The sequence below is a fragment of a genome, unplaced genomic scaffold, assembly GCF_019419815.1.
Source record: "Pyrus x bretschneideri cultivar Hongxiangsu unplaced genomic scaffold, Pyrus_bretschneideri_v1 Contig6, whole genome shotgun sequence".
NCBI lineage: Eukaryota > Viridiplantae > Streptophyta > Magnoliopsida > Rosales > Rosaceae > Pyrus > Pyrus x bretschneideri.
Window position 1 is genome coordinate 10,804,455 of NW_025999798.1, and position 141,368 is coordinate 10,945,822.

General features: G+C 37.5%; 14 protein-coding genes and 1 long non-coding RNA gene across 19 annotated transcripts in view; 6 read left to right on the plus strand and 9 right to left on the minus strand.

The window, feature by feature from the left end:
• Window positions 1-13,555: 13,555 nt before the first annotated feature.
• LOC125471593 (anaphase-promoting complex subunit 10-like) lies at window positions 13,556-14,270 on the minus strand. Its single transcript, XM_048572208.1, has 2 exons — window positions 13,872-14,270; window positions 13,556-13,779 (listed from the first exon to the last, which is right to left on the minus strand). Exons 1-2 carry the CDS (start codon window positions 14,081-14,083, stop codon window positions 13,644-13,646), a joined length of 348 nt encoding a protein of 115 aa, XP_048428165.1. The 5' UTR covers window positions 14,084-14,270; the 3' UTR covers window positions 13,556-13,643.
• A 1,659-nt stretch (window positions 14,271-15,929) lies between these two features.
• LOC103928019 (DExH-box ATP-dependent RNA helicase DExH16, mitochondrial) lies at window positions 15,930-23,390 on the plus strand. Its single transcript, XM_009337017.3, has 16 exons — window positions 15,930-16,261; window positions 17,288-17,420; window positions 17,949-18,070; window positions 18,195-18,385; window positions 18,715-18,855; window positions 19,425-19,547; window positions 20,275-20,352; window positions 20,563-20,731; window positions 21,230-21,342; window positions 21,451-21,531; window positions 21,967-22,032; window positions 22,142-22,206; window positions 22,317-22,362; window positions 22,446-22,562; window positions 22,831-22,922; window positions 23,004-23,390. The coding sequence occupies exons 1-16, from the start codon at window positions 16,198-16,200 to the stop codon at window positions 23,116-23,118; spliced, it is 1,716 nt and encodes a 571-aa protein (XP_009335292.2). The 5' UTR covers window positions 15,930-16,197; the 3' UTR covers window positions 23,119-23,390.
• A 115-nt stretch (window positions 23,391-23,505) lies between these two features.
• LOC103928020 (pentatricopeptide repeat-containing protein At3g22670, mitochondrial) lies at window positions 23,506-28,389 on the minus strand. Of its 3 annotated transcripts, none has more exons than XM_048571661.1 (5): window positions 28,172-28,389; window positions 27,423-27,484; window positions 27,181-27,325; window positions 26,483-26,625; window positions 23,506-25,575 (listed from the first exon to the last, which is right to left on the minus strand). In XM_048571661.1, exon 5 carries the CDS (start codon window positions 25,408-25,410, stop codon window positions 23,707-23,709), a length of 1,704 nt encoding a protein of 567 aa, XP_048427618.1. In that variant the 5' UTR covers window positions 25,411-25,575; window positions 26,483-26,625; window positions 27,181-27,325; window positions 27,423-27,484; window positions 28,172-28,389; the 3' UTR covers window positions 23,506-23,706. The 3 variants fall into 3 exon arrangements, with proteins under 3 accessions (XP_048427618.1, XP_048427617.1, XP_009335298.2); XM_048571660.1 differs by having other exon boundaries at window positions 27,407-27,484; XM_009337023.3 differs by lacking the exon at window positions 27,423-27,484.
• A 302-nt stretch (window positions 28,390-28,691) lies between these two features.
• Window positions 28,692-30,630, plus strand: LOC125471677 (protein RDM1-like). The gene is made up of 3 exons (XM_048572376.1): window positions 28,692-28,816; window positions 29,660-29,837; window positions 30,147-30,630. The coding sequence occupies exons 2-3, from the start codon at window positions 29,753-29,755 to the stop codon at window positions 30,524-30,526; spliced, it is 465 nt and encodes a 154-aa protein (XP_048428333.1). The 5' UTR covers window positions 28,692-28,816; window positions 29,660-29,752; the 3' UTR covers window positions 30,527-30,630.
• Window positions 30,631-42,314: 11,684 nt separating this feature from the next.
• Window positions 42,315-47,492, minus strand: LOC125468079. The gene is made up of 7 exons (XM_048571936.1): window positions 46,533-47,492; window positions 46,099-46,376; window positions 45,397-45,984; window positions 44,778-45,284; window positions 43,091-43,315; window positions 42,871-42,973; window positions 42,315-42,451 (listed from the first exon to the last, which is right to left on the minus strand). Exons 2-7 carry the CDS (start codon window positions 46,216-46,218, stop codon window positions 42,315-42,317), a joined length of 1,680 nt encoding a protein of 559 aa, XP_048427893.1. The 5' UTR covers window positions 46,219-46,376; window positions 46,533-47,492.
• Window positions 46,269-47,477, minus strand: LOC103928023 (disease resistance protein RUN1). The gene is made up of 2 exons (XM_048571937.1): window positions 46,533-47,477; window positions 46,269-46,376 (listed from the first exon to the last, which is right to left on the minus strand). The coding sequence occupies exons 1-2, from the start codon at window positions 47,475-47,477 to the stop codon at window positions 46,269-46,271; spliced, it is 1,053 nt and encodes a 350-aa protein (XP_048427894.1).
• Window positions 47,490-48,274, minus strand: LOC125471496 (TMV resistance protein N). The gene is made up of 2 exons (XM_048571938.1): window positions 48,096-48,274; window positions 47,490-47,631 (listed from the first exon to the last, which is right to left on the minus strand). The coding sequence occupies exons 1-2, from the start codon at window positions 48,272-48,274 to the stop codon at window positions 47,490-47,492; spliced, it is 321 nt and encodes a 106-aa protein (XP_048427895.1).
• A 6,142-nt stretch (window positions 48,275-54,416) lies between these two features.
• LOC103928017 (homocysteine S-methyltransferase 3) lies at window positions 54,417-58,262 on the minus strand. The gene is made up of 7 exons (XM_009337016.2): window positions 58,069-58,262; window positions 56,755-56,811; window positions 56,441-56,631; window positions 56,119-56,248; window positions 55,715-55,918; window positions 55,551-55,622; window positions 54,417-54,801 (listed from the first exon to the last, which is right to left on the minus strand). The coding sequence occupies exons 1-7, from the start codon at window positions 58,243-58,245 to the stop codon at window positions 54,631-54,633; spliced, it is 1,002 nt and encodes a 333-aa protein (XP_009335291.2). The 5' UTR covers window positions 58,246-58,262; the 3' UTR covers window positions 54,417-54,630.
• Window positions 56,818-57,236, plus strand: LOC125471542. The gene is made up of 2 exons (XR_007253666.1): window positions 56,818-57,112; window positions 57,160-57,236. It is a non-coding gene; the product is annotated as an uncharacterized LOC125471542 (long non-coding RNA).
• Window positions 58,263-68,059: 9,797 nt separating the features above from the next.
• Window positions 68,060-74,392, minus strand: LOC103928016 (serine/threonine-protein kinase STY13). 3 transcript variants are annotated; one of them, XR_001951388.2, is made up of 8 exons: window positions 73,010-74,392; window positions 71,719-71,840; window positions 71,272-71,480; window positions 71,008-71,182; window positions 68,987-69,121; window positions 68,546-68,786; window positions 68,496-68,513; window positions 68,060-68,387 (listed from the first exon to the last, which is right to left on the minus strand). XR_001951388.2 is itself a non-coding variant. In XM_018642764.2 (7 exons), exons 1-6 carry the CDS (start codon window positions 73,380-73,382, stop codon window positions 68,580-68,582), a joined length of 1,221 nt encoding a protein of 406 aa, XP_018498280.1. In that variant the 5' UTR covers window positions 73,383-74,392; the 3' UTR covers window positions 68,400-68,513; window positions 68,546-68,579. The 3 variants fall into 3 exon arrangements, 2 of the variants coding, with proteins under 2 accessions (XP_018498280.1, XP_009335290.1); XM_018642764.2 differs by lacking the exon at window positions 68,060-68,387 and having other exon boundaries at window positions 68,400-68,513; XM_009337015.3 differs by lacking the exon at window positions 68,060-68,387 and having other exon boundaries at window positions 68,400-68,786.
• A 22,194-nt stretch (window positions 74,393-96,586) lies between these two features.
• Window positions 96,587-101,730, plus strand: LOC103928015 (protein tesmin/TSO1-like CXC 2). Its single transcript, XM_009337014.3, has 10 exons — window positions 96,587-96,996; window positions 98,153-98,313; window positions 98,396-99,137; window positions 99,283-99,764; window positions 99,888-99,965; window positions 100,300-100,480; window positions 100,565-100,660; window positions 100,748-100,814; window positions 100,953-101,109; window positions 101,191-101,730. Exons 1-10 carry the CDS (start codon window positions 96,946-96,948, stop codon window positions 101,540-101,542), a joined length of 2,367 nt encoding a protein of 788 aa, XP_009335289.2. The 5' UTR covers window positions 96,587-96,945; the 3' UTR covers window positions 101,543-101,730.
• Window positions 101,731-118,042: 16,312 nt separating this feature from the next.
• LOC103928014 (protein NETWORKED 1A-like) lies at window positions 118,043-126,509 on the plus strand. Its single transcript, XM_009337013.3, has 5 exons — window positions 118,043-118,291; window positions 118,398-118,447; window positions 119,049-119,274; window positions 120,021-124,666; window positions 125,134-126,509. The coding sequence occupies exons 3-5, from the start codon at window positions 119,175-119,177 to the stop codon at window positions 126,343-126,345; spliced, it is 5,958 nt and encodes a 1,985-aa protein (XP_009335288.2). The 5' UTR covers window positions 118,043-118,291; window positions 118,398-118,447; window positions 119,049-119,174; the 3' UTR covers window positions 126,346-126,509.
• Window positions 126,510-127,862: 1,353 nt separating this feature from the next.
• On the minus strand, window positions 127,863-130,490 carry LOC103928013 (40S ribosomal protein S3a-2-like). Its single transcript, XM_009337012.3, has 7 exons — window positions 130,346-130,490; window positions 130,193-130,240; window positions 129,930-130,035; window positions 129,110-129,247; window positions 128,833-129,018; window positions 128,411-128,611; window positions 127,863-128,114 (listed from the first exon to the last, which is right to left on the minus strand). Exons 1-7 carry the CDS (start codon window positions 130,354-130,356, stop codon window positions 128,025-128,027), a joined length of 780 nt encoding a protein of 259 aa, XP_009335287.1. The 5' UTR covers window positions 130,357-130,490; the 3' UTR covers window positions 127,863-128,024.
• Window positions 130,491-131,297: 807 nt separating this feature from the next.
• LOC103928012 (U-box domain-containing protein 70) lies at window positions 131,298-136,207 on the plus strand. Its single transcript, XM_009337011.3, has 8 exons — window positions 131,298-131,571; window positions 132,795-132,888; window positions 133,016-133,066; window positions 133,175-133,348; window positions 133,676-133,855; window positions 134,087-134,206; window positions 134,926-135,059; window positions 135,669-136,207. Exons 1-8 carry the CDS (start codon window positions 131,396-131,398, stop codon window positions 135,736-135,738), a joined length of 999 nt encoding a protein of 332 aa, XP_009335286.2. The 5' UTR covers window positions 131,298-131,395; the 3' UTR covers window positions 135,739-136,207.
• Window positions 136,208-136,566: 359 nt separating this feature from the next.
• The window catches only part of LOC103928011 (sulfate transporter 3.1), a 5,338-nt gene continuing 536 nt past the window's right edge, over window positions 136,567-141,368 (minus strand). Inside the window, exons 1-12 of the mRNA XM_048572209.1 lie at window positions 141,310-141,368; window positions 140,892-141,099; window positions 140,594-140,765; window positions 140,387-140,452; window positions 138,814-138,927; window positions 138,578-138,694; window positions 138,355-138,481; window positions 137,821-138,107; window positions 137,527-137,717; window positions 137,349-137,434; window positions 137,174-137,250; window positions 136,567-137,080 (exon numbers count right to left, since the gene is read on the minus strand). The exon at window positions 141,310-141,368 is cut by the window's right edge and continues 536 nt beyond it. Coding sequence (XP_048428166.1) covers window positions 136,892-137,080; window positions 137,174-137,250; window positions 137,349-137,434; window positions 137,527-137,717; window positions 137,821-138,107; window positions 138,355-138,481; window positions 138,578-138,694; window positions 138,814-138,927; window positions 140,387-140,452; window positions 140,594-140,765; window positions 140,892-141,099; window positions 141,310-141,368 — 1,693 coding nt within the window. The 3' untranslated portion in view covers window positions 136,567-136,891. The remainder of the gene's footprint in view (window positions 137,081-137,173; window positions 137,251-137,348; window positions 137,435-137,526; window positions 137,718-137,820; window positions 138,108-138,354; window positions 138,482-138,577; window positions 138,695-138,813; window positions 138,928-140,386; window positions 140,453-140,593; window positions 140,766-140,891; window positions 141,100-141,309) is intronic.

Below are 141,368 nucleotides of genomic sequence, written 5' to 3' on the forward strand. Positions count from 1 at the left end.
AAGGGAATGTTTTGGGGGTTACCATGTGGAGAAGATGGATGAAATAGGTTTTGAATAAATACTTATTTTGGGCACTTTTGACTTGATTATAGGATGATTGTCCACTACGTGTGGGAATTCTGGTGCTTCTCAAGGGTAATTTTGTCTTTTCTGCCCAAAAATTCACGTGTCGTCTCTTGATTATTTTTTGCTCCATAGCTATGTTATTAAATTGTTGATCTAAACATTAATCAAATAGCTTTTTGGTTTTTTTTTTATAGTGTTGTTAAGAGTGTGTATTTAAATTGAATTTTTTTTTTTTTTAATAAATAATAGTATTAGTGGGTTAAATTGTTAAAAGTTGAGGGGGAGAGTTGGCGGAGATTGGTCCCACACAGGGTGCATAAGTATTATTACTTTTTGCCAATGTGGTAAAACGTCATCTACAGTGTGGTTAGATTGATGGGTATTAAGCCAAATTTCTTGTGAACCAAAATCCTTGGAAATACCATTTTAGCCCTTTATACATAATTGAAAAAAAAGAAGATAATTACTAAAATTTGGCTTTTAATTCAAACCTCAACAAAATTAATTTCTTTTTTATTTACAGAAAAAAAATATCAATTGCTTAACAAAAAAAAAAAAAAAAAATCTCATTTCCACCACTGTATAAACTGTTCATACTGTGTGTGCAACAATACTAGTACATGTTAGAAAACTTTTTTAAGACGGATCAACCGCATTGCAATATGATGATCCGATAAAATCGCTCACCCCATCCAAAAAGACAAAATTCTATGGTGCTCTTTTGTATTGGATATTTTGAGGTTTTTAACTGTTAAATCTTAATTTTTAAATTTTAAAAAATGATGTCACTTAATACTACAGTTATATGGTATTCCTCTTCACTTGCAAGTGAGAGTCTTAAGTTCGATTTTCGTCAAAGGTGAGTTTGAACTACATTATTACTAGCCCATTGTGAGGCTAAGTCCACACTCTCCCCATTAGTGTAGATAATATATTTTGTTAAAAAAAAAGAAATTAAACAAAGACTTCACGGTTAAAACACTTAAAAAGTATCATATATTCCAGAGCATCGTAGGCAATCACATAATATCAATGAAATAAAGAACTATTTAGTCATCTAACAACTACAATACAACAAATAAACGAGCACAATATTTGCAATGAACACCTTAATGTTCGAGAATTGAATTGGTCAATAAATTTTTTTAGTTTTGTGAATTTTATAATGGGGATTTATAAATTGAATGATTTCCAATTCTTTAAAAAAAAAAATTGATGATTCTTAAATTGGGATCTAAAAGCTAGACGATTCATATGCGGGTCTTCATATGTGTTGTTGGGTTTCCAAGATGTTGCACAGTCGAGATTTTCGAAATCCTTAGAGTTCTCTCCATAGAAGAAACTTATTTTTCCTCCTCCACTTCGTCTAGTATGGTTTCTGTTAGTTGATGGAGGCTAAAATCTGGAATCCAGCTTCTTCGCCTCATTTGGTAAGTGCAAGGCCGAATCAAAGTGCGCAAGCTTCGCTTCACCTAATTACCCTCGACTTCATCGATTAACCAACGATGATCAGTCGTTGCCTTGTTGCTACAAGGCCTTCCATAATAGGCTAAAAGTTTGAGTTTGTTTAATTTGATAGGAATCAAACTCCTACAATGGATCGAAAAATTTGGTTCTATAAGAATGATTCTAATTTTGAGTTCAATATATTGAATTATGAGTTTGATTCCTACACAATAAATGAGCTACTTTTCTTTTCTTTTTTTTCTTTTTTTTGGTTTTTTGTTTTTTTTTGTTTTTGTAATCAAACGATAGTATTACACTAAGGGGGTAGGGATGGGAGAGTAAATGAGTCCTACATTTGATAGTTAGAACTCCTCTCTATCAAACTCAAACTATTGTAGCAACTGCCTTATAGGAACATACAAAAGTTGAGTGTCTTTTTCAAAATATAAAATTAAATTAAATAAAAAAATCTTGTCTTATAGGAACAAACAAACTCAATGTACCTGATTCCTATATCTAGGAATCAAACTCACCTAAATTATTGTGGAAAGCATAAGTGTGTCATGTTCCATAGCGATGATTTATTGACTCCATAACAATAAGCTATTGATGTCTCGATATATGTAGAGGGTATTTTTGTAATTTTCTAATTATTTTAGCAGTTTTTTTTTTAAATCATTTTGACAACCATGATTTAATTTATCAGTTTGCCCAATTTTTCTTTGTTTTTATGGTTGACAAGATGATATATGAAGGAAAATAGGTTGTACATGACATCCAAATTGCAATGAAAAGGTCCTACACTACACCTTAAAATCAAAATGTTGATCGATGCTTCTATAGAACACAAGCAGTTCGTGAAGTGGTATCTAGGGAACACCACGTTCATGGATTCAGACAAGGCATTATGAATCCATGATTTTGAAAGGAAAAAATAAAAAATAAAAAATAAAAAAGAAGAACGGTATATGGGAGTTGATTGCATCTAATTAGTCCCACTCATTGACTATGAGAGCATAGGGAGTGGCCATAAACCCTTGGCAAATCCCTTCCCTAGTTCCACTGAAAGCAAATGATGAAAAAAAAGAGTGATAATTTGATTATATTTCAATTAGCACCATCCACTCTGATGTTATGCATGAAATGAAGACATTTCTATTTAAGGCAAAATCCCCAATTATTTCAAAGGAAAATTAAATACTCTTTTGCAATAGGCTTTGGTTTTTTATTTTTTATCGTTGATGTGTTTAGATTCATCGTGAAATCTACAATATGCTTTCAACATTTATAATATTCACACGTAGTACAAAGTAACATATGTTATTGGACATAATTACTACTTAGTCATAAGAAATGGTGATATAAAATTAACCTTAAAGTTCCCACGTGATTAAAAAAAGGGAATATAACATATATGATTACTTATCTTCTAAAGAGTAAAGATTAAAAATAGATGTTCAAAATATTGTATGGCTATGAGAAGATTTGGGTTATCCGAATAAAATAAGATTCATGCAAAAATAGGTCAATAAAACATAAAGAAACTCAAGAGAAGATTTGGTACTGCTGCTTTTTCTTTCTTCTTTTATGTTTCCCAAATCACCCGCCTTGCCATGCCCTTGAATCTGAGGCTAAATAATGAAGATTTACGAGGCAGTCAAAGGTATCCGGCAATTGATTTTTCTTCCAAGATTCTTCATTGCTTTGTTTTTGCTCATTCCTCTTCCTTCCTTTTCTTTCATGAGATTTGTATCCGTTTTTAAGACATGGTTTTGTTCTTTGTTTTCAAAATGTGACAAAGCTTTCTCACATGTCATTATCCTTGGCAGATTCTCTCACCACAGGATCAAAACTTCATTTTCCCTCGGTGTTTGTACCAAATATTATGTATATAACCATTAGATGTAGACCTCTCGCATACGTTTATCATCCCTTGGAAAAAGGAATTTATTTACACTATTCATCAAAAAAAGAAAAAGGAATTTACACTAATTTGTTTTTCTTGTTTATATATATATAATTTTTGTATTTTGGGGATGAGATATGAGAACCAAATGGAATATTCATTGGATGGTGGTGCTTTCATTGCTTCATTGATTATATAGATGAGATTAGTTAAATTATCCATTACAAAAATTTCAAATTTAAACTTGTCTAACAACCATTAAAGAGGTAATGAGCATCATTCACCACTACTTAATAATGATGAGCAAAAATATTTCCAAGATTTGCTAGTAATTTAACGAGTAAATAATCCATTCAAGAGAAATTCTTATATACAATTACCCTAGTGCATTAAGATTTTGAATCAGGGTCTCTCCCTCTCACCACAAAGTGTAGGATCCATCATAAAGATTAATCATTTTCTTACGTTTGAAGTGCACAAAACTCTTTCGCTAAACATTCCGTATAAACTCATATTCATAATCCTCTTAATGTGTGCATGTGACAACCCGTTCCAAATTTTATGTTTTTATTTTATTTTAAAAGCGTGAATTTACGAAATTGCCCTAGAGGTAAGGACTTTGACTTCCGTTGATCATCGACTTGAGAGATGTGGGACTTATTCTTTTAGCATATCCTCGTAGTACTCGTTGGTACGAACGTATAGGCGAAAGCCGTTTGCGAATCTGGATTATAACGGTATAGTTACGGACGTTCGAAATTGGTTATTCAAGGTTAGAGTTAATTAAATTAAATCCCCACTTTGTGGGGTGAAGCCCAATCAGAAATGGAGGAAAGAAAGAAAAGAAGAAAAAAAAAAAAAAAGGAAGTGGCTTTCCGTCCACCCGCACCCACCACGAGTTCTCATTTTCCAAGGCCGATTCCGGCCAACTTCGATGGAGTTTTTCGATGCCACCACCACCATCTTGAAGCTCTCATTCCCCTCTACAAAACCCACCCAAGAACCACCTTGATTAACCATGGTATGTGGCGGTTTGAGACCACGAAAGTTGACAAAAATCAATAGTGCTCCGGCCACCCTTTTCGATTTTCTGGCAAATCGGCAAAGCGATGGCTAATGCCACCACTTGGGCTTTGTAGCCCATCATCCCAGGAGAAAAACCCAACCAACCTTGACCCCGTTGGACCACCGTAGACGACGAATCGACGTCGGGAAGTTTTAGGCACCCGCCGGCTTTGTGGGCAAAATTGATCATCTTCCGTCCACTTTTGGACTTCGTGGCAGGTATGAAAGTTTCTCCACTCACTGAGATCTTCATTTCTATGAAGTTTGAGAATTTTTGGAAATAGTTGGATTTTCCGGCGAGTCGGGGCGGCCGACACCCACCCGCGGCGGCGCGTGGCCAGTGGGCCGCCAATGCCATTTTTAGGCTATGTCGAATGTCTTGAATTCATTTTTGTCATTTGAATGACGTAGGTTGATCGTTGGAACCTAAATTCGTTACGATACGTTACTTGATAAAAATGTGAATCGATGATCCAACCGTTGGATCGTCACCAAAATTGGATACATTATAATACGTAATATTTAAAGATCATAGGAATTTATGGATCAGGAATCCGACTTACAGATCTTCCTGAATTGGATTTGTAAGTTAGTAAAATAAATGTTCACGGCCACTTGTTTTAGGCAATTGGCGGAGATCTGACCGTTGGATCGTAATGAAATTTTAATATGTTATTCTAGAAACATATTGTGGATCGTTGGGAGTTGCGGATTGGAAATCTGATATGCGGATCTTCCGGGTCAAGTTATACAGTGTTGTAAACCCTACCGTCGATCTTTGATCGACTGTTGACTTGTGGTCAATGGGTCTCAAACTATTTTAGAATGTCGTTGAGGTTGTGTTTTTATGTGAATTATGTATTCTACGGATAAGAGTTCTGAGATGTGATTTGATAATTGGTCACAGGGACCAATCATTCAGGACGCCTCGATGTGTGCGCTAGAGAATCATAGCGTGGACTCCAGGTGAGTGGATCTTTTTCCTTTTTATCGTACATATTATTGAGAGTTCTATCAACACTTTTAAATTTATTAGGTATATTACCTTCATATAATTATTGTGAATGCTTGAAGTACCTATATGAACTACGAATGGCTTGATCCCTGTTTAGGGTACGTAGGCAGTCTAACGAGACGTTAGATGCAGCCATAAAATATTTGAGACAAAAGCCTTGCTTGGGAAATTGAGTAATGCGAAGGAAATTGGTAAAGGCAAGTTTTAGTTTTGTGAATTAGTTAGTTAAATTAGTGTTAATTGGGTTGTCATGGATAATTATCCCTGAAAATAAGTAGTTCGAGAGTAAGGCGTTATTGATTGTACACTTCACACCGTATTGTTTATAATTGAAAATGCTACGACATGGTTGAGTATTAGATTGCATCATGGTATATCCATATGTATATTACTTGCATATAATTATTGGGAACGCTTTCAAGTGCAAAGGTGAACGCAGGACACCCAGGTAAGTTCATGTGAGTTTATGGTATTAGTTGAATTGATTGCATTATATTATGACTACAGTTATGTGTTACTCAACTTCGATATTGTCGTACTGGTTGCCATGAGTTGCACATGTTATATTGAGATGCATTGAGAGCTCATAAACCTGCACCCCGGTGTTAGTGCTCCCACCCGTGGCCAGGGCACAATCCTTCACGTGATGTTCACCTCCCGCACCTTACGCTCACCTTGGATCCAAGGTAGGTGCACAGTCTTGTCGTACAGACCACTTTAGGTGGTTTCGACTCGTAGGTGACCCGCGATTATTCGCACAGTCTTCACGTGATCGTAGCACTTGAGCGTATTTATTTACACCCAGTCCTGTCGTACAGACCACTTTAGGTGGTTCCGACTCGTGTGCAGGTATACTTATTGAGCTATTGGCTAGCCATGACTGATGAGATATGGATAAGTCGTACAGGTCACTATAGGTGACTCCGACTTATATGCTAGCCATGATTGATGAGATATGGATAAGTTGTACATGTCATTTTAGATGACTCTGACTGATATATCACTTTGTATTGATTAAGTTCATTTGGCCTACTTATTAATGTATGGTGGAGTTGATGGCAAACCGTGGTTTTGGTCATTTATGAGTATGGTTTGAATATATGTATATATGTTGTACTGTACTATAGAAAACGATAAGGGAATTACAGTGAGGGGTTATTACTGTTAGAAAGGTAATAGTTTTGGGAAGCTTGGTTTTACTGCTTACTCACACTTTCTGTTTTGTACCCTTTCAGGTTTTAACTGCTGAGTTCGTATCGACGAGGATATATAGCTAATCTTAGTATTGGTGGCTACTTTTAAGGGTATGATTCTTACCCACACTACTGTACCTTACTTATGCTCTGACATCGCGTGTGAAATGGGTTCACTCCCACTCGTAGCGCACTCTGGTATTTAAACACTTTTAGATTCAAATTTATTCACTTTTTATACACTATCACATTTTATGGCTTCGTCACCTTCCAGGTGTCAGCCAGCACATCTCGATTCAGGGTCTAAGTGGACTTTCTGGGTCGGGGTGTGTCAATGCACGTATATCTCACAAATATTGAAATGATTATGAATATTAACATTGTTGTGCAGTGATGACGTTAGAGATTTTACTCCTTGATCATGATCATCAGACCATTCTACAAACTAATTATTACCGACAATAGTTAAAATATCACTCACGATAGTTGTTGATAAAAGAAAAAAACAAGATATATAAAAGTAGATATATATCTTTTATATATACATAGTGTATGTATATATTATACATATGAACTTACTATATATACTTGAGGGGATATTCCATGCATGCAAAAGGTTTGTATTAATCATACATATGAGAATTAATGTACATGGAGGAATATCAGAACTTTCTGTTGGTTTTTTATTTACTTGTTACTTTTACTCTAACTATGCATATTGGAAACATGAAATTCTTTTGGCAATTATTATTACTTCACGTCCATGAATAATTGGATAATTATTCTGGACTATCTTTGCGATATTGTTCTTCTTTCTCTTTCTCTCCCCAGTTTTCCACAGTTTCCTTTTGGGTTTACGAGAAAAAATTAGGTTGTTCCTTTTGTACATTCCCAGATCCGATTGTTCATTATTTCTGCAACTGTATCCTGATTGGTAAGTATGTATACCTTGCAGAACTAGGGCATGGTCCAGACTACGTACTCCAAAGTATATTTATATATAGGACCACTGGCTTTAGGGTTTTGAACAGAAATAAATCATTTGATCTAATCCAGTAATCTTTTTCTAGAAACAGCAACCCTTGAAGAGTTTACATACTCCCTATAATTAGTGTGACACTAATCATTCCTCATAATTCATAATGTGCATGCCAATATTATAGAGTGGAGGACTGGGCTGTACTTTAATCACATTTTAAAGGTCTGCAGTAATTGACTTTGGTTAACGGATATACTATGATTTAAGACGTCCTTTTGATTATTAACCATACCCTATTTAAATCAGACATACTTTATCTCTACATCTTACATGCTACAAAAGTGTGTGTGAGTGTGTGCGTGTGTGTGTGTACATTTGTTAGGGTGGCATTTAAATTTTTTTACTAAATTAGAAAGAAAAGAAAAAGAAAAACTCAGACAACCAAATGTTTTATACAAAAAAATATCAATAACTCATTGAAGAAAAAAAAACTCTCTTCTATCCACTATTTCAATTGTAATACTCTAATTTATTCAAAGTTACAAAATTCTTTTAGAGCACTTCTCCCATTAAGTAAGCTTGAATTTTTTGTTTAAAATAATAACGTTTGAAGCATTTTTCCTCTAAAAATAATGTTATCAAAGACACATATGTGACACAAACTAGCGAATTAAGAAAAATAGGTACCATATAGCTTGGTTTAGTGTGCGATTTCAACTTAGGCTTCAAATCGCACACCTAACCAGAGAAATATCGCATTTAGTTTAAGCCTCAAAATAGTATGACGAAATTGGACTAATCCATTAGTATTAATAATGTTGGGTAAATTTGAACATAAAATTGACATTTGTGGTAGTCATCTCTTCCTCCTCCACAATGCATATCAAATCATGAGGTTCTGACCATTTCAATTGTCATCGCATGAGCTCCCTAACATGAGCATTCAATATGGATGAGGATCCTCTCCGAATTTTCTTTGTGGATCTCTAATCGTTCATCATACATCGTACGGTCAGTTTTTGTTAGGTACTATTTGTGTTTAATTTTAAATAAAAATATTCAAATAATTTATGACCATACGATGTACGATAAATGACTAAGATATGCAGATCCCTAGGATCCTCACCATTTGAATCTGGATGATATCCAAATCCATTCAATATGACTCAGTCCAACGTTAATAGATTGGTATACGGTAGGTTTTGCGTTTAGGTCATGAAATATATATATATATATATATATATATATATATATATATATATATATATATATATATAGGAATAAGATCGATGGACAAATATTTTTACACTTCTCTTTAGCCATTAGATTTCATAACATCCAAAGATCTTGATTAAGAGTAATGTGAAGGCTTTTCAACATTAAAGGACGCGGATTATAATTAATATTATCTAAAACTACATTAATGATTGTCAATCAAAAGATGATGAAAAGACATATTTGTCTTCTAACATAATAAAAAAGTTAAGGACAGTAACGTAATTTCACAAAATAAAATTTTGCTTTTTTTTAATCTCACCTACATGTAATTTTATCATCTCTAATTAAAAAAAAAATTAAAAAAACCTCTCTTCTCTCTCCATCTCTCCTCACTCCCATATTCTCTCTCACTCTCTTCCTCTCTCCTTTAGTTTTAAGTTTTAACAACCAAAGTAAAAAAATTCACAAACTTTGTGTATGGGCATATACTATAAATAATAAATAAAACTAAACATAATAAAAACTGGAAAAAAAAAAAAAAAAAAAAAAAAAAAAACAAGAACCGTAAGGGATCGAATTTCAAAGTTAGGGGGAGGGTAAAAGACCTCAATTGCTCTGCCGCAGATGGATGTTCTCGTGGTCTTTTATTTTTTTCTGATCTTTGGTAAAAAAAAGCTTCCTGATCTCTTTACTCTAGAAACCCATGTGTTATTACGATTTACCGGGAGATATGTTTACCACTAGTTCAGATTGTTATCACGCTTGGCCAATGAGGGATTCCACAATCTAATTTACCACTCAAAGATACCAAGAATGAAGAATTAGGATTTCGGGTTTAGTTTTGTTTACCAAACAAAATGATCCAAAAGATTAAGTGATAGTTTGATACGATTTGTGTGTTTCTTAATTTTGTATCAATCAAATCAAATCAACATGTAGCGAAGGCAATGAATTTTCTCTCCTCCTTCTTACGTTCTTGGCCAGTCCCTATTCCTTGATTTCAACGTTGTTTTGATTTTTTTTTTCTTTTGAGTTTTTTTCTATTAGTTGATTCTTATTCATTTAATATAATTGTTTATTTATTAATTATAATCCATGCACGTCATCATCCATGTAACTTAAGGTTTAAAATTTTTGACATTACTCTTAATCAAGACTATTGAATATTATAAATCTAATGGCTAAGAAGTGGTGTAAAAATATTTATCAAAACATTACACTCCTTCTTAGCCATTAGATTTAATATGAATTTTTATCAAAAATAATTTTTTATATTTTGACAAGTCATCACTTAGGTCATTTATGCTCCGAACTCATCAATTCCATCATTCATCTTTGGAGAAGCACATCATTTTCGTCTTTGCTGTTAGATTACGTTAAAAATTATGTTAATTTGCTTACCTAGCACATACATGAAAACCCCATAACCAGTTACAATAAGCCACATGTGTTATATAAAATATTAATTTTTAAAAGTGATTTAAATTTTTGAAAAACAATTAAGAAAAAAGGAAATAAAATAATATAAAAAAACCCCAGCGGCCAGCCATCTTCCCCACCCCTCATCTCTTTCACTTCGGCTCTGCTATCTCCTTCTCTTCGAATGAAGGGTCAATCCAATTTGGACTTTGATATTAAAATTTGAAAAAATGAAAATAATGAGATTTAAACAAACTTAAATGAAAAAAATACTAGCCGCTGGCCTTTGGTTGTTTATTATAAGATTTAAACAAATTGGAAGACAGTAGGGAAGGAGATAACAGAGAGGAAGTGAAAATAGATGAGGAAATTGGCTGGCCACGGGGCCTTGGTTTTTTATTTCACTTTTCTTTAATTGGCTTTTCAAAATTTAAAAACCTATTCAAAATTAATTTTTCACACAATACACATGGTGTAATGTGATTGATTATCGGGGTCCCATATATATATGTCACGTAAGCAAGGTAATATAATTTGGGATCATTTTGGTTCTTGGTTCCTAATCAACTTAATTGTTAGACTAATTTTGGTTCCCGGTTCCTGATCAACTTAATTGTTAGACTAAAATCTTATTTGTTTAAATATTTTGATCGAGGTCCTTAGATCAATTAAAATATTTAATGTCGCATCCCGGCTCGGGAGGGACCACTTCCCAGACTCGACTCCACCGTAACATGATATTGTCCGCTTTGGGCCCCGACCACACCCTCACGGTTTTGTTTTTGGGAACTCAAACGAGAACTTCCCGATGGGTCGCCCATCCTGGAAGTGCTCCCGCGCGCTACTCGCTTAACTTCGGAGTTCCCATGGAACTCGAAGCCAGTGAGCTCCCAAAAGGCCTCATGCTAGGTAAGGATGGGAATATACATTTAAGGATCACACCCCTAGGTGATGTGGGATGTCACAATCCAGCCCCCTTAGGGGCCCGACGTCCTCGTCGACACACCACGGCCAGGGTTAGGCTCTGATACCAATTGTCGCATCCCGGCCCGGGAGGGACCACTTCCCTGACCTGACTCTACCGTAGCACGATATTGTCCGCTTTGGGCCCTGACCACGCCCTCACGGTTTTTTTTTTGGGAACTCACACGAGAGCTTCCCGATGGGTCACCCATCCTGGAAGTGGTCTCGCGCGCTACTCGCTTAACTTCAGAGTTCCCATGGAACCCGAAGCCAGTGAGCTCCCAAAAGGCCTCGTGCTAGGTAAGGATGAGAATATACATTTAAGGATCACACCCCTGGGTGGGAGGGATCACCTCCCGGGCCCGACTCCACCGTAGCACAATATTGTCCGCTTTGGGCCCCGACTACGCCCTCACGGTTTTGTTTTTGGGAACTCACACCAGAACTTCCCGATGGGTCACCCATCTTGGAAGTGCTCTTGCGCACTACTCACTTAACTTCGAAGTTCCCATAGAACCCGAAGCCAGTGAGCTCCCAAAAGGCCTCGTGCTAGGTAATGATGAGAATACACATTTAAGGATCACACCCCTGGGTGATGTGGGATGTCACAATCCACCCCCCTTAGGGGCCCGACGTCCTCGTCGGCACACCACGGCCAGGGTTAGGCTCTGATACCAAATTGTCACATCCCCGCCCGGGGCGGATCATTTTCCGAGCCCACTCCACCACCGTAGCACGATGTTGTACGCTTTGGGCTTACCATTCCCTCACGGGTTTTTGTTTTTGGGAACTCACGAGCAACTTCCCAGTGGGTCACCCATCATGGGATTACTCTAGCCCCCTTCTCACTTAACTTCGGAGTTCCTACGGAACCCGAAGCCAGTGAGCTCCCAAAAGACCTCGTGTTAGGTAAGGATGAGAATGTACATTTAAGGATCACCCCTGGGTGATGTGGGATGTCACATTTAACTCATGCATTTGTGCATTTAATTTCTCCGAAATTATGTATGAAATTTAAACAAATTCAAATAATATTTTTAAAATATAATAAATACTTAAAATTAAATAATAGAGAAATATTGTTCTTCATAAAATTATAGCAAAAAAATAATGTACCCACATAATTATTAACATATTTTAAAAAATAACTACTGATATAGTTTAAAACATAAAATAAATACATATAATTAGCATGGGTACATTTAGTAAATTAAAAATGGGTACAAATAAATTAAAAAATACGGGTACAAATACAAATAATTTTAAAAAAAATATGGGCACTAAAAAGAAATTAATATATGGGTACAAATTAAAACTGAAAAGAAAATTCATACAAATTAAAAAAGGTTGCAAATTAAAAATGGGAACAAACTAAAAATAAAAATATATGATAAAAAAATTTAGCCATAAATATAAATATATCAAATGTAACATTTCTAAAACTAAATTAATATATTTAGAAATAAAAAATATTTTATTATTAAAATAATTAATGACGTTTATTAAAACCTAAGGATCTTAATCAAAAATTGATAGGAATAAGGTTTTTAATCAATGGAATAGCAAAAAGAATGATGATAACCTAATTTCTCCTGTAATTTTTAACAAAATCTGACGGCAAAGACAAAATTGATATGTTTTCTCAAACATAAATGACGAAATTGATGAGTTTAAAACATAAATGACCAAACTGATGACTTGTCAAAACTTAAAAAACCATTTGTGATAAAAGCCCTACATATAATTATATATATGGTCCTATGGAGAGGAGAGGAGGGGCATATTTCATTATGGTATAATTTGGCAAAATATATATATTTCAATTTAAAAGCAAATTAAATATTTGTTATGGTTGACATAGAAACATGAAACACTAGGATGATCCTGTAATTGCGACAACACAGATCGGCACAACACATGAGACTAAGTTTTACCCAAAGGCACATTAATGAAGGAAAAGTGATTTTTGCGCTCGCAATTTTATCTTCTACCCCTCCTAGTTTACTTATGGTCTTAAATGAGAATTAAGTGAAAAAAAAAAAAATAATAATAAACATGAGGGTGCAAAAATCATTTCCCTTAACGAAGGATATACCGGCCGGAGTACCTAAAGATACTGCAAAACCAAAGAAATGAGCTCATTTCCAATGGGGTGGAATGTGGACTCTTGCAACCCACCTGGAGATGAAGCCCCAGTTTGGGGTTGAGGTGCTTTTTAAAAAAGCTACCATGAAAAAAAGCTGGTAAGGATTTTGATGTTTGGTAAACATCCCAAAACAGCTTAATTTCAAAGTTTTACATGAAAAAAAGCCAAAAAGTGGAAGCTGCATTTTGCAGCTTCCAAGAAGCCGCTTATTTTTCCAAAACGCGGAGCTACAGTACCCCATTAATGAATTTTTTCAATTTACCAAAACTGCCCCCTCCTTTCTCCTTTCTCCTTCTCCCGATCCTACACTGCACTTTCCTCTGGAATTGAACGTTCACCAAATGAGGCTGCGCACCGTCGGATCTGCAAACCAAGAACAAACAAACAAAATTAAAGTTCAAAGATTTCAAATTTTTTAGGGATTAAAAAAGGGAAAGGGGAATTGAAGCAAAGACTGCCAGTAGGTGTCGAGATTGTCGTCACGGAGAGACGAAACGCCATTGCCGGCCTTGCAGGAGCTGACGCTCCAAGCAGCCTTCTTGCCCATTTCTCTGAGATCGTCGTCGACTACCAGCAGCTGGTTCCCTCCCGTCAGCTTCGCATCCTCTTCTCCCTCCGATGACTCCGTCGCCATTGCCTCCTCTTCTATGATTGATTCTTTGAACATGAATTAGAAGAAAAAGAACCGTAATTTGATCGAGTTCCTAAAACCCAAAAAAGCCTAGCTGGATAGCAGAAACCAATCAAATCAAAACCCTAAATCCAAAATCTGCAAAAGTGAAGCGATTGCCTCGGTGAGGAATTTGAATTGTGGCTTCCGTGGCCTTTCAGGGGTATGAATGAAAAAAAAGGAGAAGTTTACAGTATTGTACTAATGAATTCTAACTATTCAGTTTAAAATATTTCAATTGAAGTAGTTTGTCATACTAATTAATATTTAAGATAAAGTTTATAAATATGTTTCTTTTACAAATAAAGTATATTTAGTAATTCACCTTTATTGGTTAAGAAAATTAAATTAATGACACATCTAGTATTATACCCTTTTTGGTCATTTTACACAGTCACAGCTGTTTTACATAAAAGTTTACCAAACACTATCATACTGCTTTTTTTTCCAAAGGCACTTTCACAAAAAAGTTTACCAAACACTCTGCTGGCTTTTTTTCACAGCCGCTTTTTTTCACAGCACAACAGAAGCAGCTTTTTTTCAAAGCACAACAATACCAAACCAGCCCGAAGTGGACTCTCTCTACAAACCATTCAGCTAAGTAATGGGCCAGTTTGTTCATCCTTTTTCCAGGGATTTCCTTGTGCACTCAAGGATTTGATCATTACCCTCAATTCCCAAAATTTGTATTCTTCTTAAATTTTGAAATTTCCCTTAAATGTGCTTCGTCCGTTAATTGAAAAAATCGAAGGAAGAGAAAGAAATTGACCGGTGGCTGGAATGTTCTGCTCCCCGCCTTATAATGCTCTCGTCAATTGTCACTCCGAGAGCATCCGATTTGTTCTGTTTATTTTGCAACAACGGACAAGGAAGGTTAGAGGAGGAGTTGGGCAAATGCCCACCACCTCTAGAGCAACAAGTCGTATATCGAGTTGTAGATACAGTAAACAATTGGGTGCATTTAGAAGATCGTTTAGTGGGTGTCCAATATGTCCAAGCCCCTTCATATCTTTTGTCATTTTGGGCATGTTGGATTGTTAGGTATGAAGTTTAAGGCTTTGTGCATTTGCAAAATTGGGAAGGGAATTTGCGGGGGTTGTTTATGTCATTTGATTGAAATTAGACGGGTGATATTATAAGCAAAGTGCGGGCACACGATATACACAGAATGTCTCTAACGATGTGAATGGCTAGTAAAAAAATAAAATAAAATAAAATAAAATCTCGCTTGCAAAATAAGAAAAACAAAACTCTTAACAATTTTTTTTTTGAAGAAGTGTGATGCACATCTTAACGACAATAGATCCTACTTGTGCTTTGTAAATAGTTTTTACGAATTTAGATAATAGAAATAAGTGAGACACGACTTGAGTTTTGAGAAATTAAGTACAAAATTTGATTTTTCAAAGTTTAAAAATATTGCCGTAAACAAGCATAACCTTCTTAATTATACCCAAATAGATCATTTAATTCGTTATCAAAATCGAACCGTGCCTAACCCTAGATGTCTAAAAGGATGCTTGAATTTCAACCCTTAATCATTGGGGGAAAGAGATCTCTCCCGTCAAAGTTCAGGGATCAAGTGATCCGGATTTTAAACATTTTGATCTAACAGTTAAAAATAAAAAAGTTAGTAAAATCTTTTAAAAGATATAATAATTATTAACTATTAGATCAAATTTTAAAGTTCGGATGACTTGATGAATGAGTTTCGAAGAAAGAGAACCTTTCCGAATTCCAATCATCATCAATGACAATGAGGGTTCGTAGCGTTAGTAATTTTTTTTTTTTTTTTTTTTTTTTTTTTTTTTTTGAAACACAAATAGCGTTAGTAATTTAATAGCCAATTCTAATACAAATTTCTAACTTTAGGACCAAAACGGATAGTTCTGTGAGCACAACCAAGACCGGCAGCGAACCCGAAGATACGAGCTTTGGCACCTTGAGTGTTCGAGAGACAAGAACCAAATCATGACCTTTTCTATTGTTGCTTCTCTTCTAATTTTTGTTTGACAATTCTCACAAACGCAACAACAGCAGCAAAAACAGAAGCGTTTTTGGCATCAGTTTCTTTTGTTTTGGCAACCATCTCAATTCTCAACCCAGAAACAATGGCGGCATCGTTGATACTCTCCCGAAGAATTTCATCTGTGGGCGTTTCTCGCACTCTCCAGGGTATGTTCTTCCAAACCCACCTTTGTTTTGCAGGAATATGTTGTTATTTTTTGTTTCAGTTTGTTGGTTTTGCACATATAAGGTGTTTGGCTGCTGAGAAAATGGTGGGGGAAAAGGCAAGCTATTGTTGTTTTCTCTTGTTTTCTATGGTTTTGAAATGTTCTTCTTTTAGGATAAATGAAAGTTAAGAAATTTGATTGTAGTGGGATTAAATTGACCACAAGTATTGAACTTTGCATTCAGCATTCAATCTGAATTGAGATATGTTAGCCTAGAAGAAGGTTCTAATTTTAAACGTTATGGTTCATTCGAGTAATTTGAGAAATTTCTAACCCCTGCGTTCATGAGGCTAATGAAACCATTTGACTTGGTGATCTGATCATGTTAATTGTACCAATAATATACTTTCATAGTTTGCAATAGGAGGGATACATCATTTACCATTTGTAGTTTGTTTCACATGTCAATACTTCCAAATGTTTTGAATTTACTGCGAAAATTGGAACATTTATATGTATCCCCATTCTCCAATTCTCGTGTGGGTTACGTACTGGAAACTTAAGCAGTTTTGCTTTACCAACTTTGTTAAGCAACGAGGGAAAGTGAAACGTTAAAATCAAGTTCAATCGTATGGCTTATACTAATAGGTTCAGATATTGCTTTTAAGTCTGATTTTATCTTTTTACCATTGATAGAGGTGTGTGCAATCCTTGTTTGGATTGAGAGAAATGAGGTCAGAACCTCACTTTCTCATTTTCCATACTTCTATTTCTCTCCAAAAGAGTGGGGAGAGTTGAAGTGAAAGAGAGATAGCTGTTAAAATGTTCGTGATCCAAATTTTTCAATGTCGGTAGCTGTTATAGCCAACATGATTTTACAATAGTATCTGTACAGAATATTATGACTTCTTGGTATTTGCTTATTTTAGCTAAAGTTCTGGATGGACTTATTTTTGAGTCAATCATCTGACGGTCACAGCAACTAATTTGATGTTTCATGTTGTTTCTTATTGTTCCAATTCCACAGGTCTAGCAGGTAATGTGCGGCCCTCTTGTCTGCACTTGGAATTGAAGGTCGCGGCTTTGATTAATGTTGTTGATAAAACAAAACAGTATAGCAGCTCCAGTGGTACAACGCAGTTTGATTTTACTGACCTGACGTAAGAAATTTGTTCCCACAACTATTGAAGATTGAAACTAGTTTTTCCTTGGATATGCAATTGTAAATTATGTAAGACTTTTAAGAATCAAAGTATAACTACCAATTTCCAATTCTCTTGTGTAGTGTTCTATTCTTCTAGATGAGTTGCTCTTTTTTCTATTTCTTGTGTTTTCACCTTAGAAATATTTTTCTTTTAGATTTTGTTGGTTAATTTGGCTACTTTAAAATGTCATTGTTTAATAATGTAGTTTGTAGTATGCGGGATGAAAATTTTGGGACTTTATATAATGTGAGTTCGCAACTTTTAGTGGATCTCTGTAATTTTGGGTCCGTCATTTTGTACATTATGCGGATATATGGAGGCAATGCTTGAGTTTACATACAGCTGTAGCTCAAAGCTTAGAATTTAGGATCCAACGATGAATCAATTTCCCCTTTGTATTCTATTTTTATTGTTAAATTTACTTTCATGCATATCTAACATCCTTTAGTTTTATCCTTGTAATTGAATATGGTCATATTCCAGTTCTCCTCATACTTGGTATCCAAAAGCTCGAAGTAAGCAGCGCAAGGTTATCCTGCACATGGGTCCCACAAATAGTGGTAAGACGTACAATGCTCTGAAGCGACTAGAATCAAGTCCATCTGGTATGTTGTGAGTGCTAAACTTGCAGTGTATTGATTATATAGTTTACCTAGTTATTAATTGAAAACTGCTATAATAATGCAAACACACCCGTGAACATAGTTCGGTCTTTTTCCTTCCCTACAGGAATATACTGTGGTCCTCTGAGATTGTTGGCTTGGGAGGTTGCAAAACGGTTGAACAAGGCAAAAGTTCCTTGTGATCTTATTACAGGACAAGAGAGAGACGAGGTTGATGGTGCAAAACACAAGGCTGTGACAGTTGAAATGGCTGATGTAACTTCCAGCTACCATTGTGCTGTTGTTGATGAGATTCAGGCAAGTTGGTTTTATTTATGTGGACTCTAGGGATTTGCTTCCTACCATATATCAGAATGATTTTAAAGATCAGTTTGTGTTGTTCAATTTGAGATTGTCATGTTTGGTGGAAAACTGAAAATGCATAATTATTGAGGTATAAGGACTAGTGAAAAATACTATTGGCCTGAACATAGCAAAATACTACCATCTAATAGAGGTCTGTGTTGATATAGCTGATTTTTCTTATGGTTGCAAGTCAACATGCATTCTGCCACATAGCGAAATACTATGGTCCTGAACATTGCTTTATGTATTTTAATAAGTTAATGTTCCTTCTTTTGGACCAGATGTTGAGTTGTAAGACAAGGGGCTTTTCCTTCACACGAGCTCTATTAGGAATATCTGCCGATGAACTTCACCTTTGTGGAGATCCAGCTTCTGTTCCTCTTATTCAGGAAATATTAAAAGTGACCGGTGATCATGTTGAGGTAATAGGATATTTTTGCAGCTAGATTGGTTCAAGGTTTTTCTTGTTTAGTAATTTAGTTATTGCTAAGGATGCTAAATAATTCTCTGTTACTGAATTTTTTTCTTTGTGCATGGAGTTTATACATTTGAACTATTAATTAAGTTTTAGGCATTTAGTATTTACTGATCCCAAATGGTATCCATATGTAAGTTCATTTCACTTTGATTCAGTAATATATCAGTAATACATCTACTGTATTTACTGATCCCAAATATTATTTATTCTGGATTCTGGTTTCCGCTTTTAAAATTCGGTTGTATGCATAAGAGTAAGGGAACAAAAGAATCTGAATGTTATTCTGAGAAATTTGAGAATGTCTACATATTTTCCTTAGATTATTCAACAAAGTATAGGGTGAACATAACTAATTTATCTGAAATTTTCATGTTTTGACTTTAGAATGATATTGTATTGGTTAAGTGCTTTTATGAGTCTTATGCGTTCAGTATTGCTATGCCGATCTGCTTTTTGTGTCTCATGTTATTCTCCTTGTTCCTCATAGTATTCTTGTTTTTGGCTTTGCTTTAGGTTCACTTCTATGGGAGACTTTCACCTCTTGTTCCAATGAAGGTTCCTCTCGGCTCTTTTTCTAACATAAGGACAGGCGACTGCATTGTAACCTTTTCACGCCATAAAATATACAAATTAAAGGTAGTGATTGGCAGTTTCTTGTATTTGTTTTGGTATTCCATGAAATATATAGGTGCATGTGTGTGCGGTTTATGTTTATCAAGATATCTTTTCAACATTTTTCCCAGAGGTTCATTTTCTTACGGTATGAATATGGTATGAGCTTTTAAACTTTCTAGGTATGCTTCATGCATAGCTATATTTAGGTAGATAAGAAGAGTTTCTAGAACTTAGATCAGATATAACATAAGATCTTTGCTGGAGGGGGGAAAAAGTTGTAACATCCAAGTTTCTAACAGGCTGGGTTAACCTAAAGGATAGATTTTGTAAGACAATTGACTGGATATATTTGTACGAGACGCATGGCTTATGTTTGTTGGTTGGATGAGAAAAATTGATCTCAGAATAAGCTTTTCTGAATCTTGATAGTGAGAAGATTCACTATTTTGAGGTACATGGGAGATGGGGCTGGGAAGAGAGACACTTGAAAGAAATTGGGACTTAAAGGACAATCTTGAGTTCAAAATGGTCATTGGTTGATGAAGCACCATTCTATTCTCAAGAGTGTCAACCCGAGAGTCTGAACAGATCACACGTCCCTGATGTATTAACATTCAATTTTATTTCTACTCTTGCAGAAAGGAAATCATTTTGATGTTTTAGTTCTGATGCTGTTTCAACTTCTGTTGACCATATTATTTTGTACTAACTTCTCAAAGTGATTTTGTATCGCCTATTGTATTGCTAGAAAGAAATTGAAACTGTGGGAAAGCATCTTTGTTCGGTTGTTTATGGTTCGCTTCCACCGGAGACTCGAACGAGACAGGTATTAGTTCCTTCCTGTGTATTTAAAGCTCATCTTGCCATGCTGCAATTGGTTTTCCTTTAGTCAGAAGTTTTTTTACTGTCATGTGTGAAAAAAGTAAAATGCAGATTTCTACTGAGTTGTGGATTTGTGGTCATGATTATTGATTTATAGTTTCAACCTTTTGTGATCACCACATTTTCTGAGTTAATACACCCTTTAGGACTGCAGGCAACCATGTTTAATGATGCAAGCAGCGAGTTTGATGTTCTCGTGGCTAGTGATGCCATCGGGATGGGTCTTAATCTGAACATTTCACGGATCATATTCTCAACAATGATGAAATTTGATGGTTTTGAGATGCGGGAGCTCACTGTACCAGAGGTCAAACAAATTGCAGGTACTCTTTTCTTTGGCTAAGTTATGCTGCATATACGTTAGACTTCTAAGTATATAGCTGATATTCGAATTTTACCCTAATGCTAGTGCAAGGAGCCTATTTGCAAGTAGACCGTCATTAAAAGAGATAATGGAGCTTGAGTGCTATTTTGCTCTATCCTTACCTTTTTAAGTCAACTCATGAGATCTGGGCATCATTCATTTCCCCTGCATTTAAGAATCCCTGATTTGCTCGAACACCTTACTGTCTCTCTCTTAGCTATCGCCAGAAATATTTCATAAATGGGAGGATAACTTGGCCTAATAATAAGAACTAAAATTATAGCTTTCCATTTCATTGAGGTGTATCTGTAGTTCATAAAGTTGCTGTTGTGTGTTATGCCGTAAACTTTGTAATGTGCACTAACTTATAGTTATTTGGCGCAAATGGTAACTTGTTATTCTCTTACCTTGAAATGATGGATTCCGTATATAAGGACGGACATGGTTTTTATTGCAGGAAGAGCCGGCAGGTATGGATCAAAATTTCCTGTTGGTGAAGTGACTTGTTTAAATGCAGATGATTTGTCCTTGCTTCATTCATCGCTAGAATCCCCATCTCCGACTCTTGAGGTGATTATACTATAATGAAAATGTTCATTGCATCCACTTCTAGATGTCAGTTTGTGGTTAAGTATGGTGTTACTTGTCTTCTAATTGGGTGCTGTTGTTATACTGCAGAGTGCTGGATTATTTCCTACCTTTGATCTTATGTATATGTATTCACGTTTACACCCAGAATGCGGCCTCTACCAAATTCTGGTTGGTTTCATTTGATCATTTCTATATTGCTGTATGTTCTATCTTTAAATGCTTGCATACAACCAACGGGGGCTCAGTGGCCATGGGTGAGGCACAAGGGAAATTATAGAGCTATTATGTGATTAAATTTCAGTTGTGCTTCACACCGATAGCAATTTGGTTCTGGCTGCTCGTTGAACCCAAAGATATAGATGATTTCAGAATAGTGCGGTCTATCTAAGTGGATCTGAACTTTTTAGGTGATACATTTCGAGTTGAATCCAAAACTGCTCATTTTGTGTTTGCTATGAGTCTATGACAACTTCAACCAAAACTAAAATTATCATCTAATGAAGAATTAATTTGATATTTTGACGGTCTATTTAACTGAATTTTAATCCTCTTGTTATATATATATATATTTACATATCATTTTCTTCTCCTACTTGTTGACAGGAACATTTTTTAGAGCATGCCAAATTATCAGACAATTATTTTATTGCTGACTGTGAAGAAGTATTGGTATGCCTGTCAACCTCAATGCTATATTTCTTCTTGAAAATCACGTACGACAACTGAGTTTGGTAATTTTTTTTTCTCCCTCTGTTGCTTCCACCTTCACTTTGATCAGAAAGTTGCTGCTGTTATTGATGCATTGCCTCTTGGGTTGCATGATAAGTACCTTTTCTGCATAAGGTAAAAACTTCTGCCCGAGTTTGCCTTTGTAAAATTTAGTTCGCCATGCATGGTTGGTAGATTTCTGTACCTTTCTCGAATTCAGATTTATTCATCATTGTGATTTGCAGCCCAGTTGACATGGATGACGAAATTTCATCCCAGGGTCTTACGCAGGTAACATTGTAATACTGTTCATGAGTGTTGTGAATTGTTTGTTCTTTATCAGAAATCATGATAACCATTCTGTCCTTTTATAGTTTGCACAAAATTATGCACAAAAGGGCATTGTTCGGCTCCGGGAAATATTCACGCCAGGATCACTTAAGGTACCAAAAACGGAAGCTGCACTCAAGGAGCTTGAATCCATTCACAAGGTAATATAGTTTGTTTGGATTGCCAATTTTGTGAGACAAATGGGGTTTTAATTTCCAAATTTCACCAGTGGAATGTTCACCCCCAGTCGATGGAAATTACTAAATTGTAGCCTGTAAGATTCAGATGTGGTAATCATTTTAATTCTCACTTTACCTGAAGGTATCCTCGTATGTACTATTTGTTCAATAGTAAGACTATGAACCAAAAGATCTAAGTTTTCTGTGAGGTGAGCTTCTGATAAGTTTTCTGTTGGTGCCAAAATTGAAGGTTTTGGATTTATACGTTTGGTTGAGTTTCCGATTGGAGGAATCATTTCCTGACCGCGAGCTTGCATCTACACAGAAGTCCATCTGCAGCATGTGAGTTCACTTGTAACTGGCATTGGTTTTTCGGTCTTCAATTGCTTGGGATCTCTAATTTGTTATACTTCGAAATTGTAGGTTGATCGAAGACTTTCTGGAGAGGTTAGGATGGCAGAAGCCGAGAAGCAAGAGATTAGCCTCACGTACTCCCTCAACTTTACTATTGTCCCGGAAAGCCAGACCGTACTTGTGAGATTTATTGTCTTTAAGCGTGTCCATTCCTTCTCGTCGGTGGTCAGTTGAACCATTCATGTGTCTTCTCACACAAATCACTAAGCTCCAATCTTTGAAGAAAAGTTCACTACTTTTTAATTTTTAACAGCCTGAAAAGCAGTTTAATTTTGTAATTATGTAGCAAAGGTAATAAAATCATTGGATTATTCAAATCATTAGATTATTCTTGTTATGTAGCCAAACATGGATGACAGTAATGGCAATTAAATTGATGGATACAAGTTCACAGCGGATCTCTCTCCAATTTTATATTCTTTTTTTTCTTTCAATTTTATGGGGAAATCACAAGGAAATTCTCACCAAACACGGTTTGAAGATTAATTGAGTAGAAAATCACAAGACAAACTTTGCACAACAAAATGCTCGAAATTGCTTACTCTAAATAAATACATCTCTGTTAGCCCTAAGCTCTAAACAAATAAATACATCTCTGTTAGCCCTAAGCTCTAAACAAAGTCTGAATACATTGTCTTTTAAGTGGCTCAGATCAACCTGTTAAGTTCGCTTAAATTCTTAAGGGCACGTCCGGGCCATTAAATTGCTTACATCACACAAACACATGGCCCTTGTGCATACTCTCTTCAACATTAGACATTGCGGAATCGTTGCCTATTATCTCTTGCCCTCTTGCCTGCAACATCAACCTCTCAATATGTTTCTTCTCTTTCTGCATACTCTTCCCCTCCAATTCCTTTATCAACATACTGTATGTGCTATCCTTCGGAGCAAAACCCTTCAATACCATCTCCTCAAAGAAGGAGCAAGCGGTTGCAAGTTTACCGTTCATACACAGCCCGCGTACCAAGAGTGCATAAGTTCCACCTTCAATGCCAATGTCGTTCTTAAACATGTGATCTAACAAAAAGCAAAGCACCCTCATCCTTTTCTTTCTGCAGAATAACTTCAACAGCGGAGCATAGGTCTTGAGATCCGGCTTGCACGAATCCTCCTCCATTTTCTTGAGCCATTTGAGAGCAACCTCTTCCTGTGAATGCGTAGACGCTATATTAATCAAGGTATTATATGCCAAAACGTCCAGCTTTATCCCTTGCTTTTCCATGTCCTCAACTATTTCCTGAACATCCTTGAGCCTACCGGCTTTACCAAGGAGGAAAATCAACGAGCTATAAAATGAAGTATCTGGAATACAACCACTCATTTTCATCTTCCCGTAAATCTCCAAAGCTTTAGTTATCTCCCTTGCCTTCCCTAAAGCATGCATTATGATGGTATAAGTCACGGCATTTGGCTCACAACCCTTGTCCTTCATCTCGCCAAGAACTTCGGCAACTTTGCGAAAATCCTTGTCGTTACAATAAGCTTCAATCAAAGAGGTATACGAGAAAACATCGGGTTTAAACTTGTGCTTCTCCATCTCCTCCATTGTCTTCCTAGCAATGTCCAAGTTCCTGTATTTGCACCACCCATGTATCAAAACATTGAAAGTACTAACATTCAAAGGTATAGATTCCTTAAACTCCAAGAAAACTTCGTGGGCAAGCTCAACGCTTCTCTCCTTCACCAATGCACCCATCAGAGCGTTCAGAGACAAGACATCTTTGCTCACTCCAAATCGCTCGATTCCTCGAAATGCATCGATTGCCTCCTTGTACCTACCAGCCCTAGCAAGCCTCCTCATCACCTTACTCATCGTATCCAAACTAACATACCTTTCTCCAATTTGGTCCATTTCTACGACCAAATCCCACATAATGTCAAACTTCTCGGCCTTCCCCAAGATGTCAACCATAAAATTGTACACCTCCGGCGCATGCCTATAACTTGTTTGCGTTTTTGCCCAAGTGAAAAACCCGAAAGCCGGAACCCATTCATTGCTAAACCTCCTCAAAACCCGTTCCACCAAACCGTTTGACAAATCCAAAACAATCCCACTTAGAACTTGAGCTACATTTTCCGGTGACGGGTGCTGGTTTTTCAAAACTTTACTAATTATGTCTATGTCGGTATCCGCAATCTCAACAACCGGGAGCTTGACGGCTTTTCTGGGGTCTTTGAGCATCGGGGCTTCAACCCACTTGGCAAGTGAAGGGATGACAAAATCTTCGTCTGAACTTGCGGCTTCTGGGTGCGTGATGTCCAAGAATTTAACCCAGTTCGGAAGGTCAGGTGACTCGGGGACTTGGGTCGGCTCGGTTGTGGTGCATAAGTGATTGGATAAGAAGTAATGCAAGAGTTTGAAGTGGGTTTTGGAAATGGAGTAGAGATTGGGGTTTTGGAAGCTTCGAAGCATTTTGAGGGAGGCGCCAGTGATTGGTAGGTGAGATTCGAATATGGAGAGGGATGGCTTAAAGCGGAAACTGAACCGTCCCGAAGGAATTTTAATTTTAACAAGAGCCTTGCTTCATATGCCACTTTGTGGCACCATTCATCTTGAGAATTGATATCCGGATTTCACCTGGAGAATGAAAAACACCTCAAAATTAATTTTAAATATTTTTAATTTTCTCCAATATCTTAACACAACTATTTCACCAAACAATATTGTATGAGATCATATCATTTTCTTCTTATTCTTCCTTGTTTCGTAACGAACAATATATCAAAAAGTCACACAATCTTTTTAGCCAAAAAAAAAAAAATCACATAATTGTTGCTTACCTCCATACAATTCACATCTCTCAGTTCTCTGGCTCATAATGTTATAGCATACATACTATTCTTCTTCTTTGTCATAAAATGCCAAAAACAGTCTCATTTATCAATCAACACTTACATGAACAACAACATGCCAACAAAAAATTGACTTGAAAAAACCCCGTTGTCATATGTTTTATGATGTGCTCAAAATAAATGGTTAGATTGGCCCAAGTGTTACGTTTTTCATGTATAGATTGATAATGTTTGAGGCGGTGTCACTCTTCTTGTATATACCAAATAAACAACCAAAATCAACAAAAACCCAGAAAAGCAGCTCACAAATGTAATTATATGAATGCAAGAGAACTCGGCATCTTACTTGATCAGACTTGTGTCTATGATCCTGATGAACTCTTTACAATACAAAAAAATCACTCTTTTTTCTTTATATATAACTCAGGCCAGGAAACACTAAAACACAACCCCTAAATCCAACTGAATCAGATGTAAAACAAATTCGAATATAATTTTCTAAATTCAGAATAAAAAGAATCTATTTGTTTGGAGCAGATGAAATTGCAATCCTCAGGCGAAATTTCTAACGATTAAATTGGATTAGACAAAATCATGAAATTTTTTCAAAAGCCGAATTATATTAAATCACAAATTTGAAGCCGATTTTGACATGCAATAGGTTAATAAGGTAGGAATCGTTTTCGACTAACCTTGATGGCGTGTGTCGGAGGAATCATCCAATTACCGTCGGAAAGCTTGAATCCGAACAAAGCTCCTAGGCTATAGGGAGATGTTGTTGATGTGAAATCCCAACATGCAAAGGTTGAAGGAGAGGAACTTCAACTTGAAAGATCTGCACCAGAGTGGCTGCTTGGTGAGGAGAAGTCACACAAGATTTTTAATTGGAAAACAAGACGACGGCCAGGCAGGAAGAAATCAGGAGGAAATAGATGAGTGCAGGGCATTTTTGTCCATGTAAAAACGTAATAATGCAAACTTAGCAGGGGTAGTAAAAACGCCCGCACTCCACTGCGGGGAATGCCACAAGTATAATCTTATACAATCTAATTGTTTTTGTTATTCCTAGTTCACAGCAACAAAAGGGTAATTTCACATTCTCCATAATTATACTTAATGCCAATATTCATAGCTAATATACTAAGTAACCACTAATTGACTGTTCACATCATCAATATCCCAATATGAATCTTATTAAAAGACGGTTCCCAAAACTCAATAACTCCAAGATTTGTTATTCCCCAAAACTCTCAAATGCATATATTCATATCCAAGCAAACCCAAAATTGGAAACTAAATTTGTACCGAAAAACATTCAAAACTAAATTACATTCACAATGTCAACCGAAATCAGTAAAGAAGAGCAATATTAGCAAACATCGAGTACTACCTCAGAAGGAATCCCGTTTTAGATAGTGTTCTGCTTGTTTATGAATCCTATAATGGCTACACAGATGCCATCCACAGTCTCCAGAGTGAAAATATCGAATCTTTTACTTATTGGTGCAGACGAAAACCCTCTCCTAGCTTCATGCCTGAAATTCAACATAACAATTAACAATAATTCCTACAAAAACAGAATTATAAAAAATAAGAACTCAAAATGATTAAATTACAGAAATTAACAATCACGTCGGAAAACTTGAACCCTCCCGCAGTCAGTCCTTGGTTGATACCCAGGTTCTGGTTCACAACTACATTTATTAATATTCACATAATCATGAGACACGATTAGATTATTAGGTTCACAACTAAATTAAAAAACATTCACATAATCACGAGACATCATTCCAACTCATTTCATAAACCCAAAAGAAAATCTAAAATGAAACTATGATTTCCACCACAAAGAAGTTGGAATTCTCTACTGTCACCTGTTTTCCCTGCCCAGAAATTGGAAGAATCCAATCTTGGGCCCATATTCTCACACTAAATAGCAAAAAAAATTCTAAAGTTTTAAGAAATTGGGAGCCAAAATTCCGTAATTAACCAAAACAAAGAAATATAACTAAAACCCAGATTTGAAATCATACAAATAAACATATATGCCACTCGCCATTTCAGTGGCGTCTGGTTCTGTAAGGTTATTTATTTGACTGCTGCAGGGTATACGAAACCAAGCGTAAAATAAATGGAGCATGTTCAGAAAATAACCCAGATGAAAACCCAAAAAATCAGAAGAAAGAAACCCAAAAAAAAAAAAAATACACGTTCCTACATTTCTTGTTGAGGTTTTATCAGAAATTTGTAAATCAAAATTAAATTCCAATCCAAACTCAAATTCCAAAAACATCAGAGCATACATATTTAATAACCCAAAAATTTAATGAAACCAAACCTATTTCAATTCCAATATAATCCAGAACACCAAATTCGCTTACCTTCAGCCAAGCGGGTTTTGGAAAACGTAGCGGAGACCGGTGGTGCAGGAAGATTCACACGTTTGTTGTGGCGTCCTTCGTCGGATTTGGGTGAAGAGGTGGCAGTGGTGGCGGTGGACTGGGTGAACTGGTGGAGGAGCAAGCGGTGGTTTTGTCGTTCAGAGTGCTTGAAAGCGTTGAAAAGAGTTGAGAGAGGAGGAAAGCACGCGTAAGAAGGCAACGACAGTGCACAATTATATAAAAGCGAGCGTTAGAAAGAGTTCAAAAAAAAAAAAAATAATAATAATAATAAAAATAATTTCAAAATTTTAAATTTAAACAATAACAATAAAATATAAAATAAAGTAAATAATAACATGAAAGCAAACTGTACTTGAAATTTTTCGTTAAAACCTCTTTTAAAAAAATTGAAAGTCGTTTCCTTTAAGTGTCTGCCCATACATATATTAGGGTCGGGGCGGGGCGGGGCGGCCCAGATGCTGATTAAGCATACGGACGGGTCAGAGATGGAGCCGAAAGTGGAACCCTCTCTCTCCTCAGTCCCCTCTGCGGTACTTTTGTATTGCTAATTAGACCGAATTCGTAAAACTGACTGAAAACAGTTGACATCACCACAAAAATCCGTTTCTGCTTTGCTGTTTGGAGGTCAGTCCCCCGCTGCGCGCTCTCTGTCTCTCTCCCTCTCTCTCACCCCTCCTCTGAGAAAATTCACTTACTTGTTCATTCGGTCTTCGAATTTGACCAAAAAGAAAACTGATTTTTTTTGTTCTTTCTTTAATTAAGAAAATTGGGTGATTCAGTTCTCCATTTTTGGAAAATTTTGAAGAATCAGGTGTTTGTGGAGAATGTGTGAGTTAATTTTTGAACTTTTTTAAAATACCATATAATCGCAAACTAATTAGGCAAATGGGTCGCTGAAATTCACTGCAAAAATGCTCCGCAGAATTGTTAATTCTAACAAAATTGATAGAACCAAGTGGAAATTTGTAAGACCCATTTGCAGGAAGGAAATGGGTGCTATGTAGAAATTGAAAGGATAGAAAATTGATTGTTCATGATTTTGGTAGTCCAGATTAGATCAGCTTTAGAGACTGCCAGTTTATTGCCTGCCTTTTATCCATAATTCATGTCCTAATTTATCTGTTTAGGTTTTAGTTCTTGCCTTTGGGAATTGGGAATAGGAAATTTGTTGGGACAGTTGTTACCCCGTGGGCAGCCATTATTTTGAATTTAGCAGCAGGTATTATTATGCATCTAGTTTCATCGGGACGCCATTGTTTTTTACTCTTTGTATTTGAAGATTAGCGAAAAAAACCCGATGATATTGATAGTTCTCTCTGCAAACCTTCCGTGTAGCTTATTTATCGAAATGATGCTTCATGGTGGTGGGTGGTGTGTGCTGCAGAAATTAACTGATGGTTATTTTATTTCAGTAGCTCTTTAGTTTTGTAATCCATGAGAATGCTGAGTGAGTGATGTTGTATGCAGGTTTACAGTCCAGATACTATGAAGAGGGCAGCTCCCTAGGATTAGCAGGTGGATGTTATTTCATCAGATGACTCTTCTTCCCCGGACACAGAGATGGAATCTGTTAATGAGTGCGATAGGAAGCAGTCAGACGGTAACATCACATTTGATCAACCTGTCAGAGAAATAACACCGGAAGGTATGTGCAGTCAAGCTATTGGAGCCTTGTTTTGCTGAAACTGGTGAACCGATCTACGCTGAAATCGTATGCACTATCATTTAAGATTTATTGCTACATTTTTTCTAACCATAAAGAAGTATGAAGTCCAGTCGAAAGTGCTAGCACTTTAAACATGCTCTCAAAATATCTTAAATTCAAGTTTCGAGGAAGTTAAGATCATAGATGCTTATTATCAACCTTGTATAGCTGGAACATTATGCACCCGTATCATGTGAATCCAGTGCTCTGACATCTATTGTTATCGTCTTAACCTGTTTGAAATTGTAGGTGCTTTGATGCGAAGGGCAGAGATGTATCAGGACTACATGAAGCAGATCCCGATCCCATCAAACCGTGGCTGTGTTATTCCATTTACCTCATGGGCGGGTTTCGGCAAGTCCATTAAGCAGTTGTATGGACAACCTTTGCATTACCTCACCAATCTTCTCCTCAAACAGTGGGACCAGTTGAGGATTGGCAGTGAGGATGAATACAGGCCCTTGGATACCATCATTCATCCGCGTAAGGCTGAAGCCACCATCTGGCTCGTTGAAGAAGTCCACCGGCACACCTCATCTCATCATCATGTAGCAAATCTCTGGTTCTTAGATCCGATGCACCATGCCTCCATTGACGCCATCTTTCCCCTGTTACGAAGCAAATCGTGAAAGGCATTTAGGACTGTTTTATGATGCTTGAATTTTGTCATGTAAAATACTGTTAAATTTTGTAGGTTTGGTCTCTTTTCTGTATCGTGATGAAATAAAAGCTTTGTTTTTGTTGACTCTAAAAATTACAAAACCTACATGGCGCGCAGGCCGAATAACTAATAAGCTAACTACGTCATTCGGTTGAATGCGGGGCGTGCCAACTCATCGGCCGAGGAGTAAAATTCGTTGATGTCGCGTTGAGCGCATTGTTGATTTCTTTATCTTGCGACTGCGACCGAGGAAGGAACAATCTCGGTCTTTGGGTTCTAGAGCCTGAAAACAAGGCTGCTAGTTCTGCGAAGTTCACAAATCGTCGACGCCCGATTCGGTCACTGTAATTATATTCGTAAGAGTATAAGCACATCAAATCGACACCAGACTATACAGACACAAGTATTTAAAGGTGATGTATGTCTTGATGGTGAATGTAGTTCGGCTGTCAGAATGCCGAACTCTAAAACTCACTTGTGAGTATCCAATCATAAAATCACTCGGCGTCCAGTACGCCGAATGACGTAACTCGTAACACCTCACTTCGTCGAGAGGGCTAATAAGGTGACCTCTGCCAACAAGGATTCGAAAACCCTTCTTGGCCGAGACTTGGATAGGTAATCAGTCGACCTCAACGCAGTGCTGTTTATCCAAACTGAAGGTGCTTCTTGGTCGACTGATTCTACAGCAATAGTGCTGTTTATCCAAACTGAAGGTGTTCGCCGGTTGCCTCCACAGTGATGTTTATCCAAACTGAAGGTGTGTCGGTTGGAGAAAAGAAAACAAAAATCTCAAGATGTTGAGAGGTTTTGCACAGGGCAATTGTGTGTTGAATTGAAGGTCCTTAATTGTTGCATGACTTCTTGTATTTATAGCACCAGCTCCTTGAGATTGAATTAAACCTCTATCTAGATTGGGAGTCATTGCCCCGTTCCAGCTTTACTTCAAACAACCCTACTCCCATTAGGACTTTGAACTCACCCCCCTTCGGGGCTTTATTCATTGCTGGTCGAGAATTCTAATTGTACCAGGACTTCCTCGACCCTCTTTGTTTATCTGGATTACTCCTTCTTGCAATAGGACTCGACCATCCCTGCTAAATGGCCTGGGATCATCAGGCGGCCCATATTATTTTGACATAGCTTTGGGCCGAGCACAAACCTACACTCGGCCCAACAATATTATTTTGGGCCCAAACATTACCCATTCGCTTTTGAGGTCATCGACTGCCAACCTTTGGTCAGATTTCGACCTTGAAGAAGCGGAAACATCTTTTTTTTTTTTTTTAGACTTAACTGTTCTTCATAACCATTAACATGCACATTTATAGGATATGATTGCACTATCCTCGTTACTCCCGACGTACAGTCACGTGTCGACTCTCTGCTAATCTTAACAACTTTCAATCATGGCCCTCGAAAACGTACACCCGTCGAAGCGTCTCTTCCTCATTAATGCATTAAAACCGCTGCCACACGCAATCGTGCGTCCCAAATCCTTGAAAACCTCGATCCTATCCTTGAAGATTCCCAAAATATTCGAAATGATTGGCCATTTCCCGGTTAATTTTCCCCCAAATTCAAACTAGTGCTTTCGAATACCAAACACTTGATCTTATTTCTGAAACGCCTATAAATACCTAAACTCCCTTCATTTGTACTCCCGTTTCCAGAAACCTTCACAAACTCTCTCAACCATTTTGCTTTCTATGTCCCAGAAAACAAATTCCTGCTCCCGAAATCCTCTCCAAGCATTTTCCAAATTTCAAGATGAGTCCCAATACCTTCATTTCCAAGCTTAGTAACGAATGTAGCAAATGCAAGAGCTTCATTGATCGGAACGCCATCAAAACTCTGCGTTTCAAATGTGACCTGAGCACTACCCACCAAATCCTAGGGCCGCTCTTCAAGGATGCGGTTCCTTCATCAATCACTACTCTTTTCAAGGCTCACTGCCTGACACCCTTGATGCAAGGGTTCGACTGGTCCAAATGGGACCTATCGAGGCCCCAAGGTGCCTGGCCCACGACCAACGCCAACTGGGTGACTTAGGTCATCCGAATGGAAAACTTATTTCGCTAAGAGTGGAAGGCCCTTGATATCTATAATGCCCTCAAGCTCTCTACCATGTAGCTAACCATGGATAAGGAACTCCTCATGGCAGCGTTGAGTTTTTGGTGCTCGACCACCAACACTATGGTCCTTCCTTTTGACCCTTTCGGCCCCACTATCCTTGACGTATTGGCTACTCTCGGGACTTCTCCATCTGGGATCCCGATAGATGCGGCTCTCTTTGGGAACCCGTCGAATCTCGATCTTAAGGCGCTCTTCGAAGATCGAGCTGTCGAGACACTGAAACGAGATGGCCGAGAGCCTTCGAAAGAAGAAGTTCAGAAGTTACACAAAAACTTCTTCAACTACAACACCCTTATCCTCCACTTTGCTGCTCAAGGTGAGGAGAGTCTTAGGAAGGGAGAACATGAAGCCTTCCTATTCTACTGGTACAACAAATTCATTTTTTGTACCCAGTCGAACAAATGCTTAGTCGAGAACATGCCAGTGGTCGAGGCCCTGGCTAGTGGTCACACCCTAGCACTTAGCTCGGCCGTTCTCGCCAACTTTTTCCACTGCCTGGCCGAAGCGACCATTGGAAAAATCGACCCAAACCAGAACGATCCCCTCTGGGTCTTCCAACTCTGGCTACAGGTTTATTTGACCACCCTTCAGCCGGATGTCGCTGCCTTCCAACCCACTACTTCGCTCGGCCTTCAACTAGCATCTCGGCCGCCATCTCCTCACTAGGCCGAAGAAGTCTTCAAATACCTCTTCGGCCTAGAAGTTCTCTCAGATGACGAATTCCTAGTATGTCGTCGAAAGCACCCTCACTCCATCAGGCTTCCATCATCATCCTGGGATGATAGTGAAGATGCTACCCTCCGCCAGCATTGGGGGTCGATCGTGTTGGCACGCGACCTTCCCCTTGGCTGTGATCCTCACTCAGCCAGTTGGAAAATCTACCACCCTCATTTCACGGCCCGCCAACTCGGATATTTTCAAGGTTGTCCGGTCCCCCTTCTCACTTCTCGTTTCCTCCTCAACCGAGAACGCATTTCTGGCTCATCAGAGAGGGAGTGCAGAGATTCCAAGAAGGAATTTCAAGATCGGTGCAAGACATTCCGCCTTCGACCAGTTCTCCCTTAATCTCTTGGCACAGACACCTTTGGTGACTAGTAGGAAGAATACACCGAAGCCTTCTTTAGGGCTGCGGTCAAAAACATCTCCGACAGACTTTTCGATGATCAGCTGAAGAGAATCTCTGCCTCTCAATCCAAAAAGCCGACCCGAGGTAGACAACTACCTTTTTCTCCTATTTCTTTCCTCAATTTATCACTACCCATTTTCTATTGTGATCCTGTGTTCACAGATGACAGGTTGTTGAAGAGGGTGGATGTGGTCGCTGCGGCGGCAGCCAAGAAAAAATCGGTCATTTCCTCGAAGGTTAAAACCATCTAGCGACCTTCGCCAATCAAACGACCTCATCAGGGCGTCGAGACGGTAGATGACGTTCCTCGCCCTTCAAAATGCGTCAAGACAATGGCGAATAAGGGGAAGCAGAAGATTCACGCCATCTCTAGCCAGACCACGGGGTCGACTGCTCCTATCCTCTCTCTTGCCATTCCGGTTGTCCAGGCCCAGGCAAGCCAACTACCCCCGGCCGTACCAACGACCAGGTTTACGACCGAAACGGCTATTACTCCAGTTGTGGCTTCGGAGCCGGTGGTTGCGCCTGTTTTGGAGGAGACGGCCGTACCCGCCGAGGCATCCCTTATCCAGCGACCAACAATTATTCTGGAAAAGGTATGATTCCACTGCTCATGATCCTTGTTTTATCCGATTTTCGAATCGTAACAGCTTTTATTTCAGGATGATGAGGATAACGAGAACGATGAAATTCTGCTGGAACGTCGCCCCCGACCAACCAACCTTTCTCCCGTCCATCCTCATCTTGTGGTCGAGGCAGCTGTCCATCTGGGTCTTCCTATGGCCGACCGTGGGAAGAGGCATCTGGTCGAGCCTAAGGCGACGGCCGAAACGCCGCTTCATCCACAAGATGAAGACCTTAACATTCCTCCACAAGAAGTCACCTCGACCTTTGTAAGGCTTGCTCTTCTTCCTTTATCAATTTTATTATGATGCATCTGAACCCAGGACAATATTAAATGTCAGGTGCCCGAATGTTCATTTCATCGACAATTTTATGTGCCGAGAAGTATTGTATACATTTCCTGGCCACCTCAGTGGCCATGTAGATAACTTTCATCAGCCGTGTGAATTGAGAAACGGTCTTAGGCACTGGGCTCAGCCATTAAGTTCTCTAGGTTTGGGCAATGAACCAGAGGGCATGGCCGAGGTCTCTTCCCGGTAGGTCTAGGAACACATTCCCTCTGTTATGCATTCCATCTACATTTCCTTTTTCCTTACGAATTTTCCTCTATGTGCAGCCTTCGTTGGAAGTTGAGCTCGATGCTCTTTTTCAGAGCACGACTGGTGCGGCCGGCTCCTCTGCTGCCCCTGCCGAACCAGTAGAGGTCGTGCCCGAGGCCCAAGCTTTTGTTAAGCTACAGGAGCTTTTGTCCCTCTCTGCCTCCCAAGTCCTCCAATGCAAGGGTCTTAACTCCGTTGGGGAGTGCTTGAACGACCTTGCCAACGACGGTTTTCTGAGCACGAAGAATATCGCTTATCTGACTGACCTTCTGGAGCGGACTCAGCAACACTTCACTATTTCTGAACAAGCTTTGTAGGCTGAGGACAACTTGAAGGTGGCCAAGATTGCGCATGAGACTGGCCGGGCAGAGGTGGAGTCGATAAAAGTAAAGAAAGCACAGCTGACCGAGTTTGATCGCCGGATCTCCGAGCTTCAGCGTCAGATTGCTGAGCTTCAACAACAAAGGTTCGCTGCTGCTTCAGAGCTTCAGAGAGACTTCGAGGCAAATAGAGCTCAGCTTACGGCCTTCGCTGCCGGCGTAAAGCACATCCAGGAATTGCAGCTTAATAAGAAGACAAGGCAGGCTGAGATAATTTTGAGCGAAGTGAGGTGGCTGGAGTTGAAAGTTGCCCTCGAGACTTTCCTCCCTTTGACCCCCTAGAATTTTTAGGAGTCTTTTGAATGTATTTGTTCACTTATTTTCATGAGTTTAATACAATGGTATTCATTCTTGCATTTCCCACGTGACTGGATAGTACTTTTTTAAAAATTTTCCATTAATCGGCAATTTGTGAATTAAACCAGTCCAATCTCTGAGATGATACGCCCCTTTGCCGAGAACTTTGTGAACAATGAATGGTCTTTCCTAATTCGGCGACCATTTGCCAAACCTGGGGTCTTTAATCCCAACAGGCAACATCATTTGCCAAACTAATTCTCCTTCGCCGAACTTTTTTGTCTGACGCATTGGTTATAAGCTCGCTCGGCAATTTTCTTCTATGCTATTAATAAATTACTCGCGTCGATCCGATTTTCTTCCAAGTCTTCTAATTCTTGTCGCATAGCTTGACTATACTCGGCACTAAACAAACTACTCTGCTCGATCACGCATAATGAGTTTATACTTAGCTCGACTGGTAACATAGCGTCGTGTCCGTAAGCGCGTAAGGAGTCGTTCTGGTGGCCGACCGGAGTGAAGTTCGGTATGCCCATAATGCTTCGTTTAACTTTAAATGCCACATCTCAGGCCTCTCTCTTACCGTTTTTTTTAGAATGCCGATCAATACTTTATTGCTTACTTCGGCCTGCCCGTTTGCCTGTGGGTAATACGGCGTAGATTGCTCAAGTCGGATATTCAGACTTGCCGTGTATTCCCTAAACCTGTCAGCCGTGAAGATTGTGCCATTGTTGGTTATGATCGTTTCTGGCACGCCGAATCTAGTCACAATATTTTCCTCTATGAAATTGCAGACTTCTTTGGCTATTAATTCAGCGTATGATTTTGCCTCGACCTACTTAGTGAAGTAGTCGGTTGCTACTATTATCCAAGCGTGTTTTGCCGCCCCCAACGATGGTGTGATTTTGCCGATTACGTCCATTGCCCATCCCCTGAACGGCCATGGTTTAGTAACTGAGTGGAGTAATTCGGCCGAGGCTCTCTGCACTGGTCCATGAATCTGACACGGTATGCATCCCCGTGCATATTTGATGTAATCATTTAATATACTTAGCCAGAAGTAACCGTGTCGTCGAAGCAACCAACGCATTTTGCGTCCTGATTGGTGAGCTCAGCAAATTCCTTTATCTACCTCAACCATTACCTGGGCAACCTCATGTGGGCCGAGGCACAATAATAGTAATCCATCCTCACCTTTTCGGTATAATTCATTTTGGTATGACACGTAATTCGTGGCGTGGACCCTCGTTCTTCGATCGTGTTTCCCATCGGGGTTATCGAGGTATCGTAAAATCGTCTTTCTCCAATCGTTTGGTAGTGTCTCGATGGCACATACTTCTACGGGGTATCCCTGTTCGAGTAACGATGGTAACGACATCACCCTTGTGCGTATCGCGTGATTGCGCTGGAGAATTTGCTGATTGACCAAGGCTGGGTATGATCGCAGGACTGTGGGTGTTACCCGGCTTAGCTTACCCCCCGTGAGTTATGCTCCGGAGGTGATTTGGGCGAGTTTATCAGTGTCCATGTTCCGAATACGCGAAATATGCTCAAATGTGATCCGTTCAAACGACTCGGCCAAATAAGTGGTAACCATGTGATAGGGCGCCAAAGTACAACTCATGCAACGAAACACACCGTTGAGTTGGTTAATCACTAGTTCAGAATCATCGAGGACAAGAACGCAGGATGCTTGTAAATCGTGTAAGACGTGGAGGCCGATAATAAGAGCTTCATACTCAGCTTGATTATTTGTACAACTGAAATCCAACTTGAGAGAGAAATACCAGCGGCAGTGGTCGGGTGATTGAATGGCAATACCAACACCAGCCGAGGTCGAAGTACTGGAACCATCAAAATGTATAGTCCAGTGGCTGTCGCGTGTTGTGATTAAGTCGATTTCGACGTCACTACCCCCAAAACCATAAGGAGAAAGGTGTCGGGCCAAAAAATCAGCGAGAGCTTGGCCTTTGACGGCCTTTTGGGGTACGTACCGTAGACTGAACTCGGATAAAGCTAGTGTCCATTTCCCAATTCGGCCTTTGACGATAGGCCGAGTGAGCATGTAACGAATCACATCGGTTTGGGCAATGACCTGCGTAACAGATGGGAGCATGTAGTGCCAAAGTTTGGAGACGGCAAAAAACAAAGCTAAGCAAAGTTTTTCGACAAGTGAATAGTTGATCTCTGGCGAATTCAGATTACGGCTGAGATAAAAGATAACTTATTCACGCCCAACATCGTTATCTTGCGCGAGGAGATAACCAATGGACTCAGCGACTGCCGAAATGTACAGTTTGAGAGGTTTGCCGCGACAAGGTGGAACTAGTATGAGTGGTGTGGAAAGGGACACCTTGATTTACGTAAATGTCGTTTGATACTCTTCGCACCATTCAAACTTGTCGGAATCCTTAAGTTTGAGGAGCGTAGAGAATGCTTTCATTTTGCCTGCCGAATTAGCGATGAAGTGGCGGAGAAAATTGATCTTCCCGAGCAATAATTGGAGCTGCTTCTTGGTTGTCGGGGGTGTAGCGCTAATGATTGCGCGAGCTTTATTTTCGTCGACTTCAATGCCGCGATGGTGCACCAAAAACCCTAAAAAATTACTGATCGATACACCGAAGGCGCACTTGGCCAGGTTCATTTTTAGATTATGCTTACGCATGCGGAGGAACGCTTGTCGAAGATCTTCTAGGTGCGTTCGGCGACTTTTTGATTTCACCACCACATCATCGATATAAACTTCTACGATCGTACCGATCAAGTCGTGAAATATCGTATTCATGGCTCGTTGGTATGTGGCGCTGTCATTCTTGAGGTCGAATGGCATAACAACCCATTCGTAGGTATCGAGTGCCCTTGGGCAGCAGAATGCAGTCTTGTGGACGTCGGCCTCAGCGATAAATATCTGGTTGTAACCAGTATGGCCATCCATGAAGGACAGCAATTCATGATTAGCTGCGGCATCAATTAGCAAGTCCGAGATTGGCATTGTGTATTCATCCTTGGGAATGGCCAGATTTAAATTACGAAAATCGATGCAAATGCAGAGGGCTCCACTTTTCTTTAACACCGGGATGATATTGGCTAACCATTCGACGTACTGAGCGGTCCGAATAAACCCGACTTTTAGAAGCCGAACTAATTCGTCCTTTATGCCAAGTTGTACTTTGGTCGAGAACCGGCGTGGGGGTTGCCAAAAAGGCTTACACCCGTCCTTGATGTGTAACTCATGTTCGATGAGATTTCAGTCAAGGTCTGGCATCTCATGATAATTCCATTCGAAACAATCTTTAAACTCACGAAGCAATTTACAAAGCTCGACTTTCATAAGAGGTGGTAGTAACGCATTGATAAACAATGGTCGAGGATCATCGGCTGTGCCAACATTGATTTCTTCCAATGGGTCCTTAACCTGGGGCCGATTGTCTTCGAGTTCGGCCGGTACGGCCTGAACTTTGTCGAAAGATAGAATAGGGCCATTATCTGCTTCGGCCAAAAATTCAATTAAGTTTATGCCGGAATGTGGTTGTTTGGCAATGGCGTACCAATGGGCCAGCAAACGTTCCATGGTCAACGAAACCGCAGCCTGACGCCTTTCTTGTTTGGCGGCATCAATCATCGACATCGGTAGTTAAATCTGCCAAGCCGAGTCTTGCCGAATCCTGTTAGACAGTCTTGGCGCCTACCCGATAGCTTTCTGTATCGAAATTCTGGTCGACCGTCCATCCTCGTTAAAACCCTGGAGGGTGATGAAGCCGATGTGATCGTCGTAATAGCGAGCCTGAATCATGTTGGTTTCAAATGGCTGAATATCGGCGAGGTGCACTATGACCAATTTGTCGTCCCAAAAGATGAGAACTTGGTATAGAGATGAAGGAATGCAACTGGTTTGGTGGATCCAATCGCGGCCAAGCAATGCATTATAGTCAGTTTTGGAGTCAATTATAAAGAATGCCGTCATGTGATGACGACCGACAATGCTGACTTCCAACGGGATCATTCATTTGGTCTGAGACTTGTCGCCGATGAAGCTGCTCATCATTATCCCTGACGGGATAAGCTCGTCATCAGAACGGTGTAGTGCTTTCATGACGAACAACGGCATGATGTTGATTGTAGCTCTACAGTTGACAAACACCTTAGAAATGGGAAATCCTTCAATATGAGCTGTGACGTATAACGACTTTAGATGTTGAAGATTAACCGAAAGGGAACGGGGAAATAGTTCAGCCAGGGCTGCCTTGAGATTGTCGTATTTTCGAACTTCCCCATCGTCGTCGTTAGCGACGAAATCCACTTGTGTCGCTTCTTCGGCAACTACGTTCCCATCCAAGAAATTTGACTGATGGGTCGTGGTTGAAACTCAGCCGGTAGGACATGGACCATACTGATCTCCATATGTTCGATGACCGAGGGACCTATCAGGTCGTGGTCGTCGTCTTCCAAAGAAGGCAACATAATATCAGTCGTTGAAGCGTCTTCAATTGGACTTTTTAGTGCCTCGGCATGAACCTGCTCTTGAGACGTATGGACCGAATCTATCTTATTCTGGTTATCTTCCTCAAACGCGTTTATTGCCGAAGACTTATTTCGTTCGTGTAGTACGTTACGGGCTCGTTCTTTGTAGGCGATGCGGGCATTCCTTGTGTTAAGATACGCGTCTAAACGCGCCACCCGGTTTTCCTCATCGACCGTAAGGCCGAAAAGAGATACAGCAGAGAAAACTTCAAAATGATATCGTAAATGCTGAAGATCTTCGAGTGAAAAAGGTAATTCGACAGTGTCGATATCTGTGTAAGGATCGACCTCAAAGCCGAGGACTCGAGCCTCCCGTATATGCTGAAACCTAGCTTTCATTGCTGGGTCGAACCTTTTTTGGATAATTTGCTCGGCATCAAGACAAGTTAATGCTAGATCGAGGGCTTCCTGACATGCCTTGGGTAGTCCGTACAAGTCATTAACGGAATATTTCTTATGAAACTCCAGCATGTACTCCAAGGATTCACCGAGGAATAGAGGGTGCAGATTGCGCCATACCTTGACTAACGGTTCTGGCAGTGGTAGCGGAGAAAGTTTCATTTCAGCCTCTTATCTAAAATGCTCGAGACGAGCTCTCGTCTCCCCAGGCCGAAGAATGAGCTTGATGTGTTTCTCGGACGCTGCAATGGTGGTCTCAAAGTCACGAGCAGCTGTCTTTTTCCCTTCGAGTAATTCGGTCATAATAGTCGGGGTCGGCCGATCGTCAATGCTTCCTACGGCCTTCTTAGGCTGCCATCAGGTAGCAAAGTTAGCCTGCGCTTCCTGTCGTCGAGCTATGCAATCTATCTGTTGGCGACGACGTTTTTGAGATTTAGACAACGCCGTATATAGGCCGGTTGGAGAATTGTAACTATACCAACGTTGGTCTCGTGGCCTGGGTGGTTTGAAAGTTTTTCGATCGACTGACGTGCCCAAACTGCTGGCATTGCATGAGTAATAATCTTCATTATAGAATGGTGCGTCAAAGTCAAGACGCCGCTTGACTGAGGCCTGGTCTTTTGTTTGTACCTGTGGGCTGAGTCTCTTAAACACTTGGCGTCGTGGACCGTTGCTAAGTTCCTTTGGCGATTTTGTAAAGGTCGTGGATGGGGGGCCTGAAGTTGGTGCCGAAGATGTCCTCTTTTTGGGTTCAACTGGTGTTTTACAATGGTCGCATAAAACCATTGATTCATGAGTTTCGTAGAAACTCGAACCTGTCATAGGTTCATCGATGGCCGGCCCTGAGGACTCCATAGGTGGTGCATTTGAAAATAAATCAATCTTCAATCTTGGTTGACCATTCTGCTTACGGACATGCTGCACCGGGACGTATTCGGCCTTCCCTTTTCCTTTGTTTTTAGGGAGATGAGCATCTACCATACCAATTGTTGTTGAGGGGAAGGGATTTACGTCGACCGCCATCTGTTTCTTCGGGAATTTTAGCTTTCCCTTCTCGATCCAATTTTGAATCGTATCCCGAAATACAACACAATTATTGGTGGCATGTTTGTTGGAATTATGATACTTGCAATATGTTTTGCCCTTCAATTCTTCGGCCTTAAGGATGTTGTGTCCTGGCCGAAGTTTGATGATTTTTGCTACCAACAATTGGTCGAAAATTGCATCGACCTTGGTGATATCGAAAGTGTAAACTTTCGACGTTTTACTCATCTCTTCGGCGGCCGAGCGGGTCTTGGCGTCTTTGGGACTAACTTGAGCTAATGTTTTGCAAACATAAGGTTTATCTATCACTATCTCGGCCGCATCCACACTAGCATACTGGGTGTCCTTGCTTTCTGCCAATGCATAGCTAACCGTGGGATTCTTATATAATGTTCCTTGGGATGGTGACTTCTATATCTTCTCTTCTCGGAACAAGTAATCATACTGCTCAATGTGTTAAGCAAGTTCATACATATCTCGAATATTTACCCCCAGAAACTTCTTTTTGTATTCCACGTCCAAGCCATTTAGTGCAATTCTGACGAATTCAACTTCAGGGAGAAGTACTCGGCACCAATTCCTAGCTGACTTGAATCTTGTTAAGTATTCCATTGGGGATTTGTCGGACGCTTAAGTCATCCTAGCCAACGATAAGACGGACATTTCCATCCCTGGTCGATAGAGTTGTTCATGAAATTTCTCGACCAATTCCTCCCAACTCTGGACGGAGTTTGGTGGAAGATTAATGTACCAAGCGAAAGCAGACCCTGTCAGTGAAAAGTTGAACAACCGTAGTTTATGAAAGTCACTATTGACGTCTCCACATTGCACCGTGAACCGGGCCACGTGTTCTAACGAGGATAAGGACGATTCTCCGACGAACAAACTGAAATCAGGGATTTTGAAGCCTCGCGGGTATTCGAACCTTTTTACATAAGCTGGGTATGGGTGGATGAATTTTGGGAACTTTGGCCCCTTTTTTAGGGCTGAGTCAATCATTCTTTGGACCTCGGTCACATTGACGGATGTTGTTTCTTCTCCCTGGCTTGGTTCGTCAGTTCTATTGCCTGATCCAATTTTGGGAACTTAGGCCCCTTTTTTAGGGCTGAGTCGATCATTCTTTGGACCTCGGTCACATTAACGGATACTGCTTCTTCTCATTGGCTTGGTCCGTTAGTTCTATTGCCTGATCCGCCTCTTCTCTCTAAGTCAATTGGTTGTAGCCAAGCAGACCCTTTCTTGGCTTGTACTGGAACATTTGTAAAAGAAGGCTGCCAAGGTTGGCCGACCTGGCCATCTTCAAAGGCTTTACTAACCAACAGTTCAAGCATCCTGGTCTGTGTGTCATTGTTGCTTCATATTGCGTCTAGTAAATCATTCATTTTTTGGCCAATCGATTGCTCGACCTGTCGATATTGTTCATCAAGTCGTCTTCGAAGAAACGACCTAGTTGGCGGATCAGAACCCTCCCCACCATCTTCGTCACAATCTTCCATTATTCCTTCAACGAAAATGCCTGCTGTTTGGTTAGGAACTTCTGGGTTGTGAGATTGTCCGCCCAGACAGATTTCATTATCTCGGCGTGTTGCACTTGTAGCCTCGGGCGGCGCAACAATGATCGGATTTTTCGCCTAATGCAAATCCTGCCCAAGGCCTTGCACTGGTAAGTCAATTGTTGACTTTCCTATGACTGTTTTCTTTTTTACGGACTGTGTCTCAATGGTCATAAACTCTGAAGGTCTAGCACAAGGTCCCACCAGGCGTGCCAAAATGTTAACTCTAAAAATTACAAAACCTATGTGGCACGCAGGCCGAGTAACTAATAAGCTAACTACATCCTTCGGTTAAATGCGGGGCGTGCCAACTAGTCGGTCGAGCTCGATCGAGGAGTAAAATTCGTTGATGTCGCGTTGAGCACGTTGTTGACTTCTTTATCTTGCGACTGCGACCGAGGAAGGAACACTCTCGGTCTTTGGGTTCTAAAGCCTGAAGACAAGGCTGCTAGTTCTGCGAAGTTCACAAATCGTCGGCGCCCGATTCGGTCACTATAATTATATTCGTAAGAGTATAAGCACGTCAAATCGACACCAGACTATACGGACACAAGTATTCAAAGGTGATGTATGTCTTGATGGTGAATGTAGTTCGGCAGTCAAAATGCCGAACTCTGAAACTCACTTGTGAGTATCCAATCATAAAATCATTCGGCGTCCAGTACGCCGAATGACGTAACTCGTAACACCTTACTTCGCCGAGAAGGCTAATAAGGTGACCTCTGCCAACAAGGATTCGAAAACCCTTCTCGGCCGAGACTTGGATAGGTAACCAGTTGGTCTTGACGCAGTGCTGTTTATCCAAACTGAAGGTGCTCCTTGGTTGGCTAATTCTACGGCAACAGTGCTGTTTATCCAAATTGAAGGTGTTCGCCGGTTGCCTCCACAATGTTGTTTATCCAAACTAAAGGTGTGTCGGCTAGAGAAAAGAAAATAAAAATCTCAAGATGTTGAGAGGTTTTGCGCAGGGCAATTGTGTGTTGAATTGAAGGTCCTTAATTGTTGCATGACTTCTTGTATTTATAGCACCAGCTCCTTAAGATCGAATTAAACCCCTATCTGGATTGGGAGTCCTTGCCCTGTTCCAGTTTTGCTTCAAACAACCCTACTCCTATTAGAACTTCGAACTCACCCCCCTTCGGGGCTTTATTCATTGCTGGTCGAGAATCCTAATTGTACCAGGACTTCCTCAACCCTCTTTGTTTATCTAGACTACTCCTTCTTGCGATAGGAATTGACCATCCCTGCTAAATGTCCCGGGATCATCAGGCTGCCCATAGTATCTTGACACAACTTTGGGCCGAGCATAAATCTACACTCGGCCCAACAATATTATTTTGGGCCCAAACAGTTTTTCACACTTCTATTTCCTACTTTAATGGTTGTAAGTGACCAAAAACAACAAATAATGGACCGTAAAGCTGAAGCTTTAGAATGTCGGTTATTAAGATCCTCAAAACAAAAAATGTTTTATCACATTTGAATTCAATAGGCTTGCTCTGAATAATTCGTCAGTAATTCGTAATAATTCCTCATATACTTGTTCTTGATGGACATTGGTATCATCTTGTTTTGTGATAACTGACTCAACTGAGGGTTCTTGATGATGTCCGACGTTAGGATTATCGATTTTCAGGAAAAGTGAGGCTTCCTGTTCTGGCTGATAATTGTTGCCAACTGCCACATTGGATACTAGGAATACTTCAATATTATAGCTTTTCAACATAGCGGGTTGGGTGCCTTGCTTGAAGTAAACTTTAACAGCACACGCTTGCCGAAACCCAATCCCAGTTAGTGGAATATGCTTGATCCACAGATGAGGAGACGTTATCTTCCTTGAACAAGAAGAAAACTCATAATTACGACCTGGCCGAGCATAGTTGGTGGATACAGTAACTCCAAAACGCCAATCAGTAGATTCATTTGGTATTACTTCCCAAACGGCAAAGATAGCCAATCCTACCTCCTCCATAACATAAACTTCAGGAATGTGATGATAATATTCATGTATATATTCAGGGTCTACATGGTCCTCAACAGAAATTGGCTGCAGCATAGTAGTAACAGTGTTACCTATGTTAATTATATCTAATCCTCTGTTTACCACAGAGAGAAAGAAAGAAAGAGAGAGAGAGAGAGAGAGAGAGAGAGAGAGATACCTGATTCAAAGTATTCAATAACTTAAGATAATGACGAAATTTCGAAAATCCTTCCCATGATTCACCATCACTCGCAATCAGCCAACGTAAGTTTGGTGGAAGCTTTGGAATTTCTTGAAGCCTCTTGCAACAACGCAGTTCAAAAACCTTGAGGTTTTGCAACTCATAAATGCTGGATGGCAGAGTTGTAAGATCCTCACAGTATGATAAATACAACTCTTCAAGCCCAATAAGAAACCCAATTGATGAGTGTAACTCCTTTATGGCAGTGACTTCTAGATTCATGTGTCTTAAGGATTCCATCTTTCCCACAATTACTGGAAAATGCTCAAGCCTAAAGCAATTGCTGAGGTCAATAACTTCTAGAGATTTCAAGCTGATTTTTCTCGAAAATATCACGAGGTTAGAGCAGCCCCTAAGTCTCAACACAACAAGTTTATTAAGGAATCCAATCGAAGGATGAACCTCAACTAAACTTGTGCAGTTATTCAGTATCAAGTTCTTTAAGTTCATGATTCCGGTGAAATCAGGGATTTTCCCTAAGAATTCACAAGATTCAAAATTCATAGTTGTCAAATTTGGGAAAGCCTGCAGAACGAGAAAAAGAAGGGTTAGAGAAAGGAAAGGATCAAATCAAATAAACCTTAAAAAATCTTCAGCCTAAACGTTTGAGAAAAATAGGGGATGAATACTTCAAAGTACCTTGAATCCCTCCCATAGTCGGGTTATGCAGCTTCGGGGCATCTCGAGCACAAAGAGTTTCTTTGGATGAAAATTTGATGGCAAAGACCGTAACGAACATCCAGGCCAATCAAGCCACATCAACTCATTGGAGAGATAATCAAAGTCCCCAGAAAAGAGTGCATTGTAGTTCAGAAAGAATCTCGATTTTTCATCTTTGAGAAGCTTTTAGCATTCAAGCAGATCTGATTATATGGTTCAGGCACCTTTACCATAATTCCTTTGACTGTATTTGTTCCCTGTTGCACGAAAAAAAATGTGTTAAGAAACCTGGTTATACTTTTATCCAGTAAAATGTACGTTTTTTTCAAAATATATATATAACAGGAAAGTAATAATCGGTTATGGGCCTTGCTTGTAGAATTGAATATCACAACATATAAATTTATACTTACAGTATTTTCAGTTAGCACACGATAAACATCCTCGTGGAACCACAATCTGCTACGCTTTCCAGGTTCATTTGGCAATTCTTGGCGAACTATTTCTTTACCCATTTCTTCTAGCAAGTCATGCATCAGAATCTGAGTTCCATCTATGGTTATGAGAGCCTTTTCTTCAAGTATTTGAATGCCAATCATAGGGTTGAGGTCACAACATTGTAAAATTTCTGTTACGTAGGCTACATCTTTACCTCTGAAGAAACATGCAATGTCAAGGAAAACTTCTTTCACAAGATCTTCCAATCCAGAATAACTTATTTTGAGTATTTCATGTATCTGTTTGTTAGAAGCTCTTTTGTAACTATCTATTGTCCCTAGCCATTGATCTGCACTTCTGCCACACAAATGAGAACCCAAAACTATCAGAGCCAATGGGAGGCCTTGAACATAGTGTACTGCACATCTAGCGAGTTCCACATAACCATTTGGGGGTTGACTTGTTTTGAATGCATTCCAACTGAACAACTCAAGAGCTTTTTGATCATCTAATACCTTGACCTCGTATACAAAATGAACTTGATGAGCAGTCAGCAAATGCTTATCTCTTGTTGTTATGATAATTCTACTGCCCGATCCAAACCAATCGGACCCTCGAGCTAATTTGTTTAACTGTTCCAATTGGTCCACATCATCCAGAATTAAGAGAACCTTTTTATTGCACAGCCTCTTCTTTATCAGCTCAACTCCTCTATCAACACTAGAGACCTTCAACCCTTTGCCCCTTAGAATTTCAGCTAGAAGAGTCTCTTGCAATTGGACTACGCCTCCACATGTCATTGAATTTTCTCTAACATTTGCCAAAAAACAACTACCATCAAACTTCGAGGCAATTGAATTATAAACAGCTTTCGCAATTGTTGTCTTGCCTATTCCACCAGTCCCCCATATCCCTACCATTCTAACACCTTCTCACCCAACATCTAAGAACTTTTCCACTTCTTGTATGCAAGACTCTAGTCCAACTGGATATGTAGCAACATCCAAACATGTCTGGTGTAACACTTCACCTGAAATCTCCTCAACGATCATATGGATAAATTGAGATTCATGCCTGCCAATTTGAAAAAAAAAAAATAAAATAAAATATTTCATATATCAACGTTGCACATTGAAAAACACAATACTTTACCCCAAAATTAGTCGACCACTTGACGCAGTCTCATTGTGTTAGTAGGCCTCAACCTTCGTTTTTTGTCTCCTTTTTACCTCACTGGTGATGTTACTACCTTCCTTTTAAATGTCCCTAAATTTGTCCTCCAAAAAATTGTGTTCGAAATTTTTTCCATAAAACAATATCCCATTTTATGTTTGGGCGACGATTTTCGCACACCCCATAATGAAATTGGTTTATGAATGGTGAATATATTCGAAAGTTTTTTCAGTTTTTAACAAACAAAAGGACATTCTTTAGTAAAACAAATAATAAAACAGTAAACCGAAAGGGAAAACTGAAATATCCAAAAATATACAAAAAGGCTAGTAATCAGGCACTGGAGTGGTTAGTAATAAACGTACCCATCCAAGAAAGGCCACCCAGACAAGTTTGTTGCTTCTGAAAGAGCTTTCCTCCATCTGTACACCTTCTCAATATCATCCTTGAATTCACGTTCATGTTCAGCAAGTGCCTCATCATAAGATCCTCGTTGGTTTCGTACATCTGACGGATCCACCTTGTAAAAAATTGGCCTAACCATTTGTTGTTTTGATTTTTTACACTCAAGAATCTTCTCAAGTTCATCCAAGCACCACTTGGACTCCGCATAATTTTCAGAGAATACGACTATAGAAATCCTTGAATCTTCAATTGCTCTGAGAAGAGATGCTGATATGTTTTCTCCTCTTCTGATCCCATCATCTATGTAGGTACTGATTCCCTTCTGACACAAAGCGCTGTTCAAATGACCTGTAAAATTATCGCGCGTGTCCTCGCCTCTGAAACTCAGAAACACATCATAAGTGTATGGATTTGAGATAGAAAAAGAGGAAGAAGCTGCTTGATTGGCCAGACAAGCCATATTGTTTGTCTGCAGGGCCAGATAACTAAACGGCCAGAGAGTTGGGAATTGTACTCATTTCTGAAACTGTTCGTGTTGAGAAAAACTTTATTGGGGTTGACCCCGACAATGCAGCTCTCGCAAAAACACGAGACTCGGTATTTTGGTCTCACCAGACCTTACTGGTTGAGAGCCTCCCTGCTCGGGCAGCGCTGTGGAAGTTTCTCTCCTTGTAGGAAGCAGCTTCCTGCTGCCTGCAAATACAAATGTGAAGTCAAACGTGAGGATCCTTAAGAGCAACTCCAGCCCATGCCCAATGGACTGGCACCAAGTGAAGAAAATGGACTGGCACCACATTTTTCTGCTCCAGCCCGTGCAATTGACTGGCACCCAGCCCGTGCCAGTCAACAGCCCAGCCCAAAATGGACAGACCCATTCCCCGGTCTGTTTCTGGCGCGTGCAACACACGCGGTGCCCGGGGCGCGTAGCCGACAGGCTGTGCAGGCGCTGGGGCCCGCGTGCAGGCCCATTTGCAGTCTTCCGGGGTGAAGGATACGTAGCCTCCTCAAAGCCGTTGGATTTCCAACGGCTAGTTTTTTAGGCCGTTGGATTTCCAACGGTAAAAAAAATTTAAATTTAAATTTTAAATTGGACCGTCCGATCACAGATCAACGGTCCACGTTTATTTCACCAAAAATTTAAAAAAAAAAAAAAAAAAGGCCCAACGGTCAGAAATTTGACCGTTGGCCACGTGGCGTAATGAGTGCTGTTGGATTTGATTATTTTTCAAATCCAACGGTCCCGATTAATTACAACATTAAAATTTATTAAAAATTAATTAAAAAATGTCAAAAATTTTAAAAAAATACAGAAAAAATTTTAAAAAATTAATTTTTTTTTTCTATAAATACCTAACCCTCATCTTCCACCTTACACCACATTTCAATATTTTCTACACTTTCTACACTTTCTACATTTGAATATTTTGTACACTTTGAGAGAAAAAAATGACTTCGTGGAAGCTGAGTGAAGATGTTACGTTGTGTGAATGTTGGGTTCGCACTACTCATGACCCGATTACGGGTAATGAGATGGATAAGCGAGAAATGTGGAGTAAAATTACGAAATCGTTCAACGATGTACATGGAAGAGATGTACATGGAAAAGATACCAGATCTAGTCAAGGTCTTCAAGGTCGTTGGAAAAAACTCAACGCATCCTTTACTTGTTGGAAAAACGCCCTCTCTCATGCTTCTGGTAATTTGCGTAGTGGGACAAGTTTAGCGGATGAGGTAACAATATTTTTATTTATTTATATGCATTCCACCCACATCAATATTTTAATTTATTTAATTATTTATGTAATTTTTATGTAATATGCATTCCACAATACTTATGTAATTTTTATATAATTTTTATGCATTCCACAATTCTTATGTAATTTTTATGTAATTTTTATAGACACTACAAGCACAAGCATTCTATAATGCAAAGAACCATAACAAATCATTCAACAAATGGGAATGTTGGCAAATTGTCAAAGATTGCCCTAGATACAAAATTGTGGCAACCGGTCCAGAGGTTGTCATGCACGGTATGGGTCTACACAGTTCGCCAGAAGCAGACACAGCCGAACAAGAAGCCAACACATTTGAAGACACGGAAGGGATGCTTGAACAAGTGCCAGAGACCCAACCGACTCGTCAGTCCCTCAGGCCTCAAGGTAAAAAGGCATCAAAGAAAAAAGGTAGTTCTTCCAAAAATGACTGCACTAAATATATGGAGGAACTTACTCGTCAAGGTGAACTGAACATGGCATGGGAAAAGACTAGAGATGAGGAAAAAGCTGCTGCCCTGGCAGCAATTATTGCAGCTACTGAGGCTCGTGATGCGGCGGCTGAGAGACAAAGAGAAATAGTTAATCGAGAGAACGAGATGATTAGAGAAGCACTTCATCGAGAGAATGAGATGCTTAGAGAAGAAAGGATGGCTCAAACAGATCGTGACACTATGAACAAGTCTCTAGTAGGACTGTCTCCGAATTCAAAATATTTTTGGACTTCAGAAAAAAGAGATGTCGTGCGAATGAGGCGTGCAAGAGATGCCGAAACAAGTCAAGGGGGTTCCAGCTACAAAAATCCTAGCAACCAAGATCCTAGCACCACATATCCTAACTCCACAGACTTTATTTAATTTCTTATGTAATTTCTTATTTATTTTTAGAACTTTATTTAATTTCTTATGTAATTTCTTATGTAATTTCTTATTTAATTTTAGAACTTTATTTAATTTCTTATGTAATTTCTTATTTATTTTTAGAACTTTATATAATTTCTTATGTAATTTCTTATTTACTTTTAGAACTTTATTTAATTTCTTATGTAATTTCTTATTTATTTTTAGAACTTTATTTAATTTCTTATGTAATTTCTTATTTACTTTTAGAACTTTATTTAATTTCTTATGTAAACTTAAAACACCAAATAAAATTACATAAAACACCATTTAAACTTAAAATTACATAACCTCACCATTTAAACTTAAAACACCAAATAAAATTACATAACCTCACCATTTAAACTTAAAAAAAAAAGCAAACACACTAAATAAGATTACTTAAAAAACAATACACTTTATTCTTCAACCACAAGCCTTATTTTAATTATCTTCGCCTTCATGCAATCTCCACTGATGGTCAATCAAGTCATTCTGGCGGGCTATGTGCCAGTATGGCTCTTGCAATGAAGTGTATCGTTGAATGATCAATTCATTGTAACGTCCATCCCGTTCCAACGGCTCGTGTTGCACGGGATCTTCGGTCCGGTCATGAGCATAGTAGATTTGTGTTCTTGAGTTGTTCATCGGATCCGACTCGTATTCATCGACGGCATCATAATCATACTCGTCTTCAACAATCATGTTGTGGAGAATAATACACGTCATCATGATAGATCGAAGAGCCTCGACATCAAACATTCTAGCTGCAGCCCTGACAATGGCCCAACGAGCTTGCAAGATACCAAAACAACGCTCGACATCCTTCCTACACCCTTCTTGACACTTTGCGAAGTGTTTCTCTTTTTCACTCTGCGGGTGTGGCACTGTTTTGACAAATGTTGACCACCTTGGGTAAATACCATCTGCAAGGTAGTATGGTCCCTCGTACTTATTACCATTAACCCAATATGTGCATCTCGGCCCACGCCCTTGTAGCAGTTCGTCAAACACTAGAGATTGGGCAAGGACGTTTAGGTCATTCTGAGCTCCTGGAACACCAAAAAAAGCATGCCAAATCCATGTATCAAAAGAAGCCACCACTTTCAGAATGATGCTTTTGGCTCCTTTTCTGTCGCCATAAGCTCCTTGCCATGCACTTGGACAGTTTTTCCATGTCCAGTGCATGCAGTCGATGCTTCCAATCATGCCAGGGAAGCCTCGCATCTCACCCTTCCTCAGAAGCCTTCGCATGTCCCTTGTCGTGGGTTGCCGAAGGTACTCATTGGTGTAGAGGGCTTCAATTGCAGAGCAAAACCGCATCAGGGACTCCAGAACTGTTGTTTTTCCCATCCTTGCGATCTCATCCACTTGATCTGCAGATGCTCCATATGCAAGCATTCGCAAGGCAGCCGTAATTTTTTGCTCAGGAAGAAGACCTAGAACATGAAAAGCATCCTCTTTTTGCACAAAATATGGATCATGGTTGCAAACATCACTCATGATTTTAGCGAACAAACTTCGTTGCATTCTAAACCGACGTCTAAAAATATGATGAGGGTAAACGCTGTTGGGAATAAAATAATCTTCCAAGAGATCTTTACCTCGTCTTTCCCTTCTTCTATCGATGTTTGCCGCACGTCCGGGTTTGGCTATCTGACCCATAGCTTCCATGATACGGCGGGAATGTGAGGCCCTCCGCCTTCTATAGTGATTATCTTCATCCTCCTCCATTGTGAAGGCCTCATCTCCACCTCCACCTTGGTCAAGATTGACCAATTCTTCCTGTTGTGCCAACAACCTTTTCTGCTGCTCTTGCAATTGTTTATACGCTCTCCTTGAAGAAGACATTGTAAGAACTCAAGATTTGAAAACGATAAAGAAGAATTCTGAGCTAAAAAAAAGGATTGAGTTTAGTGTGAGGATGGATGTAGGGATGTAGGGTTTATATGGACGAAAAAAAAAAAAGATGAGGTTCTGGACAATGCCACGTGGCACTACGTGATTGGTTGAAAATCTTAGCGGAAATCTATTCAAAAAATAGTACGTTCGGATAATGACACGTGGCGTGACGAGATTGGTTAAAAATCTTATCGAAATCTTGCCTAAATTATTGTAAACAGGAAGTGACACGTGGGTTGTCGGGATTGGTTGAAAATCTTAGCGGAAATCTATTCAAAAAATAGTACGTTCGGATAATGACACGTGGCGTAACGAGATTGGTTAAAAATCCTATCCGAAATTAAAACAATTTTTTTTTATTTTATAAAAAAAAATTATTTAATATTTTAAATGGACTGGGTGCCAGCGCATTTTGTAGGGGTGGAGATCGTTTGTGCCAGCGCATTTTTTAGACTGGGTGCCAGCACATTTTTTTTGGGGTGGAGATGTTTTGGCCTATTACTGTTCATTGGGTCTATTACTGTTCAATTAAGTGGATAAATGCGCTGGGTGCTGGCGCAAAGTGAATAGGGGTGGAGTTGCTCTAAGGTTTGCTATTTCTTTGTTCCTGACGCGTTTTTCACACAAAGAGACAACAAGTGGTCTTTCGCTCTTATCCAATTGACTTAATTTATACCGTCTCGCATGCGTGCGTGTGTGTCGAACGGTAATTTCCCGGTCTTATATTTGCAACACAAACTTGACTATTACACAACAATGGCCCAAACCAATTACACAAAGCAAAAGGGTACCAACCAAACGTAACAACAAACGTTCAAGCAGGAGATTAGGCCCAAAAACAGAAGCAAACCAAAAAAACCCTAGCCTTCTACTATTACAGCAGCTGCAACACCTCACGAACCGCACGAACCATCGACCCAACGGACGCCAGAAATCGAACCAAACGACGCCTCAAAGATGGAAGGAAGGAAGACTCCATCATCCAGCAAAGAATCCCTCTCCGATCGCATCCATCAAGTAGAAGAAATCAAAGAAACCAGTGAGATATCCACAATCAACACTGCCAACAAATATAGGCCGAGAGAAGGTGGTAGTGCGAACACCCAAGCCAGTGTGAACACCAAAACTCTACACACCTTCCCGATGGACCCCAAAAAATCGCGGTCAAAAGTGATTGCATACCGAATGGCAGAGGATGGATGAGGGATGTGAAGATGGAGGGAGAACATGGGATACAGAAAAGAAAAGAGTTGATCTGAAGAAGATAGTTGAGCAGGATCAACGGCGTGTGGGGTGGAAAGACTATGCAGGTCGGAAAGGAGAGCGGGGGAAAGACAGTAATAGAAAGAAAGGAAGGAAAAAAACAAAAAGAAGTGACTGCCACCGACCCTGGCCAGAGCAAGGCCGCCCGGCTGAACTGAAAGCCGGAAGAAGGAAGGGACAGCCTCACACAAGCGGTGGGAAAAGGTCTCACTGAAAGAGGACTCTCACCAACACGGGAGAGACACTTACGATTTGCATTGGATCCATGATAGAGAAACTTAGTTGTAATATGTGCATATTACATTTCTGTATCTCTTATTACGATGTATTGTATCATTCTTTTCAAGATTTCCTTGTTCCTTAAACTAAAACAGTTACTAACCACAGCCGACGCCGGTATAAAATAATTTCCGGAACATGTAAGAATGCGACAGAGTACGGACCCAAAACCTCAGAGAGAGAGTGCCACAAAATTCTACCCTTGAAATTAATAAACACTGTTATTTTGGAAAAACCTCACCATAACAAGCACTGTTATTGACTTATCTGGAACGGACTCGCCATGGTGATATTTTTACTACTTCCTCGGAGTTGTAAAAGAAGCAAAGAAAAATGATACAAAGGTTTTTATTCTAAGCGCGGATTAGAAATATTTACACCAGTTTCTGAGAACTCGGTTAAGCATCATCGTTAACGATGGAAGAAGACTTGTTGGAGAGAGCTTTAGATATGGCTCTGATGGTATTTGGAGTAGTCCTGCAGCAGCCTCCAAATAGAGAAGCCCCAGCCTCACACCACTTGTCTATGGCTATGTCTGCAAACTCTTCATCAACCACACCAGTCGATTTCTGCAATCGAAAAGTTCCATTCAAAATCTTTCAACAACACTTTAGACATCAACATTGTCATATCACATCCATGGATTAATTTAGCATCAAGATTTCATAACTTTTAACAAACGTTTGCTCCGAGGATGTTTTTAGGTGCCGGTAGATGTTGTAAAAGGTAGGGTACGTAATGTTCTATTGTCCGACGTGCTCATGTTCCTAGATTGTAACTTGGGCCACGTCTTCAAGCATCAAATTCAGTTTGACAACATAAGTATTTTCCACATAACACAACTCTAGATCGATGCTTATTGCCTAATTTATGACATATGCATGCTAATTAATTTAATAGAAATTATACCATTAATTTGAAAGAAAAGAAAAACATATTTTATTTGGGAGGGATAACGAGTAAGGATCAACAGTTTAAGATCTAAGGTTTCATATTTTGAAAATCATGTGTTTCTCTTTCATAATGTTCTATTGTTAGACTTATGTTGTTAGACAAGTGATTATGTTGGAAGATTATAATTTGGACTATGCGTTCAAGCAAGAATTAACGTGACTCATGTTGCAGATAATTGACGATCTAGCAACATAAGTATTTTTTGTGAATAGTAACCTCATATGGTGGTATTGATGCCTACGTGACATATATATGATCATCTACTTGATGCAATACCATTTGAAAGCAAAGCAAACAAATTTTATTTTAGGAGGGTTAGTGTTAGAAAATGGAAAGTAACAACATATATAGAAGGGAAACTCACCACCCATTGCTTGGTCTGACCATCATAAGCCTCACCACTGTTAGGGTATATCACTATTGGTTTGTTTGTAACCTGCCAGGTAGATAGGTAAGGAACATTATATAAGATGGTTTTATGGGCTAATTAAGTATCTTAAATTACTCATAACTTGATCGAAGATTTACATTCCGAATAGATGAAACCAGTCCGTAGATAAATCTAGGAGGTGTGCAGTTGATTCCAACAGCAACAACGTTCTTGCATGAATCTGCAATGGAGGCACATTCTAACATGGAATCCCCGCTGACCACATTGATTCCATCCTTCGAAGCGAAGGAAAACCAGGCTGGAATTTCTATTCCTTCTTCATCAAGAAGCTCAGCATATGCCTGCATCACATTTAAGCAAGGAATATTTAGCCAAAATCCAGACTGGAGCTGCTGATACCAACAGATCCACATACATATTGTGGACAAATTGCAAATGAGAGTGCAATGGGGCATGATGCCTAAAGAATATGAATTGATTCAATGAATTGTAACTAAATAAAAGTAATTTGTCCGATTGCCTCAAGGGAAATATCAGCTACCTTTGCTTCTATCTTATTTGGAATCGTCTCAAATGCGATCAGATCAGCACCAGAATTGGCCAGAATCTGTACCCTTTCCCTGTGGAAATCCTTCAATGTTTCTACAGTTATCGCATCTCCATAGTTCCCACTGCGAAGGAAAACAGAATAATCAAGCCAAAGAAAATGAACCTAAAATCAAGATCAGTAATGCTCATATAAACAATGTACATGAAGAAACTGCAGGCAGAGTTCTAATTATTTACCATTGATCAGAAAGTTATCACTAGTCACCTTAGTAATATATTTGTGTCAATGAGTGGAAAATGAGTTCACTAGTTACCTATATTCGGAACCATCAGCCAAGTAAGCGCCATAGCTGCCGATAGATGCTGCAACCAGAACTGGACGTCTTGATTGAAACTTATCATAGTAAATTTCACGCGCCTCAATTGCAATTTCAACACTTTTCCTGAGCAAATCTTTGGCTTCTTCCTTAGAGAAACCTTTGGCCTCAAAGCCCTGAATGGTGGCCTGTATCAAACATAAATTATAACTCCTCAAACTTTAATTAATTTAAAAAAAAAACTAAAATAAAAAAACACAACCTATATGCGTTGAGATCATGTGGTGGGAAGGATGAACAAAATTAAATACCTGATAAGATGCGGTTAGTATGATGTTTGCACCGGCATCAAGGTAGTCCAAGTGTACCTATATTTTTTTTCCCAACCAAGTTAAAAGAGGAAAACAAACAATTGAGGTTATGTTTTAATTTTTCTTCTTTGTTGTATTTAGCAAGTGTATAAGTTTAAAACACGACGCGGTGATGATATGAGACTCTGTCCAAAGTATGACACGATTCCTCAAACTTACGCAATTACATGACGAGGGATATAGAAACAGAAGAGTGTTGAACTCATTAAAGGTAAGTTTTAGTCCACGAGAAGTATGATGACAAAACCATGATGCTAGAACACGAGAATAAGTTTTGGTGCATAATCAATAAACTAAGGTGTAATGACACAAACTCAAGTTTTGGTCTAAAAACTAAAAATTAAGGTATAATACCAGAATAAGAACCTAATTAATTAAAGTATGATGAGCTGTTCTGAAAATTCCCATACCAGAATAAGAACCTAATTAATTAAAGTATGACGATCTGTTTTAAAAAATTTTGCTTAGGTGGCGTTAAACGGTTTATCATTGTTCCGATTAACTTCTAAGTATTAAAAAAATTAAAGAATAACGTCTTAAACTCCTTAGATGTCCACCTAATTCGCCTTAGTACCCGTCTAACCCGTCTAATCAACTGCCCATGTCTCTACTGTTATTTAGACAGAAAGTTGATAGGTTTCCTTATGCACCAATGTTTTTTTTATTCATTGTTGTGCAGGAGTCCTGAAAATCATGGCGTGAGTTCATCAGAAGATGAGCTGAAATGTTTTGTGGTTCGCCACGTTGCTGTCAGAAGCTGATGTGGTTCACTTACTAAATCTCTATTTTATTATTTTTAAGCATCAAGAAATTACTTTAACTTATCTTAAAAAATGTCATTTTGCATTCAGAAGACCAAAATATCCTCTTGCTCTTAGTAAATAACAAATATATCAAACACACATCACCAACAATACACATTTCACTTCATTTATGCTCCCAAAAACATGTACACAAAAAAAAAAAAAAAAAAGCAATGAAAAAGAATTTTGCATATATAAAATGAATTTGACCATTTTCTTCTCATTTCTTTCAATTTTTTTCTTTTCTGTGTTAATTAAACTCTGAAAAAAAATTTCGCACTTATTTTTCGCATGAACTACAATTTACATGTTTAGTTTAAATTAAATAAATCAAAGAAAATCGTCAAAACAAAACAAAAAAGGAAATCGAAAGTCTTTAAAGCAAAATATAAAAGAAAAAGATAACAATCAAGCGTAACCGATCGAATAACAGATGAAGTACCGTACGTACCCTTCTAACAAGGTGTGGGGAAGTGATAAGGCATTTGGCGCTCCAAAGAGGGTCGTTGAGGTCAGCTCCATGCCGTTCAAGCTCCGTAGCAAAACCGCCGTCAAGGACAGCATAGCCACCACACTTTTCCAGGAAATCAGACAGGAACGACGACGTTTCTTCGCTTCCTAAATCCATAGTGCTATAGGTGTGCTGTAGTTGTAGGGGTAGCAGGAGGTCTCTGTGTATTTTCTGTTTTTGTAACTGAAGCGGCGTCTTGAATAATGGATGTGGCCACCTTCCTCAAGTTGAAGCATTTTGTAGAGGGAAGACAATGATGTGGATTTACAATTATACCCCCTTCACGTTGCTTAAAAACATTTTTTGTGTATAAATTTTTTTTCCATATTCGTTCTAATCTCTACATTGTTTTATTTTATTGGGTATATGACCTTACAACCGTGACTCTCTGGTATTCCAATAATAAAGGAAAAAGGATAGCGTGATAGAAACTAAAGGCTAGACTAGAAAATGGAGAATATGGGATGTGAGTGGATTGCCTTAATTAAAACAATAAAATTTACAAAATAAGAATGAGATCATGTATAATTATCAAATTGGTAACAAAATACCAATGAAAAAAATAGTTTTTTTTTTTTTTTTTGTTAAACTGTTCCAACTGCGTATTTGAGCCAAAATCGCCTACGAAGGATTTAAGTTGCATTTTGATGGCAATATATGTTTTGTTAGACTTATTTTCCAAAGTCGGATTTGAGCCAAACCAATTTTCAATGATTTAAGTCGCATTCTAATAACAATATGTTATTTTAAATCTACGCTGAGGGACTAACAAGGTGTAATCAACAAAGGCATAAATTCTCGCTTTACATGAATCAAGCAAAGAACATTTTGTAATATATGATTTTTTTTATATATAACGATATATTTACACCAAAAAATAATTAAATCCAGACATAGTCCAATTAACACACTAATTAATCAACTCTAACGTACGTTGTGGTATTTTTCTTTTTTGGTAAACCATACATTGTGATATTTCCCCAAAATAAGGAATAGGCACTATATGGCCAAACGTATGGGGGTCACTAAAGGACAACCCAAAAACTAAGCAAGTTAACATTTGTTCTTATCACCAACTCATCAAAGTCACATTTCGTGTTGAAATTTCATATGAATAAAGCACGCACTAACACCACGTATGTGGTTCCTGTCTGAAATTTATACCAAACAAATATCTAATGTGCAAGTAATTGTGTTTCATTGGAGCGCATGAAAGTTGTGATCCATAATGGGGTCTTGTATGAATGTGATTGAACTGAACAAGTTTTCTAGGCTCTAGGCCATTCGATACTTGACATTTCTCAAATATTTCTTCTTCTTTGATAATCATTTCAATTTTTACCTTTTAATTTTAATTTTCTAGTTTTGGTTTTTATTTAGACAGAAAACCAAAACTTATTCGTCTAGCAAGTGGTCCTTATCACAGTGGTGGAAATGTTTTGAGTCTTTACTAATGGTATGGGTTCGAACCCCGTCGGTAACTAATCTAACCTCTAATCTCACAAAATCTATCGTTTGACAAAATAAAAAATAAAAAAATAAAAAATAAAAAACTTATTTGTTCACTATTTTCCGTTTAAACTTGTTTGATAACGTTTACATTCTTTTGAAGAAGAAAAAAATTAGAATCAAGATGCATGTCGGTTTGATAACCACGGGTTTTGGTCTTTGGTATATGGTTTGTGATTTTTTAGATTTTAGTTTTCACTTTTATGGTATGAAAGAACAATGGGTGAAAACAAAATCTGAATACCTTTTGATTTTGGTTTTAGTTTTTAGCTACTTTTATATATTTTTTCTACATCTCTCCACAATGATTCCTCCAATCTTCTTTATTTAAACTCATGTAACATATTTCTACATCCAACTTAGTCTTTGCACCCATTTGATTTTTAACTAAACTATTAATATCTCTTTAAACCCAATTTAATACCTAAAATACCCCCATAAACCCAATTCAATATATGGATTTATTTTTACACCCATTTGATTTTTAACTCTATCTCTACGCCGTCTGGAAATGGACACTGAGAATTAGGATGTGAATTCAGTCATGGCTGACAACAAGACTGACATTTCTATAGATGTTGACAATATTTTGAAATCTTCTCCAGGCATGATTCTTAGACGAATCCTGCACAGACATCAAACTCTTATAATTGACCCCTTCAATGGCTTCCGCAAAAGTTTTCTTCTTAACATCATTATATATTTCCTCTCCTTGCTTGATTTATAGGTGAATATAGGTTATGCATTGTGTCTTGAAAGCGAATCATCTGATTAGGTTCCATGGTAATCTGAAGAGTATATGTTGAATCTAATATTATTCTCATAGGAAGCCCTTGCTCAATGTCTGATGGTACTCTCGGAAGGATTTGTTTACCCTGTGCAATTTATAAAGGTAAGAAATGTTATATGTTTTTGGGCGGAGGCCTAATTGGCATGGTACCGAAGAACAAACTAGGATATAAATTGCACGAGGAAAGAGGATAAAAGCTCTGGGGAAAAGTTGCGTAAGTATTTCAATCGTGTGCAGTTGTAAATTGAAATAAATCAATCTGCTTGTCTAAAAAAAACTTCAAAATCATACATTGGTTGGAGGATTCAAAACTTCATAATCAGCATCCATAAAAAAAACTTGTTTTTCTTTATGAGAACTATTAGGGTTTTAGCCAGAATAAAGTAAGATAAACAAAGAATGATAGTAGGGTTTAAGTATAGTGTTAGGGTTTATTGATAAATTTGAGTTTTATTATTAAGTTTATTTTTTACTTAATAGTAATTATGCAATAAGGTAAAATAAACAATTAACATTTAAAATTTAAGTTGGGTGTAGAAATATGTTACATAGGTTTAAATAAAATTTCTCCTCATTTTTTCATATCTTAAGCATAAAAATATAAAAACTAGAGAGTAAAAATCAACTGGCCATCAAAATAATCCTACTTTTATGAGTTTTTAAAATTTAACTCGACGAACACTAAACAACTTAATCCAGATCAAGCTCAAAACTGGGAATTAATTTATATCATCTTGCACATCATAATAAACGTGACATATATGGAAACGAGTATAGATGCAGCACAATTTTTTTTTTTTTTTTTGAGTTTTAACGAAAAGTTGCGGTATTGTTCACTTTAATAAAAAACCACATTTTTACACTAAAAAGTCAATTCTAGTACTATTCACTTTACCTTTTATTTTGTTCTTATCATTAAAACTCAAAGTTTTCAAGCCTTTTTTGTCACATCCCGGCCCAAGCCCCCACCACATCTCGGGCTCGACTCTGCCATAGCACGATATTGTCCAATTTGGGCCCCGACCACGCCTTCACGGTTTTGTTTTTGGGAACTCACACGAGAACTTCCCAATGGGTCACCCATCATGAGATTGCTCTCACGCGAACTCGCTTAACTTCGGAGTTCTGATGAAACTCCAAGCCAGTGAGCTCCCAAAATGCCTCATGCTAGAGAGAGATGAGAATATACATATAAGGCTTACAGGATCCACTCTCCTGGACGATGTGGGATCTTACAATCCACCCCCCTTAGAGGCCCGACATCCTTGTCGGCACACTTCCAGCCAGGGATTGGCTCTGATACCAAATTGATACATCCAGGCCCGGGCCCCCACCACATCCTGGGCTCGACTCCGCCGTAGCAGGATATTGTCCGCTTTGGGCCCCGACCACGCCCTCACGGTTTTGTTTTTGAAAACTCACATGAGAACTTCCTAGTGGGTCACCCATCACGGGATTACTCTCGCGCGAACTCGCTTAACTTCGGAGTTCCGATGGAACCCGAAGCCAGTTAGCTCCCAAAAAGCCTCGTGCTAGGGAGAGATGAGAATATACATATAAGGCTTACATGATCCACTTCCCTAAATAATGTGGGATCTTACACTTTTCATTAGTTTTTATTTTATTTTTTTGAAGGTGATGAAGCACAAAATTTAAACTGTATATTATTGTAGTACTTTTTTGATATGTGATTTTGCACATCATTCCTTTACTTGTACTGTGAGATTTTGCACATGGTCCCTTTAACTTGTACCAAATCACACAACTCTAACCATGTATAATGTTAGAAAAATTAAATTTATAAACAAAATTTTATAAAGAAAATAACATAAAAAATGATAATCAATTTATTATTTACTTATTAATAAATATACTCATTTTTATTGATACGTACATAAAGTGATGTTATTGTCGAATTATTCAAATTAATAATACTGCCACTTCCTTGCTTCTTTCTTTTAAAAATTGATATCCCTTTTTTCCATAATTGTTGTTGATATCCACAACGAGTAGCGGTCCACTAAATTCAAAGGTCTAATCACCAGCTGAAAGTTGAATTTGGGATTTCGGACTCACTTGTTAATTAACATATTCCCTTAATATATTTTTGAAAAATATTAATAATGTTGTCACCTTAGGCTATAACCAAAGGCTGGTCAGAAAGCTCGTTTTAGCCTTATGGTTCTTCAAGAAATTAATATTTTAATGAACAGTGCATGATCATATTCCTTACTATCTCCAACCAAGGGTCAAAGGACCATAGAGCTCATTTTAGCTCTGTCACAAAAAACCGTCTCAAACCGAGTGCCAAAGGGCTATAGTATGGAATGTGAAGAATTGAAATAAAATGAGGTAAGATAATATAGAATAGTGAAAAATATGTGAGAAATAGTGTAGAAAAAAAAATTAGAAATTTAAAAAAAAAAAGTCCAAAAAAAAAAAAAAAAAATGGTTGCTAGGCATAAAAACAAAAAATGGGCTGGGACCATTAAAAAAAAAAAAAAAAACTAAACCCTAAACCCCAAAGTGGGCTGGCAATGGAAAAGGGGAAAAAAAAAAAGGGGGTGGGCTAAGTAAAAGAACAAAAACAAAAAAAAAAATTGAAATTGGGCTAGCCAGCGGGCGGGCTGGCTGGCTGGCTGAAAGTGGTCAGCCGGTTAGCCTTTTGACCTTTTCAGATTTCATGGGGCCCACAAGCCCTCTGGCCTAACCTTCGGTTGGAGACAGTTTTCGGACATTTTTCGGCCCTCTGACCCTCTAGACCCTTCGGTTGAAGATGACCTTATATTTTTGTTAATTAACTCACTCTCTTAAAGTGACCCTTATTAACTCTTCATAGATTATTTATCACCTTATAATTTAATGTCAATTATAATAACAACATTATAAAACAGTGTGACAAAAACATGAAATGTCATAAAGTTTATAGAGAGCCTTACTTTTAAGATAGTTCCCTTAACATTTCTCTATTATTTTTGGTCAATTGTTCCCTCTATATTTTGCGCACAAACAAATTTGGGAAACATTTTTTCGAATTTTCTATAATAATTAAAAATAAAAGTTTCAAGAGGTCAGGTACAATATTATTTGGCCAATTTTTTTTTGTAGTCTCTGTGGTGAAAAGCCACTTTCAAAGTCATTCTTGTGGTGAAAAAGTTGTTAATTAAACCCTCATGGTGAACTCTACTAGCAATTGAGGTCCAAACTCAAATTGTTAAACAAATGTGCGTGACTATCACATGAAGTGTTAAATTTGTCATTTCAATCTAAATTATATCTTATGTCATGGACATCTAGTATGACTTAAGTATTGCTTGATATTCATGAAGTTATGGCATAAGCTTGTTCTTCTTGTGAGTTAAAAAGTTGACATCTAATTCCAATACACGAAGACAACTGAAACAAGTGAAAAAGGGAAATAAGCTGACATCAACCATTTTCCAAACGAAAGACCAACTTCATCATTTCTCATAACATAATATGTTTTCCACACTAACAACAAAAGCATATGTCCAAAAAAAAAAAAAAAACAAAACAAAGACAAAAGCATGTCTTCCAAAATATAATACGGTTCATCATTACAAAAAGTCACCGAAAAAAAGACTTCCACAAAATAGACAAATAATCTAGTTTCTCACAAAATAAAATCAACTCCCTCCTCTCCATTATATCTTTTGCAAGGTAGGGTGCTTTTTTATCTGTCGATGTTGCTTCTTGTTCATTGGTGCCCTTCTAGAAGGTCGCCAAGGTTTTCGGTAGAGTTAGATGATGTTGCAGAGGTCATGCCGTTGAAGGCAATCCAATCGGTGGAGTTGAACTTTCTGCAATTTCTACAGTTGTTTGCCTTCTACACTATTATATTTGTACAGTAATGTAATTTAAATTGAAATGACGAATTTGACCCTTCACGTAATAGTTACGTGAGTTTGTTTTTGAAATATCAACAAAAGTTTGGGTTTAGACCTCAATTGCTAACATACCTCATCACGGAAGTTTAATTAACAACTTTTTCACCATGAGGATGACATTGAAAATAACATGTCTCCACAAGGACCATGAAAAAAAAAATTTCATATTATTTCCAATTTCTATGCATGCATACAGTCCATTTAACGTCCACATTCTTCATGGGTGAAAGTAATAGATAAGGTGAAGGTGGAGCGGTAGAGGCTGCATTATATGGAGAATGACAATGATTTAACTTGGCGCAAGTGGTGTCACCACTACTCCCAAAAGGTTACGGTGAATCCATATAATAATCGATTAGGCAAATTAAAGAACGTCATATCACATCAGATAGAGATTATCTTGTTATCAAGTTTTTGTGGCATTACCGACATTATCAAGATAAAAGGGTATTTTATAAAATAAAATAAAAAATCATATAACGTCCGATCCAAAAGTAAAAGGTTTGGTTCGTTTCGGATTTACCAACTGTTCAATATTTGGGAACCAGTTCAACTCGTGACCGAACCAGTTTTTACTAAACAGATCGATTTTTGTGGTGACCGAATTCAATGAATCGACGGACCGACTCAAGCTGTGCATTTGTGCTTTAGGCATTACAAGGACATTTGGTTCCAAGTCCCACTTCCACCAGTACCTACAGGAATCAAGAAAGCAATACTGCAGCCTGCAGGAGACAAGTGAAGTGAGGATCCTCCTCATGATCCATTACAAAACAAATTGTCATGGAGTGAGTCTAGGTTCATCATGCAAACAAAACATGTTCTCATTATTCGTTTAATGAACAAAAGTTTGTTGATCAACAAATGGGATTTCCCTTTCCACAATTTTAGCCACAAAAATCACATATGACAATACCATTTCTATACAAGACTACTGTAGTATTATTTAAACCTTTTAGGTAGATTGGCGCTAACCATACATTATCAAAGATATCAAACACACATAAGTATCCAAGTTTCATTCTTTACTTCATAATACCACACAATATCTCCACTAAACATAATTCTAAATTTTCATTTTCTTTTCCTCAACTCTTCCACCTACTCACATATATATGAATCACATCAAGTTCCAAAAACCTGTAATCTCATGTTTTCGGTGGTGGTGGAAGTGATTGTTTCCGATTGTAATCTGATATGTTGATTAGAGCATCCAATTTCATGTGGAATTTGTGCTGGATTTGCGCTTACTTTTTGCGGTTTTATGGTAATTTGCTTGCCGTGTAGCTTGCCAATTTACTTTGTGTTTGAGAGGATAAATTTCTTCTGTGTTCCTAGATACTTTCTACTGTTGTGGCTTTGAAATCAAGAGTAGAGAATCCACCCTGCAATTTTTGAAAGTGTAGAGTAGGATAAGTTGCTAGCATGGAGACCCCACAACACAACCCACTCATAAATATTCTAAACTCTCATCCAAAATCGAAACTCTCTCCAATTTCACACGAAAATGTAAACTTGAACGACAATTACTACAATTTGAAGCAAAATTCAAGCTACCAATACTCCAATTCAACAACTAGCAATAATACCAATATTCCCAACAGAGAGAAAAAAAAACACAAAAAAATGGAACCCCAAATAAAAAATACAACACTTTGCAGAGAAAAATAGCAGCTTTACCTCCCTCCAATAACAGTAATCGGAAGCTCAGCACTTACATTTGTTGGGTGGCAGCGATGATTCCACAGAGAAAGCTGTGCTCCCATCCCACGCCTATGCACTTGGTTAGACTGTTACTCATGAAAGGGAGTTAAGTCTAACTGAACCTGCATACGCTGTCCAGTCAACACTCGGTTAATGTTAATTGTAAATCCCATTCTAGCAATCAAGTAAAAAAGTTCGTATTTGAATAGCCAAGCGTACTTACACATTATATTCCTCTCTTTGGTCCAATGCTTTGCAGACAATCCAACATTTCTTCTCTTGGTACATACATTTTTTGGACTGTTTATGTATCTACGCATTTAACGATATTTTGGTAGAATTGAGAAAGAAAAAAGATAGATACACATGTTTTGAGTGTGTATGCTGTATTCCTACATCGTCCTTCTGAGCCTACTGACTAAAACAAAAGTAAAGCAACAAAAACACTGCCTCTTTCTCTTTCTCATAATGCAAAAGGTCTCAAAACGACAGGTAGTGCACACTGCACACTCAGAAACAAAAGCATTGGTGTAAATTAACCATCTAACTGAAGAAACTAAAACAAAAGTAAATCAAATTATATACCTCAAAATGTCATGCAACCAAGTTATTCCTCTAACTACCCAAAACTCTGAAAATTCCAACAACAAAAAAATGGTAAATCCCTTTGGAGCTTGTTTGGTACTCTATTTGAATCCAACTTTTTAAACTCAAAAACAATTTTCAAGTTTTTGGCTTTAAAAACTTGTTTGGTAAGACTATTTTCAAAAACTGAACTCAAGACTAATTCAAAAATATAGTTTATTCTCTAAAAACAGAAAAAGTAAGTTTTTAGAGTTTTTAAACTTAAACTCACTCCTTTCTTTTCTCTCCCTCCTCTCTCACTCCAAATCTATGTCTCCTTTATTCTCTCTCTCACCTTCTCTTTCTCTTTTTTAACCTTTTTTGTCTCTCTTCCAATCCGCTCTCTTAATTTTCTCGGTTCTTTTTCTCACCGCTCTTCCTTTCTATCTCCTCCAATCCTCTTACTTCTTTCTCTTTCCTCCAATTATCTCTTACTTTCTTTCCTCCTCTATCCTCTTTTTCTCTCAGACCCCCACTTTTTGGATCTCTTTGTCCAGTTTAAGTTGTAAAATTTAGAATTTTTAAATTGCAAACCAAACAAGTTTTGAGTCTTAAAGAAAATTGTTTTAAAAAAAAATTCTAAAGAAATGTTTTGAGAAATTATAAAAAAAAAAAAAATTAAATAGGATACCAAACAAGCCCTTAGCAATTCAGAGTATTTAAAATTTGCAAAAAAAACTAGGACAATGGTTAAGAAATTCACAAAAAATTACTTGCATACGAACCATATCTATGTCTAGTAGGAAAAGGAGAAGAATTGATTGCCAGTGCCGTCGTCGAAGGTGCCGGTGGCAAAGGAGGTATAGTGTTTAGGGATTGATTTTGAAGGAGGCTTTGGGCGGGAAAGAGGAGGAGGGAGAAGTCGAGGTTTCTGAGAGAGGGAAGATGAGGAGGTTGAAATGAAAGCAGAATTGGGGAGTTTGTACTCGAAGTAGAGCCATCCATGATGATCAACACGTGGACAATATGGGTAGTTTGGTAATTTAATTGTTCCAAGCAGAAAAAAGAACGGGATATGAAGAAGAAAATAAGGGCATTTTCGTCAAAACACTAGATGAATAGTCTTTATTCGCGAGTCAAAGCGTGCAAATACTTTTAATTGAGCTACAAACCACCTTACTTTAAAATTTGAAAACAAGACCAAAAGTCTTAATTGCATAAATAAAACGGTTAGTTTTCAAAATTCTCTACATATCTTCCTTATCAATCAATTACGAAAGTATTTGACCAAAATAAAATCAACTAAGGAGTAAATCAACAAACAGAATGCACTTACTTGAGATTTTGAAGATTAATAGATTTATAAATCTATGAGGTTTGATGAAGTTTTCAATGATTCACATACATTATATGTAAGTTTTGAGTGAAATCTCACAAGATCTCAACAGGAAAGGTGAAATTTATGAATAATTAAAATACATAACGAAATCTCTCAAATTTCCTCACTTTTTTAAGTTCCTTTAAAGCCAACCCGAAATACATTTTAATAAGCCGTTCAACTTGCTTTTGAGGAGCTCCATAATCCGTCCAGTCAATCCTGGTTAGTTCCTAAGCAACGATTACCTCGGCTTTTTTTTTTTTTCTTGTACAGCACGCGTTCGATCCCAAGTTCGATCAATTTATTCTCAAATGCACGAACACCTTAAGCTCGCAACAGTGACCACCTTGGACCATTTGATATGGCACGTCCCAATATCAAAACAGAACCACATCACAAACACAAGCTGGAATAGAGATTGATGAAAAGTTCATAAACCTTGTTCATTCAATAAAGAAACAAGTTTGCAACGCTAATAGGAAAATCTGCAACTGCATATCCGAGAAAACATTACCATCCTTCTTTTTATCATCTTTATGGCAAGAAAATAGCCCAATCAATTTCCTTTGGTGGCTGGTACAAATAAGGGGTAATAAGCTCATGGCCCGCGAGTGGGAGCAAAACAGAAACAGCCCGGAGAACGGTCTTCAGGTATCATTCCGCCTCCTTTGCTTGTATCAATTACTTCCAACATTTTCACCACCTCACCCATTTCAGGACGTTTATCTGCATTTCCATCCCAGCACTTGCGCATGATGTTTGCCAAAGAACTTGGACAGCATTTGGGTATTTCTGGTCGTAGGTTCTGATAACAAAACCAAAAAATATGCACGATAAAACGCCCATAAAAAGTAGATGTCAAATCATCAACATGACACAAAAATTAAAATCTTTAGCAAGACAACCAAAGTTCATTCAGACTAAACCAACAAACAGAAAAGCAAACTCTATGTCCTTGTATTTACATGAGGTAAAAGAGATATATCTATTAGAGAACAAACTGACCTGCCGAACAACTGCAGATGATACATCAGCAAAGCTAAGATCTGGGTAGGGCATGTCGCAGCAATAAATTTCCCATAAGCATATGCCAAAGCTATAGACATCACATCTTCTATTATAAGGCTTACCATCCAGAACCTACATAAATATCTTGTCAGCTTAATGATTTACCACTGAAAACCCTACATGCTGCCACATGAGCTACTATACTGAATTGCGTGTTCAGATATGCAATGAGAATGTAAAGCGAGCAAAGAATATTATAAGTTCATTTTTGTTCATTGACATTCATTTCAAGTCCAACATAAAAAAGGGAAAAAAAATTATGTACATATTCTTAGCAACTAAGAGCACAAATGATAGTTTCACCTCATCAAGGAGGAACACAATGCAATTAAGCCCCATAAACTTTAGGCTCGTTCTCACTGTTCTAAAAATGTCTGCCTAGCGTTGGCTGGCCACCGTCCCTATTAATCTATAGGCGTTTGAAAATTAAGAAAAAGCACCTAGACCCTCCCAGCGCCCTCCTAGCCTACCTAAACCCGCATAGGCCGCGACTCTCACTTGGACAAAAAATAGTTAACTTTCATTTTGCATTTTATTTTTTCAATGAATTGTAAGAGACTTGCTGAATACTTAGATGAACACTCATTATATGCTTGTTCCCATGTTTTCAATATGTTCTAATACTTTATAATCTATATGTCATTCTATTTCATAATTTATGTATCCCAATACAAAACTTATGTATCCTGATACACCTATGTATTTTTTTTAAGTAGAAGTAAACATTTATTTATATGTTATATGATAAATTTAATTAAAATTAAAAAACTGCCTAGGCGCTAGGTCATGTCCGCTGCCCGACTGACGCCTTTTAGAACCTTGCTTGTTTCAAATGATAACTTCTAATTCTACACTTAATAGTTAGACCATTTTTTACTAAACTCGCATTATACCCCTCAACTAGCACACATCCCATTTTCTTGATATCATAGCCATAATGCATTCTCTCTCTATCCAACTCTCTAACACCCTTCTTAAAAGGTTGGCCCTTCATGTGCCAAGAATTGGTCCAGGCAAGGAACTGGACTCCTCAATCTGTACCATCAGCAACAAAGACTTCAGTAAGATCCACAATTATGATCCTATGATCCACAACTCTTCAATTAAACCCTCTCACCTTCCCTTTCTTTCTCTTTCGTCTAAAGCTTGTTTCAACATAATCAGTCAAGCTTATCTTTAATAACAAGAAAAGGTCATATGACTGGTTCTTAAATGCTTAGTGGTGCTGCTTGTGTGCTCAATAAAAGGTTATCAAACTCGACCTCAATGTATTACTTGTTGAGTCTTGATGCCTGGGCATTGCAAGAATGCCAAGGAAGGTGATTGGGAAAGACTGATTTTGTAATCAAGTTTGGATGTTCAAAAAAACATCCTCATTTGAGTCTCCGTCTTCATCGCCTTCAATTGCAAATTTGGTGGGTTAAGAGTAAGGGGTCATAAGGTGTGATGGAGTAGGAGTGAGTACAAATAAGTGGTGATTACTCCGGGCAAAAGTAAAAGGAAGGTGGCCTTGTAATACTATCTTCAACGCTGTGAATACGAGCTACAACAAGCAATCCCCAACATTTCAATACGAATGTTAAGACCATGTCAGAGCTTTTCTCCATACCATTTTCTTGAGCCTGGTTACCTTTGCATTTGCCCACAACAGGCTTATGGCAGTTTGGTCGCTTTAGAAAATATGTGGGTAAGGTTTTGGCAGGTGGTTTAGGCTTTTCTCACATGAAGAGCGCATGCTTGCTCATGCATGAAGGCCGCATGTTATTTCCATCCATTTTTGAAGTGCATTAGCAAACAAAGAGATGCATTTAAAAACGAAGCATAATTATTGGTGTTGTAGTGAGGTTAGTCGTATTTCTCTTTTCTTTTTGTTCTTATATTCCAAGTTCATAGAGCACAACAAAGAGTTAGCTTTTAAGAGTAAAAAAACATATGAAGATATTAACTAGGAGTAATACCTCTGGAGCCATGTATCCAAGGGTACCAGTTTCACCAGTCATGTCTCTTGGATTTTGAGCTTCAACACGAGCAACACCAAAATCAGCTATTTTAAGGTTTATGCGAGTATCAAGTAGCATATTCTCTGTTTTGACATCACGGTGTACGATCTTTTGAGAATGCAGATAGCTAAGACTGCAATGGGAATGGTTAAAAACCCAGATCAATAAGAATTTTACTAGAAAAGTATATAGCACAGAAATGTAGAGAACAATCGAACTCACCCTCTAGAGAGGTCCAAAGCAAGTTGGATCACAACCTTAAAGGCAAGTTTCTTTTGCCTGTTTCTTATCAAGAATTGCTTTAGTGTCCCACCAGCGAGATATTCCACAACAACACAACACGCTCTAGCAGGATGTGAATCTACACCATCACTTGAAGAGCCTTTTGTAGGAATTTTAAGATCTGAAGTTCCCATTGAAGCTCCAATGAACTGTGATAAAAGAAGGGAGGGAGGAAGGGGAGTATCGTTAAAACCCAAAGGATTATGACAAACAAAGAACCACATTAAGGAACTAGGACACTACTATTTTACCGAATCATTTACTAAAATAACTATCAAGATCACCAGCACAAGATGAAAATAATCACTCCACAGCCAACAATTTCTTTAATATTAAAATGCAGATTTCAAAACTGGATACAAGATAAAAAGAAAGGCGGGTTTGTACTTTGGTAACATTAGGATGGTCAAGCTTGTGCCAGACAGCAACTTCTTTTTGAAATGATGCCCGCAGAGCAGCAGTTTCAGCACCTGTGGCATAGCCATCCTCCCCCCAGTCCAACAGCTTCACTATAATATATAGCATGTGGTTGCAATTAGAATTTGGTATGCATGCAAACAAAGAGGCAAATAATTTTGTTGCTCTTATTTGCCATCAGTTTACTAGTCCAAATTTAAATCGCATGTTGTTATAATGTCAAAATGCCAAGATTCATTCATAATGCTAGGAGACCACCATGAAAAATGACTGAAACTCCACTGAATTCCAGATAAAGACAACACCAAACAAATCCCAATATCAATAGTTCATAGACACAATACTTTGCAGATTTTAGAACCATACAGAAAGTTCTCATGCCAGAATAGAAAATCCCAAAAGTATGACATTTAGCTCTACGCAAATTAAGCTCTTCCATCCTACCCGTTTTTAAATAACCAAAATAATATATCCATTATTAATTTACTGGCATCCACAAGTTTTCTTTTTCTTTTGAACTACTATATTCAAGGGCTTGTCTAACATTATACTAATTAACACATTCATTATAAACTATTACCTGTTGAGATCATTCAAATACGAAGTTGTACCCCTAAGTTTACATTGTCGGAATCATCCAAGATAACAGATACGAGGTTCAACACCTACTTATATGACTGATAAATATTTAGTGGAAACAGAGTGAAACAACACGATTTATGCACATATTCACATCTAGAAAGAAAATCCGATAAACATCAGTACAGAATTAACCATACATACAATGGTACTTTCAGTAACAGAAGCCAAAAACTGTAAATTCAATTCATAATATTTGAGAGTTGCTGCAGTCATATCAGAATTATGAATGGTCTTCAATCACAACCTTCTAGTACATCACTACGTCAAGAACAGATAAGGTGAATATCTACTAGATACCATGAATAATATATAACACTTACATATCACGCCTCAAATGTGAGCATGGAACATGCAATCAGTTATGCCGAAAAACGAGATATATTCCAAATTAGTCCTTTAACATAACACACCATTATTCAAATGCTAATATTACATCATTATCGTTATATTCGAATCCAAAATGAAACTAGTGAAGAGATCCCAAATTAACATCCAAGATACATAGAGAATATGCATTCAACAACAAGTTGGCAACTCAATTGCAATCAAAATCAAAATACAATATCCTACGAGACCGAACAAATCAAAATTACAATGGAAATGGATTATTAGTGATAACCTGCAACATCTTGATCATCATAGGTGCCCCTGAATACGGTACCATAGGTCCCTCGAGCTACAATATATCTTATTTCCAATTTAGCTAAATCAATCTCCCATTCTTCCTTAGGCCTGGTACTCTCAATGTTTCTAGACCAAACCCGGCTCAAATGTTTCTCAAGCTGTATATCTAAGTTCTTCAAATCGATTTTATCTGCTCGGAAGATCATCTCTTTGCTACTAATACTTCCTGTGCCATTAATTTTTGGTTCCACCTCTTTGAAACTCATACTCCCTGCACTCCTAAGTTTTGAATTCATATTACCTTTCTGGTGATCCACCATGTTTGGTACATCTGCAACTTCAACATTCTCACTTGTCCTTGAATCCATTACTAACAATCAATGCAGAACAACCAAAACACGGAACACCAACTGCCAAACGGTAATCGAAACAACCAAAAACAATAAAAAGAAAACAAGCAAATCCCGGAAACAAATCTGTGTTAAACTGCTGTCTTAGAGAGACATGATCAACAAAGCTTAAAATTTTTCGCCGTCATCTTGTTTGCCAGATTTGGATGAATCCCATCAATGACAAATGCTCAAAACAGATAAATTCAAAAAGCCTTCTCGGGTTAACAAATCGATTTCCCCGGCACAGATATCCTTAAATTCAACAAACGAAATAGAAATATCTGATCCAGTTGAAACTCAATCACAACAACCCAATTGCCTCCAATGTTGGTAACTATGCACCAATGAGAAAAATCAACACCAGCTCCCTTTCTTTTATATTCCACATAAATTAAAACAAACAAAACAATCTTCAAAATCCGAAGTACCTCGTCACCAAACACTCTTTTTTTTTTTTTCCAAAAAATTAATCAAACAAAAGAATGGCAATAAACTCTAAGAAAACGACTCAATTTCCACAGCTGGATAGAAAAAATTCAAACAAACAAAGTCTTCAGGTACAAATCAAACCCACGGACAAGCACCAGAAGAATTTCACGCATGCAAGTCCCAATCGACCCCAAAAGATGAATAATTTATAGAGACAGATGAAAAGGTTGACCTTGAACACACTAGAGAATCGAAGAAAGACAAAGTCGTTCGTTGGAGGAAAAAAAAGTAAAAGGATCAGAAATTTAACAATACAGAAAGACAACGTTTTTGGAGTGTTTTGGGAGGTTTGGGGCTAATGGGTTGTTCTATTTTTTTTGTTTGGTTTTTCCTTTGCAGATGATATTTCGGAGAGGATTAACCAAAAACTAGAACAGGCAGCCACAGCCCGGAAGGCAGAAGCGAGTGGAGAGAATTTTAGAGAGAGAGAGAGAGAGAGAGAGAGAGGGAGAAGCGAGAGAGATGCGCGGGTTTGCCTAATGTACGGCTTTGGAGGAGGGAGGGACTGTTTCAAATTTTAAGGAAAGGAAAATGTAAAAGAGGTACATATACGGATACTGGAAAGGTGGCAACAACAAGATAACAATTCAAAACAGAAAAATTCTGACTTTTTCGGTCCAAATAAATCTTATGATTATCATAACTTCTTATTTTAGTTTTTGAGATTTAAATTTGACAGGATTGATTCATAAGTTTGTTTACGTTAATAATTTTAATTATTTCGTGCAAAATGTTTGTTAAATAAAAATAAAATAAGTTACATATAATATTATTATTTTTACCATCTTATTATATCACATTTAAAATGTCATCATATGTGGCAACTTAGGTGTACAACGCAGTTGTAATTTTTATTTTTTTTCCTTTTATGCTTAAATCTCAATAATTTTAATCCTTCCTCGTCATCGTGGTCGCAGACTCCACCCGATATGGTTTTTGGCGATCAAACATATGATAGCTGAAAGTCCAAGCCAAAAGCTTTTGCAATATGTCAGGAAAATTTTCATTCCTTGAGAATTATAAAAAAATTAATTCCTTGAGGATTAGAAAATGTTACAAACTACAATTCCACGAAGGATTGAAAAAAAGAGTTGTTGTCTATGATTGGTATTTGTAATCAATCTTCTTCCTTTAGTAAAATTCCAGAAGTAGCAGAGAAATGTTGTATACAATATTTTTGGGAATTGTTATTGGCACTCCAAATTTCACATTCTACACTATAAACTTTATATATTTAGAAAGAAAAATACACTTGCGAGGAGTGTAGAATGAGATTTTTTGAGTGTCAATAACAATTCCCGTATTTTTTTTTTCCTATGTATCTTCAATGCCGATGAGATTAAAAACGCAAAGAAATCCAAAATTTGGCTAGAAGGCGTAATTAAACGCTTTGCAATTGAAAACTTGAATTTAGAGACAAAAAAGAATAATCACCATCAATTGCCGGTGGAAGGGAAGGGGCACCATCAGTTGCCGGAAGAGCAAGATGACGGTGGAGAGATGAGAGGGAAAAGGTGGCAATGGCAAGGATAGTAAACGTGAACAATAAGGTTTCATCAGCTTCCAAAAAAAAAACTATTAAGACATAGGGGTGAGCTTAGCCTCATAATGAACTAGCAATAATGTGGTTCAAATTTGCATTTGGCGAAAATCGAACCTAAAAACTATCACTTACAAGTGAAGAGGATTGTCACTAGACCAAAGTACTAAGTGACGAAATTGTATATTTAGATGATAAAAATAGCATTACTCGGTACATATTTAACAATTAAAACAATACACTATACAAGTGAGGATGAGACTAAGAGTTCGGATGGCTTTCGTTGGGCTCAAGGAATGCTGCCAATATAGAACAAATTCACTGCTATAATAACATCTCAATTTATAGTACAATGTCATGTTGAAAGACACTTCAACATGACTTTGTATATTGGATCAAAACATGATGTTTGCTATTGTTGGCCCCTACCTGCTCATAACTTGATGTCCATGACCAATTAAGTTACAAATAACTCGTCAAACATCTTCCAGGACTTAGGAAAGAAAAAGAACACACCATAATACAAACAATTTCTCCCAAAAATTTATTTAAGTAATTAGTGTATCTGTATATAAGATAATTCTTTTTGGGTGGTGTTATGGCAACTCAAAATAGTGAAATTGCACTCCTCTTATTAAGAATTCGAAGAGATTCGAATACCAAGAAATTATAATGTCAACTAGCACTCCTCACATTAAGTAATAAGCATATATGATAATTTTCTGTAAGGTGAAGTGTTAATTTATCCAACTGAAGTCACTTGATAAATTTTAAGTGTACCGTCATTTTCTCGCATATAAACTCATAACATTTCATATATGTTGCGAATCTAACATCTAATTTACCCTCCAAAATTAACTCCATACACTATTTTTTTAATAAAAATTATCAATCTACTTTCCAATGTGTATCATGTCACATCCCGGCCCGGGCGGCACCACTTCCCGGGCCCGCTCCACCACCGTAGCACGATATTGTCCGCTTTGGGCCCCGACCACGCCCTCACGGTTTTGTTTTTGGGAACTCACGAGCAACTTCCCAGTGGGTCACCCATCATGGGATTGCTCTAGCCCCCTTCTCGCTTAACTTCGGAGTTCCTACGGAACCCGAAGCTAGTGAGCTCCCAAAAGGCCTCGTGCTAGGTAGAGATGAGAATATACATTTAAGGATCACTCCCTTGGGCGATGTGGGATGTCACAATCCACCCCACTTAGGGGCCCGACGTCCTCGTCGGCACACCACAGCCAGGGTTAGGATCTGATACCAAATTGTCACATCCCGGCCCGGGCGGCACCACTTCCCGGGCCCGCTCCACCACCGTAGCACGATATTGTCCGCTTTGGGCCCCGACCACGCCCTCACGGTTTTGTTTTTGGGAACTCACGAGCAACTTCCCAGTGGGTCACCCATCATGGGATTGCTCTAGCCCCCTTCTCGCTTAACTTCGGAGTTCCTACGGAACCCGAAGCTAGTGAGCTCCCAAAAGGCCTCATGCTAGGTAGAGATGAGAATATACATTTAAGGATCACTCCCTTGGGCGATGTGGGATGTCACATATCACATGCAAGTAATGTGACTCAAATTAACGGAAAATTGAATATAATATTAGTGATGTAATTAGCCGATTTTTATAATTGAAGGACTGATTTTTCTGAAGAAAAAAAATAGCTTAGGGACTTAATTTTCACTTAAGTGATTATTCAGAAACTAAATTGATAATTTACCTTTTTTTTTAAGAGTGACAATAATAAGTCTCTTCTTTTTATTGATAATTATTGCCAAGTTTCATTAATTAAATATAAACACATAACATAAAATAGTGCTTTTATTCATATAACAGAAAACATTCCAATATCCATGAAACTCAAATTCTATAAAACTAAAAATAACTAGCTGAACATGGAAAAGACCAACGCTCATACTCTTCAACTTCTAAGAAGGAAGGTCAATTGTTAGTGATGCCGTTCTTTGGTTATGTGGATCGCTTGATTATAATATTATTGGCTGCGGTGAAAGCTCTCTGATTTTCACACGAGTTCTTCTTACTTGATCCTCGCGATTGTTGGCCCTTGCCTCATTCTCTTCAGCTTTCGTTGGCAAGAAATTGTAGTAGGATGTGGTCTTGATGTTATTAGGGTTCTTATTTCCTGTCATTGCGATGAGAGAAGATTGAATGTTGAAAATCCAGATTGTGGTATGGATTTTATAATGATACATGCATGGTGCGTTATAAAAAAAGTTGTTTATCTTTATGTTAACCAAATCTGGAGCAATTTCAAGAAGACATGTAAAGGGAAATTTTATGTGTAAACGTATAAAACTTTTCATTACTTTTGCAGTTTCCATATATTTATGATCTGTGAGGGATTCTCATATAAAAAAGAATTTAAATTGTTCGCAAATATTTACACGTATCACAATATTCATATCACATTTGTACCATCTCTAATACCGGTAGGGCCTACAAATACAAGTGGGGAACCCCATCTCTATTAGTACAAATGTGATAAGAGTAATTTTTTTTTTTTGTTAATGAATTAATTGGATGTATGAAGGTACGTATTTAACAACTAAAACAATACACTATACAAGTGAGGGTGAGACTAAGAGTTCGAGTATAGTATCATTCCGATTTAATAACATAATGTTATGTTGAAAAAGACTTCAACGTGACATTATCTATTGGATCAAAACTTTAAAATATAAATTTTTATTATCCCAATCTACTCGTCTAGGCTCGCACTTTAATATTTTTAATAACTTGAACCAAACATCTTTTAGGTTATTACTAAAATATCATCTTACAAAATCGAAAGACGTTTAGTTATCTAAATATGACCTGATAAAATATATATCATTTTACTTTCTTATGTTTATGCCACTAGTGCTACAACATAGTAATATTTCTTTTCACTTGTAATTTGAGATATCTTAGGTTCAAACAGGGACGAAGCTAGAAATTTAACTAAGAGGGGGCACCTTAAAAAATTTGAGCTCCCTTTTTGGACAAATAAAGCTAGTTCTTTTATAAATGCTGAAAAAATTAATTTCAAAATGCCTAATCTTATTACTCTATTGTCTAATTTTGTCTTTAATTGTTGACAATATAATGCTCATTTGTACTAATTAACCAAATACATGCAACTCAACAAGGTTTAGACATTAATGCGTGAGAAAAATATACAGGATGGATGCGCATTAAAAAACTAAAAGAGGATTTTCACTATTCTAATATGATTAATTGAATAATCTGCAAAGCAAAAAAAATGGGAATGATTAATTGAATAATTTGTAATTAAAAAAAAAAAAAAAGGAATGAGAGGGGGCATGTGCCCCCACTGGGCCTTACCTCCCTCCGTTCATGGGTTCAAAACCAGTTAATAGCAAATTTGATATGTTTTAATGTTTAGTTTTTAGGGTGAAATATTGTTGTATATAAAATTATTAGTTCTCAGATTAATTGGTAAGTTTACGATATAATCTTGATTTATCCCATAACACTAAAATAATTAAATAAATTTAATTAAAATAACCATCGGAAAAAAAATACTTTTACTTTTATTTTTTTTTTGACAGATGGTATTATTTACACTAGGAAAAGAAAATGAGTTTAACCTCGGCTAATCACTTTACTTATTTTTTTATTATTACAAACAATATTACTATCTCAAATTACACTGAAAAATGAGAAGAATGGTTTAAGGAATTGACCAGTGATTTAATAAGGAAGACTCAATTTCTTACATTTACTTTTACTTTTAATAAAAATGTATAATGGGGCATATCATTTAAGGAACTTTAACGAAAAACTTCTGGTACTGTTCATTTTAACGAAAAATCATATTTTTACACTAAAAAGTCAATCATGTTACTATTCACTTTACCCTTTATTTTGTTCTTATCGTTAAAACTCAAAGTCTTCAAGTCATTTTCATTAGTTTTCCTTATAATTTATTGGATAACAAAGCTAACAATTTATATACAACTATTACATACTTCTTTTGGGACTTTTTTTTTTTATTTGAACAAGAAGGGGAGATCATACTCAATATCTGCGGTGTAATGGTTATACTCCTAACCAATTAAGTTACAATTATCTCACTAAACAACAAACTATACAAGCGAGGATGAGACTAAAGAGTTTGAATGGCTTTTGTTGGGCTCAAGGAAAGCTACTTCTATGGAACGAGTTCACCGCTATAATAATATCTCAATTTAATAATACAAAGTTATGTTAAAAGACACTTCAACGTGACTTTGTATGTTGGATCAAAAAGTTAAGAGGTTTGCAATTGTTGGCCCTTACCTGCTTATTACTTGATGCGCTTGACCAATTAAGTTACAAGTACCTTGTCAAACATCTTTCAAGACTTAGGGGAAAAAAAGGACACACCATTATACAAACAATGTTTCCCAACAATTTATATAAGTAATATATTAGCGTATATGTATAGGATAATTCTTTTTGCTGGTGTTATTTGCAACTCAACATAGCCAAAATGCACTCCTCTAATTAAGAATTCTAAGAGAACACTAATACAGTATCAACTAGCACTCCTCTCATTAAGTAATAAGAATATATGTAGGATAATTTTTTTAAGAGTGTCAATAAAAAATCACTTCTTTTTTATTGATAATTCTTATCAAGTTTCATTATTAAATAAACACATAACATAAAACAGTAATTTTATTCAAAAACTAGAAAACATTCCAATATCCATGAAACTCTCAAATTATATAAAAGTAAAAATAAAATTCCAACTCCACTAGCTGAACAGGGAAAAGACCAACACTCATACTCTTCGACTTCTAAGAAGGAAGAAAATCCTTTGTTTGTGATGGCATTCTTAGATTTTGCGGATCGCTTGATTCTATTATTATTGGCTGCGGTGAAAGCTCTCTGATCTGCACACGAGTTCTTCTTACTTGATACTCGCGATTGTTGGCCCTTGCCTCATCCTCTTCGGCTTTCGTTGGCATGAAATTGTGGTAGGAAGTGGTCTTGATGTTATTAGCATTGAGATTTGAAGACTTCTTTTTTCCTGTCATTGCGATGAGAGAAGGTTGAATGTTGAAAATCCAGATTGTGGTCTGGATTTTATAATGATACGTGCATGGTGCATTATAAGAAAGTTGTTGATCTTTGTGTTAACCAAATCTGAAGCAATTTAAGAAGACATGTAAAGGGAAGTTTTATGTGTAGAAGTATGAAACTTTTTTCGTAACTTTCTTAATTCACAGATATTTATGATCTATGATAGATTCTCATACAAAAACAAATCTAAATTACTGGCATATATTTACTCTTAACATATTTTTCATACTACATTTGTACAGTCTCTCTAATACAAGCAGTGACAAGGCCACTTTTGGATCAGAATGATGGTGGACCCGTCCTGAATTTTTTTTTATTTTTTTATTTTTATAGCTGATATATGCATATTAGGTTAATTAGTTCATTATTTTATCTTAACAGAAATCTGGAAACTTATGATAAAAGCATACACAGAAGTCAAGTAATATTTGTGCAAATTTCTTTATTCCTAATTGGATTCACCCCAAGTAAAAATTGCCTAAAGGAATATATTGAGGACTTGGGAAGCACAAACAGAAGTCAGAAGACTCGGAACACAATAAGAAAACTGCGCATCAGACCAATACTACGCTTAATATAGCAATGACTCAATGGACCGCAAGTATATAAACGTAAATATTTTTAAATAAACATAATTGTTTAGATATCTCAACTGTCCTCCCTTAGTTGCCACTTAGTACTATGGTACGGTTTAGTGACATTCTCCTTCACTGGTAACTAAGAGATCTTACATTCGATTCTCGTCAAAGACGAATTTGAACCACATTATTGCTCGTTTATTATGAATCTTAGTCCATCTCTTAATGTATATAATATCGGTTATTAAAAATAAAATAAAAATTTAACGAAACACTCCCAATTCACTTTTAACGAAAATGATATTTTTACTCTAAAAAAATCACTCCTGATACTATTCACTTACAACACATTTTTGTCATTTTGATTAAAACTCAAAACTTTCAAACTTTTTTTCATTAGTTCCTAAAATAAAAACTTCCTCCCTCGGTGATGATAAAAAAAAAAGAAAAAAAAAAAGGTTTTTTGATATGGGTCTAAAGTAACTAAAAATTAGACTTATTTCAAAAGTCAAAAGCCACTAAAAATTGGACCTATTTTAAAAGGTAGTCTATAAAATTGGACTTATTTCAAATTTTCTCAAAAATAAAGGATAAAAATACCTAATACTCCACAAATCGTAGGATACTCGACCACTTTTGTTAGGCCTCTCATATGGGCCTTTTTGGACTCAAATAACTTGTATTTTGGGCTTCTAGTTCAGTTTTTAATGTCAATTGATTATCTTAATAGTGGTTATGTTTGCCCCTAAATGATGATTCTGCCAAATAATAACATCTCCCACTTAGAGTTAGGGATGGTCTTGCTAAGTAAGATGTTATCAACGAAATATCAAACTATAATGACGATTCTACCCTCCTTAAAAAGGAGAATTCGACCATAGGGTATCGCGCCAATATGAATACTTCCATCGGAATCAATAATCTTCAAGATTTGCACCGCATAATGATTTTTGAAATTCAGTTGAAGGAAATATGGATGTGAAGAAAATTGGAATTCCAAGGTAAAATCAATTGATAGAAGTAGTTCAATTGATTATAAGTACATGCAAGGTCATTCGTTTCCTCGATATGAGATTGATATTCTCAACAAAATAGTTCGATATTACAAAGGAAGATGTTGAGAAAGTTTGATAGCATGTATCTTTGAGAGAGTTTGTTGTGTTAAATGCGTGTCCTCTTAGTTGAAAATTAGAGTACTCAAAATGGACGAACAAATGAAAAATACACTAAACATTATTTTATTAATGAAAAAATAGAAAAAAACCAAATTACAAAGGTGGCTACAATTTCGAGAGGACTACACGAGTTCTAATACATCTATTTTTTTTTTTTTCCTTTTATGCTTAAATCTCAATAATTTTAATCCTTCCTTGTCATCGTGGTCGCAGACTCCACCCGATATGGTTTTTGGCGATCAAACATATGATAGCTGAAAGTCCAAGCCAAAAGCTTTTGCAATATGTCAGGAAAATTTTCATTCCTTGAGAATTATAAAAAATTAATTCCTTGAGGATTAGAAAATTTTACAAACTACAATTCCACGAAGGATTGAAAAAAAGAGTTGTTGTCTATGATTGGTATTTGTAATCAATCTTCTTCCTTTAGTAAAATTCCAGAAGTAGAAGAGAAATGTTGTATACAATATTTTAGGGAATTGTTATTGGCACTCCAAATTTCACATTCTACACTTCAAACTTTATATATTTAGAAAGAAAAATACACTTGCGAGGATTGTATAATGAGATTTTTGGAGTACCAATAACACTTCTCATATTTTTTTTCCTATATATGTATCTTCAATGCCGATGAGATTAAAAACGCAAAGAAATCCAAACTTTGGCTAGAAGGCGTAATTAACGCTTTGCAATTGAAAACTTGAATTTAGAGACAAAAAAGAATAATCACCATCAATTGCCGGTGGAAGGGAAGGGGCACCATCAGTTGCCGGAAGAGCAAGATGACGGTGGAGAGAGGAGAGGGAAAAGGTGGCAATGGCAAGGATGGTAAACGTGAACAATAAGGTTTCATCAACTTCCAAAAAAAAAACTATTAAGACAAATTAAATTAATGTGACTATTGGTCTCAGGTGCTACATTAAGAGTGAGGGGTGAGTTTAGCCTCATAATGAACTAGCAATAATGTGGTTCAAATTCATAATTGGCAAAAATCAAACCTAAGAACTATCACTTACAAGTGAAGAGAAATGTCACTAGACCAAAGTACTAAGTGATGGAATTGTATATTTAGATGGTAAAAATAGCATTACTTGGTACATATTTAACAATAAAAACAATACACTGTACAAGTGAGGATGAGACTAACAGTTCGGATGGCTTTCGTTGGGCTCAAGGAATGCTGCCAATATAGAACGAATCCACTGCTATAATAACATCTCAATTTATAGTACAATGTCATGTTGAAAGACACTTCAACATGACTTTGTATATTGGATCAAAACATGTTTGCTATTGTTGGCCCTTGCCTGCTGATAATTTGATGTTCGTGACCAATTAAGTTACAAGTAACTTGTCAAACATCTTCCAGGACTGAGGAAAGAAAAAGAACACACCATCGTACAAACAATTTCTCCCAAAAATTTATCTAATTACTGTATAGAAGATAATTCTTTTTGGGTGGTGTTATGGCAACTCAAAATGGTGAAATTGCACTCCTCTTATTAAGAATTCGAAGAGATTCGAATACTAAGAAATTATGATGTCAACTAGCACTCCTCACATTAAGTAATAAGCATATATGATAATTTTCTATAGGGTGAAGTGCTAATTTAGCCAATTGAAGTCACTTGATAAACTTTAAAGTGTACCGTCATTTTCTTGCTATAAACCCATAACATTTCATATATGTTGCGAATCTAACATTTAATTTGCCCTCCAAAGTTAACTTCATATACTATTTCTTTATAAAAATTATCAATCTACCTTCCAATTTGTATCACATGCAAGTAATGTGACTCAAATTAACGGAAAATTGAATATAATATTAGTGCTGTAATTGGCCGATTTTTATAATTGAAGGACTGATTTTTCTGAAGAAAAAAAATAGTTTATGGACTTAATTTTCACTTAAGTGATTATTCAAAAACTAAATTGATAATTTACCTTTTTTTTTAAGAGTGACAATAATAACTCTCTTTTTTTTATTGATAATTATTGCCTGGTTTCATTAATTACATATAAACACAAAACATAAAATAGTGCTTTTATTCATATAACAGAAAACGTTCCAATATCCATGAAACTCAAATTCTATAAAACTAAAAATACCTAGCTGAACATGGAAAAGACCAACGCTCATACTCTTCAACTTCTGAGAAGGAAGAAGGTCATTTGTTAGTGATGGCGTTCTTTGGTTATGCGGATCGCTTGATTATAATATTATTGGTTGCGGTGAAAGCTCTCTGATTTTCACACGAGTTCTTCTTACTTGATCCTCGATATTGTTGGCCCTTGCCTCATCCTCTTCAGCTTTCGTTGGCAAGAAATTGTAGTAGGATGTGGTCTTGATGTTATTAGGGTTCTTCATATTTCCTGTCATTGCGACGAGAGAAGGTTGAATGTTGAAAATCCAGATTGTGGAATGGATTTTATAATGATGCATGGTGCGTTATAAAAAAGTTGTTAATCTTTATGTTAACCAAATCTGGAGCAATTTCAAGAAGACATGTAAAGGGAAGTTTTGTGTGTAAACGTATAAAACTTTTCGTTACTTTCGCATTCTCCAGATATTTATGATCTGTGATGGATTCTCATACAAAAATGAATTTAAATTGTTCGCAAATATTTACACTTATCACAATGTTCATGTCACATTTGTACACCTCTAATACAGTTAGGGCCTGCAAATACAAGTGGACCCCGCCTCTATTAGTACAAATGTGGTAAGAGTAGTATTTTTTTGTTAATGAATTAGTTGCACGTATGAGGGTACGTATTTAACAACTAAAACAATACACTATACAAGTGAGGGTGAGACTAAGAGTTCGAGTATAGTATCATTCCGATTTAATAACATAATGTTATGTTGAAAAAGACTTCAACGTGACATTATTTATTGGATCAAAACATTAAAATATAAATTTTTATTATCCCAAACCTAATATCCCTCACATACAGAAACTACTCGTCTAAGCTCGCTCTATAATATTTTTAATAACTTGAACCAAGCATCTTTTAAGTTATTACTAAAAGATCATCTTACAAAATCGAAAGACGTTTAGTTATCTAAATGTGACCTGATAAAATATATATCATTTTATATTCTTATAGTTATGCCACTAGTGCTATAACATAGTAATATTTTTCTTCACTTGTAATTTGAGAGATCTTAGGTTCAAAACTAGTTAATAGCAAATTTGATATGTTTAAATGTTTAGTTTTTAGGGTGAAATATTGTTGTATATAAAATTATTAGTTCTCAGATTAATCGGCAAGTTTGCGATATAATCTTGATTTATCCCATAACACTGAAATAATTAAATAAATTTAATTAACATAACCATAGGAAAAAAAATACTTTTACTTTTTTTTTTTTTTTTGACAGACAATATTATTTACACTAAGAATAGAAAGTAAGTTTAACCTCATGATAAGCTAATCACTTTTACTTTTTTTTATTTTATTTTATTACAAACAATATTACTATCTCAAATTACATTTCAAAAGGAGAAGAATGATTTAAGGAATTGACCCAGTGATTTAATGAGGAAGACTCAATTCTGCCAAGAGAATCCACGACTGCTTACATTTACTTTTACTTTTAATAACATGTATAATGGGGCATATAATTTAGAGAATTTTAACGAAAAGTTTCCGATACTGTTTATTTTAATTAAAAAGTTAATTCTAGTACTATTCACTTTACCCTTTATTTTGTCTTTATCGTTAAAACTCAAAATTTTGAAGTCATTTTTACTAGTTTTTCTTATAATTTATTGAATAACAAAGCTAACAATTTATATACAACTATTACATACTTCTTATGGGACTTTTTTTTTTTATTCGAACAAGAAGGGGAGATCATACTCAATATCTACGGTGCAATGGTTATACTCCTGACCAATTAAGTTACAATTATCTCACTAAACAACAAACTATACAAGTGAGGATGAGACTAAGAGTTTGAATGGCTTTTGTTGGGCTCAAGGAAAGCTACTTCTATGGAACGAGTTCACCGTTATAATAATATCTCAATTTAATAATACAAAGTCATGTTAAAAGACACTTCAACGTGACTTTGTATGTTGGATCAAAAAGTTAAGAGGTTTGCAATTGTTGGCCCTTACTTGCTTATTACTTGATGCGTTTGACCAATTAAGTTACAAGTACCTTGTCAAACATCTTTCAAGACTTAGGGGAAAAAAAGGACACACCATTATACAAACAATGTTTCCCAACAATTTATATAAGTAATATATTAGCGTATATGTATAGGATAATTCTTTTTGGTGGTGTTATTCGCAACTCAACATAGTCAAAATGCACTCCTCTAATTAAGAATTCTAAGAGAACACTAATACAGTATCAACTAGCACTCCTCTCATTAAGTAATAAGAATATATGTAGGATAATTTTTTTAAGAGTGTCAATAAAAAATCACTTCTTTTTTATTGATAATTCTTATCAAGTTTCATTATTAAATAAACACATAACATAAAACAGTAATTTTATTCAAAAACTAGAAAACATTCCAATATCCATGAAACTCAAATTATATAAAAGTAAAAATAAAATTCCAACTCCACTAGCTGAACAGGGAAAAGACCAACACTCATACTCTTCAACTTCTAAGAAGGAAGAAAATCCTTTGTTTGTGATGGCATTCTTAGATTTTGCGGATCGCTTGATTCTATTATTATTGGCTGCGGTGAAAGCTCTCTGATCTGCACACGAGTTCTTCTTACTTGATGCTCGCGATTGTTGGCCCTTGCCTCATCCTCTTCGGCTTTCGTTGGCATGAAATTGTGGTAGGATGTGGTCTTGATGTTATTAGCATTGAGATTTGAAGACTTCTTTTTTCCTGTCATTGCGATGAGAGAAGGTTGAATGTTGAAAATTCAGATTGTGGTCTGGATTTTATAATGATACGTGCATGGTGCATTATAAGAAAGTTGTTGATCTTTATGTTAACCAAATCTGGAGCAATTTAAGAAGACATGTAAAGGGAAGTTTTATGTGTAGAAGTATGAAACTTTTTTCGTAACTTTCTTAATTCACAGATATTTATGATCTATGATAGATTCTCATACAAAAACAAATCTAAATTACTGGCATATATTTACTCTTAACACATTTTTCATACTACATTTATACAGTCTCTCTAATACAAGCAGTGACAATGCCACTTTTGGATTAGAATGATCGTGGACCCATCTTGAATTTTTTTTATTTTTTTTATAGCTGATATATGCATATTAGGTTAATTAGTTCACTATTTTATCTTAACAGAAATCTGGAAACTTATGATAAAAGCACACACAGAAGTCAAGTAATATTTGTGCAAATTTCTTTTTTCCTAATTGGATTCACCCCGAGTAAAAATTGCCTAAAGGAATATATTGAGGACTTGGGAAGCACACAAGTCAGAAGACTCGGAACACAATAAGAAAACTGCGCATCAGACCAATACTACGCTTAATATAGCAATGACTCATTGGACCGCAAGTATATAAACGTAAATATTTTTAAATAAACATAATTGTTTAGATATCTCAACCGTCCTCCCTTAGTTGCCACTTAGTACTATGGTACGGTTTAGTGACATTCTCCTTCACTGGTAACTAAGAGATCTTACGTTCGATTCTCGCCAAAGACGAATTGGAACCACATTATTGCTCGTTTATTATGAAGCTTAGTCCATCTCTTAATGTATATAACATCGGTTATTAAAAATAAAATAAAAATTTAACAAAACACTCCCAATTCACTTTTAACGAAAATGACATTTTTACTCTAAAAAAATCACTCCTGATACTATTCACTTACAACACATTTTTGTCATTTTGATTAAAACTCAAAACTTGCAAACTTTTTTTCATTAGTTCCTAAAATAAAAACTTCCTCCCTCGGAGATGATAAAAAAAAAAAAAGGGGGTTTTTTTATATGGGTCCAAAGTAACTAAAAATTGAACTTATTTCAAAAGTCAAAAATCACTAAAAATTAGACATATTTCAAAATGTAGTCTATAAAATTAGACCTATTTCAAATTTTTCCCAAAATAAAGGATAAAAATACCTAATACTCCACAAATCATAGGATACTGACCACTTTTGTTAGGCCTCTCATATGGGCCTTTTTGGACTCAAATAACTTGTATTTTGGGCTTCTAGTTCAGTTTTTAATGTGAATTGATTATCTTAATAGTGGTTATGTTTGCCCCTAAATGATGATTCTGCCAAATAATAACATCTCCCACTTAGAGTTAGGGATGGTCTTGCTAAGTAAGATGTTATCAACGAAATATCAAACTATAATGACGATTCTACCCTCCTTAAAAAGGAGAATTCGACCATTCGGTATCGCGCCAATATGAATACTGGAGCAAGCAAAAGTCCATCAGAATCAATAATCTTCAAGATTTGCACCACATAATGATTTTTGAAATTCAGTTGAAGGAAATATGCATGTGAAGAAAGTTGGGATTCCAAGGTAAAATCAATTGATGGAAGTAGTCCAATTAATTATAAGTACATGCAAGGTCATTCGTTTCCTCGATATGGGATTGATATTCTCAACAAAATAGTTCGATATTACAAAGGAAGATGTTGAGAAGGTTTGATAGCATGTAACTTTGAGAGAGTTTGTTGTGTTAAATGCGTGTCCTCTTAGTTGAAAATTAGAGTACTCAAAATGGACGAACAAATGAAAAATACACTGAACATTATTTTATTAATTGAAAAAAAAAAAACAAAATTACAAAGGCGGCTACAATTTCGAGAGGACTACACGAGTTCTAAAACATCTATTTATAGTGAAAATTAAAGCAAACTCTAATACTTAACGAAAACCTAATTCTAACGGGTTGGGTTTGAAACTCAAACAATAAAATAATCCTAAATATTAATATTTAGGTAAATTACATAAAACTACCTCAACTATTGGGTGAACCACAGTTTCATACCTCATCTTCAAAACATTTCAATATCATGCCTTATCTTACAAAATTGTTGCAATGTCATACCTCCATTAGTTTGTCTGTCAATTCCTCCGTTAAATGCTAACATAGCTTAAGGTGGGGCTCAGTCCCTATCCCAATTGGATTAAAAATTAATTAAATATTAAAAAAAAATCAATCATTTAAATATTTTTGTTTAAAAAATGGGACCCACCCCCTACAAACCCATCACCCTCACCCTTTTTCCGCAGCCCACCTGAGGACATCAACCTCACCTTTTCCTCCTTCACCTGGACTTCATCCAAAGCCCTATATGCCACAATCACAACCATTTTACACAAATCTTACCAAATTAGTCACTTTTTAGTTGAAAATTCTAAAGCTGGTCTCATTGTGTAAACCTCCTCCACCACTCATTATCCTCCCCCTTCCTCTATTGCTATCCTCATCTTCCTTACACTTTCCTCACCGCCAAGTCCCAGATCAATAACCAAAAATATTCTCCAACTTGCCCAGTACACTCAGAACCTCAAAATCGTCGTCTTGAACAGGAAGATGAGCTCTACCGATGAGTTGTTCTTCGACAGGAAGATCCAACCCATAAAGCTCATGACATACCAGGAAAAGCCCCAAATTAAAGACCCCCAAAATTCTCTCTCAAGCTGGTCCAACACCTTTGCTCACGACCCATAAATTTCCCAATGGCTTCGTTTGGATCTTAAGCCGGAAACTGGGGAAGACAAGGGGGATCGGGTCAGGTTTTAGGCCGAGAAAGGTAGAGATCTGGTGGAATTTTGCCACAGACTAGGTTGAAAGAGGGGTCCAGCACTACGAGATTGGAGAGGGAGAAAAAGGAATGAGGGAGGGAGTTGATGGGTTCAAACTCTCACCTCCGTTTCTCTAACCTGCAAGTAATCTAGCAACAGTAATGGAGGTGGGAAGGAGGAGGGCGATAGAGAGAAAGCTGGAAGTTTATGTAAAATTATATTTTTCATGTTCAAATGACCATTGTGCATAGTCTAGCAAGGAAGAGGAGGAGAGGAATGGAGGGAGGGGGAGTCGAAGAGGTGGCAGATGAGAGGTTGGGGTGATCGGAGATGGGTGAGGTCGATGTCTGGGGTGGACTAGGAATAAGGGTGAGGGTGATGGGTTTGTAGGGGATAGGTCCCGCCTTTTTTTCTATAAAAATATTTAAATGATTTTATTTTTTAATTTTTAATATTTAATATTTTAATCCAGTTGGGCTAGGGAGAGGCCCCCACCTCAAGTCACGTCAGCATTTAACTGAGGAATTGACAGACAAATTGACAGAAGTATGACATTGCAACAAATTCGTAAGGTATGACATTGAAATGTTTTAAAGATGAGGTATGAAACTGTGGTTGACCCAATAGTTGAGGTAGTTTTATGTAATTTACCCTTAATATTTTCCAACACTCTCCTTCTCTCTAAAGCCTCTATTTATAGTAGTTGAATCCCTATATCTTTGCCTTTGTAACCTCTATTTATTTGAACTTTGGTTCTAACTTAGATATCGAAGGGTCTTTGTTACATACTAGTACCACACTAGTGTCTTAAGACTTTTTTTGGGCCACTCCAAACAACTATGGACACAAGTGAACCAAACCCATGCTCGAGGTTGTTTGACTTTGTTGTTGGCTAACTAGAGACATGCATCAACGTTGTAAAAAAAATAACCTTAAAATGAAAAATAAAAAACAAACATTGATCTCATAAGCCATAAGCTAATTTTCCAACAAAGTATACTTTTGTAATTGGGCATAGGCAGCCCAGACTCTAGATCCAAATTTTTTAGGTTTTAAGCTTTAAAGTGAAAGCAGATTCTTATAGTTTCAGTGGTAGAACACTTAAATCCACATTTAGTGCTAAAATCCTCCCTTCCTCTCACCATCGAGTCAAAAGTGAAAAACAGAACTTGTAGCAAGTGATCAATGTAATGTATAGGCTAAAGATAAGTGGGAAAAGGATGACCACAAGCCTTCTATTTGGTAGGATAACATACACATTCGCCCCACATTAACATACCTACAAAAATCAAAATAAAATACTGACTTTTGCCTAGTATTCTTATTTATGTTTTTTTTTTAAAGAATAGGCAAATGGCAGTACAATTTGTCAGTGAGAGAAACTTCCTAGTGCAACACAACACAAAGAAAAACAAAACAGTTTCTGACCGACCCATTTCCACAAGATCTCACTTGCAGAAAATAAATAAATAGATAAATTAGCCTCACGTAATTTGTATTGATTCATATTCGCATGAATCATTCATTAGATTAATTACTTTAATTTTTATTATCTTTTCTGAAATTTCTTGCGGATTACAAGAGCATCTTAATCTTAATTAATTAAAATCCTAAGTATTTTGGTCAACCCTAATAACCCACAATCTGACACTCACTACTAAAGCCCTAACAGGTCTCCAAGACTAATCAAATCTAAATCACAACCGGTCATCACACTTCAAATAATTAATCACAACTACACCTACGAATGCGCTTATCCAAATACTAATTTACTAATTTTCTTGTCAGTCAATAATTAGGAAAAAAATAAAGTGAATAATAATAAAAAAAGACCAACTTATATTGCAGAATTTGTGTGGTGCGACAAATTAAAGTACGCATGTAGTAGACACTATGATTTCGCATGAACTTCCGCTCTCAGGGAATGTGGGCAGCTGGGAAAGAGCAAATTATAAGATTCTTTTTTATTTTTATTTTTTATATTTATTTTGATCTTCTGCATGGGTTAAAAAACCAAAATTTGTGGGGGTGAATCACGTGACACCACCACTACGCCTTTATTTTTTATGGGACCACATGCCCTAATAAAGGACACCTAGTGAATACCATTATACCAAACTTTGTAAAAGTGGTGTAAAGACCAACGGTGAACATGGAATTATCAATAATTACGAGCCTCGTCTATTTACGCTTTGGTTAATTTTGATACCTTACTTGCAGGTGTAACATTAATGTAAAAGTTTATGATGGGACTTTGATCGCACCTTACACGTTGAGTCACAATTATCAATGTTGATTCTTTACTTGGCACTGAAACGAGTAAATTTTGAGGTTCGTCCATCAAACCAGGTGTTTTTTTATTTTTTATTTTAATAAACAATATTATCTACACTAAAAGTAAGAGAATGAATTAGACCTCACAATGTGCTAGCAATAACGTGGTTCAAATTTACCTTTGGTAAAAATCGAATCTAAAACCTTTCATTTACCAGTGAAGAGAAATATCACTAAATCGTAGTACTAAATGACATCAAACCAGGTGTCTTAGCAACAAAATAAATAGATTGGGCTATTATATTAGGAGTAGGATTCTCTCCCCTCTAAATTCCATTTTCCTTTAATCCTCTCTTATTTGAATGTTCATGATTAAGTCATGTCAACATTTTATGTGGACTTCTTTGTAGAAAGAGAAAGACAAAAAGTAAAGTGAGAGAGAAGGGAAGGAGATTTGGAAATGAGAGACAAAAAGGAAAGCGAGAGAGGAGGGCAGGAGATTTGGAAATGAGAGAATCCTACTTCGTTATATTAGGTAATTACTAGCAGCATTATTCATTATCTACATCTGTTAGAGAAGTTTAAATACATGCGCTCGTTCATATAGAAAAACTTGTTCCAAAGAGAGATTGTGAAAAAAATTTATGATATGACACGTCATTGTGATGAGGATATACACATGCTCTATGAGACAAGAGGGTTAATTTGGTGAACCCCTTGAAGTGGAACATTGGAAGGGCCAACAAAACATCCAACGTCTTATATTGATGTTCTCTTGTGTTTGGTAGCATAATTATTGTTAAACTAAATCCATAATATACAAGCTTGTAGGATCCACAGAGTGTGGTGGACCTCAATCGAAGCAAATAACCTGCCATTTGAAACCGTTGCGCTCCAGAACTGCTTAACTCGCTGTCGTTACTCAGGCACCAAAACAAACGGTAGAGAGTAAATGCTAAGAATTATTAATATTTTATACATTCTCCAAAAAGCCCTTCGGCATAGACACTAAAAATCAGCTTCGACGTTCAATCATAGGGCTAAAAAGGTAATATAAACCAAGATGACGACAAAGCGTAAATAGGACCAACAATAAGTATCATCATGCAGTTCACGATTTTTATATATGCTATTTATTTACGAATTAATTTTCATACAAATTAGAAGCACCATAAGATTTTTGGGCGTTACATTTATAAATTGCCTTGTTGTTAATTAACTTAAGGAGGGTGTGTAAATGTTTATATATCGTAATCATCATCCCTAATTACGTTTATCATTTTTGGTAATACACACGTTACATAACTAATGTAAGAAGTATTGCATGATTTCCTTTTGGTCTTAATACAAACATTAAAATTCTAATGAAGTGAAATGTATTTTGTATATGAAAACATGTGCGATGAATCTTTGCTAAATATGTTGTGTGTGTGTGTGTGTATATACAAGGGGTTTTTTGAAATAGGTTCAAAGTAACAAAAAATTGGACTTATTTCAAAAGTAAAAAATCACTAAATATTAGACCTATTTCAAAAAGTAGTCTATAAAATTGGATCTATTTCAAATTTTCCCTATATATAAAAATGGTATTTGGCCACCACAATCCTTGAGTTTTTGAACAATCTAGTCGAGGTACTTACCACTACATTCTAGTTGATAATTAATTATAGTGGCAAGTACTTTAACTCACGTTTTTGAATACCCAATCGTTCAAATACCCAATTTTACTTTTATTTATTATTTTAATATTTAAAAAATATGAAATATTTTTTTTAGTTTTTAATAATATTTTATTGATTTTTTAATAGAAAGTGGTCCCCGTCTATTGCCACGTCAGCATTTAACAGAAAAACTAACAGAAAAATTGACGGAGGTATGACATTGTCACAAATTCGTAAGATGCGGTATGACATTGTCAATTTTAAAAGATGAGGTATGAAACTGTCATGACCGCAATAGTTGAGGTAGTTTTTTGTACTTTACCCAAAATGTTATTCAACTTAAAACATAAAGCCTAAATGACAAAAAACTACCTCAACTATTGGTCTGACCACACTTTCATACTTCATCTTTTAAAGGTGACAATGTCATATGTCATCTTTTAAAAGTGACAATGTCATACCTAATCTTACGAATTTGTGACAATGTCAAACCTCCGTTAGTTTTTTTGTTAATTTATCTGTTAAATGCTAACGTGGCTAGAAACGGGGTCCACTCACTAATCCAGTTGAATTAAAAAATAATTAAAGATATTTATAATAATAAAATATTAAAAGATTAAAAAATTAAGAATAAAAAAAAAATATATTTAAAATGGCGTAAGGGTGCAGGCCTCCTCTTTCCTCCACCTGCACCAACCTTCTTCTTCTCTTCGACATCCACCAAACTCTTCCCCGTCCCCCCAACCTTCCCCATCGACCCGTGTCTTCCCCCCCCTTCCAAAAAAGAAAAAACCTTCCTTCACCACCCCATCGCCGCCTTTCTTCCTCCATCTTCACCACCCCACAAAAAAAAAACCAAAGAAAAATAAAATTTAGGAAAAACAAAAACAAAGAAGCTCGAGACTTAAGCTTGACAGAAGACGCGAAGCTGAAACTTTGACGAAATCCACCACCATAGAAGACCCCGACCCCGACCCCGAAGGAACAAAACCCACCTTCCCATTGCAGCAATTATTGCCGCAATTCGAAAACCCCAAAAAGGAGAACCCAATATTGCATCTCTGGATCCCTTCTCTCAATTTGGTCACAATCTCCAACCTGCGTTCTAAATTGACTGGAGCTTGCAGCCCTACCCGTCTTTCGACGATGTTGGTCTCATCACAGGCGAAGTCTCCACCGTTAGTAGCGTCGATTTGTCACGCCACCGTCGTCGTTATTGAAAAATGAAGAGAGAGTTAAAGTTGAAGGCATTGGGTCATCAAAAACCTTGATTTGGAGATCGCAACGACATTGTTCGACGACGTCATCTTCGTCGACTACTCAACCTCCCTTACTCTACTACCCTTGATCTGCACCTGGACGCCCAAAACGACAGCGTCAACCTGAACTCGGACTGAGAACCAGTCTGATTTAGGATGAAGTCTGAGTCTGTGGGGTAGTGGAAGGGACACGGGTCAATGGGCAACATCTGGGTGTGGGTTGAGTTTTTTTGGTTTTTTGGGTTTTTATTTTTATTTTTTAATATTTAATTAATTTTTAATAGAAAGTGGTCCCTGTCTCTAGCCATGTTAGTATTTAATGGAGAAATTAACAGAAAAAACTGACGGAGGTTTGACATTGTCACAAATTCATAAGATGAAGTATGACATTGTCATTTTAAAAAGATGGGGTATGAAAGTGTCGTTCGACCCATAGTTAAGGTAGTTTTGTGTAATTTACCCAAACATAAAATAAGTTTTACAATTCATTTTTTATATTAACGTTTAATATTGGATTAGTTTTGTTTGGATGTCTTTTGCACTATATTATGATGTTTGAATAATACATCTTATCCAAAAATAAAATAAAAAACTTAAAACATAAAACATGAAATAAGCTTCAAAATTTCAAATAATACGTGCAGGGCCCGTTTTGTTGATTTACCTCGAGTTCTTAATATCTTGAGAATTGATCCTACTAATTCAAACAAATTACATTAGGATATGACATGTATATGGCTAATTAATAACAATATTTGAGAAGTCGAATATAGATTGTAACGTCAAATTTATTGATTTTAACTATGTGTCAACTGGTGCATAGACACTTTTAACCCTGTATTAGATGTTAAAGTGATAATTTTAACCCGGTAAAGACGATATAATTTACACCAAAATGAAAATGTAGTGTTGAATTGGAAATGTACATTTCCCTTAAGAAGAACACTCACATGTAGATAGATCTATGATACTCTTCTGCGCATTAACATGTAACAAATGTAAGAAGATAAAAGTAATTCTATTGGCATTCACTGCCACAATGGGTGTTCCAAAAAGGCCAAAACTAGCTTTTTTTCTAATTTAGATGAAGAGTGGCAAAATAGTCAATGACTCAAAGGAAAAGTACTACAGTTTACAAAGTCAAGTAGTGAAAAGAATGCAAATCAAAGCAACATTATTAATATAAAAAGCCGAAGACCCAAGTGCCATAGACCAAAAATGGGTGAAGAAGGAAGTGAGAGAGTGAGTGAGTGAGTGAGGAGTGAGAGAGAGAAACCGAAACAAAGAAAGATTTGAGAAAATCCATGTACGTTAACCCTTTTTTAAAAGCTGGGTGGTGGTGGGTTGGGTGGGGGTGAGAAAATTACACAAACATATATACATAGATAGATACAGCTGTTGAGAGCAGTGGGGCCTTGGGGTGGTGGTGGTAGGGTCAAAGTTATCCCCACAAGAAAAATCTATTGCTCTGCTTGTTTCCAAACTCTCCCGCCTTCCCGCTTCTTGAAAATCCTAGACCTATTTTCCAAATTCCAGCAGACCCACCTCGCCATTTCTTCCTTTTTTTACAGTTTGGGCTTTAGAGAGAAGGAGACTAAATTCAGCACCAAAAACGTGTAGAGAGAGAGAGAGAGAGAGAGAGAGAGAGAGAGAGTGTGTGTGTGTGTGTGTGTGTGTAGCGGTGGTTGTGGGCTGATGGAGTGGCTGAGGTAGTGGTGGCATGCGGTGGAGCTGCCTCTCTGGAAATGGACACCCCCGAGAGGAACCAGATCGGCACCCCCAAGGCCAAATTTGAGGTCAGGGTTTGTGCCCATTTTGTTTTATTTATTTATTTTTTAATTCTGAATTTTTAAGGTTGTTTCTGAACTGGGTTTTTGAGGTTGTCTCCTCTGTGTTTCTAAAGCTCGTGAATTTCTTGAGAAAGTTGACCTAGGATTTTTTTGGTTTTGTTTTTCCCATTTTAGTTTCATGGGTTGCCGTTGCCCTGCATCACTGCATGTGGGTTGATGTTTGATTTTCAGCTGGATCAGCTCTCATTTTTTTGGGTGGTCAATTGGATATTCTAATCCTAAGAAGGATCACTTGATAATTCTTTTGAGATAATTAATTGACAGTTTTCTCATTTTATTTTCTGCTTTTATTTTGGAAAAGTGTCTGCTTTATGTGGGATTACAGAAATTTATGATTTGGATCTCAAAAATAATCTCAATTTTATGGTCAGTTGTCACAATTTGGCTTCTTGAGAAATGATTTTCTTTGAATAAAAACTCAATTTCGGATTGCTTTGGACCTAATTTTTACCAATTTACCCCCTTTTTTACTGGTTTGCAGAAGGTGATGGAATTAAATTCGAAATTTCTTTTCTTTTATTTTAGATTGAATGCATTGCTAAGCTTTTTTATTTTTTATTTTTTATTTTTTACTTTTTTATTTTTTTTCTTGAGCTATTTGTTTTCTTGAGGAACTTTCTGAGTCACTTGTTACTTAATTATTTGTTACAAGATGATAATCACATTCTCCAGCAGATTTGAGGTCATAAAGCCATAATTTGGTGAGGCAGACGTTTCAGTAAAGTTATTAACAGATTTGATTTATAGGTTTTCATGAAAATTTTCAGATAATTAGTTTTGTGGACATTCATTTCCCAGATTTCGTGGTCAATTTTTGCTTGATTGTGATTTATATGTAATATGTGGATCTTCTTTTCTTTTGCTAGTGCAATTTTTTAGATATTATATTATTAGTTGTGTATAATTTCTATATTTTAGACCGGGCTTAAACTGCGAAGAAATATGTGTTTTCCTAGGAGAGTTCATCTGGTTCAGGATTTGGCAATAGCATCCGAGAATGTGTATACCCGGAGTACATGACCCATATTTATGTTATGATCGTTGTGTGTGTGTGTGTGTAATTTTTTCATCCTGTAAAGTTTTTTGTTTTTCATAAGTGCAGGATTCTCCAGTCTTTAACTATATCAGTAGTCTTTCTCCTATCAAGCCGGTAAAGTCTGTGCACATTACTCAGACGTTCAGCTCCCTCAGTTTCGCTTCCCTTCCTTCCGTTTTCACTTCACCCCATGTCAGTTCTCACAAGGAATCCAGGTTCTTGAGGAGGTAATTGACTGCTGTATTTCTTTTTTACTTGTATTTTTTACCACCTATTTTGCGTGGTAAATTATTCTTGCATTTCTTTCAGGCATAACCCTTCAGATCCATCAAAACCTGAGTCCTCTCTGGAAAGCGGTAACAAAGTCTCTGTGAATGAAGATGCAGCTGAACTCTATATTAACGCAGAGGAGCTGCATGAGAATTGTGTTCCAGGGGAGTCTGTAGGAGAAGCTTCTGCAGAACCACCTTGTGAGCACTCAAAGTTTGTGATTGAGCTGCCGCGAAATTTGAAATATGACTGTGGTAGCCCTGAATGTGACGCAACAACTTCTTGTGGTACTGAGGCAGGTTGTGAGTTGGAAGCGGCTGGCTTGTCAGCTCCACTCGTTCCATATGCTCAAAAGACCTCTGAAAATGGTTCATCTGATGGTGATGGTGATGCACATCTACAGAACATATGCCAGAGTGGCCAAAGAAGAGAAGGGACAGGCTGTGATTGGGAGAGTTTGATCTCTGATGCTACCGACCTATTAATTTTCGATTCCCCCAATGCCTCAGAAGCTTTTAGGGGGATAATGCAGAATCCTCTGGACTCCGTAACAAGATTTTGTAATTCTCTTATGCCGCGACTCTCACGGAATGACATTAATGATGAGCAAAACGTGCTAGTCCTTGATACAGTTGGTTCCGGAGAACAACCTGAAACTGAAGATCCTTCCTCTCAATATGGAGAAGCTAGTCAGCAGGAAGATACAGAACTGATGCAGGACCATTTGAATAGTTGTATGGTTAGCAATCAAATCGAGAAAGAAGATCAGTTCAATTGTAAGGTAAAACACTCACTATGCCTTCACGATAGTCCTAATAATGCTGATTCCAAGGATTCTTGACTACTTTGTTATGAATTGTTGTCCTTACCTTATTTATTTTACTTATTTGGTTGTGCTAATACTATTTTCTCTGTTTGTGCATTAGCCTGGTTTAAATTTGCATCGTGGCTTGCGAAGGCGCTGTCTGGATTTTGAGATGGCAGAAGCTCGCAGGAAGAGTTTAGACAATGTTCAAAATTCTAGTTCTTTGTTATCTCAATCTGATGAAAAAATCACTACAAATGATAAGCAACTGGTTCCAATGAAACCTGGTGGTGAATCCGCCCGGTGCATCTTACCTGGAATTGGTTTGCACCTAAATGCTCTTGCAACAACCTCAAAAGACTACAAAACCATTAAGCGTGAAAATATGGCCTATGGTAGACAACTAAGTTTGCCCAACCTCTCTGCCTCTGCTCATTCCCCCACAGCTGGTCAAGGACCTGGTCATGAATCTTTCTCTTCGGCTTCTTCTGAAAGGGACATGGATGGCACCGAAAATGGCGTTCAGCTGCTGCAAGATGCTTCCCAAGAACCTGCATTTTTAGCTAATGAAGAGTTTAACCAGAATAGCCCCAAAAAGAAGAGGCGTGTGCTGTTGACCATATATTCTTCATTAAATTATTATGTCATGTTCATTTTCATTTTCATGTGATTGGTTAGATTTTTGTACTTTTATCTGACATCTTATAATTCTGATTGGATGTGCAGGCGCAAGTTCGAACAAGCTGGAGAAACCGAGTCTTCTTGCAAACGTTGCAACTGTAAAAAATCGAAGTGTCTGAAACTGTAGGTTCTTCATCTCCCTTTTAGTGAAGCCTAAAACTTTTGTCACTCGCAGTGAGACAGCTTTTATTGAATGTTTGAATATTATCAGTCAGATATATATTGGCTTAGGAATTTCATTTCGCTCACTTTAGAATTGCATCCAATTATCTCAATCAACATTGTCCTTTGATATGAAAAAGCTTTAAAACTGGTGGCTGTTACACGTTCTACATGTAGAGGAGTTACGTCCTGCATAATCTCCTGAGGCGGATAAACTGTTGATGTTCTTTGATTCTGTTTACCTCTTGCACTGGTCCTTGAGTCTATAATTTGACTTCTGATACTGTTCGTGCAGTTACTGTGAATGCTTTGCTGCTGGTGTCTACTGCATAGAGCCATGTTCATGTCAAGAATGCTTTAACAAGCCTATTCATGAAGATACTGTTCTTGCAACTCGTAAACAGATTGAGTCTCGCAACCCACTTGCATTTGCTCCGAAAGTGATTAGGACCGCTGATCCTGTTCCTGAATATGGGGTTAGAAAATGAATCCAATATTCTATGCTCTGTTTGCAGGTTGAACAGCAATTTTTAACCAGTAAAAGTTGCTTTCACTTGCAGGAGGAGTCCAGCAAGACCCCAGCTTCTGCACGGCATAAAAGAGGTTGCAACTGCAAGAAATCAAGCTGCCTGAAAAAATACTGTGAATGCTATCAGGTTCACCATCAGCATTTCTTGTTTGCTTGTAATATCCTATTTAAATGTTATTCACATTTGCTTGTTTTTTTTTTTTTTTTTTAAAAGGGCGGTGTTGGATGCTCCATTAGCTGCAGATGTGAAGGCTGTAAAAACGCATTTGGTAGAAAGGATGGTGAGTGGCGTGTTATGCTCGACTTAATTACTTCTTCGTGGATTTCTTTTTATCTGCTGCATTCCCATCTGAATTTGATGTCCTTCAGTGTGCTTGCCAATTATCTTTATATTTGTTCCTTATTCCTTTGCAATTCAGGATCTTTTGTAGGAACAGAAACTGAGGCAGACGAAGAAGAAACAGAAGCATGCGACAAGAGTGTGGCTGAAAATCATCAACAGAAAAATGAAATTCAGAAAAATGAAGAGCAGCGCCAGGATTCTGCTCTTCCCTCAACGCCATTACGGCTTTCCAGGTTTAATTCTTAAGCTATCTGTTGGTTGAGAAGTTGATGTATCATTGCTATTAGATGTTTAACAATTCTTTTATGTTCCAGACAATTCTCACTGCCGTTTTCATCAAAGAACAAACCGCCAAGATCTTCTACTTTTAACATTGGATCGTCTTCCGGATTATATACAATCACAATCCAGAAACTTGGAAAACCAAATATTCTGCGCCCTGAATCCAAGTTAGAGGGACATAACCAAGCAGTTCCGGATGATGAAATGCCAGAGATTCTTCAAGGAGATGGGTCTCCTAGCACTGGCATCAAGACCGCTTCTCCGAATGGTAAGAGGGTGTCTCCTCCCAATAATGAATTTAGGCCATCACCTGGTCGAAGGGCGGGTAGGAAACTAATTTTACAGTCCATTCCTTCGTTCCCTTCCCTCACTCCCCAGCATTGAGATGGTTGGAATTTCGCGAAGCTAAATCTTTTAGTATACCTTGTACTCAAAAGATATTAAGTTCAGTTCTGTAAGCCGTTTCAGTTAGTTTCTCTTTTTTTTTTTCTTTTCTGTACTTGTATCATAATATGTATCCCTGCTCTCTTGGTTGCATAATATGGAATTTCAGTCTATAGTTTCTTCTTTTACCCCATTTGTTTCCAACCTTACCATTTTTAATTTGGTTTCCATTTCACATGTGCATTGGTTAAATATGGCCTGGCATATTTCCTCTTTGAATATGATTTTCCCTTCAAGCTCATGACAGCTTAGTGAAATATGCACCTGCACAACTTAGATCAGATCAGTTTATCGTATATGTTGTCTTGTATGTAGTAACGTAGATTAAATTCACTCGTTTAGTGATCTTGTATTCTTTAGCGTAGATTTAACCGTTAAATCGTGGTGCACATCTAGCATGGTATGCCGTACATTGAATTCTTACACAATCATAAGGGTTGACAAATAGAGCAACCATCCTGAATGAGAAATGAATAGTTGCACTCGTAATCATCATGTCGAAAAGGAAAAACAAAAAGATATTTAACGAAACATTCCCGGTATTTAAAAACCATAATCTTCAAAAGGCCAAAAACATTTGCTGAACACATTCTACACTACATCAATGTTGATTTAAAAAAAATGACGTTTAACAGAAAGCTGCCGATTCACTTTAATGAAAAATCACATTTTTACACTAAAAAGTCAATCTTGGTACTATTCATTTTACCCTTTATTTTGTCATTATCATTAAAACTCAAAGTTTTCAAGTTTTTTTCATTAGTTTTCCTTTCAAAAAATGGATATTTGGATCTCCTTAGTCTATTATTCTCTCACAAAAACATTACATCTTTCGAACTTAAAAACAATAATTTGCTTAGGGTATAAGGGTATGGTCTCAACTGTTAACCAAGCTTGATCATATGCAAACTTTGAGAGAGAGAGAGAGAGAGAGAGAGAGAGAGAGAGAGAGAGAGAGAGAGAGAGAGAGAGAGAGAGAGAGAGAGAGAGAGAGAATCTTAGAGAAGAAGTAATCTGTTCCGTATTGATATTTTTCCTTACAGTTTACATCACCATTGTGGTATATATATACAACTAAGTTGGCTTACACTCTAAGCTAACTGATATAACAAACTCCTAACTGCTTGCCTAATCTTATGACACTTGTCAAGGGTATAACCCTTAGATTAATCACTCCTTACATCCCCCCTCAATCTTAGGGGCAGTGAAACTGAGTCGGAGATTGGCACAATGAGTCTGAAACAATGGTGCAGACAACCCTTTAGTGAGAATATCTGCAAACTGTTCAAGTGAAGAGACAAACTGAACCAACAACATTCTTTTAGCCACCCGTTCCCGCACAAAATGAACATCGATTTCAATATGTTTGGTATGTTGATGCTGAACTGGATTACATGTAAGAGCAATCGCAGATAGATTATCACAGTAGAAAGTAGGTGTACCAGAGATTGGAACTTGCAGAAAATGTAACAATTGCTTTATCCAATCAATCTCAGCAACAGTGGAAGACAAAGCTCGGTACTCTGCCTCAGTGGAGGAACAAGAGATCGTGTTTTGTTTCTTTGAAGGCCAGGAGATGGGATTAGAACCAAGAAAGACAACCAGTCCCGTAGTTGAGCGACGATCATTAGGATCCCCTGCCCAATCATCATCGCTGAACACTTGTAAATCCAATCCACCTTTGGTATAATGTAAACTACATCCTTTAGTAGCTTGCAGATAGCGCAGAATCCTTTTAACTGCCACAAAATGAGCTTCCATAGGGCATTGCATGAACTATGAAACTTGATGCACTGCAAAGGCAATGTCAAGCCGAGTAAAAGTAAGGTATTGAAGTGCACCCACAAGGTTGCGATACAGGGCTGGATTATTATAGGGCTTCCTATCATCCTTCAGCAACGATTATAGGGTAGGCAAGGTGTAGCACATGGCTTAGACATCTCCATTCCAGATTTAAGAAGCAAATCACCAACATATTTAGCTTGAGATAGAGATAAGCCATCCTTCTTATGAACAACCTGAATCCCAAGAAAATAATGCAATGGTTTGAGATCTTTGATATCAAACTCTTGAGTAAGTGCAGGAATAACATCCAATATAGCTTGAGAAACATTACCCGTGATGATAATATCATCAATATATAGTAGGAGAATCACAACAGAACCATTCACAGCTTTGTCAAATAAAGAGGAGTCACTATAGGTCGATTGAAACCCCAAAATGGTAAAAAAAAAACTAGTAAATTGCTCATTCCAAGCCCTTGGGGCTTGCTTAAGGCCATATAAGGACTTGTGCAACCTACAAACATAGTCACTGTGAGTAGAGTCCAAGAAACCCGGAGGTTGAGCCATATAAATTTCCTCTTGTAACACACCATGCAAAAAAACATTTTTCACATCAAGTTGACGAAGATTCCAATTAAAATGAGCAACTAAGGCAAGTACTAACCTCATTGTAGTAGCCTTAACGATGGGACTAAATGTCTCACTATAGTCAATTCCTTCTTCTTGATTATAGCCCTTTGCAACTAAATGAGCCTTATATCTCCCTACAGAACCATCTGCATTCTTTTTAATCTTGAACACCCACTTGCAGCCTACTAAATTTTTGTGAGATGGAAGAGGAACAAGGGACCAGGTTCTTTGATTATGAAGAGCACTCAGTTCATCTTTCATTGCAGCCAGCCAAACTGGAGATTTTAGAGCAGATTTATACGTTGCAGGTTCTACCTTAGTAAGATCAGCACCACCATTTTCATGAACATATGCCAATAGAGCAATCTTTTTCGAAATACCACTATTGGATCAAGTCTGCATAGGATGTACATTCAATGGGGGGTATGGGCAAAACCACCTGAAGTTGATCCCCCTGAAATTCAGGAACCACAGAGAGTGATGGAGAGGATTGAGGAGCAGTGATAGTAATGGGTGAAGGAGCAGGTGAAGAATTGGACCTTGATGCACTTGGAGTTGCATAATAATGATCATTCAAACCTCCAGAACTATTCTCAGGTGGCAGATGCACAGAGTCAACATTTGGGATATGTGACACAAATTCAAGTGTATTTGACGGAAAGGACGGAGACACAAATTTGACACTTGGTGTAACCATGACATTGTCCAGGTTTAGAGTTAACAGAGGGATAGGCGTGGGCATGGTAGGCAATGTAGAAAACTTTGTGGAGGATTTAGAATCCAAAGTGGTATATGGAAATTTTGTTTCATCAAACAAAACATGACGCGATATATAAACTCTCTGTGTGCTAACTTCAAAACAAATGTACCCCTTATACTTTGAAGCATATCCTAGGAAGATGCACTTGGTGGTCCTAGGTTGTAGTTTGTTGTGAGTATAGGGTCGAAGTAAAGGATAGCAGGAACACCCAAACACTCGAAGATGATGGATCTCAGAAGTAAAACTAAACAAGGCCTCAAATGGAGATTTATTTTGTAAAGTGGAAGAAGGCATTCGATTAATTAGGTAGACTGATGCTTGACATGCAAATGACCAAAATGAAGATGGTAAAGAAGCTGTTTGTAACAGGGTAATGGAGGTTTCTATAATATGTCTATGTTTGCACTAGGCAAGCTTGTTTTGTTCTAGGGTATGTGGACAAGACATTTGATGGATAATACCTTTGGCCACTAAAATATTTTGGAAAGGTTTACCTATATACTCACCCCCACCATCACTTTGAAAGACTTTAATAGAAGCATGGAATTGATTGACAATGAAATTATAAAAGGAAACAAAGGTAGTACCAACATCACTTTTATTGCAAATTGGAAAAATCCAACAGAACCTAGTAGAAGCCTTCGACAGAAACACAAGAAGCTAGACCCCAAACATCACTATGTACAATCTTAAAGGGTTTTACAGATTTAGATGAAGACATAGGAAATGGTAGTTTACTAAATTTTCCCGCTAAACATGTAGAACAAACAGTAGGTAAAGAATCAGGAATATGAGAGACATTTGACTTTCTAAGGATTTGAGAGACTATGGGATTAGAGGGGCGACCCAATCTTTGGTGCGAAAGCCTTGATGATACTTGTTGTCCAAGATAGGTAGTTGCATAAGCTTTCTGTGTTGAAACATGATTTGATGGAGAAATGATTGGATATAACCCTATTACTGCACTGCCCTTTGTATAAAATCCTCCCTGTGGTTTTGTCATGAATCCAGAAACAAAAGGCATAAAAAAATCAACCAGCAATTATTGTCCAAACAGATACGATGGACATATCACAAATTCTGTGTCAATTTTGGAACATATAAAACAGACTTTAATTGAAAGGATTGTAATGGAGTACGAAGAGTTGAAGAACCAATGTGAGAAATAGATAAACCTTCACCATTGGCTGTTTAAATAGATTCATGAGAGGGATATGGGGTAGTAAGGGACAAATTGGACAGATCAATGGTCATATGATTAGTAGCCCCAGTATTAGTGATCCATACTTGTTGAGGTGGTGCAGAAAGCAATTGAGAAGTTGCTGGATTACCATAGGTGTTATTAACATACATAGTAATCATTGGAGATGATGATCCTTTCTGAGAACAAAACTCAACATTGTGATTCGGGTTTCCACAGATTTGACAACCAGTAGACGGAGCTGTATTTTGAAATCTACATGTGACAGCCATTTGATTATTCCTGCCATAAATATGACAACTTTGAGAAGAACGAAAACGACATGTATCAGCTAAATGATTGATTTTTCCACAAATTTGACAAGGGATAAAGGGATAACTTCTAAACTGTGAAGCCGAGCCAAGAATACTAGAACCAGGTGACCATTATTGAAGAATGGTTTGGAATTATTGAACCTGTTATTCGAATTGAATTTTCCCTTGTTCTTATTGTTGAAGGATTTGTAGCCAGAAGAATTGTTATATGCGGGATACAGTCTCCCTGATTGAGACTGAGATTCAAAGGTTGCAGATTTTTGCGACTGAGCCACTAAGGCATTTAGCATAGGAGCAGTAGTAAGAGTCTCACTCATTGCTTCTTCAGCAAGTAATTGGGACCAAAGATCCTTCAAGGAAATAACCGATTCACGCCCCCTTATCACAAACCGGATGGTGTTATACTTAGAGGACAACCCATTCAATGGAAGGATCACGATATCATCATCTTCAAAATACACCCCTGCAGCAGCCAAATAGTCATTCGCTTCTTTAATTCGTTGAAGGTACACAATGCCTTTGTTGATAGTTTGCAATTCAGACTTCATCTGAAAGATACTTGTTCGAGTAACAGTAGAAAATTGTTCTTTGAGACGAATCCACAAGTCTCGAGCACTCATACTACCAATGGCACAATAGATCGTTGGTGGAGATAAAGTGGCAGTGATGAGCTGCTTGATCATGCATGCGCCAAACCAAATATTCATCGGATTCCTTACGAGCAAAAGACTGATCAGCTGATAGTCCAGAAGAAGTCTCTGAATCCCCAAAGTTAGAAGTAAGAAATCGAGGTGGACATGGTGTAAACCCATCAACAAACCCTATGATTCCATGACCTTCCAATAAAAGTTGCATTTGAAAATGCCAAGTTAGGTAATTGGTGCCATCCAATTTCATGGTTACAGAGGTTGAAACCGATGAAATGAGAGAAGTAATAGGAGACTGCAAAATTTGTAACTGAGAGGCGGTCACCATTGTTGATCAACAAGAAATTGATACAAAACACAAGCAGTTGGTGTGCACAACCAGAATCGAAGAAGTTATCCAAGAATTAGAGATAAGGAACCCTAAATCAGAAAGAACCTGTTATCATCAGAAAGCAAGAATCCAAGATCGAAGAACAGAGAAGAGAGTAGCGGAAGCAAAAAATCCAAGATAGAAGAACGATAAAGTCGTTATTCTTGCATCGAGACGAACGTTGATGAAGCTGGAGTGGCGATTGATACCATGTTAACCAAGCTTGATCACATGTAGACTTAGAGAGAGAGAGAGAGAGAGAGAGAGAGAGAGAGAGAGAGAGAGAGAGAGAGAGAATCTTAGAGAAGAAGTAATCTGTTTCGTATTGATATTTTTCCTTACAGTTTACATCACCATTGTGGTATATATATACAACTAAGTTGGCTTACACTCTAAGCTAACTATTATAACAAACTCCTAACTGCTTGCCTAATCTTATGACACTTGTCAAGGGTATAACCCTTAGATTAATCACTCCTTACATCAGCTACAATTTGTTGGAAAATTTAATATTATTTATATTATATTAAATTAATTAATTGAATGGAAATTAGAAGTGATGCTTTTTAGTAGAAATATGTGTCTATCCTAATGAAGAGTTGTAGCTTTTGAGTCTCCATGAATGATTGCATGTTTTTTAAAGAGATATCTCAAATTGTATAAATAGGGAAGCCCCCTATAAATATAAAATAACTTTACATTGTTTACATAATCATACGCTAATATTAGAGAGTCTCATTGAATCCATATGAGCAAGTTTTCAACACAATCGTGGTTCATGGAGCCTTGTGATTTGGAGTGCTACTACATGGTCGTTGTATCTTAGGATACAAGTGCCGCTCAACCATCATCATCATAGTAGGGCGTAAACTTGTCTGAAGGGCAGAGTGTCCAACAATTGCCTCGACCATATTTTCTAAGTTTTTCTAATTCATTATGTCATGTTCATTTAACGTTGGTAACTCATGTGCATGCATTACTTTGATATGTAATTGCATGAATTATTTCATGATTTTCTATGTGATTTAATATAACAATTAGACCCTATATTTCCAATACAATTTGCTTTAGTATTTGTGAGCACTGTCCTAGTCATTTAACCTCGTATTTATTATAATATTCAAATCAGGGAGCGACATCACAAACCTAACCACTTATGTTCCTTAGATGAGGAACACAAAGAAGAAATCAATGCAATCAGTAGTAGACCATTTATAAACTATTTATTATTGTTTTACTTCATCGATGTGTGATTGTGCACATCATCCCTTTTGTTAGTAGCAGACCAAACTACACCAACTTGTTTAGCTACTGACTTGCACGTATAGAAACAGCAGGAGCTCGTAAACGGTTTCAGTGCTAGAGTATTGAAATTTATCATAAAGAGTTTCGCATTTTCTCTCTTTATGCCTCATATCTTGTACCAATTTGAATGCGAATGATTGCACATGAGTGAGAGCATGGAGAGTGACATTTACCCAACAGTGAAGGGAACATAAGGTGCCATAGCTGGCTAGCTTACTGTTCCATTTGCTAAAACACAAAAACAAAATCTCAAGCATGATCGTGTTTCGGTTTTTGGTTGGGCTCCATTTGCAAATTCCACTATTATTTCTCCATCCATCTCCCCACCCCACATATTGCTTTTCTAGATTTGTAAGACGATTCTTTTTAGTTAGTTGGTGGAGAGTTTGTTTTGGTAGCGTGATTTAAGAGAGGTCATATATGAGATTTTACATTGCCAAATTCCATAATATTAATGCTATACTAATCACATTTGTACTACATTTCTAATAAAAGTATGACTCACCAATACATATGGATCTCATTTCTATTAGAGAGGTGGTACAAATGTCGTATAGAAAATGTGGTAGGAGTAGCATTTATATATATATATATATATATATATATATGTATATTTATATTTATATAGGGGTTAGGATCCGCAAGTTCGGAGACATGCTTTTAACATACATTTTGATACACGTATTTGTGAGCTTACTCAGTAATGTATTTCAATGACTCAAGCCATCTATCTCTTAGGTCTTTCCTAAAAGATTATGTCTACTAAAAAACTCAAATACGAATTGGCGAAACCATAGTGTTTCTTTGTAGAACCATGTTCGTCTACTTTCTTCGCTACAAATGAATGTTTTAATCATTTTGGATTTGTCTAATGTTTTGAAAAAATTATTTACAAATGATGTACTTATATATAGACGGTTGGTTATAAAATGAGCTCTATAAAATAGGTGTCAAAATGTGTGTCTCTAGATCTACACACATATATATATATATATATATATATTCATCTCCAATAATTTGTGAGAGAGAGAGAGAGAGAGAGAGAGAGAGAGAGAGAGAGGAGGGAGGGCACATCATATTAGTCGGTGACCGACAGCTCTAGTGTCTTCAAAGCATTGTAGCTTAAATTTGGTGGGTAGTAACATCAAAATTCAAATAGGAGGGAAAAGTATGGTGAATAGGGATAATGCTCACTGTCTAAATCAATAAGCTGTCTTCGGAAGTGTTACAAGCTCCAAAACTCCAACATGATTTAAGTAATATACGTACCTTCTACCCAGATTAAGCCATTATATCGCTTCAAATAAGACCAAAAGGGTCATATTAGGATCTATGAACCTCCAAATATCTATAGGGTTTTTATATCAAAAATTTCCGTACAATTAAAATAGAACTGTCATATGATATACCCTTTTACGAGAGATGATCCTTGCTGGATCCTCTTTGTGAGGATTCCAGAAATCTTCCAATCACATCCGTCCATTATATATCGTGCGGCCAATTTTCATTAGTACTGTTTATATTCAATTTTAAATAAAAAAATTTACAATAATTTATGACCATACGATGTACGATGAACATATATGATATGATGATCCAGTGAGGATCCTCATTCCCCTTTTATGAGCAGTCAGTTTCTCAACGTGAGACACTTGTAGTTTTTCGTCCATAGTTCTTAAACCAAGAATGCACCAAGAAATTATACGTGGCTTCACTATTTTTTTTTCCTTGAGATCACTTTGACTATAATGTTTGTAAGGTGAATATGTCATCATGTCTAGTAATTGCAAGTATTGTGGGACCAAATGGTTCATAAATATTTTGTTAATTAATTATATGCTCCATCAATATTCAAACATTGCTAGATGTGGTCTAAATGTTCATAATATTGCTATATATATGGCATGCTAAGAGGATCTAGGGTTTCATCAGAAGGAACTTTTGAATTAAGTACAGTACTGTTGAATTAACCAGTTAATCTGACCCACAACCACAAGGGATATTGTTGAGGCAAGATTTTTTTAGGGGCGGGAGGACTTTCTTTTTATTAAACAATAATCTTCACCAGTCTCCGAGCTACTACGACACCATTTTAATTAATTCAAGAATTATCAAAAGGAAGAAGATAGAAAATTTGGTAGATCCCAACCTAGCTAGCACTATCAACGTGGTCCATGACGACCATGACCATGCTGACCATGCATAATTAGGGTTAGGGTTAGGGTTCTTCATTGGTACATCACCCATGCATGCGATCTCGTATATATGGACCCAGAAATGAACTATCAATGTGATTGAAGTCTCTCTCTCTCTCTCTCTCTCTCTCTCTCTCTCTCTCTCTCTCTCTCTTTTGACAAACGATAATTGCTAAATGTTGGGAGAAAAGAGATCGGTGGAGATCGAACTCACATCAGAGTTTATAGACATTATTGTTTTTCACCAATGCGAAAAAGTGGATTGAAGTCTTTCCATGTGACGTATTCGCATGATCATTATTTCAACAGTAAACCTAGCCACATTCCCACACTCAGATATAAGTGTGCATCACTGTGATTACCAGTCAAACGCCATTTTTAAGATGTAACTTATAATTAATATAGTACAAATGAACAACTTCTGCAATCATAAGTAGTACTTCATTCTCTTCCTACCACCGCAATCATCACGATTTTCCTTTCCATTTTAGCATTATGGTGGGTAAGCATTTGCTATCATGCTACTTACTTTCTTTGTAATGCTAGAAACTGTTGATGGTTGTGTTCCATCGCACTGACATTTTATTATACAATTTGAATAATCTCTCGTCTAACAATTGATTAATACATCTTATGTTGCGAAAAAAAGGGTGCAAGTGAGCACATTGTCATTTCAACGATAAAATTATAAAAATACAAAGACGATAAAAAAAATCAAGTACTGTAATTTATTTTCCAGCACCATTTCTTATATATATTGTTATATAAACATAAAATTTTATGAATTCAACACAACTAAAATGGTTGTGTTGTTAGCCTATTACACATAAAAGGAGGGATGATGGAATAATATCTAGGGTTTATATATATGTTTCTCGAAAGGGGCTAATGCCTCTCCTGTAGGGTTATGCTGTAGCTGTAGAGTTGTAGGAAGGATGAACGATAAGGGTTGGCCGAGGCTCCACCGTCCAGTCCCACCGGTCCACAATGAAAAGCGACGGCCCACCTGAAAAAAAAGGTGACGGATATCATCCACAATTTAAATTCCAATAATTTTATATAAGAAACGAAACCGTGGGCTAGTCTAATTTTTCAGCCAGCAGTATTTAAATTCCAAAATTCCAATTTGGTGGTGTTTGCATACTTTTTTAGAAGAAAATATTGAGAGTTTGTTTCATAGAGGATTCTCTCTTCTCCTAATATCTCTTCTCTTTTTTCCTTTCTTACTTGAACATTTATAATTAAATCAAGTCAACATCTTATATTGATTTTGTTAAGAGACAATAAGACAAAAAATAAAGTGTAAGAGGAGGAGAAAAAAGGGGATGTGAAATTAGAAACAGGAGGGAAGAGAATCTTAATCCGTTTCTTTTGTTATCATCGAAAGTTTAGACAGCTGCAGACTTGTTCCATTCTTTATGGAAGCCAGGAAGGAGCATTCCACACATTTCTTGACACACCCCGACCCAGAAAGTCCACTTGGACCCCGAATCGAGCTGTGTTGGCCGACACCTGGAAGGTGACGAAGCCAGAAAATGTGATAGTGTAGAAAAATATGAATAAATTTGAATCTAAAAGTGTCTAAATACCAGAGTGCGCTACGAGTGGGAGCGAACCCATTTCACACGCGATGTCAGAGCATAAGTAAGGTACAGTAGTGTGGATAAGAATCATACCCTTAAAAGTAGCCACCAATACTAAGATTAGCTATATATCCTCGTCGATACGAACTCAGCAGTTAAAACCTGAAGGGGTACAAAACAGAAAGTGTGAGTAAGCAGTAAAACCAAGCTTCCCAAAACTATTACCTTTCTAACAGTAATAACCCCTCACTGTAATTCCCTTATCGTTTTCTATAGGACAGTACAACATAGATACATATATCCAAACTATACTCAGAAATGACCAAAACCACGGTTTGCCATCAACTCCACCATACATTAATAAGTAGGCCAAATGAACTTAATCAATACAGAGTCATCTAAAATGACATGTACAACTTATCCATATCTTATCAATCATGGCTAGCATATAAGTCGGAGTCACCTATAGTGACATGTACGACTTATTCATATCTCATCAATCATGGCTAGCCAATAGCTCAATAAGTATACCTGTACACGAGTTGAAACCACCTAAAGTGGTCTGTACGACAGGACTGGGTGTAAATAAATACGCTCAAGTGCTACGATCACGTGAAGACTGTGCGAATAATCGTGGATCACCTACGAGTCGGAACCACCTAAAGTGGTCTGTACGACAGAACTGTGCACCTACCTTGGATCCAAGGTGAGCGTAAGGTGCGGGAGGTGAATATCACGTGAAGGATTGTGCCCTGGCCACGGGCGGGAGCACTAACACTGGGGTGCAGGTTTATGAGCTCTCAATGCATCTCAATATAACATATGCAACTCATGGCAACCAGTACGATAGTATCGAAGTTGCCTAACACATAACTGTAGTCATGCTATAACGCAATCGATTCAACTAATACCATAAACTCACCTGAACTTACCTGGGTGTCCTGCATTCACCTTTGCACTTGAAAGCATTCCTAATAATTATATGCAAGTAATATACATATGGATATACCATAATGCAATCTAATACTCAACCATGTCGTACCATTTTCAATTATAAACAATACGGTGTGAAGTGTACAATCAATAACGCCCTACTCCCGAACTACATATTTTCAGGGATAATTATTCATGACAACCCAATTAACACTAATTTAACTAACTAATTCACAAAACTAAAACTTGTCTTTACCAATTTCCTTCGCATTACTCAATTTCCCAAGCAAGGCTTTTGTCTCAAATATTTTATGGTTGCATCTAACGTCTCGTTAGACTGCCTACGTACCCTAAATAGGGATCAAGCCATTCGTAGTTCATATAGTACTTCAAGCATTCACAATAATTATATATGAAAGTAATATACCTAATCAATTTAAAAGTGTTGATAGAACTCTCAATAATATGTATGATAAAAAGGAAAAAATGCACTCACCTGGAGTCCACGCTATGATTCTCTAGCGCACGCATCGAGGCGTCCTGAATGATTGGTCCATGTGACCAATTATCAAATTACATCTCAGAATTCTTGTCAGTAGAATACGTAATTCACATAAAACACAACCTCAAGGGCATTCTAAAATAGTTTGAGATCCATTGACCACAAGTCAACAGTCGATCAAAGATCGACGGTAGGGTCTACAACCCTGTATAACTCGACTCGTTAGATCTGCATATCAGATTTCCAATCCGTAACTCCCAACGATCCACAATATGTTTCTAGAACAACATATTAAAATTTCTTTACGATCCAACGGTTGGATTTCCACCATTTGCCCAAAACCAAATGGTCGTGAACATTTATTTTTCTAACTTACAAATTCAATTCGGGAAGACCCGTACATCGGATTCCCGATCCATAAATTCCTATGATCTTTAAATATTACGTATTATAATGTATCCAAGTTTGGTGACGATCCAACGGTCGGATCGTCGATTCACATTTTCATCAAGCAACGTATCGTAACGAATTTAGGTTCCAACGATCAACCTATGTCATTCAAATAACAAAACTGAATTCAAGACATTCAACATAGCCTAAAAATAGCATTGGCGGCCCGCTGGCCACGCGCCACCGCGGGTGGCGGTCGGCGGCCCCCACTCGCCGGAAAATCCAACTATTTCCAAAAATTCTCGAACTTCACAGAAATGAAGATCTCAGTGAGTGGAGCAACTTTCATACCTGCCACGAAACCCAAAAGTGGACGGAAGATGGTCAATTTTGCCCACAAAGTCGACGGGTGCCTAAAACTTCCCGACGTCGATTCGTCGTCTACGGTGGTCCAACGGGGTCAAAGTTGGTTGGGTTTTGCTCCTGGGATGATGGGCTACAAAGCCCAAGTGGTGGCATCGACCATCACTTTGCCGATTTGCCGGAAAATCGAAAAGGGTGGCCGGAGCACTATTGATTTTCGTCAACTTTCGTGGCCTCGAACCGCCACATACCATGGTTAATCAAGGTGGTTCTTGGGTGGGTTTTGTAGAGGGGAATGAGAGCTTCAAGATGGTGGTGGTGGCATCGAAAAACTCCACCAAAGTTGGCCGGCATCGACCTTGAAAAATGGGTGGTCGCGAGTTGGAAAAACCCACGGGAAAGTTGGGATTTTTTTTTTATTTTTCTTTTCTTCTTTCTATTTCTGATTGGGTCTCACCCTCTCCCTCTAATTTAATTGGTTCCTTCCTATTTGTGTCTAAAATCAGATTGGCCACTTTCCCACAAGGTGGGAATTCAAATAATTTATAACTAAATTTTACCGTTATAATCCGGACTCGCAAACGACTTTCGCCTATACGTTCGTACCAACGAGTACTACGAGGATATGCTAAAAGAATAAGTCCCACATCTCTCAAGTCGATGGTCAACGGAAGTCAAAGTCCTTGCCTCTAGGGCAATTTCGTAAATTCACGCTTTTAAAATAAAATAAAAACGTAAAATTTGGAACGGGTTGTCACATTTCTTTTTCTTTTTCTTTTTGTGTACATATAGTTTATAACATATGTTTATTATGCCCACTAATTCAATGCAGATAGTAATACGTGTGAGGTTTACTAGACAATAATTACAAAATATTGATTTGATTTTATTTGGTTTCCTAAAGTAGAATAACTACTATAATTAGCAGAGCCATATCCATGGAATGAGAATAAATTTAGATTCCTGTGGTCACATGAGAGAAATCTGAGAGATTTAAATCACTATAATCTGTCATTGAATTTCTGATCGTACATGACAACTGGAAAAATTATTGGTCATTCCATCTTATATTTCACTTTCCATAATATATGCACAAAAGTAATGTATCCAATTTTAGTAGATTTGTTAAATAAAAAATAAAAAAAATTGACAGTTCAATCAAAACTAGGTAAGTGTTATGTAACAAAATACATGGATGTACGTGTGAAAAAATTATGGGTAAATTACACAAAATTACCTCAACTATTAAGTTATTAACAGTTTTATACCTCGTCTTTAAAAAGTTTCAATGTCATACCTTATTTTTGAATTTATTGCAATGTCATACCTTCCGTTAGTTGTCTGTCAAATTTTAAGTTAAATGCTGACGTAGCTTGAGACAGGGTCCACTTTCTATTAAAATATTAATAAAATAATAAATTACCCTTAAAAAAAATTAAAAAAAAATTCCCAATCATCTTCCCGACCATCCCTTCTTCCTCTTCCTTTCTTCCCCTTCCCTTCTCCCTCTCTCCCTCCTCTGCATATCCATCATTCCCTCACCCCACCCCCGACCCTCCCTCCCTCCCTCCCTCCCTTTCCTTTCTTCCCCTTCCGTCTTTCCCAAACCCAAACCAAGATCCCACCCACGCCTTCTAGCAATCCCATCCACCACACCCAACCCAAACCCAGAACCCAGCTAGCGTCCTTCCCTGCAACCCAAATCCAAAACCACTCCCACCTCTCATTCGCCACCTCTTTGACTCCCTCTCCCTTCGTTCATCCCCTCCCTTCCTTCCGTTCATCTTATTTCCTTTCTTCCCCTCCCGTCTTCCCCAGACCCCACCTACCCCTTCCAGCAATCCCATCCACCACACCCAACCCAAACCTAGAACCCGGTCGGCATTACCCCAGCTCCAACCGTCGTCGATTGCATGATCATCTTTAGCATCGCTGTGGCCTGTTCGACTCATCGCATTCGAGGGTCATGTGGACGAGCCCGAATTGCATCTCGTTGATTAGCTGGTGGGTCGAGATTGAGAGCTTGAGGAGGAAGGTGGGTTTGGTGGAAAGGCGATTGTGCTGGATGCACAACCACACGTGGCCGCAGTGATGGCCAAAGATTGTGTCGATGACCATGGATTTCGAGGGGCGGGTCTGCTGGGGCGGAATGGCCACACTGTCATTTTGGGTGGGTGAGGTGGATGTGCAGAGGTTGGGTAGGTGTAGATGAGAGAAGGGAGAGAGAAGGGAGGGAAGGTCAGGGGGTGAGGGAATGAAGGATGTGCAGAGGAGGGAGGGAGGGAGAAGGGAGGGGGAAGAAGGGCAGAGGGAGAATGGATGAGTCAGGGAAGATGATTAGGATTTTTTTTAAGGGTAATTTATAATAGAAAGTGGACCCCATCTTAAGCCACGTCAGCATTTAATAGAAAAATTGACAGACAACTGACGAAAAGTATGACATTGCAACAAATTCGAAGATAAGGTATGACATTGAAACTTTTTAAAGACGAGGTATGAAACTGTTAATGACCCACTAGTTGAGGTAGTTCTGTGTAATTTACCCAAAAATTATTGTATAGCACTGAATATTGTCACATTGTACATTAAAATTGGATTTAGAGTATTGATTCATGATTGTCCTACTGAAAAGAAAAGAAACAAAATGAAAAACATCGATAAATATTGTGCTATAGTGTGAGCCCAATAGTTGGGCGAACCTTCTAGGGTTTATTGCTTCATGTGTTACGCTTTTTATAAACTCCGAAGTCTTGTAACATGTGATTTCAACGAGAATTTATTTTTATCGAGACCTACTTGCTTTTTATGTTTTGTATTGCCTGTGATACTTTTTGAGTAGCATATCTTGTAAAATGCAATTTTTGTTTTCGATATTCACGCTGGGTATTAGATTTGTCTTTTTTTAACTATCTGTTGTACTATCTCATCTAATATTCCAATAAAAAAAAAAAACTATTTATAATTATTGTATACAAATATAAACACTATATATGTATATATAAAAAGGGGTGTTAGTTTATGGGACTTCATTTCTGTAACTCTGTGGTACTTATAAGCATTTTACGATCCAAAACATAGAATTACAACAAAAGACAGCAAAAGTAAGTCGCACGAGCACTTCAATGATGCCACGAGGAAGAGACGTGAAAGATTATCAAAACTATCAAAAAGAACAGAAAATATTTTGCAAACCCCAAAAGAGAACATCATGGAGATCTTAAGCAGGGTCAGATTAATAATTTGGTTTATCTTAAAGTGAAAAACTATAACAAAAGTCAGAAAATGTTTCAAAAAGTTGGGCAAAAACGACAAACGACAGCAAAACTCTCGGAGTAACGTCACTTCCATTTTTTGAATTAGAATAGTGTTTTCCAAGATAAGGGAAAAAATAACAGTTTCTGTTACTTTTTTTACTTCATCGTTCTCTTTTTCTCGCCTTTACGGTTTACAGTGTCATCAAAGTCTCGTTCCAAATCTGTCAAATATACTGCACAAAACCCAATAAATGGAGAAGTGTAGTGAGAGAGTATTCTGTTTAAGAGTGAGAGAGAATGGGGTGAAACTGTAATGTATGCAGCTGGAGTTTTCCAATCATAGCTGCTGAATTGAAAAAACTCATTGGTTTTTCACATTGGTTTCTAATGTGAATGGTGATGTTTTAATGAGAGATTTTGATGTTCTATCAGAATCCACCTCTGAAATCATTCACTGAGTAAGTTTTTAATCTTCTGGGTTCATAAAGGTTAAAGCTTTTGCAATTTTTATGAAGACCCATCTGCTCAAAACTAATGCATTTATGACGTTCCTTTGGTTTGTAGGTTCACTTGCTGATTGGAAGTCCCAGCACCTGCTATCAGTCAATCTACTGGTACGCTCTTGATCTTGTGGTTAATAAAAAGGGGAAAAAGTCAACTTTTTTTTTTATCTATCTCTGCTGTTGTTTGGAATTGATTTGCATCATCTCCTATCATTGGTGTGTTTATTTTCTCATAAACTCTTTTCTGTATTTGATAGGTGGTATGTGTTTTAGTTTGGCTTCTTGTTTTATGAATTTTGTATAATTATAAAAAGCTACTGTGTACTGAGCTTATGCAAATTAAAAAAAGCTGCTTGTGCAGTTTGGCTTCCTGTTTTATGAATTTTATAAAATTAAAAAAAAGCTGCTGTGTACTGGGTTTTATTGGGTAAATTTATGGATGCCTGGTTTTTGTGTTTTCCAATTTGCAGCACTTACAAGATTGTTTTATTTCTCATATATTGAAGAAAAGTTCAATTTTCCACATTGTTTTTGGTTTCAATGCTGTTTTCTTGCTTAGTGGTTACTTATTTCCTTGGATCAATTGTTATCTGTCTAATAGAGGAGGTAGGATGCAATTTTGTATTGTTTGTTTTGTCTTGATATCTTCTTGCTGGTGTGAACCTTGTGCCATTCCGACGATTATATTTTCTTTGATGATTTTGGTGCACAGGTGGAAGGAGGGAGAGAGAGAACTGCAAATCTTCATCTGGAATATTGAGGGGTGGAAGTTTCTTGAACTGATATTCTGGCCTTTCCCAACTCAAAACAAGTTCTGTTGTTGTGCTGCGCCGGAGTCATGGCAACCATGTTACATTCTGAGTCCAGACGATTATATTCTTGGTGGTGGGATAGTCACATTCCAAAGAACTCAAAATGGCTTCAGGAGAATCTTACAGGTCTTGATATTTTTCTGTAAAATTTATCCGTTTAGTAGGACTTGGATTGAAATTTGTTTTTTCAGATGCAGATATAAGCTTTCAGTTGCATGTGCATTAGGCATATAGCTACTACTTATGTGTGATGGCAAGTCATACCAATAAGACACAGCATTTTTGTGGTAATGACAACATAAAGATGTTAAGCAAGCCAGTTGCTTATATTCTTCTTCTTTTGGATGTTAATTTTTTAAAAGCTGAGTACATTTCTTAACAATTTTGTATTTAGATGGAGATGAAGGGACAGAAGAGATATGGTAACCGAGGGAGGAGAGTAAATAGAACTAAAACTAAATACTGAAAACCATTCTTTGCATGGCCAGCCGTGTTCATACCTGGTTAGCATTTGCTTGGCCAACAAAGGACAGTATAAGACTCCCATGTCCTGTTACTTTTCTGTAAAACTATGATCAATAACATTCACGTTCATTTGAACATGAAACTAGATGAAGAATGAACGTAAACAAAATATGGCGGTTCTCAAGTTTTGTGATCTATGATATTAGCATGATGTAATTTCCAGCATATGAAATATGTTTTAAAAAAAAAAAAATCAGGTCAGTGATAAAGAAACGAATGTACTTGGAATTTTCTCAGTTTGATTTCTCTCTTTCTCTGCAACGTGTGCAATTGAGTGTGTTTTTGCATATGGATATCCTTGGATTTTCGGGCTACATTTGTAATTGACTCAAAATCTTATTATGCAGACATGGATGCCAAAGTCAAAGCAATGATCAAGCTCATTGAAGAAGATGCAGATTCTTTTGCAAGGAGGGCAGAAATGTACTACAAGAAACGCCCGGAGCTCATGAAACTGGTGGAGGAGTTCTATCGAGCTTATCGTGCATTAGCAGAGAGGTACGATCATGCAACTGTGGAGCTGCGCCAGGCTCATCGAACCATGGCAGAAGCATTTCCCAACCAAGTACCTTATGTATTGGCTGACGAATCGTCCTCAGGCTCTTCTGGGCCAGACGTCGAACCTCATACACCAGAAATGCCACATCCAGTTTGTGCCTTATTTGACCCTGATGACTTGCATAAGGATGCATTGGGCCTCTCGTCAATCAATTCACAAGCTTTGAAAAGGAATGGAGGACACTCAGCAGACTCCGACTCTGGAATAAGCAGAAGAGGTGGTCTAAAGCAGTTCATTGAGATGTTCACTCCAGGAGAAGTGCCAAATAGTTCAAAGGTTGCAGAGGGAATGATGGGACAAGGATTAAATTTTCATGAAGCGGAAGATTTCAAACAGAAGTTCCAAAATGGGTTTTCTCAGTTAACGAGTGAGAACCAGAGTCTCAAGACCCAGGTTCTTTCTCAATCTGAACGTGCCGCAAAAGCAGAAACTGAAGTTCAATCCTTAAAGAAAGCTCTAGATGAGATACAATCTGAAAAAGACGCAGTCCTTCTTCAGTACGAGCAGAGTTTGGAGAAGTTGTCTAAACTGGGGAGAGAACTAGATGATGCACAAAGGGCTATTGGAGGGCTTGATGAACGAGCAAGCAAAGCTGATATTGAAACTAAAATATTGAAGGAAGCCCTGGTGGAATTAGAAGCGGAGAGGGATGCTGGTCTTCTGCAGTACAATCGATGTTTGGAAAGGATATCTAACCTGGAGAGCAAGTTATCTTTTTCCCAATGGGATGCAAAGGGACTTAACGAGCGGGCTGTTAAAGCAGAAACTGAAGCTCAAAGTCTCAAGCAAGAACTTTCTAAACTAGAGGCTGAAAAGGAAGATTGTTTACTTCAGTACAAGCAATGTCTTGAGAAGATATCTGCTTTGGAGACAAAAATCTCTGTCTCTGAGGAAAATGTCAGAATGCTTAATGAACAAATTGAAAGAGCTCAAGGTGAAGTCAAATATTTGAAGGAATCCCTGGCTACACTGGAGGAAGGGAAAGAAGCTGCAGCTCTTCAATACAAGCAGTGCATGGATACAATAGCTAAAATGGAAAGCGAAATTTCTAAGGCTCAAGCAGATGCCAAACGACTAAATAGCGAAGTTTTGAAAGGCTCCGCAAAATTAAAGAGTGCCGAAGAACAATGTGTACTCTTGGAGAGATCAAATCACTCTCTGCAGTTAGAGGCGGACAGTCTGCTGAAGAAGATTACAACTAAGGATCAAGAACTTTCAGAGAAGGATGACCAGATGGAGAAACTTCACATTTTGATGGAAGAGGAGCACTTACAGTTTGTGCAAGCTGAAGCGACTCTTCAAGCTCTACAGAAGTTGCATTCTCAATCCCAGGAGGAACAGAAAGCTTTAGCACTGGAGTTCAAAAACGGGCTTCAAATGTTGAAGGACTTGGAGATACGCGAACAGGGTATGAAGGATGATGTCCAACGGGCAAAGGAGGAAAATAAGAGCCTAAGTGAATTGAATTTTTCTTGCACTGTCTCCATAAAGAATCTGCAAGATGAAATCTTCAACATCAAAGAGATGAAAGAAAAACTTGAACAAGAGGTTGCGGTAAAATCAGACCAAAGCAATGCTCTCCAGCAGCATATTTTACATTTGGAGGAGGAAATTAAGGGATTAAATAGAAGATATCAAGCTATGGTGAAGCAGGTGGAGTCGGCTGGTTTAAATCCTGAATGCTTTGAATCATCTGTGAAAGACTTGCAAAAGGAAAAATCGAAGCTGGAAGATATATGCACAAAGGGGAAAGAAGAGAGAGAACTGCTTTATGAGAAGTTGAAGGATACGGGTAAACTTTCAAAGGAGAATGATTTTATGGGGAGCTCACTGTTGGGGTTGAACGCTGAGTTGGAGGGTTTGAGAGACAAGGTCCAAGAATTGCAAGCGTCTTGCCAGTTTCTCCAGGGAGAAAAATCCACTCTTGTGGCTGAGAAGGCTCTCCTGCTTTCACAGTTACAAGTTATCACTCAGAATATGCAGGCGCTTTTTGAGAGGAACACCTTGCTGGACAATTCCCTCTCTGTTGCAGACATTGAGCTTGAACGGTTCAGAGCACGATCAAGCAGCTTAGAAGAGTTGTGCCAATCTCTCAATAATGAGAAGTCCAATCTTCTTAATGAGAGAGGCACCCTGGTATTTCAGTTGAAAGATGTTGAGGAGAGACTGCGAAACCTGGAAAAGCGCTTTACAAAATTAGAGAAGAAATATTCTAACCTGGGGAAGGAGGAAGGCTCCACACTTAGTGCAGTAGAAGAACTACGGGGTTCCCTCCATGCAGAAAAACGAGAGCGTGCAAGTTATATACGGTCAAGTGAGGCCCGATTGGCGGGTTTGGAAAACAATGTCCACCTCATGCAGGAAGAAAGAAAGCTGGGAAAGAAAGAATTTGAAGAAGAACTAGATAAAGCTTTAAATGCCCAGATCGAGATCTTTATCCTTCAGAAGTTTATAGAAGATCTGGAAGAGAAGAATTTGTCATTATTCATCGAGTGTCAGAGACACGTTGAGAAATCCAAGTTTTCTAGTAAGCTGATCTCAGAGTTGGAGAGTGAAAATCTCGAACTACAGGTGGAAGAACAATTCTTGGTGGAAGAAATCGACAAGTTGAGGTTGGGCGTTCGTCAAGTCCTCAGGGCTCTACAGATTGAACCAGATAGGCAGGACGATAAGACTGAACCAGGGAAAGTAAATGTGCTGCACATTTTGAATAATATCAAGGACTTGAAAACTTCTTTGTTACGGAGCAAGGATGAGGAACAGCAGTTGCTTGTTGAGAAGTCAGTGCTCTTAACTGTACTTGGGCAGTTGAGATCAGAGGGTGCAGAGGTAGAGACGGAAAAACAATTCTTTGAGCAGGAGTATGAGATCGTGATAAACCATTGTTCTACACTACAAAATGAGAAGCATGACCTTCTAGAGATGACAAGGGAGTTGAGATTGGAAGTGACGGGGAAAGAGCAAAAGCAGGAAATATTAGAGGCTGAATTGTTAACTCTTCAACCTAAGCTGACAAATTTGGAGGATGCTTATGTGGTTCTGCAGGAAGAAAATTCCAAGGTGCTTGAAGAGAAGAGATCTTTGCTTAAGGAACTTATGGCCCTCAAAGAGGAAAAGAAAATGCTTGAAGAGGATAATAGTGTTAATTTCCACGAAGCACTAGCCTTCAGCACCCTCTCGTTGGTTTTAGAGAGCTTCACAATTGAGAAAGCTGCGGAACTAAAATCACTTGCTAAAGATCTCAACAGTCAATTTGTAATTAATAACGACCTCAAAGAGGCTGTTGGAACATTGGGGGAGAATTTAGTGATGAAAGAAGTAGAAAACCTGCATCTGAATGAGACGGTCCAATTGTTGGACAAGGAACTGTGTGAAGCCAAGGACTTAAATGGTGAACTAAGCCGTCAAGTTTTAGTTGGAAACGATTCTCTGAAACAGAAAACCTTGGAGCTCTCGGAGGCAGAAGAGAAGCTTAAAAGGATGGAAGATTTGAATGTGGAATTGTGCAGAACAGTTCAGGAACTGAAGATGGAAATTGAAGAATCAAATCTAGTGCGAGAAAATTGTGAGAAGGAGATTTTTGAACTATCTGAAGATAGCACAAATCAGAAAAAGGAAATCAAAAGCCTTTGTGAGGCAAATGAAATTCTGAAGAACCAAATCTTATGTAACGGAATTGAAAAAGAAGTAGAAAATCTACATCTGAATGAGACAGTTCGATTGTTGCACAAGGAACTGCATGAAGCCAAGGACTCGAAAGATCAGCTGAGCCATCAAATTTTAGCTGGAAAGGATTCTCTGAAGCAGAAAACCATGGAGCTCTCAGAAGTAGAAGAGAAGCTTAGAAAGGCTGAGAACTTGAATGTGGAATTATGCAGAACTGTTCAGGAAATGAGGATGGAACATGAAGATTCAAATCGACTTAGGGAGAATTGTGAGAAGCAGATTCTAGAACTATCCAATGATAACTCAAATCAGAAGGATGAAATCGAGAGCCTTCGTGAAGCAAATGAAACCCTGGCGAATGAAGTGGGTATCTTAAGTGAAGTAATTGAAGAACATAGAACAAGAGAGGAGTATTTGAGTTCCGAGCTGCAAGAGAGAAGCAATGACTTTGAACTCTGGGAGGCTGAGGCTGCGACATTCTATTTTGATCTTCAAGTTTCTGCTCTCCGTGAAGCTTTTCTTGAAAATACGGTTCATGAGCTCACTGATGTTTGTGAGAGTCTTAAAGATGAAAGTGCTGCGAAATCTTTGGAGGTAGAACAAATGAAAGAAAGAGTTAGCTCTTTGGAAGGTGAAGTTGGAGGACTGATCGGCCAGTTGTCTGCATACGTTCCTGCCGTAGCCTCATTGAGAGAGAATGTAGCATCTCTTCAGCACAATGCCGTACTTAGATCGAAGCTTCTTGTAGCAAGAAATCAACAAGATAAGGTAATATTTTCTCTCTTTAGAAACATTGATGATAGTGATGATTCAGCAATTAAGTCTGAGCTAGGTAGAGTCGACTCATTTTTGGTTTTGACAGCCTTACCCCGAGTTTTCAATAACGTAGAAGTGTCTGTCTGTGTTTCTGGCCTTATTGGCATGGAGAGAATGTGTATTTATTAACTGCTATCATAAGTACACATGAAAGTTCGATTTAATTCTAATCCTAAGTGTCCTGTTTATAACTGAAATTTAACGCTAAACGTAAAACATTCTTGTTCTAGTGAAGACCTTCCTAACAGAAGCAGATGTAGATCAGAGGTTTGCAACTTGGCTTGTGTGGATAATTGAAGTTTAATGTTAAAACTTGATACTTAATTACCATGTTTGTGTCTTATTGGACCACTCTAGCTATCACCATTGCTAGCTTCTGCTCTTTTTCTTTCCACTAATTAGCATGTTCGTGCGTCTAGGATGTGAAACCGCCAAATCATCTATATGAAAAGAACTGTCAAGATTCCACTGAAGATCAAAGCCCATTGGTACCCGACGGAATTTCAGAATTGGCAGAAGTGCAAACTATGATAAAAGAAGTTGAAAAGACGTTTGTGGAAGAGACGGAAAGGCTTGTGATGGAAGCCTTTGAAAAGGCAATGGTGGAAGAAATTGAAAGCCTTTCAACTCAGCAAAGTACAAAAACCAGCAACTCGTCTGTGGAGATTGAAGAGTTACAATCAAAAGGTACCTTACTTAAAGAAAAAGGCAGTAAATGTGAAGAGGTGAAACTTGGGAAGGAGTTCACTGTTGAAAATCGCAAGTTGCAGAAGACAAAATCTGCTAATGGGACTTTGATGAAAGACATTCCGCTTGATCATGTTTCTGATTTATCATCGTATGGAAGAAGCTGGAGAGGTACTGGTGGGGCTGATGATCAGATGCTTGAGTTATGGGAGACTGCCGAACAATACTGTCACCAGGATCCGGTTGCCAGTGAGAAAGAAAATCAGGCATCTGCACGCATGGAAGATGTTACCCCCAGCCATCGGTTTACAGATTCTGAGCAGATGATTCAGAATTTTTCTTCAGAAGTTGAGGCTGAGAAGGAGTGGGGAATTGAGAAGCTGGAAGCGTCCCTTCGAAGGCCACGTCATGAAGGCAAGAAGGAAAAAATCTTGGAGAGACTGGCCTCTGATGCCCAGAAGCTGACGAGTCTGCAGACAATTGCTCGGGATTTGGATAAGAAGATGGAGACAAGCAAGAAGGGCAAAAGGGCCAACGGCATTGAATATGAAACAGTCAAAAGACACTTACTTGAAGTTGAGTGTGCTGTTGTGCAGCTAGTGGAAACTAATGGTCAACTGAAAAAGAAGATTGAGGAGTCTCCGTCTTTGGACGAGCAGACTTCCATAGAGTTGGAGGAGGCTGGAAATGTCCGCAGAGAGAGAGTAGTCGAAGAGGCAAGTAAAGGGTCAGAGAAGATCGGAAGGCTGCAGTTTGAGTTGCAGAACATTCACTACATTTTGCTCAAACTGGAGGATGAGAATAAAAAGAAGGGGAGGCACGGATTTTACGTGAGCAGAACAGGCGTTCTCCTGAGGGATTTTATTTACAGCGGCAGAAGCGGCGAGAGGCGGAGGAAGGGTTGTGTGTGTGGCTGCATGAGACCCTCCACCAATGGAGATTGAGGCAATAATCACTCGAGAGGGAAGCATGTTTTATTTCGTTAAATGATCCTAATGTTGTGTTTAGCGAATCATTTATCGGATTAGTTAGCGAAAACACAAGTGTATTACCTCAGTTTCCGTGTAAAATAGGCTTCATCTAATCAAAATGAGCTGCTTCCTTCGTATTATCACCTCCCATTAACCATTCAAAACAAGCCACTTATTTTCTTCTTGTTTTTAACTTACGATGCTTCAGTAACTTTCGGAATGCCTGGATGCGTTGAATGTATGCTTCCGATAAGTCGCAAAATGGATAGAGTTGGATATTGATCGGATTTCGGAACTGCCAGTGCCAGAGAGGGATCAACTTAATCCAATTAGAGCAATGGTCTCTCAACTCGTCAAAATGTGCGTCTATCGTCATTTTAGTTAACACCGTCAGTAATTATGCTAAATGCAATCACGTGCGTGGCACATAAAACGAATTGTAGGGGTAATTAAGGAAACATTGTTTCCCGTGGGTTGAAGTCAATACAAGGAGATGGGAAACCAAGCAAGACGAGATTTACATGGATCTGTAGGTCAAAGTTCTAGGACACAAGCTTCAGCAAAGATGGGAAGATCATGGAGGCTTTGAAATAGACGATATTGGTGCTTGTTTTTTGATGTTCATGGACCAAGAAGGCCTCGATTAGTTGATGTTACCATATGTCTTCTCCTCATCGGCATTGGCTTCCAAATCGTCCATTTTCTTCTAAGGTTAAGTGAACTGCTTGCTCCTCCATGCCTTCTCCTCCATACCAGTGCAGTAAAGCTCTTCCATACCACATTGTCATACCTGCTTCGAATTCACCAATATTTTGCACAAAACTGGTTGGTTTATGCTATTATCTTCCTTCAATAAAGGCTGATTATTGCAATACATGGTGGGAATTTGAGGAACGTGAGGCTGGGCATGGAGGAAGTTTTAATTGGGGATGGGAGGAAGTTTCAATTGGGGATGGGTTATGAGTTCGATAGAATTCAACCCACAAGAAATATTATGTTTCCCTAATTGCCCCTACAATCAGTCCACAAGAAATATTATGTTTCCCTAATTGCCCCTACAATCAGTCTCCTATACGACGCACGTGATTGAATTTAACCAAACTATTGACGATGTTAACAAAAAGAACCATAACTGCACATTTTGATTAATTAAAAGACCAATGGTTAAGGAAATAAAGTTGAAGAATCATTGCTCCAATTGAATTAAAATTAAGGAATCATTGCTACAATTTTCTCTATTTGTCCAATCAAATTTCTCTTGCACCAGTTTCCAATCCAATTTGCACCACTAATTGCAACTGCTATGGAAGCGATGTCCCGGAAAACCGCCAAAACTTCGAGCTGAGGGGTACAACAGGCATCGCCGCGGCACCTCAGACGGTCCAAGTTCAGTCCAAATGTGTATAATATGGCACTTGTACAACCACAGAAGTTGATACCGTATGAGGAATAATAGAATTGTAGGATGTATAAAGCAAGACTCAATCATCTTCTCAAAATTTAGTATTTAGATTAAAAGCACAAAATTTCGATCAAGCAACTTTCATCTTCTCAAAAAGCTAGAACAAAACATGCACCAAGTAATATGGTCTCTTTAAGTTCACAACATAAATTGAACAATACTACTTAAAAGGAAATAACAGAGACAGCACTTAAGCACCAACAATTTCTTGCTGCACCTCAGGCGCTGCTTCTTCGGTGGGCCTCTCAACCTTCACACCAACATCTTCGCCACCATAAACCTAGTTATACAAAATCCATTTCACTAAAGTTTAGCTTACGGCCGCAGTATGAAGAACTATGCGCACAATTTGCATCATGATGCAGATATGCTACTAATCATGATGAAAGCATGCAAATGATAAGGAGTAAATAGCACCAAAAAATTCTGATGCCAAACCCTCAAATGAAATACGTAGATGATAAATAAGGCCAAGGACTCTCGGAAGTACTATGACCACGGTTCATCATTTACTATATCTAATATTTCAAATAGAAAGAATAAAAAAATAGATTTCCAAGAGCAAAAAGGGTATACCTCCATGAGCTTGGTGAGATCAAACTTGGGTGCCTTCAAGATCTTCACCTTCCTGATGAAGACATTTTGCAATGGATAGATGCTCATTGTTGCCTTCTCAATCTCTTTACCAATACTCTCAGCAATGAACTTGTTGACCAAGCCCTTAAGATCACTTGATGTTGCCTGGGCAATCATGATCTCACTCATCTTACGGCGAATCTGACAATAAATGTAGCATTATGGCGTCAGAAACAAACACTACCATGCATAAGTACATAGACAAAATTCATGATAAATTCAATTACATCATGCAAATTATTAAGGCAGAGCTTTGCTCACCCACACCTTTTTTTTTCAAGTGCAAACGGTTGGGGTTTAACTCCGTCCACTCGTTAGGAAAAAAGTGCAGGGGAGAATTTCCATATTAAGGTATACATTACCTGTCTGACTTGGCTAGACTGTGCATAGCAGGTCCTCTTGACCTGATTTGGACGTCTCTTGGTGAAGCCAATGCAGAACATCCTTAGAGTATAGTTGTCGGTGGTCTTCACATCCACATGAGCTTCAATCAAGGTTTGCCATTTGCGCACCAAAGACCTAAGCTTGTCAGTGGTGAAGTTCATTCCCTGAAGAATTCAATAATACATGAGCTCGGGTTCATAAGAAATCATACAAAAGATACCAAAAAATATATGAACGTAAATTATTCAAGCATACCCAGAAATTAGTAAGAACAGTCTTCCCTTGGACATCTTCAGCTCTCAACCGCATCTTTCTGTAAGCATGCTCCTCATCACCCTGAAGGTCAGCGAGTGATACCTCAAAGACTCTATGCTTGAGTCCTTCTGAAGCAATCTGTTAAAACCGAAAAACTTGTTAAAAGCATGCACTTTCAACAATTTAAATATATACAAAGTGTGTTATCATGTGGGGAAAAAAAATTGCTAAACAATTTTTTCCAAAAAGCGATGTATACATTTTGAAAGTTTTGTATAATAATTACTGATGCAATGAAAATTTCTAAATAGATAAAGAAAATTGTAACAGGTGTAACAGTCATTCTACTCGACATTAACATTAGCACGTAACCTCTCTGCTCTACCCCTCCGCACTCAAGTTTATTTATGGCATTTGGATAAAAATAAACATAGTGCAGAAGGAGAACCCGGTATGCAGAAACCATTTCCCAAATCGTGCCGTACTTAAACACGATAATTTCAAAACACCACTCTAAATACCATTTAATACTGCAAGCACAAAAACACCACTCTAAATACCAGCCTTCCAGAAGACAGAAAATCGTGCCGTACTTAAACACGATAATTTCAAAACATTTGCAATCCATAAGGACACAACAAATGCATAAATCAACAATAACAGCAGTCTAATAAAAACCCCCACCCGCTAATCCATTTCGTGGAAAGAAAAGCAAAATAAACTGATTCCACAATACCTTTCACCCTACTTAATATGGTATTCCAAAAAACTAAATCTAAAACGGAAAGAAAAAACAAAGATTGATAGATGACATCAATACCTTGGTACCCTGAGTACGGGAGACAAGAGTTTTGCCCACATTCGTGTTGTTGAACAGTTTCGGGGCCTTGATGTCATACCAATCCTTCTTGGCAAACGGATCAACCCTATATTTTCGTTCCACAAATACAAATTAATTAGTAAATAAGTGGGGTTATCACATAATTAACAAATCATACGAAATGACAAATAAGAACAAAACTAAAACAAACCCAGATCTATGTAAATCAGTGTGTATGTATATATGTAAAAAAATAAGCTTACGCTTTCTTCTTTCCTCCTTTCTTCGACTTGGAAATCCTCTTGTTCTTGCTGCATAATACAAAGGTCAATGTGTCAGTCACTGATCGAGAAATCCATGTGCTGAAATATGTTAGTGTGTGTGTAGAGAGAGCGAGAGAGAGAGAGAGAGAGTACCCGACGGCCATGGCTGAAAACTTAGAGGAGCTCGAGAGCTCTGCAGAGAGATGAAGGGTGAGGCTAAAAGCGGCCGAGAGAGCAAACCCTTGTCTTTGTGAAGCACAAAACCCTAACACTCACTCTGTTTATATAAATGCGATAGATCTTGCCTTTGCTGAGATGGGCTCAGGTTATGCTCGGCCCAAGTTATTTTCATATATAACACGTGGGCTCTCAAGTCTGGACCTTTTTAGAAAAAGCCCAAGACTAAAACCCTAATTTGGCACATCTCAAAAGAATTTTTATTTTTCCTTCTCTGAAAAAATGGACTAATAGTTACCAATCACAGTTATTCACTCATTCGGACTTGGAGAGGCTATAGAGAATTTCAACCTGCTCACGCTGAAAAGAATTTTTATGAGATTGGAAACAAAATACATTCAAGAGTGAATAGGCCCAAAATCTGAGTGCTAAATTCGGGGTTTGTTTATAGGGTTCGACTTCTACTCCAACTACAAAGTGTGGCTGCAAAAAAAAACAAAAAAGTGTATATACTTAGTGTAGTGTACATACAATATTATGGACACGACACTACATAATTTAATTTAGCAATTTCTGTTGATGTCAGTCTTTGTTCTACAGATTACATGTGGCTGCATGGTTACCACGTTGTTTATATCAAACCCTACCAAAGAAAAAAAAATTGTTTTCCTTAAAAAATCACCAAGTTCTTTATGATAATTTTATGTATGGAAATAAGTGTTTTTTTATTTTGAGTAAAATTGATGGGTGTTTAGAGACGAAACTTGGGTCAGACAACCACTCCGAAAGTATAATATATTTGGGCCGAGCCCTTTTAACTCCAAAATCCATTGGACCCAATTAGACATAAATGGGTTTAAACCCAAGTCGGACAAAGCAGCCCTACCCATTTTCACTTTTGAAGTCCAGGTGGAAGTGAAAGTTGTGAAACCATCGCTCGGAATCGCGGTTCTGGGGTTGTATCAGAGAAAGCGGGGGCAGGAGACAGGAGATTTGCTTGCAGTGAATCATAAACCCTAGTGAGGAATGGCGGCAGCAGAGGGGGGAGGATCAGGTAGGGTGGGCGCATCGGCAGGAGGTGGAGGAGCTGAGTCTCTGAAAGATAAAGGAAATGAGCAGTTCAAAGCGGGGAACTACCTCAAAGCCGCTGCACTCTACACTCAGGCCATCAAGCAAGACCCTAATAACCCCACTCTCTATAGGTACATTAACCACCTCAAATTTCCTTCTTTTTTTTTAATAATTTTTTTTGTTGGGATTTTGTAGTTTTCAATTTGATATGTAATAATCAAAATGCAATTTTGATTGGTTGGTTATGTAGTTACTTGACTTCTTCACATGGGTTTTTGTTGAATATTTTTGGTAGTGGAATGATTTTAATAATTCTAGGAATTTGAAGTTGTGTGCTTTGTTTATGTAGAAAATCAGATGAATTTCTATTGTTCATGTTGTTTATGTTTGCCCCTTTGAACTCCCCCAACATTTTGTAATTTGTATGAACTCCAAAGTTACATGAGGTTCGGGGTTGATATACTAGTTTGTTGTTCGTTATTTTGATTAACAGAAGTTATGGTATTCAGATGCAAAGGAATTCCTTTCGTATGTTAGTAGTAAAAATTCAGGCACTTTCGTAGACAAGATGTATAGAATTTGTTACCGAAAAATATCTGCATAACCATTATGGTAGATGAAATTTTTTGAGTGATATAAGCTGAGATGAACCTCATGTAACCTATCTTGGGCGCCGTTAAAAAATTCTGGATTGTTTCGTTAAAGAAGCTAATGTTTCGGTTAACATTTCACTTATTTATGCGGAAAAGTATTTTGAGATCTTATGAAATTTGGAATTTATAGAAGAAAGCAAGGCCATTAGGAAGAAAAAGGGGATATAATTGTCAAAACAAAACCTCATTGCAGCAAAATACTTTGATACCACATTTGTGACTATGCCCTTTTTATTTCCAAGTAAATATGAAAAGCAAACCTGCTCTGTTATGTCCAATGCTATGGTTGGTCTTAGGGTCTACTATGAATTGTTCCTGCTTCAAGTGCTACCACATGCATAGTGTTTATACCATTTGTTAAAACAAAGGGCTGATCTGTGAAAGATGTTAGAGAGAGCTTAGATAAGCTAGGAATGGTTTCTGAATAGGTCAGGTGCCTGCTGTTTCATAATTATTGAATGATAATTGGTCAACTTTCTTTATGTATATCTTCATTATTTTCTTTATAACTAGGATTGTTTCTGCTGTTTAAAGGTGTTTAAAGGATGTTAATGAAAACGTTGAAGTTTTCCATATGAAGTAGCATAGTAGTAATGAAAAATTAAAATTTCCAAGGATACACGGTCTTGGCTGAATTTTCTCGTTTAACAATCATTGCATGCTGTACTGATGCATCTTCTTAATGTTCCATTGTTGGCCAGCAACCGTGCTGCAGCATTTCTTCAATTGGTTAAGCTTAGCAAAGCCCTTGCTGATGCAGAGACAACAATTAAATTGAACCCCCAGTGGGAGAAGGTACTGTTGTTTTATTTTATTTTTTCTTAAATTCTATTTTGCTTCAATAAGCTTGTACTTTTAGAAAACCAGAAGTCTTGATTTTTGTTATTTATTCCTTTAAAGAATCTTTTTTACGCATCTTCAGGGATATTTCAGGAAAGGTTGCATATTAGAGGCCATGGAACAATATGATGATGTATGTCTAGAAGTTCTTTCAATCTTCCCATTTTTATGGCCTTCTGGACTAGACCACATGATATTGGTTTTCTGCTGCTGATATCCTTCTGTTCAACATATGTTGTAGGCTTTGGTTGCTTTCCAAACAGCTTTGGAATATAACTCGCAAAGCACAGAAGTATCAAGAAAGATAAAAAGGATTTCTCAGTTGGTGAGAGATAAAAAACGTGCAGAAGTGGTGGAGAAAATGAGATCCAATGTTGATATGGCGAGGCATTTAGATAAACTGAAATCTGAAATGGTGAGTGTATTTATCAAGGATTCGTGACCTTCAGAAAACACTGTTGTTCATTATTATTCTCATTTTGATACCTTCTATTATCTTTGTGTTTGAGTGATAATTATAATTGCTCAGTCATTAATATATGTTAGTCTTGTTTCAATCTGCTTTATCTTTCTTCGTGTGAATGGTGCGACTTGCCTACTTTCATATATTATAGGTAGAAGCTTTCTTATCGCCCTGAAGGTTAACACGTTGAGTTCCAGAAGCTTATAAAAAGACTTAAGATCACCTGCCCTTGGATTGTTTTAATCAGTCCTAAAATTAAGTTACTCTTTCTCTTTGCAGTCTGGGAAACGTGGATCTGAAGAATGTTGGGAAGAAATGTTTTCTTTCCTTGTCGAGACAATGGAGTCAGCTGTAAAATCATGGCATGAAACTTCTAAAGTGGAGGCTAGAGTTTACTTTCTCCTAGATAAGGAAGAAACAGACACCGAGAAATATGCTCCAGCTGTGAATATTGATAAGGTATTAAGTTTAGAGTTTTCATTTTTTTTCAAAATATCCCTTTCGTGATTGGTTGAAAAGTTTTTTTTCAGCATTTTTGGTCCTATGAACCCTTTTTCGCTGTTCCAATAAAACAATTTATTGCATTAAGTTTATCCTTTCCGAGCTGTGAGCCATCATTCTCTGCTACTGTTATCCGTACTAGCAGGTGACATTTTTGTTTAACTAATCAATGCTTGCCTGTTATTCCAGGCTTTTGAATCGCCCCATACACATGGCAGTTGTTTTTCATTTCTTAGGCAGTATGCTGAGGATTCTTTCTCCAAAGCAGCTTGCTTGGTGACTCCCAAAAGTATCATGTCTTATCCACAGGTACATTTCACTTCATTTGTATTTACAACTATAAATCTTATTCTTATTCTGTTAGGAAGACAATTATTAAGGTTCATCGTGTGACACGATGGAGAACTTTCTTTAGACGATAAGCACGTGGGCAATTAACACGCACATGTATGGATGTTTCAATTTGAGTTTGGGTGCTTGCAAGGCCCAAGAAAAAGGTTCTCATAGATGCTTTTGCAATGTGCCATGGAGTATCTGTCATGCATTTTCGATCGTTACCTTCTTGAGTTAGTTAGAATTAAGGAACTAATAGCATTTTCTTCTCAAATAAAAAAAGGACTTTAATGAGCAGTTAACATAAGTCATGTCACATTTGCATGTTACATGTGCCTAAGTCTCTGTATCTTTGCGTGCGGTGTACTTGTGTGTGCGCAAAACTAGAAGTGTGTTTTAATTACTTTTTGGAGGTTTGACCTCTGACATGGGTTCAAGACTTCAAGTGCTTAAAAGACTCGTGCATGATGATTGCATAGTGTTTTTGGGAAGGTTAAGCATTTATTGGTATGTCTCATGAAAAAAGAAAGTAGTTAATTGGTCTGTTTCAGATGTCACTAGCTTTCTCTGGTTCCAATTTGCTAAATCCAACTTTTATTCGCAGATGATTTAAATTTAGGGGGAAGTATTGACTGATTCAATAAAAGGTTTTTGTTGTTAACAAAGAGGTTTCAATGATCAAATACTTTTTGCAGGTTTGGAAAGGTCAAGGTTCAAGGAAATGGAAACACGGGCAACATGATGGCTTCTTTGTGCAATTTGAGACCCCTTTCCTGCGGAAGCTGTGGTTTATTTCTAGTTCCATTGAACTGGGCCAGACATTGTGCAGGTCTCTTTCTCTCTCTCTCTCTCTCTCTCTCTCTCTCTCTCACACACACACACACACACACACACACGCAGTGTTCCTGAGGAAGTGCCAATTTGTAACTAAATACGAACTCAATTATGGATGACTTTTAATTTTATTATTTAAATTACCAAGAATGTATTGCAAAGTCTAAAGTTCCATCACCGGTCACCTGCTTCATCAGAACTTAGGTTATATTTGGTGGTTGCATTTTGTACCGCCTTTAAGTTGAAGCTTTAGGTTATCTTTTATTACCACCTTGGAGTTCTAATGTTAGTTTCTTTCTTCAATGTGCAAACCCTTTGAAGTATTGTCCTTTTTGCTTTTAAGAGAATGAAGAAATGGAAAGCTTGAACGTATGGATGTGAAAATAATAGTGGGAAGTGGGTTTTTTTTTTAATTTTAATCTACGAAAGTTTTAGGATGCTTGTAGGGAAATTTCAGGGAAGCAGCATCAATGTGGTTACTCACTTAATATTTACTATAATAACGTCCAACTAACCTATTGTACAAAACCTATCTGTTAGAATATTGATCACATCAATAGCAGTGTTTTGGAGCTAGGTGATCTAATGTCTCTGTTTATTTCAGGGATCCGGAGGATTTAGATATCAGTGCCCATGAATTGATTCCACGCCTATTCAAACAGTCCGATTCATAAGTTCCTTTATTTGTATTTTGTTGGAGCAAAGTCTCAGGCCCATTATAGCGAGAGATTGTGTATTCTAAAGAACCGACAGCACTGGTGACAGTTTTTTGCCTTTACTCAGTTTGCAAGGTTTCCTTTGGCCCTGGTTATTTGCAGGAAGGTGCTTTCCATAATCATAACATGCATTTACTCAAGGTTTTGTCTCTTTCTAAATTTTCAAGCCCTTTTGTTTTGAGCGATTGCGTTTTACTGAGAGATCCCTTACTGTGAAGTTGTTAGCCTGTTTTTCCAGTGTAAGGAGTAGTTTAGCCCTTGAATTAAGTTGGGTATCTGCTGCTTATGTGGTGAAACCGAAAACTTGAAATTAGGTCCTGCAGAACTAAGTTTATTTGTAATTGTCCAAATAGCAATGTAACTGTTGAATAGGTTTTTGTGCATCTTTACTGCCCCGTATGAATGCTCTATGTATGGTCCTTTTATTCTGATGTGAGTTACACCATTGTTCAAATATCTTGATGGATGCATAATTCATGAGCACTTGTCACGACGCTTCTTTATGCATTACCTTGAGATTGCTTGACAGTGACACCTTCATTTCCTTGGATGAGTAACAGCGAAGTCTTCTTCATATAATGCATTTGTTAATTGCTAGCCAATTGATCAAATAGCAGATTATTCATAGTTATTTTTAGTTTCCCCTCCAGATTGTATGGCTTGAACTTGGCGAACTGCCGTCGTTGTTGAGAAGCTTACAATTTACTGTGTTATCTTGCGTGAGATTTACAACCGGAATGTCGTAAAGTGTCTCTGTCAAGTTGGTGTTAGTGTAAAACTACCTCGGATGCTGAATATTACGCTTCATTGATAATGGAATATTACACCCTTAAACGATCTGCACACAAGGCCTTCAGGCTTGACTAAAATAGAAGCCTGGCCTTGAGCATCATCGGTATTCTTCATAATCTCTTAATTTTGTGTATAGTAGCAATAATAATACATAAGCTTAGTACTTATAAGCACCCTAGCTATGTCCCCATCTGCTAGGAAACCCTCCTCCCTCCATGTTGGGGATCAATCATGTTAGATATATATAGAGATTCTCTTTTGTTAAAGCCACTGCCACACATATCGTAAAACTTTCATTCATTTGATTGATCATCGTAGATTAGACGCTGTCATCGTGTCTGTTTCCGTCTATTTCTCCTGGATTCGGTTTGCAGGTGTGTAGCGTGAAGTTACATGCCGATACAGCCTCTGCCACTGTAAGATAGATCCATTCCTGACCGATTTTCTCGATGAACTTGGACTTCTCGAGCTTCTTGATCACCTCGCTTCGGGGGTTTGCTAGTACAAGCTGATAGATCAGAAGAAAGAATAAAACATCAGCACATGATCAAACAAGAATGTGAACCATATCAAACAGAACTAGTCTACCATAATCTCATACCTTGAGACCCTTTCTATCAACATTTTTCTGGACCTCTTCAAGCATGGTGATCCCGCTCGTATCAATGCTTCCAACCGCTGTAATTTGATTTTAATTTTAGCATTAGACTTGTAATAAAGCTTAAAGCCAGAGATCGTACATGTTAACTTGTGACTGTTGCAAATTGATCACTTACTGCCAATGTCTAGTATAACATAGTGTAAGCTTGTTTGTCCAGAAGATTTTATCTTGTCTTCCTCCTCGTATATCCATCTTGAGATCCTGTGAACCACATTTTGAGCATAGATTAAAACTCTACCTCGCTGGCTATGTCGTTTTCATATATCGGTATCTAACTTAAGTATTTTATGTACCTTTCCCTTAAATAGTTTGCATTAGCAAAGTAGATTGGTGCATCAATTTGAAGAATAAGAACTCCTGGAATATTGTTCGCAGCCGGGTACTGATCAATGCTTCTATAAATCGACGAGTTTGGAATGTTGCCTAAGGCGAAAGTCCTTGGCCTCGCCACGAATAGCAGAACCCTTAGCAGTGAAACTGCAACCTGCAAATACATATAAACGTTACATATGCATCCAGAAATGTGTAAAAAGAAAAACTTTCTTGTGACGCAAGAAAGAAAACCCTTCCTGTACTCTCCTACTTACCGCAATGACTAGGCCAATCTCAACACTGCCAAAGACAACGCCAAAGTATGCACCCAGGCACACAATGCAGTCCACCTTGTCTACTTTCCAGAGATGGATGACGGCTTCATAATCGATGAGGCTAAGCATGGCAGCCATTATAATGGCGGAGAGCACCACAAGTGGAGTGTAATGGAACAATGGCGTCAAAAACAGGAGTGTGAACATCACTGCAGTCGCCATTACAATGTTGGAGACTGCAGTTTTGCATCCTGCATTGAAGTTCACCGCAGTTCGCGAAAATGGTCCTGCAAGTAATTGCAGCCATAAGAGACGCATATGATTCGTGAATCTGGTAAAAACTACTAGATAACTCATCCATGTGTTTGATTAAAGACTCTTATGTATAAAGCAATGCCCTCTTGCTAGATTTGTGTTGCCAGACATATGCTCATATTGTCAGACTGAATATGAACCGACATTCATTCAAGAAAGAGCGCATTTCTCGTTACATATATATTGAACGCTAGGTATGGCCATGAAAAGGGTATGTACCGGCGGTCAAGTAGCAAGAAGTGCAAGAGCCTGCAATGTTCATCATCCCGAAAGCGATCATTTCTTTGTTACCGTCAATATGGTAGTTTTTAAACGCAGCAAAACTTCTTCCGACAGCTACTCCTTCCTGCACGTCCACCATCAGTAATCTAGCAATGTTAGCCTAAAGCCTTCATTATATACATTGTGTGCTAAGCAAATACTGAGGAACGCAGGAACCTACAGCAAGGCCGATGACACCAGTGACGATCCCAGTTTTAATGGCTGTCGAGAGATATGGCGACCCGAAAGCCAAGTCAGACACGGATGGCGGGTTCAACCCTTTTTTAAGGTGTCCAATCTGCAAAAACAAAGGGTCTATTTAAGTTAATTAACATATCATACAAAAATAATTAAATAAAAAGTAATTATTATGTGATATATATTGTATATATGCTGGGGAGAGAGTGAGATGCTTACTACTAGAACGCCATGTTTTTCAGCATGGGTTAGAAAAACCAGAAGGCTTCCCAAGATCACGGAGCACAGTGGCATCATTGCGTTTATCCAAAAGAAGGCCGGTTTTCTCTTGCTCTAATTGTCATAAGCATCATCATTAAAACAAGAACCGATAAAATAAGCAATTTTCTTTTTGGGTACAAAAAAGATAGCCATTTTAATCCCAATGTAAGGCAAGAATTAACTAGTCATGGGCATGCATGGAGAGAAATTTATACTATTCTAAGATATTCTATTTTGCTAATTTAAACTGAGACATGGTGACTAGTAATTTTTTTTATGAAAATTTTATTTGAACCCATATAATCTTTCCGTCTAATTTACTCTCTACACCTATATTAATTTTAATTAAACTATCAATATTTCTTTAAACTCAAATTTACTACCTAAACTACTCTCACAAACCCAATTCAATAAGTAGATTTATCTTTACACCTAGTAAGAAAAAAATAAAAAACCAAAATTTAACATCGAAGCAGAGAGAATGGGAACGGCGTAGGAAAAATTTCTAAAAAAATCGCTATTTCTCCACCAAATCAACCCAGGCATTGAGGTATTCAAAATATTTTCTTAGTTTGCAAAAATTTAGCGTTTTTTAATTGTACATATAGTGTTTGAAGTGATTTATAAGTTGAATTAATGGACATTGTGAGAAAACTGGATTGAAACAGCAGTGGGTTATCCTTTGAACAGACAAGAAAGAAGAGAAAAGTGAAGATATTGAGACACTTTAACCTATGCTAAAGGTGAAGATATTTAGGCTGTTTAGGTTGTGAGACCATCTCCATGCTAAAGGTGCTAAATCCAAAGTTTAGGACTTCAAAATCTATTTGCATCTCAGGTATACGAACTGTCATATCCTTTTAAGAAACTTATGATTATGTTTATTAAACTGTGAATCTGTACCGGTAATTAAGTATCGATTTTTTTAGAATTTATCGTTCACAATATGTTAATATTATATTTACTATAATGAAAGATTATCAAGATTAAGAGAAGGAAAATGATTTGAACTTGAATCCCAGTGAGTTGAAAAAGATGTCTTATCCACTTGGGCAATCCACCAATTATAAATATGTTAATATAAGTCTCTTTTGATGTGTAAACAATCAGACAAAAGAATATTATGTATATGAATTTTTAACTTCTAGATGTTGTGTGTCCGAAGAGGTCACATAATATATAGCATTTGGGAAAAGAGAGTGCATATATATCACTTCACAACAAGAATATATCTTGTTTGACAACGTTCTTCCGGTTCAATAAACCCTTTTTTAACTTAAGATCGATGGAGTTAATTACATGGTTCATGAAACAACTGAAGCAACTATAACTGGCGTTGGTACTGTTGGTGACGTCTTAATTATTAGTTTTGGCAAGCCAGTAAACGACATGCATGAAAAGTTTTTACATGGAAATAATTCCTTAAATCCTTCTTCAAGTTTAGAGAAAATGATCAATTATAAACAAAGATATAATGCTTCGAATAATGGATTGTATATATCTCAGAAAGGTACGTGGTGTATATACTTACAAAGTATCTTGTGAGCAATAGAAAGCAGAGGAAACAGCATCCCAGCACAGAAGTTTCCCACCTCCACTGCAACATAATTTACATTCATTATATGATATTAACTAATAATGTCCAGAAAGGCATATGTAAAAAAATTGCCAAAATTTGTGGAAGTTGTAAAGCATTAGCTAGAAATTAATAGATTAGATTAAAAAGAGAACTTTATACCTTGTGCACTTGAGAAAAGATAGATTTCATGACAGATATAACATCTGTCTCATGAGTGAAATGAATCAACCCTAGTACCCCTTTAAGCTGCTGGAGACATACAACAGTGGCTGCTCCACCCATGAAACCCACTATTGTTGCATGAGACAGAAAGTCCACGACAAACCCAAGTCTGCAAATACACATATACGTACATACAAACATCGTTTCAGAGGGGTTGCTTCTTGATTGTTTTTTCATTTTGCTTATATCAGAACTTTGTAACAAATATGAATTGGCAGCAAATTAAATTACATACCTTAAGAAGCCAAGAGAAGCCTGGAAAGCTCCAGCAAAGAAGGTAGAGGTGAGAGCCAACTGAAAGTAGAGCTTAGGGTTCTCAGTAGGGCTAACAACCTTCCCCAACATGGAAGATATGAGAAGGGATGCAACCGCCACAGTACCCACTGCCAAATCTTTTGAACTTCCAAGCATGGCATACACCAATGGAGGCACAAAGCTCGAATCTGCATTCATTTTTCCAAAAAAGACAGAAATGAGATTTTTCTGAACACGATTCCATCATAAAGTACGTACTTTTGTTTTTACTATGAGACTAGAGCATTGGTCTTGTTTGTTCTTACTTGAATGCATAACTGACCAGATTCACAATTTGGCAACGTAAGTTTGGTGTAAGAAGAAAATGTTTGATTACACATAATTTTTTGGGTACTCACATAGGCCAATAATTGGGGGCAAGTTTGCTAAATTTGCATAGCTGATCCCTTGAGGAACT

Excerpts from the sequence above, each read along its gene's own strand:
- LOC125471593 (XM_048572208.1), bottom strand. The coding sequence starts at position 14,083 with ATGTTCAAAGAATCAATCATAGAAGAGGAGGCAATGGCGACGGAGTCA. Across the intron at positions 13,780-13,871 it reads AATCTCGACACCTACTGGCA|ATCCGACGGTGCGCAGCCTC; the intron begins GTCTTTGCTTCA and ends CTTGGTTTGCAG.
- LOC103928019 (XM_009337017.3), top strand. The coding sequence starts at position 16,198 with ATGGCGGCATCGTTGATACTCTCCCGAAGAATTTCATCTGTGGGCGTT. Across the intron at positions 16,262-17,287 it reads CGTTTCTCGCACTCTCCAGG|GTCTAGCAGGTAATGTGCGG; the intron begins GTATGTTCTTCC and ends CCAATTCCACAG. Across the intron at positions 20,732-21,229 it reads AGAGGTCAAACAAATTGCAG|GAAGAGCCGGCAGGTATGGA; the intron begins GTACTCTTTTCT and ends TTTTTATTGCAG.
- LOC103928020 (XM_009337023.3), bottom strand. The coding sequence starts at position 25,410 with ATGCTTCGAAGCTTCCAAAACCCCAATCTCTACTCCATTTCCAAAACC.
- LOC125471677 (XM_048572376.1), top strand. The coding sequence starts at position 29,753 with ATGGAATCTGTTAATGAGTGCGATAGGAAGCAGTCAGACGGTAACATC. Across the intron at positions 29,838-30,146 it reads CAGAGAAATAACACCGGAAG|GTGCTTTGATGCGAAGGGCA; the intron begins GTATGTGCAGTC and ends TTGAAATTGTAG.
- LOC125468079 (XM_048571936.1), bottom strand. The coding sequence starts at position 46,218 with ATGTGGCTTGATTGGCCTGGATGTTCGTTACGGTCTTTGCCATCAAAT. Across the intron at positions 43,316-44,777 it reads CCAATGTCCATCAAGAACAA|GCGAAAAATCCGATCATTGT; the intron begins GTATATGAGGAA and ends GATTTGCATTAG. Across the intron at positions 42,452-42,870 it reads AGAGAGAAGAGGCGGATCAG|GGTCTGCTTTCGCTTGGTAC; the intron begins GCAATAGAACTA and ends TTTCACTGACAG.
- LOC103928023 (XM_048571937.1), bottom strand. The coding sequence starts at position 47,477 with ATGGTAGGGATATGGGGGACTGGTGGAATAGGCAAGACAACAATTGCG. Across the intron at positions 46,377-46,532 it reads GTGTGCTAACTGAAAATACT|GGAACAAATACAGTCAAAGG; the intron begins GTAAGTATAAAT and ends TTCGTGCAACAG.
- LOC125471496 (XM_048571938.1), bottom strand. The coding sequence starts at position 48,274 with ATGGTTAGGCCAATTTTTTACAAGGTGGATCCGTCAGATGTACGAAAC. Across the intron at positions 47,632-48,095 it reads GGGTGGCCTTTCTTGGATGG|GCATGAATCTCAATTTATCC; the intron begins GTACGTTTATTA and ends TCAAATTGGCAG.
- LOC103928017 (XM_009337016.2), bottom strand. The coding sequence starts at position 58,245 with ATGGATTTAGGAAGCGAAGAAACGTCGTCGTTCCTGTCTGATTTCCTG. Across the intron at positions 56,249-56,440 it reads GCTGATGGTTCCGAATATAG|TGGGAACTATGGAGATGCGA; the intron begins GTAACTAGTGAA and ends TTTCCTTCGCAG. Across the intron at positions 55,623-55,714 it reads TGGTTTCATCTATTCGGAAT|GTTACAAACAAACCAATAGT; the intron begins GTAAATCTTCGA and ends TCTACCTGGCAG.
- LOC103928016 (XM_018642764.2), bottom strand. The coding sequence starts at position 73,382 with ATGGATTCAAGGACAAGTGAGAATGTTGAAGTTGCAGATGTACCAAAC. Across the intron at positions 71,481-71,718 it reads ACCATCCTAATGTTACCAAA|TTCATTGGAGCTTCAATGGG; the intron begins GTACAAACCCGC and ends CTTTTATCACAG. Across the intron at positions 68,787-68,986 it reads CATCTGCAGTTGTTCGGCAG|AACCTACGACCAGAAATACC; the intron begins GTCAGTTTGTTC and ends TTTTGTTATCAG.
- LOC103928015 (XM_009337014.3), top strand. The coding sequence starts at position 96,946 with ATGGACACCCCCGAGAGGAACCAGATCGGCACCCCCAAGGCCAAATTT. Across the intron at positions 100,481-100,564 it reads ATCCTGTTCCTGAATATGGG|GAGGAGTCCAGCAAGACCCC; the intron begins GTTAGAAAATGA and ends TTTCACTTGCAG. Across the intron at positions 101,110-101,190 it reads ACGCCATTACGGCTTTCCAG|ACAATTCTCACTGCCGTTTT; the intron begins GTTTAATTCTTA and ends TTTATGTTCCAG.
- LOC103928014 (XM_009337013.3), top strand. The coding sequence starts at position 119,175 with ATGGCAACCATGTTACATTCTGAGTCCAGACGATTATATTCTTGGTGG. Across the intron at positions 119,275-120,020 it reads GCTTCAGGAGAATCTTACAG|ACATGGATGCCAAAGTCAAA; the intron begins GTCTTGATATTT and ends CTTATTATGCAG. Across the intron at positions 124,667-125,133 it reads CAAGAAATCAACAAGATAAG|GATGTGAAACCGCCAAATCA; the intron begins GTAATATTTTCT and ends TCGTGCGTCTAG.
- LOC103928013 (XM_009337012.3), bottom strand. Across the intron at positions 130,036-130,192 it reads AAAGGAGGAAAGAAGAAAGC|GGTTGATCCGTTTGCCAAGA; the intron begins GTAAGCTTATTT and ends ACGAAAATATAG. Across the intron at positions 129,248-129,929 it reads CCCGTACTCAGGGTACCAAG|ATTGCTTCAGAAGGACTCAA; the intron begins GTATTGATGTCA and ends CGGTTTTAACAG.
- LOC103928012 (XM_009337011.3), top strand. The coding sequence starts at position 131,396 with ATGGCGGCAGCAGAGGGGGGAGGATCAGGTAGGGTGGGCGCATCGGCA. Across the intron at positions 132,889-133,015 it reads TGAACCCCCAGTGGGAGAAG|GGATATTTCAGGAAAGGTTG; the intron begins GTACTGTTGTTT and ends ACGCATCTTCAG. Across the intron at positions 134,207-134,925 it reads GTATCATGTCTTATCCACAG|GTTTGGAAAGGTCAAGGTTC; the intron begins GTACATTTCACT and ends TACTTTTTGCAG.